This window comes from Rousettus aegyptiacus, unplaced genomic scaffold (assembly GCF_014176215.1).
Source record: "Rousettus aegyptiacus isolate mRouAeg1 unplaced genomic scaffold, mRouAeg1.p scaffold_m13_p_7, whole genome shotgun sequence".
Lineage (NCBI taxonomy): Eukaryota > Metazoa > Chordata > Mammalia > Chiroptera > Pteropodidae > Rousettus > Rousettus aegyptiacus.
This window is the reverse complement of record NW_023416310.1, coordinates 48,037,162-48,163,959: the sequence shown is the minus strand read 5'-3', so window position 1 is coordinate 48,163,959 and position 126,798 is coordinate 48,037,162. Positions and strand designations below refer to the sequence as shown.

The 126,798-nt window shown below is 45.5% G+C and overlaps 1 protein-coding gene and 1 pseudogene across 6 annotated transcripts; both read right to left on the bottom strand.

Annotated features, from left to right (window-relative positions):
* Window positions 1–7,948: 7,948 nt before the first annotated feature.
* On the bottom strand, window positions 7,949–106,893 carry TET3 (tet methylcytosine dioxygenase 3). Of its 6 annotated transcripts, none has more exons than XM_036223936.1 (12): window positions 106,873–106,893; window positions 103,979–104,709; window positions 90,311–90,367; window positions 53,757–55,887; window positions 38,151–38,241; window positions 32,297–32,390; window positions 26,099–26,307; window positions 24,753–24,903; window positions 22,152–22,241; window positions 21,529–21,666; window positions 16,430–16,766; window positions 7,949–15,743 (listed from the first exon to the last, which is right to left on the bottom strand). In XM_036223936.1, exons 2-12 carry the CDS (start codon window positions 104,279–104,281, stop codon window positions 13,966–13,968), a joined length of 5,379 nt encoding a protein of 1,792 aa, XP_036079829.1. In that variant the 5' UTR covers window positions 104,282–104,709; window positions 106,873–106,893; the 3' UTR covers window positions 7,949–13,965. The 6 variants fall into 6 exon arrangements, with proteins under 6 accessions (XP_036079829.1, XP_015986080.2, XP_015986079.2 ...); XM_016130594.2 differs by lacking the exon at window positions 106,873–106,893 and adding an exon at window positions 106,342–106,855; XM_016130593.2 differs by lacking the exon at window positions 106,873–106,893 and adding an exon at window positions 106,771–106,851.
* LOC118605760 lies at window positions 31,156–31,274 on the bottom strand (annotated as a pseudogene).
* Window positions 106,894–126,798: the final 19,905 nt, after the last annotated feature.

The window sequence follows — 126,798 nt, the reverse complement described above, 5'->3', positions numbered from 1 at the left end:
TTTCTATGATAGTCTAGAAAAGGTTAAATAATAGAGCGGAATTAAATCGGTGTTTGCCAAAGGCTGGGAGTGAAAGAAGATTGACTGCAAAAGGGTATAGGAATCTTTTTGAGGTGATGGGAGTATTCTATGTCTTGATTTTGGTGGTGGTTACCTGGCTGTATACAGATCAATATCAATCAAATGCTACACTTAAAAAAGGTGAATTTGCCTGAATATATATCATACTATAATAAATCCTCCTTAAAAAAGTGAAAAAGCATATTTCGTATGTTTCTGTATTTTGTGTAAGGGAAATAAAGTCTATATATGTATCTGCTTATTTTTGTAGAAGGAAAAATTAAGGCTAAACCAGAAATAAATGAAATGGCTTACCTATAGGGATTAGGTGAGAACAAGATGGGAGGCAGAGAAAAAGAAATGTGACTTTTCAGAATATACTTTTTTCATATAGGTTTAACTTTTAAACTGTGGTAATAATGTTTTACATACTCAAAAATAAAAATTAAGTAGACAAGGATGGGGAAAAACCTTAAACTTTCATTTTAAAATGAACCTAGCTGTAAGTCAAATTAATAACAAATCATTCATACAGAAGAAAAAATAAAATTAGTTCAAGTAATTTTGAACACATCACTCTTTTAAAAAAATTTATTTATTTTAATTAGTTTCAAGTATACAGTACATTGGTTAGACATCTATATAGTTCGTAAAATGATCCCCCCAATTGCTCCCTCCCTCCACAGACCCTCCATCTAGCCAACGTATTAATGTATTAATGCTCACTGCATTCCCTATGCTGTGCTCTCCATCCCTGTGACCATCCATCAGCTATTAATGTGCACTTCTATAACTCTTCACCCCGTTCTCTCAGCCTCCCCAACCCCCATCCCCTCTGTCTGTCACCTAATTGTCCATTAAATTTGTGAGTCTGTTTTTGATTAGTTTGTTCTTTTTATTCCTTAGATTCCACATATAAGTGAAATCATATAGTGTTTATCTTTATCTGACTTAAATACCTTCTAGGTTCATCAAAGCAATATCTTTTTCCATCTGAACATAGCACTCTTAATTGGACAATTCAGAGGATGAAAGGGGCCTTTAAAGAAAGCTTAAATTTTACTCGATATTTTTGTTGTTGGTAGTGGTATCAGTATAATAATTCCAGAACTATTTTGTGTGTATTGTAGGATTGAGCAATGGAATATTATTTGGTCTTAAAAAAAGAGTGAAATTGCAACTCGTTCTACAACATGGATGAACCTTGAAGACACTATGTTAAGTGAATTAAGCCAGACATAGAAGGACAAATATTGCATGATTTCATTTATATAAGGTAGTAGGTAATCAAATTCATGGAGACAAAGTAGGAAAGTGGGTAGGGAGAGAAGAGAACGGGGAGTTGGTGTTTAGTGGGTAGAGTTTTTTGGGAGGATGGAACACAGTGTGGAGATGGTGCCGACTGCACAATGAGAATGTACTTAATGGCATACTGCACTGTAAACTTGTAAATAGTTAAAATAGTAAGTTTTATGTGATGCACATTTTACAATGAAAAATAAATTTTAAAAAGTGTTAAGCAAACAAAGCCAAGGGAAAAACCCACTGTGAACCAAACGACAGTAATAATCTTAAATAAAAAACAAAAAACAAATAAAAGGCGTGCAGCTGAGTCCCGGTGTCAGGGGCTGCAGAATACATTGTTTATTAAAGGGTAAGTAATTTTAAAATGAGCTAATCTGAAGGATACATATTGTTAAAACAGTAACCGCAGCAGTGGTTAGAATTTAGATGGACAAAGTTGCCTTCTGTAAGCACCCTACTAAAAACAGACCAGGCTTAAAAATTACTGGCTGCCCTCTGACTTAGTGTTTTTCCGCAGCACTTTTCAGGGATGACCCAGCAGCCAGAGCGATGTTGTCAAAACGCCAATCCTATCAGGTCACTCTTCTTCCCTTTCCATTCCCCTTCCCACCCCATCTTCTTCTAACAGCTCCCTCCTCCTCCCCACCACCCCGCCCCCAGCTTCTGCTTAGGCTTGCCGCTCTGTCCTCAAGAAACACTTTTCCCTACTTTCTCAAAACACATTAGTGCGATTAAAAAGTGTTCATTCCAGTGATGAAAAGAAATGAGCTAGCAAGCTATGAAAACACATGGAAGAAACCTTAAATGCACATTACTAAGTGAAAGAAGCCAAATTGAAATGAATACAGACTGTGTGTTTCCAACTATATGACATTCTGGAAAAGGCAAAACAATGGAGACAGTGAAAAAAGATCAGTGATTGCCAGGGGTTAGAGGGGAGGGAGGGGTGAATAGGTGGAGCACAGAGGATTTTTAGGTCAGTGAAACTACCCTGTATGATATTGTAATGATGGATACATGTACTTATCCATTTGTTAAAACCCACAGGATGTACAATACAAAGAATGATCCCTAATGTAAGCTATGGACTTTAGTTTATAATTTTGTATCGATATTAGCTCATCAGTCATAACACATGTACTGCACTAATGCCAGGTATTAATAATAAGGGAAAATGAGGTGGTTATATATGTATAAGAAAACTCCCTACTTACTGCTCAATTTTTTGTAGACCTTAAACTGCTCTAAAATTAAGTTTATTAATTTAAAAACCAGAAAGTGTTAATTCACTTTTTCTTTTTCATATTGTAATATTTATTACATGTATTGCTTTAGCAATGACATTGTTTAGAATTGCCAGTGTGTGGAGATAATTAAAAAAGAGTCCAACCTTTTAGCGTGGCCCTCTGCTCTGAATGGCGTGGATGTCTGGGCCTGGTCATGTGCCCAGCACTCAGCACAGCATCTACAGAGAGCAAGGCATTCAGTGCTGGTTGTGGAGTGAGAGGGCCTGAGACCTGGGGGCTGTGGGGCTGCAGCTTTTGCTCAGGGTTCTAAATGAGAACATGGCTGAAGAGTCCAGATGCCTTTGCAGAAATGATTCCCCAGCTGACGAGGAAGAAGTTAGTTTCCAGGACTCTCACTTCTTAATAAAGCGAGCCACAATTTGTGATGCCTTGAACGTATCAGTTCTCATCTGACTTCACTCAGTACAGTTTTCTTCCCATAGACCTTTGATTATTAATTCAGAACCATTTCTCCTGAATCCTTTATTGGGAGCTCCCAGTATTCTCGAGAGGCATTTCAGTATTCCAGTTTCATAGTTTTTTATGGCCTCATGCAGTTCCCTATATATTCTTTCATGTTAAATGGCTATTTTCTGACCTGCTTTGATTACTCTGTTCTCCGCATATCAATTGTGCTTTAGGCATAGATACAATTTGGTCTGTTATCTAGTACCTCACTTTTGTTGAGTAGACAGAAGTTCTTTTAAATTTTTTTGAAAATAGATTGCAGTCACTCACTGTCTGACTTCTTATTTCTTCCAAAGGATTCATTACCAGTCTTTGAATTATCTCTCTCTTTTTTGTAACACCTACAACAACTAGTCTTCCTAGGTGGTCTCCCATCCAAGTACTAACCAGATCCGACCCTGCTTAGCTGGGATCTGGAGTGTTCAGGGTGGCATGGCTATAGACACACTGAATTCTTAAATGTTTGTTGTTCTTTGCAAAGTAAAAGATTATCTTTAGTTTCAGATAACTTGGCTTCCTGTTTGTTCATGCTTCCTTGGCTTTCTGTTTATTCATGCTTCCTTGGGTAAAATCTTGGTAACCCTTTTGTTCTTATTGAAAATTTATTTGGAATCGTTTTATAGTTTATGTAAATATCTTAATGGATTTTAAAAGGAAGGAGTTCTTGGGGGTATTACTTTCACTCCCATTAGCTGGAAAGCCTCTTCATATTTGAGAAACCACATAGGAGGTAGGGCCCTGAGATAACTTGACAAGGACACCAAGTGGCCTTCAGTGGTTCAAGAGGTGTGAGCTGGGGCCAGGTCCTGCAGGACCCTATGACAAAGTTAGGATGTTGTACCTTATTTTGAGAGCTGTACCCAATGGGGAGCATGGAGGAGTGATACAGGGAAATAGTATCATCCAATTTGGTTCTTAGGAAGATTATCTGAGTAAGGAGATCGGCTTTGGTGAGGTGGGCAGGGAGATCAAATGGGGGCCAGATGTCGGCCTCTTAAATATGGATGTCTGTTGAAAAAGCTCCAAAGAACACAAGTCTTCCTGCAGAGCCACCTTGCTGCAGCCTGTCCCTCTTGTGTCTGCAGACCTCCAGGCTGCCAGCTGTGCCCTAAGCTCTGCTTGTGGGTAGATTCCTGCTAGTGAGGATGACACGTGTTCCTTGGGAACATGGCTCTTAAAATGCTGAAGAAATGAGTATATTTGGACAGGGCACAGGTTTTGGTGTCAGACACACCTGGTTTTGAGCACGGGTTCTGCCACTTCCTAGCTAGATGGCCTTGGGCAAGTCACTTAATCTGAAAGTTCTCATTTTTAGAACAGTATGAGAGGCCTCTCTGCCTTGGGCCCCAGTTTCATAGGGCCCTGCTCATGGGGGTTGGGGGAGGATTCTATGCCACTGATCAAAGCCCACATGGTAGTCTCTACGAATCGTGCCCCTCCAGACTTGTGCAGTGCACAGCCTGTGCAACTGCATTGCGTGGGTTGCTAGTAAGGGTGACACGGAGCACAGGATTGAGGACAATGATGGGGTAGACTCCAGACTTGGCAGGTGTCAGGATGTGACCAGGAGAATGTTGTGGTCATCAACAGTCAGTGGGAATTTCAGCAGAGAGGTGAGTGGTCAATTTTTGGTAAATTAAGACTTTAGCCCTGCCAAACAGCCACTGAGAGTTATCCAGCAGCCCGAACTCATGAGAGAGGTCAGGGCTAGACATGGCTTTGGAAATCATCAGCACTGGGGTCATAGTTGAAGCCTGGTGGCTGCATGAGGCTCCTGAGAGAAGCCTATAGGCTGTAACAAGGACATCCGTGTTTCAAGAACAGGCATACATAAAGGGTAAAGGGACCATGAGAGGGGCGGAGGGCTTCAGGGCCCAGGGACAGTGGAATGCTACTGGTGGCACTGCCCAAGAGTGGAGAGTTTTGAGGGTTTCGGGCTTTGGAGGGGCCAGTGAGGACAGGATCCTTGGTCTAGAAGACAGCACTTTCTGGAGAGACAAGGGCACAGGTGAGGGAGAGGTATGGAAGCTGAAGCCAGGAGGTTGTCTACACTTGCAGAAATGCAGTAGTGATAGGAAAAAGTGAGAAAGGTGGTGAGCTGAGGGCAGACCAGGGACCTGAGAGCATGGTGAGGGGCAGAAAGCAGGTAATTGATAAAGCCTGTCCCAGAGGAGAAGCAAAGGGTGGGAACCAAGAGAAAATATGGGGGATGCAGGGCAGCTAGCCTAGAGGAGTAGGGATCGGGTGTAAAGAAAAAGGAAGAAAATACGGGAAGGTGTTTGAAGTGTAGGGAAAGGAAACTGGTCAAGTTCACTGGGTCTGGGATTGGGCTTCTAGGTAGAGAAAAGCAGGCACCTGCCAAAGCTTCCAGGGATAGGAGGGGGGTGGGGTTGGAAGGATTTAGATTTTGACATGCTTTGATGGTGTTCTCTATGGGTGGTGCTCTTGTGTCTTCTGTGGTGGCCATGTCTCTGATGGGAATGGGCATCAGGTTATGTGTGTTGGATATATCTTCAGCAGAGCCACCATGCCGTGGGGGTGTTAAAGGGTTCGGTTCCTCTCACACAATGGTGAGCACCTGTTATTTCCCCGAGTGCATGGGAGATATAGAGATGACAGCTCTCCAGGGTTAAGGAGCCCACAAGAGCGTTAGCAGAAGTTTGCATAGCTGGGTAGACTAAACCAATAATGACAAAATTAAGATTCAAAATAGGAGGATGAGTTAAACAGTATATTTAAAATGACTAACTTCACATGCTGTGTGTAGAATTAAAAACACAAGATGAAGTGCATAAAGTCTGGAGTTGGGGGGCCTGACTTGGCAGTAGTTCATCTAACTACTGTGGTCGACGACTGGTCTTGAAGTCTTTAGTGCCCTAAAATTTTGTATATACCAAGAGTAATAATGGCCGCTTCTATTACCCGCCATGTTTTGAATACCTGGTACTTTTACTGTAGTATTTTTTTATATCCTCATATCAATCTTATGTGGTATAATCGGCTTGCTTTATAGATTAAAAAAAATGACACAGGTAGATGAAATGGCTAATCTCATATGACATGATTGGGAAATGAAGGAGCCATGTTCTTTTCACTGAGCACTCAGCTGCTTAAAAAGTTAATAAACCTTGGTGTGTGTTTATAACAATGATATGTCCAGACGTGGGTCTCTTTGGTGTCTCTGTGCTTGGCTTAGGCCAGCCAGAAGCCATCTGGGACAGTGTTCACTCCTAGAAATTTCAGTATAAAGAAGGATGCTCTAGGTGTGAACAGGGGTCAGGGGAAATAGGTAGGTCAGGGTCTGGAACGGTTTTAGGACGGTTTTAGGAATTAAGGACGTGGTCATGTGGCAGAGGGGTTAATTAGGATGCTTCTTAGAGGAGAAAGCAGTTCAGTGGGTGGGGCTTAGAGTTCAATATTATGTGAGTGATAAAATGCTTCTATATCCATACAGTGAAATGCTAGGTAACTCTTTAAAAAGATGTAGTTCTGTATCACTGGTATTTAAAGGTGTATTTAGTGGAAGAGATCACGACAAAGCATTACCGTATTAATCCATTTAAAAAATACATGTACTACTCATAATAATTGTATTTACACCCTCAGAAAATGTTTGCGAGCAATATGTGGTTCTCTTGTAGTGGGATTTGAGACAATTTTTAAAACTTCTGTCTTCTAATTTTTCTATATTTAACATGGAATTTGTATAAGAAGAGATGAAAGCATATTTATAGTTACCCAGTAGTGAGTCAGCCCCTGCTGAAACAGGAATCTCCCAGCCCTCACCTCAGATCCTGGAAATGGGGCCCACACAACAGGGGCTGGGGAAGGGGACCGGACTAGGTTTCTTTCAACCCGCAGATGTCAAGGGGAAAGTAGTTTACCAAACACAACGCAATCCCACATTTGTAAAACATGCAAACACGTGTGTGGACCTGATAGTCATGCACACCCAGACACTTCCAGAGGGTCACTTTGCAAGTGAAACAAAACACAGATGAAAGTTTTTGAGCCAGGCATCTGGAGCCCTGTTAGGACTGTGGGGTTTTCACTACTGTGCCCAGAGGTAGGCACTCTGCTCTCCTCTGTAGTGACCTTGAACAGGATGTTGTCATCAACTGGAAAGAATGCTGAGGTCTTTATGCATGGCGGGGACGCAAATCTGAGCTCCTGAACCAATTTCAGGCAAATATTTGAAGCAGGAGGGGACAGTTTCCCCTCCCATGTGCCCTTCTAGTTTCCTTGATTCCCTTTTTCACGATCAGAATGTCAGCCACCACACTGACAATCTGAATTGAGGTAGCCCAGGCATGGGATCTTATGGAAAAGCTCCTTGCCTCAAGGACAACAGAATCTAGGGTTCCATATTTGGCGCTCCCTACTAGGCAAGGCATTCAGGCCATCAGACTGGAGCAGGATTCAGCGATCCTTTAGCAAACATATCAAAAGTGAACAATTTTAAACTGATAAAAATATACTACACTTGATCCTAGCTGAAAAGCTGAGAAGCGATAGAAGTGAAAAATTTTAATGGTGTGGTCTCCAAACTGAATGAAAAAAGGGGACAAAGATAAAAGGTAAAGAAAGCAAAAGCCATCTCCGTTTCCCCCTTTACAGCCAGCTTCAACAGCTGACAGCCTTTGAGCATCACTCTTTGCAAGTGGCAGAAGGAGACGAGGACAGGCTCTGTCGCTGCTGCTATCAGCGACGGCTCATTTGTGCATCTACAGCCTACAGGGGGTGTGAGTGGGGGTGGGACCACGGGCAATCTCACATGCAACAACCTTGAGTTTGCTTTGGGGTTGGGGGAAAAAAGGGTCCACACGGAATTTGAGTGCAAAAAATAAATATAAAATTTATTAAAACACCCACAATATTTTAAAGATACCAGGAGTAATACAGTTCACAAACCCAGTTGTTTGTGTAAATTATAATAAAATACAAATCAAAAAAGGATACATACTTGCAATTTCTAGGCACCCTAAATTAAATTTACTGAAACACTGGGAGATAAGGGAGGGTAAGGAGGGGTAGCTCAGGAGGCAAACCAATAAAGTAGGAGGAAAAATATTAACAAAAAGGTAAAAATTATACAAAATAAAATTATCAGCATAAATTTACTGTACTAAGAATATCTACAGTTTAATAATACACATCCTATTGCCTTGAGACATTGCAAAAATCTACCATTCATCCATCAACCCCAGATAAACTTCATTTCAAGTAGCCACAGTTACAAAGTCAAGACGGAATATTCAAGTATGGTTGTTAAGTTCACCTCCATTGGAAGCCAAGTAACCAAACAGGAATTCAGAGAGAAGAAATAAAACACATCAAAACACTACAGGGGTTCTAGATTAAGTCGAATGCATGTATATGCCACAATATAACCTGCCCTTGTTTCTTCTGAAATTGGAGTACATGAAAAAGAAACATCACTCCTGTTTTCTCCTCCTTTTTCCCCTCAAAAGAAAAAAAATATTGGAACCAAGAAAATCTGGATGTTCAAATGAGCCAAATAGTATTTTACAAATCCCCATGTGAATAGTGACAAGTTATCCCTGAATAACGGGTAGTCAAAATGAGGAGAGAGACCAAATAATACCACTACAAAAAAGCATCCCTGATATCAGAATAGAAGCAAACGAGGAAGTAGGCCAAATCACTCACTGATTCTTAGGCAAAAAGCAACGCTAGACCTTGCATTTCTGTGCTGCAGTCTCTGCTCAGGGGAGAAGCCTATTGCTTTGCTCTTGTGGGCAGCTCAGTGGGAGGAAGGGCTGGGAGCGCCAAGACAGAGGCCTCACAGGTAGAAAAAACTCTCTGCACACGTGGGTATGGGACTGTATAACCTGTGCTGGGGGTACGCACCTCAAAAAGTGTTCTTTTTGGTCCAGGGTATGTTGAAATTAGCCATGTACTACTGTAGATGCAGCTGGCTAAAAAACTAGGTTTAGAGGGAGTCATTTCAAATGACAGCAACAGTGACTGAAAAAGCTCAATGAGATGGGTATAGGAAATTCACATTTTATAGAAAAGCAAAACTTAAGCAGAAAATGAAATAAAGTCAACTATGCTCCTTCCTTTAGGCATTCTGCCATTTTAACTGCTGAAGAATGAAAAATAAAATGACCCGAGATTCTTCAAGGTCAAGTACGTCATCAAATGGACAACCTGCAGGGATCAGACCCTCATGGAATCTACCTTACCAAAGTTGTCATGATGTCCTGTTTTTGAGGTATTTAAAAAAATTATTGTGACAGTGGATGACACAAAATGGAGCTTCTTGTTGAGTTTTTAAAACATCAACTTTTGTGGACCCAAGAAGAAATTTAGAATAGCACCAACTAAAAAAGCAGCCTCAGTGACATCGGATGAACAAAGAAAGCTTTTTCCTTTAGTTTGAACATGACGGGTTACCAATGAGAGGCAGAAGCAATGCTGGGGCAAAGGCTCCCAGAAGCCAAGAAAGGAGCCCCCGCCCACATGGCCCTGGCCAGTGCCAGGTGAGAAAAGAAATCCGTCTAGTCTGCCATGGTGTGCAGGGCACCTCTGAGACTCTCAGAGACATCTACATGGCACCCTGGACCGCAGGAGAATGTGTGTCCTTGGCTATGAGAATACTTGCCATGTTAAAAGAGGCAGGAGAACCTGACTCCCCTTCCTCAAAAAAAAAAAAAAAAAAAAAAAAAAAAAAAGCCCTTCGCCCTTCCTTTCTCATTAGGCCTGAGAGGACAGATTAAAACTAGAGCACCAGCCAAGCCAGGCAGGCCCACTCCCAGTCAGTCAGGGAGCCAGCTGCCTTTGAGACTTGCCTTTCCGTGTTTGGCCACCAAGGGAAGAACAAAAAACAAAACTGCTCAGAGCAGGTTATAGCACGGTAAACAGAGGTCTAAGGAGACAGCACCAAAAGGGAGGGGGGGGGAGCCAAGAGAGACTGGAGCCCATCTTGTTTTTGGTTGGTTGTGGTTTCAGAACCTTGATAGCACCTCAGCAGGACAGGATCAGGGACAGTCACATTAAAACACCATAGCACCATTTTATTTAGACTATTTCATTTCATAAAAATGCTTTCTAGTCCATAGGACACACTTCAGTAACAAAAGGAAAGAGAGATTGGTTGAGGCACATCAGGGATGTTCTTTTAATTTCCCACCAGCACTGCCTTGATCTGAGATCTGGCGGTGGTTAAACATCACAAAGTCTGTCTGGATTTCTCTCAATGAAATCAGGTTACCAACTAACTCTTCATTGTCAACTGTCCTCAAAAACCTACTACTGTTTGGTACAAAGCAGTTTAGCTCTGCTACTTCTTTCTTTGCTTTAGCACTTTAAAAATCCCTTGCTCTGCGCACTACTGTATCCGAGAGAGGCTGGTGGAAGGACCAAGAGGGGGCAGGGTATGATCTCTTTCCATGCACACCACTGTCATCTCGGTGAGAAGGTAAAGCAGTACCCACGAAGCCAGCGTGTGGGGAACTTAGGCCCTGCCAAACAACAAACCAAACAACAAAAACAAAAGACCTCGGAATCCACGAAACACCTTTAGTCAAGATCTCTGATGGTTAGATAATGGTTTCTTGAGCTAGCACCAGTTATTTTGTGAGAACCTGCTGCGAAGCAATTTTTATTTTAAAAATCTCTTAGCACAGAACTTTGCAAGCACTTCTCTTACACACAAAAGGCAGGGAAAACAAAATGAAGCAAGAGGAACCAAATGTCTGCACTGCGTGTGGATGGTGTCTGTGGACAGGGCACACTGGGGAGATGACTATAAGACTCCATCATTTTCTGTTGCTATAATATTACTCTTAAAACTTGGTCATGCTGTTAGGTTCTTTAGTTGCAATGGCTTTGTTTTTCTTCTCATGATAAAAATGTCTGTTAATCATCTTTAGGACTTAAAAAATGATAGTGCCAGTAAAAAATAAAAATTTGATTTTTCTCTTTAAGAAACCTTCAGCAGCAAGGGGGGGATAAAGAGCTGTGCATAGTTACTTTTTAAATACACGTCTAAAGCATGCTAATTTTAACGACTGAGATTTGAGGTAGGTTATACATGTAGTGTGTACAAATCAGCATGGGCTTGAGCATGGCACCAGCACCACCTAATTTCTGAAACACCATTCTGAGGGGATGGAAACATCCAATGGAGACTGCCTCTTGACTCACCTCTCAGCAGCCTGTTTGCTAATCTAGAAATTTATGCACCAAAGGCTGTTTGAGCTGGGGGGACAGACATTACATGCTTTTAGCTTGTATTGGATTCTCTTTTCAGCTAATGGCTTTGCTACCAAAGGGTGATGAGGGGAAGAGTATATTTAACATACATCAGGAAGATTCACACATGCCAAGTATCAGAATCACCTGGGTTACACTCGGGACCTTCCAAACCAACAGCCAACCTGGGGCTTTCCCGGGTCATACAGACGGTCACATTCTCCAAATATTTCGTAAAATATTGTATTTCTTGCTTAAGATCATTTAAAATGAAGTTTTCAAGGCACCCCCGTATCTACCTAAGCACGGAGTCAAATGAGACCTGCATAAAAGTACTGATGCGATAAGCAAAATAGCATTTAAAGGACCCAACTTTTCCTCAAAACTAGAAAATTAGCATGCTCATTAAAGACTCTGCTTCCTTTAGCTTGTCAAACTGAAGGTCAGAGGTTTTCCTATAAATCTGAGTTCTGAATAATTCTAAATCCTGATAAGCTCTTGGGTATTTATTTCAAAAGCAATAATATTTCATTTTTGTCCTGTAAAATAAATGCAACTTTACAGAATATGGTAAAAGTGAAGGATAGACAAAGCACGTTAAATATTCAGCTACTATTTACAATTTCTCCCACAATTACATGTTAAAACATACTTTTTTTTTTTTCAAGTTGCTGTTTAAATCTAGGCAAAAGTGCTTAAAAAAATCTTTCACTATTTACAGTTAAAACCAGACCACATAAATGCTCAGGACATCTTACGACGACTCTCCGCCAGTGCTTCCGGAAGTTACAGTAAACACCCAGCGGGTCGGTTCTCAGCTCTTACACAAGGCACCTGGAAGCTCAGGAACTTGCCTTTAGCATCGTCATCTGATTGTTAAACTTGTTTTACAAAGACCCACATCTGAATAAAACTGCTCAATAAATATCTGATGTTTATCTCAGGGCTTGGTTGTCATTCACTGTGTGGCCACATTCCCCTCCCTGCGTCCTGATGAAGCCTCCCATTCACCACACATCCACATTGATATAACTGCTGCTAATACCACAGGAAAAACAAAAACTCCAAGAAGTGTGACTTGCTGTTGATGAATGTTGCTTCTACCTGCCAGGCCCCAACCTCTCTCAACAATGTTGTGAAAATTAAGCACCACATTCTCATTTCAAAGAACTAAATGAATGCACCAGAATTTTCAAACAGGTGTGTTAAAGCAGGTGGAAAAGGGAGGAAGGAAAGGAGAAAATGACTGAATAGAGAAATGGCACCAATTAGGGAGGAAATCATAGCTACCTACTGAAAATGTTCGACTCTTGCGTTTTAAAATTGTTAAGGGTAGGCCCACTCCTCAAACGACAGCATGGAGGGGGTGGGCTTGGATGTGAGGCATGCACCATTGTCCAATGTGAAAATCCAGGAATAAGGAGAGATGTGTTAACTGCTGTTACACTGGTGTGCTGAGCTCCCGCGGGACGCAACCTGCCCGAGAGTCAAGGAAGTCCCAGCACAATACTACAGCACCAGGCTCTGCACAGCGCTGCGCACTGACTGGGCAACGCTGGCTTTTCACAGCTTGGGTTCAACTTCTTGTTTTTAAAGATACAGTAGCCCTTTTTCAGTATCAGCATGGACTTTGGGGCTTTTTAAAAATTGCCACTAAGGCAAATTCCTTCAGCCCAGTATTCACTGGCTCGTCAACTTGGTGGACAAGACTCCTAAGAGCCTCTCAACTCCAGCTCCATCACGAGGTGCTGCCTAGGGAACCACATCATATGACTTGATAAATAACGGACAGAGAGGATTCAGTGTGGAGACTAGCAAGCTTGAAGCTGTCTACTTCCAACCTGGTTTCTGGGGAAATCTACACCAGCCTCTCAGGTGCCTGGCCTGGGGCGCAGCTGCCCCCTCCCCCTGACTCCAAGCTGGTGCCTGGAAAAGGGACTCCAGATGTTTCTCTACAGATTCTCCCATCCTGCCGGAAAGGACAGAGGCCGTCCTGAGGGCTCCCTCCCCTGAAGGGAAGGCTTATCTGTCCGGAGGGATGGACTGGGTGGCTACAATCTGCACTTGGCTCATGAGGGGCAGATGGCTGAGAGAACCTCGTCAGCTTCCAAAAGGGCCAGGCTCGCCAGGCCCGGCAAGACTGGGCAGGAGTGAGCACTTCTGGCTTTTCCTGCCCATCTTTTACCATTACTATTGTCGCTTTTTAAAAAATCCAATAAATACACATTTTAAATGGAATTTAAAACTACTCCTTTGTGAAAGGACACTATAAACTTTCTTTCCATTATTGTGATATACAAGGATAGAGTTTTAAAAACAAGAGAAAATAAAAGCCCCCCAAACAAGGGGGGGAAAAAAGCCAACGTGGAGATATAAATATTAAGATCACGAAAAAATCACCCGACAGCCGTAGCTTCTTCTTCAAAGTGCTGGGGAAGTGGGGGGAAGGGAGGGGCGGGTCAGTTCTGAGGTTTGGACCATAAATACATATATATGTATATCTATATATGTATATATAGATAAAAAGACTTCTGCACCCCCAACCCGCCCCCAGGTGTGAGGGCAAAAGCACCACAGAGGCAGCTCGGGCGGGGCCCGACGCTGAGGTACGCTGGCACCCTGGCACCTAGATCCAGCGGCTGTAGGGACCAGTGACCTTCGTGTAGGCGTAGGAGGACACGGTGACCGCCGAGTCTGTGGGCACAGCCAGCGCCTGCCGGGTGGGGACGATCCCCCTCTTCTCCTTATGCTCAGGCTCCGGGACCAGGGCCCCACCCCACTTGCGCTTCTTCCCGTAGAGCTTGGCCTCCTGCTGGCCCAGGCCCAGCCGGGCGGCCTCCTCCTGCCGCGCCCGCGCCCTCTCCGCCAGCTGCTTCATCTTGGCCTCCCAGAGGGCCAGCCCGTGATTGGGCTGGTTGAGGTTCTTATGCTGGTAGAAAACCAGCGAGATGCGGGTGGGATGGCAGCGGTTGGGTTTCTTGAGGGGCGTGGTGGCGTGCAGCTCCCGTCGGGCGCACTCGATGAGGATGGAGCCGTGAGCGGGGGCCACGGCCACGCCACCGATGTTCTCGTCCAAGAAGTTGTGCTCGCTGTCGGACCACAGCTCTTCCTCCTCCTCCTCCATGCCGCCCTTCTCCTCCTTCACTGCCCCCTTGCTGGGGGGCTCCTCGGCCATCCCCTCCTCCAGGCTGAAGGGATCCCACAGCTTCTCCTCGGACTTCAGGGCCCCAAACAGCTTCTCGCTGGAGCCCAGGGGCATGCTGAAGGACTGCCAGGCTTTGTCCAGCTGACTCGCGGCAGGGGTTGGAATCCGCCCCTCCTCCCCTTTCAGGGGACTCCACAACTTGTCTTGGAAGCCAGGACCGCCTTTCAGGGCAGAGTTGAAATCCCCTGCCCCCAGGCCCCATGGCTTCTCAGTCAGGCTGGGCCCAGCCAAGGCCGAGGTGCTGTTCCCAAACTTGCAGGGGCTCCATGGTTTGCCTCGCAGCTGTCCTCCAGGCTGGGGGGCTGGCTGCTGCCCCTCACCAGAGAATAGCCCCCACTGGCTATCCGGGAAGTGGGAAGGGGTCAGGCAGCTGGCCCCGAAAGAACCGAGCTTATCAGGAACGATGGCAGGGCTCTCCCCCCGAGGGAACACACCCCAGCTGCTACCCACACTGTTAGTCCTCTTGGGAGACATGCTTGGGCCTCCTGAGTACTGTCCCCATAGGTGATTGGGACCCCCGTTCTGAGATGCCTCGGGCAAAGGCATTTTGCCCATCTTACCAGGGTCTCTGGGTACAGATTCGGCTTGGACCAGTGGATCTACTGGCTCTTGCTTGATGCATCTATTGTAGCAGTTGGAGCTCTGTGCAAAGGGAGAGGGGTCCCTGGACGCTGGGTGGATCTGGGGGGCCTTGGGAAGCAGATATTCCTTGGGGCCTGGATAAGCAGGCTGCTGGTGGTGGGGAGTGGGGCGGTGGGTGTCCGTGGGAACAACCTGGCCAGGCAGCTCGGCAAACTCAGCACCACCGTAGGCCGGGCTCAGGCTGTTGTGCAGAGCATGAAGGTCTGGCTTCTTCTCAAAACTACCATTGCTGCCAGTGTGCCCCCAGGTGCCAGGCCCCAGGAACTGGGAGGGGAAGACCGGGTTGCTGGATGGAAAGCCATAGTAGCTGAATGACGGAAGAGCGTACTTGGAGTGGAAGCCGTTGACAGAGGTCAGGCTGGGCTGTGCATAGTAGGAGTGGTAGGAGTACACGCTGTTCATACTGTATGGGTCGGAGGGCCGGCAGCTGCCCAGCACCGAGTAGCTCTCCACCACCGTGTTGCTGCCATACTTGAAGGAGCTGAAGTGGCTCTGAGGCTCCACCTTGAGGGAGGGCTTCAGGCTCTGCTGGGACAATCCGCCCTGCAGGGACAAGCCTGAGGAGAACAGGAGGCAAAACAGAGAAGGAGCAGGGAGAACCACAGCAGGCTGAGGCCCTGGGCAGAGGGACTGGGGGCGGAAACTCCCTCTCTCCTTAAGAGGTTTCCTCTGCAGGACATGCAAAATGAATGAGACCGGACTTGTTCTGGGCACTGCTCGGCATGGCCCCTGGACCCTCTGAGGCCCCGGGAGAAGGGGCCCAGAGCTCACAGCCCCCTCTGTGGCACTCCCCGCCCTGCCGCCCCTCACCCTAACGAACTCCACTAGTCCTCACTGAGGCCCCTCCCATTTGCAGGGACAAGGGCCAGGAGAAGGGGGAGCTGTGCCACTCAGCCACCCCGACTGCGACTGCGGCCCACATCATGCCTAAGGCCGTAGACTCTCAGAGAGGGAGCGGGCAAGCTGGAGGGGAAACCCAGCTCCTCTTTGGGAAGATACGATGACCTCTTTGCACTTGCTCCCCAGGGACCGCCTACCAGTTTGGTGTCCTGGGGCTGCTGCGGCTATCACACTGATGGACAACATTAGAATAATGGGATGGTCCAGATGGCTGAGAGAGGCCCCAGGACTTTTTCATCTGGAGTCCCATCTCAAGGCAGAAAGGGAGCAGTCAAGGGGCCATCCAGGGCTCCCACCCAACAGTAACAATGCCACCCCCGGAGGGCGCCTGCTCCCCACACACCTGGGTCAGTGGGGATGCCGGCCAGCTCCAGGGCCTCCTGCTTGATCTTCTCCGGGGTGCTCAGCTTCTCCTTCTGGATCTTCTTCTTCTCAGCTGCCGCCTTCCTGGCTTCCAGCTGCCGCTGGCGACAGGACTTGGCAGGTTCTGGCAGGCGCCGAACCTCACGGGGGAAGGCGGTGAGCACCTGGATGGCCCCGCTGCCCACCTTGGCGTTCTGGTTCTCCTCACTGCCGAACTCATCCGTGGTGGCCATCTTGTACAGGGGGAGCACGTGCAGCTGCTCGTCCTCTGGAATCTTGCCCACGCAGCGATTGTCTTCCTTGGTCAGGGTGCAGACCTGCTCCAGCAGCAAGAGGGGCATGAGTTGGGGGAGCCCAGTACTGGGAGGAAGGGCTGAGCATCCCCATGGGTGATATCTCTTCCCTAAAAAGCCCCAACACCAGGCATCCACTTGGTCTTAATGCTCTCTATTACTGCCGAGTCTAAAAAGCACATCCATCCTGGTTCATAGCATAACGGTATCACCAACACTTAGTCTGCTCTACAGCTTTCAAAGCATGTCCTCTCACATTGTCTCATGTGATCTTAATAGGGCCAAGAGGGGATGAGACAGCTGGCCCAGGGTTACATGGATGGCAAGGGGCCAGGGCAGGGCTGGGGCACAAGCTTCACTCTCCAGCACAGCATTATGGCCACTGCAATAAATCCACTAGTGGAGCCCAGAACCACTCACCATTATCCTCCTTGCCCTGAACATTCGGCCTCCTTTTGCTCTTGAAATACTTTTCCTTTTTATTAAAAACTACATGTGCTGGTTTTAGAAAACTTAGGCTAGCAAAAAGGAAATAAAAATCATCTCCATAATCCCACCACCCAGAAATAATCACTGTAAACACTTTGGTCATATACACATGCACACACTCACTTTTTGGCAATTAAATAAGATGCATGCAGTTTCTGTAACAACGTCATCTTTTTAAATACAGCATGTTTTCTTATGCGTTAAATATTCTTCGATATGATTTAAGATCTGATTCTCCTGCATCAATGCATTAATTAACTAATCTCTCATTACTATTTAGACTTGTTTCCAATTTTTCCCTATCATAAACAATACTTTCATCCTTTGGCTAAAATTTTAAAGACACTCAATTCTCTAAAATAAATGCTGTGAAGTAGAACTGCCACATGCTGCTAAAACTACCCTCCAAGATGATTATCATCATTAGTGTTTCACTCATACTGGCAGAATGTGAGTTTCCATTTTCTTATACTTTTGCCTGTAATTCTGCCACCAATTTTTTTAAAAACTTTTTGTTCATTATCAAAACATATCTTGTTGTTTAGTAACAAGGTTTTATTTTTTTCTTGAGTGTACTCTCTACTCTTTATTGACTATATTTTCTTATTTTCTGTTTTCTTGATGTGCTGGCATTTGGGGCCTTGATCCTGAAGGGACTGCCCCTCCCAGGGCTAGCTAATTTCTAGAGATAGCAAATGACTCTCCCATGAGCACACGTTTGATATACAAATTAACCAATCCAGAGCCTGAACCTCCAACCATCCCTTTTATCGACTTGTACACGCCAAGATTCCCCTGCCCTAAATCACCCCAGGGCTAGGCACAGACAACTAGGGACCACTCCGATAGCCCAGAGCCCACAGACTTTATTTGAAGAACCCAATCCTAAGCTTACTCAGTGTACCTACCCTGCCTCACCCATTCCTCCCAACAAAGTCCCAATAAAGGCTCTGGGCTGGGCACGCTCTCTCCCTCACTCCTTCTGCCTCCTGACCGACCCTGGTGCTTCTTCACCTGGCCCTGTGTGGCTTGCTGTGTATTCTGCTTCTGGGGCTCTGTGAGTATAAACTTCTTCCTTCATGACGATCATTTCTGTGTCTTCACATCTTATTAAAATGAATCCTGGGTACATGTGAACACAATTCTGTCTTTCTTTTTTTGTGAGTTTTATGACTTCTGCCCATTTTTTTTTTACTAGATTATTCATTATCACTAATACAATCGTTCCATCACTCCCTGTCACTTGCGACAAATATTGTTTTCCAGTTTGTATTGGCTTTTCAATTTTGATTATGGCATTTTTTTTTGCTGAACATTTTTACAGAGTCAGCTGCAGTCATACGTTCACCTATCGTTTCTCCTTCGGTGTCGTGCTCTACCAAGCATGCTTCTTTCCAGAGCTTGTGGGGTCTTCGGATTTACTCTGCTCCAACCAGACCCCTGTGCACTTTCTGGGTTGGACCAAGCACCAGTCCTGCTTCCTACAATTCTCTAAAACTCAGTGTTGTAAACAACAAAGCAAAGAAAAAAGGCAAAGAATAAGATATGACAGAAGGTGTATTTCTCTCCCTGACATATAGAGATGTCTTACAAATGTCGACAGATGTGGCTAAAAAAATAATAGTTAATAAATAACCAGTTAAAAAATAACAGAAGGACATACGTATGACAGTCATGAAGATGACATTAAAACAAGCAAGAAAAATAGGAAAAGGTGTTCAAACTCTCTAGTAATAAAAGAAACACAAATTAAAATAAAGTCATATGTTTGCCACTCAGGCAAGCACAAACTAAAAAGGTTGATAAAACACTCTGTTGGCAAGGAAGCCAGAGAATAAGCACACTAAGCCTGACACTGTCCTCACCGCAGGACCTCAAGGAGATTACACACCACTACACAGATGTGTGACCATGGTCCCTCCCGTCGTTTACAGAGGGGGAAGCTGGAAAGAACTTAATGTCCATCGAGAGGGGACTGATCAAACAAATGATGGCAGAGCCAAGCATACAGCCTTAGAACATGCTGAAGTAAACCTACGGCCGCTGACACAGAAAGCTGTCCACCACATATCCTTGAGTTAAGAAAAGCAGGTCATGGAACAGCAGGGGAGCCACATAATGTGATCCCATTTGTGTAAAACTTATATAGCTGTACACGCGCACACACACATTCAGGTGTCTGAATGGATGGGCATCACAATGCGAACACTGATTATTTCTACAAGACTGCAGGCAATTTTTACTTTATACTTCTTTATAGTACTTAAAATTTTTTACAACAAATAGTTTATTAGTAAAAAATACTATTCATTTTGGAAAAAAATTTACCTTTTTTCACTCCAAACTCTAGAAGCTCTGGAACCTAGATAACCTCCCTGTGCTCCCATCCTCCTTCCCTGCCTCTCTCCTAATATCCTGGAGGGCCTGCCCTTTCTAGCTCAGCTAGAAACCCTCACAACACAGTCTAGACAGGAGCCTGTCCTATCTTGCTTCTCAGGCTTGGACATGGAGGAGGAAGACAAGGTGGAGAAATGAAATCCTAGGGTTAGGTCCATCAGTCTCCATGGGGACACAAGCTACACCAGACTCTGAGAGCCCCCCTTTGAGATAATTGTGCCAGTGCCCTTGCCTCTTTCACAGCTCCCCGAGAACCTACTTAAAAAGCAGAGAAGACAGCTGGCCTCACCTCTCTAGGGTGTCCCCATCAAGCCCAAACCTCCTCTCTTTCCCGTCTACATCCACACCCCTGGTACTGCATCCAGTTCCATGGCTGTAACCATGAACTACACACTCTTCGGTCCCAAGTTCATTTCCCTAGACCTTCCCTCTTCCCTTGACTACTCTGCATCTCTACCTGGACATCTAGCAAACAACTCAAAACAGAATTCTTGCTTTTTCACCCCAAAACTGGTCTTCCCCCATTAGTCTATATCTCAGTAAATAAAACCAACACTCACCCAGTTGCTCAAACAAAAAACCTTGGCGTGGTCCTCAAGTCTCCTTTCTCACACTACATCCAGTCCATCAGCAAATCCTCTCAGCTGTACTTTAGAAATTATCCAACATCTGTCCAATTACTCCCATCCCCACCCTCAACCCTGCCCTAGCCCTGTCACCTCTGGCCTGGACAACTGCCCCAGCCTACCTGGCCCTCTTCCTCCAATTCTCTCCCACACTCCCCTACCCCTACCCGACACACTTTATTCTCCATCTCCAAGAACGAGGGAGCACATCTAACTTTATAAATGAGATCTTACCATTCCCAGATCCAGAGCCCTCCGGGGACTCCTCATCACATTTAGAGCAGAACCCACAGCCCTGCCCGGCCTCCCTGTGACCTAGTCCCTGCCCGCCCCTCTACTCTCATTCCCCTGAGGCTTAGCTTGTGCTGGTCCTTCTGCCTGGAGCAATCCACCCCCAGAAGTTCAGTCCCTTACTCAGTAGCTTCATTCATGCCTCAGCACAGGTGCCTCTCCTCAGAGAGGCCCCTTCGGCCACTTCGTCTAAAACATCTCCTATCGTGTCTCTCCCCCCTCACAGTCTTCACTGCTCCTGGCCAGTATATCACATACTTGGGCAAGACTATCCATTTTATTCCCTGGCATCTAAAGCTGTACCTGGGCACAGAAAAACATTTGCTCGATGAATGAAACGAGAAGTTGTTTAGATTTAAATCCAAGTGTCCACAGAGACCTGGAACCGCATTCCAACCCGTTCCCCAAGGGCCTTGAGAACACTCGCCAGCGGCACCTGCGGCTGCAGTGTTTACCTCGAGATAACTGGCGGATTACAGTCCTGCCCTTACCCCCAAAGTTTGCCAAGAAATATCTCACTTTTATTATTTTCGCATCACTCTAGCATAGCGATAGTCTTTGGAAACAAATGACATCATTCTATTTATAGAATTCTGTTTTCAATACTTCGATCACTGAAAATGGCAAAACCTAGAAAATGTAGCATTCCTACACGTGATGTGAAATGAATGCTGGCAGCGAGCTGCACTTTGTTTTCCTAAATAGGAAAAGGGTTAGATAATTGGGGGGCTCCAGGTGCCCAAAGGGCTGCATTCTGCAGCATGCGCCCAACCACAGAAACAAGGCCAGCTCTGTCCATGCTCCTGATGAGGGTTTTCTCAGAGAGGTGGGCAGGTGTGGGCAGTCTGGCAGGGCAGTCCCAGAGTCTGAGAATCTGTCTCCCGGTCTCTCTCCACTTGAGCCCAACTGTCCACACAGACCAGTCGGCCCTCTTCCAGAATGGTCCCGTGGGTGGGGCTATGACAAGACACAGGCTTCCTTACCACTGTGCAGCCATTGTAGAGGTTATGCTGGTCCTTGTGGGCGTGGGCACAGAAGTCCATGCAGGCTGTGACCCCCGAGAAGGGTCGCCCTTCCTTTAGCCCCAGACGGCAGTCGATCGCTATTTCCTCATTGGTCACCTGTGTGGATGTCCAAGGAGAGCTGCTCATGACACCTGAGGTGAGTGACCCTGATTCTGCACGTGGGGAAGCCAGATCTTGGGGGAGGGACATTAAGGATCAATCACCTTGCCTTTGGGCTGTTGGAAGGAGGTTTCTGCCTGAGGCCCCTATAGGAATTACTTCCTCCTGAGTTATCTCAAGTCCCCCTTGCCTCGTCTGGGAGATGCAGGGGTGAAAAGGAGAGAAACTCAAGCCTCATCAGTAGAAACCAGACCAGAGGCAGTGGAGGGGGATGAAGCCCAGGGATGGAGAAGAGCTGGTCTGGGTATGGTCAGCGTGGTGTGGGAAAGGAGTCTTAGGAAAAAACTACATCACTGCTCCATCTCTGGCTGGGCTTTTCCTGTAAGGAGCACAGAGGAACCCACTCTCCTAGTTCCCTACTTCAGGGAGCCTGGCACAGATGTGGATGACGTGTGGGCAGAGAAAGGCCCAGGAGCCAGTACCTGGTTCTGATAGGCCTGTGGGGCCAGCCGCTTGTACAGGGGTGCGACTTCGGTGGCCAGATCCTGGAAACTCTTCCGGAGCACTTCTTCCTGTGGAGAGAAGAGAGGTCACACATCCAGAGCAGCCTGTCTGGCAAACCCTGACACTGGAAATTAGCCACCATTCCAGAACCATCACCAGATGGCCACTGGGAAGGTAGGAAGTAAGGTGACACCAGGTAATTTTACAGTGTTCCCTGTGTGAAAGGTGTGCTGCCATGTCCATTCTAAAGCTGGGAAATTGAAGCTCACCAGGAAAAGCCCCTGCCTGACAGTCCGGTCATCCTGACTGCCAAGCAACTGCTCTTCTAGACTCTAGCCCAGTGCTGCTCAGAACACAGAAAAATGGTTCTTGCTTTCGAGTGCTCCACACTCTAGATTAGAGGTGTGGTATGGTGGCAAGTAAGAGGAGAAGCAAGGGCTGTGGACCGTTCTTCCCATGTTACAGGATAAATAAAAGTCAAGGTCTATGTCAGAAATTCCTTAGCCAGTCAGGCCCAGAGCCTGTCCTGAGCCAGGTATACAAATAGGTTTCATAGCTCCAACCTCTACCCCCACACCATCTCATAGGTTAGTCACAAGCCACATGTGGCTATTGAAATATAAATTAATTTTAATTAGAATTAAATGAAATTGAAATTCGGCCCCTCTGTTGCAGTAGCCACGCTTCAAATGTTCAATAGCTACATGTGGCTCCTGTCCGGGAGAGCAGAGAATATTCCCGTCATCACCGAAAGTTCCAAAGGACAGTGCTGCCCTGGATGATGCAGCAGCACCCCCAACTGCACTTGGTGAAAGTAACAGGGGTCCACAGCCCATCTCTGGCCCTCCGCGAGTAGCAAGTAGGACTGGGCAAGCTCCTGGCAGGCCTCAAAGAGTTTTCGAAGGCATAGAGAGTTTTCAGGAAAGTAAGCAGGAGAAAGTGGGAAGAGGAAAAGAACCAAGTTTATAGAATTAGAAATGGAAGAATGAGACCAATGGCTCAGCTGTCTGTCCACAAGGGATAGCAAAGCTGTCAGCCACTCCTGACTGCACCTCCCTGGCTGCCACCCTGATGCTGCCACCAGCACAGTGGGGGCCCAAAGCCAGCCCAGCATGGAGGTGAGGCTCATAAGCTCTGGGCAAACACAGGCCTGGGCTTAAACCTTGACTTCACTATCACTGCCCTATGATCTTGGGCAAGCCGTGCACCTCACTTGGAAAATGGGGAGTAATGGTGCCTAGGTCATCAGGGTGTTGTAAAATTAACTGAGCTACGAGAGGTGCTGGGCAGAGGACTCAGGACTTAGTAAGTACACGTACACAGAGAAGGTAGCTGATGGAACAGGAGAAATCTTGCTGAGAAATTAAACCAATGCATTTTCATTCTTGGTAATTCCTAGTTCCTCGTGGCCCTGGGACTCCTGCATTCATTGAAGCTACTGCATTTGCTGCTTCTGGGGAGGGCAGACACTGTCATAAATAAAAGTCTAATGTCAAATCAGACTATTAGACTACCTCACGTGACAGTCCAAAGCCAGGCTTTGAGGGAAAAAAAGGGATTCTAAATTTGAAAATGCTTCCTTTTATTTCTGCAACACCAAACTTGGAAATATGAAATCCGAACATAGAACAAATAGGCCCCAGGGCAGTCCCCACCCTGTATAAAAGGGGGACGCCCTCTTCATCTGAGGAGCTTGGAGAGATTTGGGAGCTATTGGCTGGGGTTGAGACGTTGCCTGGATTCCAGCGAAGGGACCCAGAACCCCACCCTCACAGAAGCGTAGACAGGGAGGCTGGGGTGGAGATGACAGAGAGCCGAGACAGGCCTGCCCCTTCTTAGCATTTGGAACTCTGAGTGAAGATCACCTCCTAGGACCCCCACTTCACTGCATGGGCAACATGGGAGGTAGCAGAGGAGGAGGTGGCCTGACTTGACGCTCCTGGTTCCCACAGCCTGAGTGTGGCCTGCAATGGAGACCCAGGGACCCCTTGTCTGGTTGTCATGGGGTTGAGAAGGAGGCCTGGCCCCCAACGAGGAGACTGCAGAGAGGAGGCCTCAGGCCTAGAGGCCGTACTGTGTGGATGCTGGCCCAGAGCCCCACGACTAGGCCAGGCCCCTAGTAAGGAGACAACTAAACAACTGCTTGGAGACATCTGCCCAGCAGCTAGACAGGATGAAGGATACCTCAGAAAGTCAGGCATTGGCCCAGAGAATGGCCCAAGGCTGAGAGGCCCTCTTCCTGTGATACTTCACAGATCCAAAAAGAACACCTTGGGAAGAATGGTGGGAAAAAAATTACCATTTAAGAGGGTTAAATTCTGATGAGGAATTTGAATGTTTAACTTAAAGAGCCTGTTTTAAACCGGAAGAGTCTGACGCTTACCTGTATCTGGTAAGCCTAAATTTTTACTCACTGTACCACCTCTACACATTTCACAGCGAATAAGCAAATAAAGCAAGTTCCACTTTCTGTACATCTGTGTCACGGTGGGTTAACCCCAGCTCCCACCCAGACAACAAAAGACACAGGTGGGACAGGGTGTGTGGGAGTGTCTCGCCGCTCCCTGTGAGCTCCTCACCTCCTTGGGGTTGTCCCCTGCGAGGCGGAACTTTCGAGGCGTCTTGCTCCGAGCGTATTTGCAGCCGTTGAAGTACATGCTCCAGGAACAACCGAAGGAGAAGGAGGCACCACAGGTGTTGGGGTCTTTGCCTTGGCAAGCGCAGGTCCGGCTGTAACACATATCACGTGTCACGCACACAGACACGGTTTGTTGCTGTTGTTGTTCTGGAATCTTCCTCCTCCCTCAAGAGGAGGCCCTGCTGAGGCCTGGTATCCACTGGCCTCCCAGTGACTTGGACTATATCCTTCCCTGCCCTCAAGTGCTTCCCCAAATTTCCTTGGGTACAGAGCCAGCACTGAGCAGCCCATTCTATTCTCACTCCTGAGCCTGGAGGTCTGAGAGTCTGTTGTTGGGCAAAGCGCGGGGCCTGTTTGAGATAAGCCAAAAACCTGATAAGATTTATATTTTGCCTTAACTCTAATATCCTGACCAGCTCCAACACATACCACATAGATGGGGATGACGTGAACCACAGGGTGTGAACACGCCTGCTTTCTGCAGGCCTGGGTGCTGACAGGCCTTTAAGCAAATGAGTACTGACATCACAGTTCAATGCTTAATAAAATCCATAAGCAACCCAAATGTTCCTCAACAGGGGAATGGACAAACTGTGATACATCCATACTGTGGAAGACTCCTCGTCAGCGAAAAGGAACGGGGTACTGATACACATCCACGGATGACTTTGGAAACACTGCACTCAGAGAAAGAAGCCAGACTCAAAGCCTACACACTGTATGGGTCCATTTACATGACATTCTTGCCAAGACCACCTATAGGGATAGGAAACAAGCCTAGTGGTTGCTGGGGCCGGGGGAAGAACATGCCTATAATGGAGCATGAGGGAAATTTTTGCATGATGAAAACTGTTCAATATCTTGATTATGGTGGTGGCAGCTACGTGGCTGTAAACATTTGTCGAAGCTCTTCAAACTATATACTTCAAAGGATGAATTTTACCGTAAGAAAAAATACCTTAATTTAAAAAATGGGGGTGGGGGGAACCCTCTGAAGGTAGGTTTTATGAATACCATTGGTGCCTTATATTGGTGCGGCACTCAAACACTTTTCACACTTGTTACCATCATTAGGGCTTCAGAGTCGATAGGTGCACAAGGGCAACACTGAGCCCAGTCAACAGACCCTCCCCAGCCAGGACCAGAACCCAGGTCGGGGCTGTGGGTAAGCACTCTTTCCACCCAGGCCTAACTCTGCAGGACAAACAGCGCCTTGGATGGGGCGAGTGGCTTCTCAGGGCTGCCCGGAGTCCCCTGTAGCTGCTGCCCGGCGCCCTGCCCACGTACTCATCGTTGAGGCCACATCTCCGGCTGGTGGGGTTTCCGTACTTCCGGAGGGTGTCAGTGAGCTCCTGGTAGAGGGTGTCTCCGAGGCTGCGGGGGATGCCCTCCCAAGCCAGGATGAGGATGACGATCACGGCGTTCTGGCAGTGGTGGCCCGCCCGGTGCCGCACCAGGCAGAGAAGCTTCTCCTCCAGCGTGTGCCTGCGGATCACCTGCAAGAACGCAGGGCAGGCACAGTTAACTGCGGGAGCCAGGCACCCACGCTCCTCTGCACAGGGTGCCACATGCCCCTCACCTCTGCTGACCAGACCTGGGGGTGCAGGTCTTCAGGACAGTACCCTGGGGGTGTCGCACCCTGGCGACAGCAACCACAAAGGCTAAGAGACAATTATAATTAGGGAATGAGAAACATGAAAAGTTATTCTTTTAAGAAGAAAATAAGAAATGATTAAAACACTTAAGTTACTGATGATTTATATGGACTTAGGAGTAAAAGTAGAGATAAAACTGTAAGCCAGAATATACTGAGATTTTTACATTGTCCTAAAACATTTGCAGAGAAAATGCTGCATATCTCTATGTTTTCAGTTAAAAAGCAAGGACCTCGGTGATGTGAGAAACTCTCTTTGGCAGTTCCTCAAAAAGCTACACATACAATTACCATATGATTAGACGATTCCACCCCTAGGTATATACCCAAGGGAACTGAGAGCAGAGACTCAGCTAGACACCTGTACGCCATGTTGGGAGCAGCATTATTTACAGCAGCCAAATGTGGAAACAAACCAGTGCCCATCAACTGATGAAAGGATAAATAAAACATGGCACATCCAGGCAATGGAATATTATACAATCTTAAAAAGGAACGAAATTCTGCTACAACATGTATGAACCCTGAGGATCAAGTGAAGTGAAACAAGCCAGACACAAGAGGACAAATGTTATGATCCCACTTACACGAAGTATCTAGAATAGGCAAGTTCATAAAGAGAGAAAGTAGAACAGTGGTTCCTGGTATGAGGGGAAAGGGATTGGGGAGTTACTATTTAACGGGTAGAGAGTTTCAGTATGGGATGATGAAAAACTTTTGGAAATAGACTGTGGTGATGGCTGCATGACAAGGTCAATGCAGTTAACACTAATGAACTATACTCTTACAAAGAGTTACAACGGCAACTTTTGTTATGTATATTCTAATACAATTTTAAAAAGATAATGTAACATATCAAAAATCATCTGTGTATTTTAAAATGGGTGAGCTATGTCATATGTGAATTATATATCTCAACAAGACTGTTGACAAGAAATCTAGGGCCTTGGGCACAGCACTGCTTGCTCCTCAGGACCCGGCCATTCCCTCACTCAGGTTCTCACCCCACTGGTCACTCACTCCCCGAACACTGCCCTGGCTCATGAAACAACCAATCAAGGCAAAGGGTCCTGGGGGCTGGGGAATGAGGTGGCTGAATCTCCCTAAAGGATCCCAAGTGAGTTCTGTGACCAGATAAGATGTGGGGGCCCAGGAAGAGGGGAGACTGGCAAGGCCTTTGAGTGGCAGGCTGATGGAGACTCAAGGTGGGGTTCCAAGAACTATCAGCAGGGGGCTTATTTGTGTAAATAGCTTCCTGGTGTAGGAAGGGGTAGAGTATAAGGGTGGTTGTAGGAAGGGGTGGGGTGGATGCTTGGGGGAGTAGAAAGACTGGGAGACCAGCTGGGAAACCACAGACATAACAAGCAAAAACAAAGCCCTGAACTAGGGCAGTGGAGAATGAATAGGAAAAGGAATGGATTCCAGAGACGTTTAGGAGAAAGGTAACTTTGGGACCACCTGAGTGAGTACAGGGACTGAGGGACAGGGAGAAAGTCTTAAATGACTTCCACGTTTTGTGGCGGAGGAGAATAGGTGAGTGTTGTTTATGGGGAACACGGCAGGGCTGGGGGGTACTTTGGAACATGCAAATAGCTGTTTCCAGTAAACCCAACAGAATAGGTCTGGAGGTCAGGAGACACCCAGGCTGGAGACAGACTTGGTCACAAGTATGTCAGTGCAGGGAGTGTCAAAGGGGCAGCCAGGCAGGCAGTATAAATGAGGAAAGCGTGCCAGATGTAGGACTAGGCAGTATGTGGACCATGGCAAAGCACAAGCACCATCCCCTTCAAAGAAGTAAGCCAGGCCTCTCCATCTACTGCCTAATGCAGCTACCTCTTTTAATTTTGCAAGGAGAAAACAGAAATCCAGATTTTTATATGCAATCTCCCCTTATAAAGATGTGAACATCAAATCTAATTTTTTGTGTAGTAAAATACACAGGACATAAAATTTCCTACTTCAGCTATTTTTCACTGTACAGTTGAGAGGCATTAAGTACATTTATATTGTTGTGCGACCATCATCAGAATTTTTGTCTCCAGAACTTTCCCATCTTCCCAAACAGAAACTGTACCCATGAAACACTAACTCTCCATGGTCCTCTGACCCTAGCTAGCTCTGGGTAACCACCGCTCTACTTTCTGACTCCATGAATTTGACTCTGACTCTGGATATAGCACATGGATGGAATCGTATAATATTTGTCCTTTTGTGATTAGCTCATTTTACTTAGCGTAATGTTCTCAAGGTCCATCTATATTGTAGCAGGTGTCAGAATTTCCTTCAAAATTCTAAAGGACGCTTTGCATGCTAAGCAAAATGTATCTCTGGGCATGGGTTCCTGCTTTGAGCCATAAGATAATGGTGCCCCCCATGGAAGCATCAATGATATTATTTTAATTGGTTTTTTGGGACCAGGAACACGTGAACAGTATCTGTTAAATCACACATGTGTTAGAACTCTCTGGATGATCGCCTGGCTTCCCGCTCATGGCACCAGCACATCTACAGGTACTGATAAGACAGTAGTCTCCATGACTTGGGTTCTCAAGGCACTACTGTCAACCTCCTCTCACTAGCTTATCTCATTCTTGGGACATGTGTTTGACCATGAAGGGAGTCACCCGACTTGTCAAGTTGTGATCGATCCACATCCTTTTGGTTTCCCAATTGGCAAACACACAAATGTCACTAGGCACAAGAAGAAGCTCTCAGTGTCCACACCTTTATAGGCCTATGGGTACACTCAAAAAAAAACTAGAAGAAAACAATAAAGAAGAGCTCCCTACCCACACTCTATGAAGGAACCCAGCAGGATGGAATGCATAGTGCAAGAGTCAAAGGCCAACAGAAGGCCCAAACACAGCAACACCTGAACTTGGTATCACAAACGGGTCACATACCATCACAGCATCATAAACATCTCACCTAGATCCTGGGCAGGAATTTCTCAAACACTGAACTGAGAACAATCTCGCACCCAGTAGAACCACAAGTCTATCCTCCTGTAACCCCCATCCTTGGTACTCAGTTCCAACCCCGGGCTCCCCAGTAAGTCTGCTCCACCATGGTCCTGACGGGCCTTCAAATACCTGTCATTGGACCTGTTACCTTTACAGACTGGCCCAAGCAGCATCTCTGTGGTTCTTCTCCCAAAAGCCCGTTTTTGCTGTCTGTGGTGTTTGTTTCTAGCATGCTCCCATTTATCTGGGCCTTCAGAATGCTACCTAGGTCAGTCTCTTACTCCTACACTCAGTGACTTTCACACTTTGTAAAGGCCACCTTAAAATCAGAGATTACCAACGGCTGTTTGGGTCATCCCCCTGTCTTCTTAACAAACATTTGCTGGGTACCCATGATATGCCTCAACTTTGTCCCCAAGATCCTAGTCAGTCAACTCTAGAAGTTGTCAGGCGCACTGCTTTTTAGCTAAAGGTACTGGTCAGAGCTGAGGCTGCAAATCGAAACACAAACCCTGGTTGGTAAAGAAAACCCAGGCTCCAGACACAGGAGCAGGCAGAGTGGGGAGAACCACAGGATACATCATCCACCAAAGGCGGCTGGACACTGCCGCTTGCCTATGGCCATATACCACTGTCCCGAGCTCTTGATACCACTCTGCCACCAGGAATAATCTGTCCTTCTTGGTGTTTGCAGGTCGCTTCCCCAGGGGGGCAGGGAACACCTGGCCCCTCTCCACTTTCAATGAGGTAGAACTCTTTAGATAAGCCCTACCAACCAAAACACATAGTCGTTTGGTGGCTGTATAGGCAATATCAAGAGAAATCCACTCCACTAAGGGAGATAGCTAGAAAACACACAGTCTTTTTTTTTTTTGCCACTGTAAGAGTTCTATGCTCTACCACCATTTGCTTTTCTCATAAAAAACAATTTCTTTCCTCTCTCCTTTTACCTTCACTCATCAGATACAGGAATTTCCCCTCTGGGAACACTGTCACTATCCATTCCCCGCTATCTGGGCTTTTCTTTCAAAGCTGGCATCACCTACCAGGGCTCGGTGATGTCACTCACAAGCTGTTCACAATATTCAAGTTCACAGTACTCAAAGTGCTCTGTCCACAGACCCTGGAGCACACACTGAGGACCAATTCCTTCCCCTCCATCATTCTAGTCTCCTCTAATAGTCCCAGGAACTGACCTCATGCTGTACCTGGGTGCCTCCCTCCTCCCCTACTCAGGTCACGGTGCTCTTGCTAGCCCTCAGTAAGGACACACCATGGGTATCCAGGGGCTGGAAATGCATATTCTCCTCTTCGGTGCCATCTACATAGCCAGCTGTTTCTGAACCTGGAATAGTCCCTAGCTCTTCTACCTATGCTCCAAGGATCTTCAGTTTCCGGCCCAAGAATTTGGAATTGCTCAAGGACTGCATGAATTAGGAGGAAAAAGAGGCAGATGTCACTTCCCTGATGGGTCCTCTGCAGGGATAACGCCCCACACTGATCAGCCACAGATAGACTCAGTCAGCCTCCCACTGAAATGGTCATCTTTCGTAAGGGTGAGGACAACATGCTTCTTCATGCCTTTGAATGCTCTAAGCAGTTTTAGATTCTTTTGTTGTGCATAATTCTGCAATATTGACTGAAAATTGCTCCAGATAGATATGTGGTAGTTCAAATTCAGACACTTTTTCTTCTCTCTCTCTCTCTCTCTCTCTCTCCTTTCTTAACGCTTACAGCACCTGGTATTCCTAGGTGGTCTCCCATCCAAGTACTAACAAGCCTCGACCCTGCTTAGCTTCCAAGATCAGATGAGATCAGGCATGTTTCAGGGTGGCATGGCCGTAGCAGACACCTTTTATTTTCATTAAATGCAAAGGTACTAAGGCATGGGGTAGATAACAGATAAGAACAGGCACATGCACAGATGGACACAGGCTGACAAAGACCAGTTATCATCGTCCCTCACTCAAAGTGAGCTATGTGTGTTCATCTGGGCTTTCTGCTTTTGCCCACGTGACCTTCCTCGTCAAGAGTGCGTCTACCCTCTCCTCAGCCCATTTAACATGGCCATGCATTCATGGTCCCACACATGTCCACCTTCTCTGGGAAACCTAGCCTGACTTCCTCCCAACACTCATGTCCTTGTCCCTGAACTCTCTGGTACCAAGTCAGCCTCTCAAAGTTAAACCTCAATTATTCACATCTTGTAATTTTATTTCCTGTATCTAGACATCGTAAGCAGCTGGAACACAGGGACAGAGCCTTCCATTTCCCCCGCATATCCCCCTACTCTACTATGCACCTGGTTGAGCTCATAGCCACCTGATGACCTTCCTGTTGCTCCCAAGCACTCATTCTGCAGTGGTTCTAGAAATCAAGGTCAGAAAACTTTGGGTGAACTTAGGGTCTGAGGCACTGACAGCTGCCTGCTGAGATGCTCAGGCTGCTTATAGGAAACAGTGGCTCAGAAGCAAGGTAGGAGCAAGGCCCCTTCCAGACAGGAGACAGGAACACTGGAAGCTCCAGCACATGGAGGCAGGCAGAGGAATCAAACAGTTGGCCACAGTGCAGTAAGATTTTTCATGCCTCGAGCAAGACGCTACCTCTAGCTTCTCCTGTTTTCCAGAGAGCCCTAAACCACGGGACGGTATGAGCTGAATATAATGACTAGGGCAGTTCTGAGGCCAGCCCCGGATGCCAGGTGCTGGCATTTAAACAATAGGACAAATAGTGGAGGCTGGGGAAAATGACTCTAACCAACCATCAAATGCCAGTTCCAAGGTTGGACAGTAAACGTGTCTGGTTCCTCCACACATCCCAGCTCTGGAGAGTGAGGCAGAGCCTTGGCTGCAGGGTTAAGACACTCACCCACTTTGCAATGGGGCAGCCACGTGAGCTCTTCCCCTCCTTCCCGGTGTAGATGACCTTCTCGATCCGGATGGCTTTCCCCTTCTCTCCATACCTGGAGAGGGAGACAGCAGCACCATTAGCACAGTGGAACCCACGGAAGAACAACTTATAGTAAGAAAGCAAGCCCCAATGGGTTTCTATTACTGTGGGGGCAACAGAGAAGAAAGAGAAAGGTGTAAATATTTATTCTGTGCTTAGAGCCTCTAAGGACACAGAGGCCACTTCCAGGTTCCTAAGGCCTCTGGTTCATCGGCCCAGCTCTGTCCAGGGCAGAGGGAGAAGTCCAGCAGAATGTCTCTGATTACTGCCTCTGAGCCTCCAGGAAGGTACTCAAACCAAAGGCCAAACATAGGCATGTGTATCCAGCCCTGTTAGCTGAATCATTCCGAGTTAGCTATTTATAAATTCAATAAACAAAAGAAAATAAATGGGGAAACTCTTATTGTTCTCTTTCAACAATCCCCAGCTGACATTTGAACATGATGACAGCTGAGGCTGGGAGGAAGTGACCCTACAAAGCACAAACTGGCCCTGAGAGTCCCCTGGACAGTAAACATGTCTGGTTCTCACACACACTCATGCCTTGGCCCACCCACACATGCACACATTCTGGGATTCTGAGACCATCTTATTAACCACAGCACATTCACAGGTGATGAAACTATGGCCTCCAGAGCTGAACTGACCTGTCCAAGGCCACACAACCACTTGCCGTGGGGGGTGGGGGGAGGTGGAGATGCTTAAAGTGCAGCCATGGAGATCAGACAGGCTGGGCTTGAGTGCTAGTCCAGCCCCTTTCTTGCTACAAGGACTGTAGCCATTTGACTGAACTTCCTGAACCCTCAGTTTTCTCACCTGTAAAATGGAGTTAAAATGATTCCTACCTCCTACGCTTGGAAAAAGATCAAATAAGGTAATCCATTGGGAGTACATTATTTAAAGTGCTTTGACGTTCCTGACATGAGGGAAGAGCCCAATAAATATTAATTACTCTTAATAATGTAAACAGCCATCTTACTGAATTGTCTCATTTTTAACAGCTTTTTAGTTTCAGGTATAATATTGTATCATCTGCAAATAGCAGTCACTCGCTACCTTTTCCTTTGCACTCTTTATGCCTCTGTCTCAGTTTCTCATCTCTCTGTACAAGCCAATGCTTCCGAAGTGCTCGCGGGCATCTTTGCTTATTTCCTGATTTTACCAGAAATGTTCCCAACTATTCATCACTGAGCATGAAGCCAGCTGACTTTGGGACAGAGACAGATACTTCTTTACTTTGAAGGGTTCTACTAAAACTTTCTGTTCTAAGGATTTTTTAATCAAGAATTGATTACTTTTTTCAAAACATTTTAGCATCTAAGGAGATACATGATTAAATGGTTTTTCTCTTTTGGATAATTAACGCATAGGTATGCTGTTTAAATCCACTGTCCTTAGATTTCTGTAATGAATCCAGTTTGGTTACAGCATATTAATGCTTATCTCATCCACTCCACTTCTAGAAATCTCTACCTCAGAAACAACTGTACAAATACACCAAGATTTAGGAACAAGATAGTCATTGTTGCACTAACAACAGAAAAATCAGAAACAACTTAAGTATCCAGTATAGGACTGGCTAAATAAAATATAATTACTATAAATTTCCATACAATAAAAAAACCATGTAGCCATCAAAAGGAATTTGACAGAATTACATGTGCTGGCATGGAAGAAATTAAGGGGGTGGGGGAGAAGCAGCTGCAAACAGTGGGTATAGTATGACTGATCCCATTCAGTTTATAATTTCTTTATGTCTTTGTAAATGCTTAAAAAAATTGAAAGGTAAGTATCATTTTTTAAAAGTTTCTCCTAGGAAGGATAACTGCTACAGAGTTTTATTCACTCTAAACTTTTTAAAAAGGCTCTTTATAGATATGCTTTATTTTTGTAATTGGAAAAGAGAACAAATATTTAAATGCTGATCTAAGGTTTCTCTGAGTTGTCTCTTCACTCAAGGTCTCAGTGAAGAGAGGAAAAGTGTTTCTGATAATTACCACATTAAAATTCTAAGACTACATTAGTCCCTTATAGAATGTGTTTGGAGACAGGGCTCTGGGGAGTTTATATAACACAGTCTAGCTCAAGAAAAAAAGACTAGATAGTGCTGCTTCTGTTTAGGTCCTGGAAATCTTTCAATTCAACAAGCATTTATCAGGGAGCCACCCACGAGGGGAGAGCCTGGGCACTAGGTATGTGCTAGGGTCGCTGTGGAGACAACAGCCCGAGGTGGCTATAGATCTCTCACCAAAACAGAAAGAATATCATGTTCCCCACAGGAGGGTGAACTGAGGACAGTGACATGGGCTTTCTAGCCAGCACCTTTCCCACCAACCCATTCTTGCGAGAAACAGTTCCTGCAGCCAACTTCATATTCAAGAGCAAATAAAAGGGCCAAGCACTGAATGATCCACTAGACTTTTTTTTTTTTTTTAAACCAGAACTGTCGTGGTCTTTAAAGACAACTAACCAATTTAAGAACTCTCTCTCTCTCTTGCTTATTCATTTATTTATTATGGTGACACTGGTTAATGAAATCCAGCAAGTTTCAGGTGTACAATTTACCAGTAAGGCATATGTAGATGTATATTGCATTTTGTTCTTTTTTCTTAAATGTCTTACTTTTTGGTCTATCATTAAGAGGCCCTTTTAGAATGTAGATGAACTCCTAGACCCTAAAACAAGTCTGTAAGGACTGGCTGAAATCTTATTCTCAAGAGTAACCTGATCATCTTAGCTAATAGTTCTTAAATGGTGGTGCCAGGATCAGCATCCCCTGGGAACTTGAGAGGAATGCAGATTCTGGGGTTCAGAAACTTAGGTGTGGGGACCTGACACCTGTGCTTTCACAGCCCTCTGGGAGACTGGAGCAGCTCAAATTTAAGAACCACTGATCTAAAGTGGTGCTTCTTCGGGATTACCTCTATCGCAGAGTAATGAGACCAGCTCCCTTAAAATCGAGCACTTGCCAGCACAGTGCTGTGCTGGTTCTTCATTTCTAGAATGAATGTTGAATGAACTCCTGGGCTGCGGACTCCTCTTCCAACTGGAGGGCATGTGGCTCTGTGCAGCACACTATTCTTAGGTATGGGTTGGAACAAATGACTCCAACTATCTACGAAAATGAGGAGCTGGGTACCCAGGAGGCATGGAACACATAAGTAAATTGGAATATTTTGGAATTTGCTTTTGACTCCCACCTCCCTTTTCCAAATCTTTATCACATAAGCCAAAAGCACAGACACCTCCTTGATTTCAGTCTGCTACCCTTTCCTGCCTTTGGCGGACTCCTGGCAGTAGTCTTGCAGAGAAGTCTGGGGGAGGTCTAGGGAAGAAACAGCCTGAACCATTCACAAACTAGACCCCTGGCCAGGTGATTTTCATTAACTATTCATTCCCCTCCTTGCTCCAGAAAGGAGCTTAAAGATATGTCTATATGATGAAAATAACAGGTGATGGAATCAGCGTAAAGCAGGAAGCAGACATGATGCCCATGAAATGCAAGCAAGGGGGTCTTGTGTGTATTTCTGAGATGAACCTGGAACATTTCATCATGTGAGAAATAAAGGAAGCCAATGAAGACTCCTTAGAGTCATGTCAAAATGATTCTGGAGTGAAAGTGAATGGCCCCCATGGGCCAAAGATGAGAAATTATATATGTCCCTCTTAATGGGGGCACACAAATAGGCCTCTAAGCTTACTACCAGTCAACACAAAGATGGAAACACAATCTGTTACATCATTTACAAGGTCCTCCAGATAAAAATAAACCAATTGCTGAGAAAAAAAAAAAATACAAGTATTCTTGGTCTTGAGAGAAATTCCTCCCTTGGAACAGTTTCTGAATAATCTACATTTGGCTGTTATTTTTAAAGCAATGAGGAAAAAAAACAGACAAATCTCAACTTTATCACTATCTCTTAATCCCATTTCAAAACAAACTCTTCTAAAACTACGAGTTATTTAGACAGCTATCTAAAAATCTTGTAAAATTATGACCAAGAAACAAATACACACAAAAACTGTCCCAGATCAAATTTGTACATTTGATTCCTCCACAGCCCTCAACCTACAAATGATAGTGTAAGAATTTCTTTCAAAAAAATCAATGGCCAAAATGGTGCCCTGTCCAACTCTGGAACTGCAACTCGCACACATGTGGGCACACGCAGTCAGACAGGCGTGTACAACACACACACCCTTGTTTTAAACCTGTTCATTCTCATGGACTCGGAGGTACCCTTTCAAACGTCTTGAATTTACAGACTGGGTGTTTGATAACATGCTTTTCTGATGGGATACTTTGAATATAAATGTTTTCAGATGGTACGGGATAATTAAAAGTGATTATGGCAGATTACTGTCATCGATCCATGTCACCTTTTATTCATTCATGTTCCCTGCTGTATTAATGATAGGATTATTCTGGCTCCCCTGGTCAGACAAAACCTGGTTTCCAAATCTACAGAAACTCTGAGTCACTCAACCTTCCACACATCTGTATGTATATGTATGAACAAACATTTTACATCTACATAATCTCTGCCTTTCCTATTATAGTGCTTGTTATAAAAAGTACCGCCAATACACGTGTGTATGAGATAGACACCCTGTATGTAGTACTTACAAACAAGCTCTAAGTGTTTTACACACAATTCAGTTTATCCTCACAACCTTCCTATAATGTATATACTTTAATCATCATCCCCAATTTGCAGGTAAGAAAATAGAGTCACAGAGAATTTAAGTGACTTACCCAAGGACTCAGCAGTAAGTGGCAGGGCCAGGACTAAACCTTAGTCCAGCTTCGGTGTCCATATACTCTCAATCACACCAAGCTATTTTACCTCTCTACACACTGAAACTCAGAGCATTTAATATCTGCTGTGGACATGTACCCCAATTTTAAAGTCTCTACTCAAACAAACTGCTTAAAAAACCAAAACGGAACTATTATAAACCTTATAGTCTTGAGTTGGAGTTGGAAGTGTTAATATAAACTCATGATGTATTCAATAACGGAACGATAACAAAAAATCAAAAACCTACCTGCACACCTTAGCTCCTTCTACTGAAATGGCCTGGAAACAATGAGCACCCCAGTAGCAACGAGCATGCCTATCACCCAGAGTCTTTTTCCTAAATAATTTTTCCCACAATAAAAGGAACCGGCGCTTCTTGGATAAATGTGCAGTGTGAGCCCAGAATGTTTTGTCATATGAGAAATCAAAATAGCTATTAAAGACTCCGAGGCTCATATCAAAAAGACTCAGGAGACAACCTGAAGAGGCCCCCACAGGCCAAAGATGAGACAGTATATTCCTCCCGGTAGAGGTACAAAATATCATTTATGGAGTGGTTTTGAAAAAAAAAAAAGAAAGAAAAAAGCAATCCGATCCAGATCAAGCCTTTCGATCTACCAATGTATAGGATATAAGGCAGAACATAATGTTAAACAATACAACAGGAAAGCAAGTAGCAAAATTCAGACAATGGGAAACTCTAGGACATATAACCATTTAACCACACTTCTTAAAAAATATTTCAAAAGAGAGAGAGAGAAAAAATGGGGAGGGGGACAGATGGAAGGCAGACCTATAGACAGAAATCCAGAAGCACTAGGGATGAGGATCCCACATTCAACCTTCCACAATCTGAATATCAATATTCCTTCTGTATGTTGTCTAGTACAAGCAATGAAAATGAGATGCTTAAAATTTGTATTCTATTAACAACTTGCCTATTTCTCCTTGGACATCTGTACATCACTCACCGTTCCTCCATGAGTTCCCGGATAGAGGCTACCGTGGGGCCAGATCCCAGGTGAGTATAATATGGACCTTCATCTTTCTCCACTATTTGTTCTGCAGAAACACAGAATAAACGTTATTTGGAGAACATCAATTCATCAATATGCATTTAGAAAGGCAAACCACCCATAGGAAAACTAATGGGCACATTACAAAACAAGAAATTCAAATGGCTTATAAACATGTGACAGTGTGTTCAATCCTATTAGAAATCAGGATATACAAATTAAAATCACAACAAAACACCATCACATACAAGCCAAATTGGCCAAATATTTTTAAATCTGATAAAACCATATGTTGTCAAGACTGTGGTTTAACCATGTTGGAATTTAGTTATCATCATCCATATTCTAGCCCAGGGGTCGGCAAACCACTCCCTTCCTAGCTATCTACCCAAAGGGACTGAATACAAGGGCTTGACAGCAGCCATATACCCATGTTCATAGCAGCATTATTCACGATAGTCAAAAGGTAAAAACAACAGTGTCCATCAACAGATGAACAAAATGTAGTCTAGCCATATAATATTATCCAATCATAAAAGGGAATGAAGTTCCAGCACCTGCTACAACATAGATGAACCTTAAGAACATTATGCTAAGTGAAGTAAGCCAGACGCTAAAGGACAAATATTGTATGATTCCACTTATGTAAACTATCTAGAATAGGCAAATTCATTGAGGTAAAAATTAGAGGTTTCTAGGTGCTGGGAGGAGTGAGGATTAGGGAGTTATTTCTTATGGGTGCAGAGTTTCTGTTTAGGGTGATAATAAGGTTTTGGAAATAGATAGTAGTGATGGCTGTACAATACTATGAATGTAATTAACGCCACTAAACTGTACACTTAAAAATGATGAAAATGGCGAATCTATGTTATGTATATTTTACCACAATGTAAAAAAAAAAAATGAATGAAGCACTGATTCATGCTACAATGTGAACATTATGCTAAGTGAAAGAATCCAGACACAAAAGAGCACATTTTGCATGATTCCATTCATATGAAATATGCAGAATAGGTAAATCAATAGAAATAGAAAGGTTGGTGGTTACCAGAAGCTGAGAGGAGGAAGTGGGCACAAGGTTTTATTCTGGAGTGATGAAAACGTTTTGGAACTAGATAGAGGTGGTGGTTGTACAACACTGAGAATGTACTAAATGTCACGATTTGTTTGTTTAAAATGTTTAATTTTATGTTACGTGAAATTCACTGAATTTTTTTTTAGAGGAAGAAACTATTGATTCATGCAACAACATGGATGAACTTTAAATAAATTGCTCTAAGTGAAAGAAAGGAGACCCAAGAGACTATGTAATAACAACTCCGGAAAAGGGTTTTGACTGGATTCTATAAGGGTAAAAACAAAAAGAACTTTATACAACTACTGTATTACAGCTAGAAAGTTTGTTTCATATCTAAGGAGACATGACAACTAAAGGCAACATGGTTTCCTGAACTGGGTCCCATAACAAAAAGGGGACATTAGTAGAAAAATAGATGAAACCCAGAGTTCTTAGTTAATAGTTTGGTACCAACATCAATGTCTTAGTTTTAAATGTACCGTAATTATATAAGATGTTTATATTAGAGGAAGCTGCGTAAAGGGCCTACAGGAATTCTCCATACCAACTTTGCAACTCTTCTATAAATGCAAAATTATTTCAAAATAAAGTTTGAAAAAATGAAACAAAAACAAAAAAATTAGGGCCCTAATTTGCTGATCCCGTCCCAGAGGAAACCTTAGCCACGGGCATCAAGACATGTACAAAGATTTTCATAGCAACATTAGTTGCAGTAATTGAAACTGGAAACAACCCATAATCCAGCAACGGTGGAAAGGATAAATAAAATGTCATGGAGTCATAAAATGGCATACATCCAGCAACCAGCAACAAGAACTGACAACTTGCAACGACATGGCTGAATACGACAACACCATAGTGAGTGAAAGAAAGCATAGCACAGGACAAACACAGTAAGATTACACTGAAATAATATTCAAAATCAGGCTCGACTATACTGTTTAGAGATCCATAGGTGGTAAAATTATTATGCTGAAATATGAAAGTGCAGATATTCAAATTTTTTTTTACCTACTAATTGGTCATTTCAGATGGTTCAACTTTAATATAAAGAAAAACAAGGAAATCACTGTCACAAGTCGAAAGAGTGTTTTTACCTCTGGAGTATAGCAGAGGAATGTGACTGAGAAGTGTACACAGGGATGTCTGGAGAAATAGAACGGCCTATTTTTGGCCTAGGTTGTTGTTACACGGGTGTTCATTTTATAAATTTTCATTAAACTGTATATGAATGTTTTGTGTACTTCCCATACAGTATATGAAATTTGTAATTTTTAAAACAGTAAAAAATGTCATACCTATTCTGTGTAAAACATTATGCTCAACTTTATGGTGAAACAAAACAACTGTCTGGGCCCTTAAAAAGTTTATGATCTGACTGAGTAAATAAGACCCACACATAAAAAGATAACTTATGGCATTTCAAGTCAATGGGGAAAGAAGTGTAATTTTTCAATGCATGGTGTTGGTATGACTGGGGGAAAAGTTTGATCCATACTTAATACTTCATCCCAAAATACATTCCAAATGTTTGAAAGCTTTAAATACAAATAAATAAATAAATAAATAAATAAATAAATAAATAAATAAATAAATAAATAACAAAGTAACTAACTATACAAGTTCTGGAAGAAAAACAATGGAAAAGTTTTTTAAAATAATCATGGAAGTGGAAAGATCTTCTCTAAGTATAATACGAAAGAAACCTTGACAGATTTAACTAAAGAAAATTTTTAATTATTTACTAAAAGTCAAGCTGAAGACAAACACCATACTGGGGAGAAATATCTGGAACTCATACCAGACAAAAGGCCAATTTCCTAATATATCAAGAGCTTCTACAGCTAAATTAGGTCAATAATACAACATAAAAATGCAAAAAGGATAAAAATGGCTCTTTGAAAGAGAAATGAAAATGGTTGGAACATGTAAAGGTACAACAAGGTACCAGTTTTACCTTTCAGATGAGTCACCATCAAAGTCTGGTAACTCCTTGTGTCGGTGAGGGTATAGGAAAACAGACAGTATGGAAAGTAATTTAGCAATATATTAAAATTACAAATGCCCAATCTGTCTGACTCTGCAATTTCAAAGAATGTCAAATACTTTTAAGAATTTATTTCTAGGAATTTGGATATACTTTCATATATACAAAATGATATACACATACGAGAATACGCACTGCACCATTTGTGATGGTATAATATCAGAAATCTAAACGTCCATCATAATGTATTATGTATTATAAATACATTATGGCACACTCACATAAAATACTAAGCAGCTATCAAAAGGAATTAGGGAGCTCCAGATTTACTGACAAAAAATGACTTCCAAGCTATTTTAAGTGGGAAAACAAGCAGATTTCAGTAGAGCATATATACTATGCTAATTAATGTACACACAATCACACTTACATCACTATATATGTATATAAATGCAAGCATAAAGGTATATATGCCAAACCCACACTAAGAATAAGTGTAAGAGTAAGAGCAAGTTTGGCAATTGTGTGTACAGCCCAGAGAATTCATGAAAGTTGCCTACCACCTATGGCTTCTGCTCATGGAGGCTCTTCACTCACTCCCCACTAATGTCCTGGGGCTCTTGCCTAAATTATTGTCATGGTCTCCTAACTCGTCTCAGCCCTCCTAGGTCATCCTACCCAACACCATCAGTTATACTTCCCCAAACAGAAATCTGATCACATCACTGTCCACTGACGACTCCATGCTAGACAGAGGACAGAACCCAAAATTCAGAGCACAGTCCACAAGGTCCCCGCAGAGCCATCTCTGTACACTCCTCAGCCTTGCATCCTGCAACGACCACCACAGCTCCTTGCACACAATTGGTCAACATCCCTGTGTCATTAAACATGTTTTCTCATTGACAATGACAATGCCTTCGTTTATTGCTATCTTTGGAAAACTCATCTCTTAAGGCCTAATTTAAATGTCTCCTGTTCTGTGAAACCCTATTGAACTTCTTAGGCTCATTTTCCCGGAGCACCTTCATAGAACAAAAATATCAAAGCACATATCACAGTACATTACAAAATCGTTAACAAGAATGAACATGGCTTTTGCAGACAGAGACTTGGGCAACTGTGACGAGTTATCTTCCCAGCCCTCTATAATCTTCATGCCTTCACGTGTAAGATACATAAAGGTCAAAATGCAGTATTTGGTGCATTATATGAACTCAATAGGTAGCCACTGTCCAGACTCTGCCAAACCAATTGTGTAATTGTGGCCAAGTTACACAACCCTTATGAGCCTTAAAGAAATTAAAGTTTCTATATTATAGAATTATTGAGTATTAGATGAAATGTGAGGTATCTAGTATAGATCTCAACCTATCAATGCTTAAATATCTCTTGAATATTTTCAACCAAATTATTAAAAATGACTTTCTCCAAATATATACTATTTTGAACCATAAAACAGAGAGGATTACAGAAGGATGCATGTGAAGTGGGGGAGGGGAGGAGACCAAGCAGGGGATAGGGAAAGAGAATGTAAGAATGTGGGTGCTGGAGGTAATGGTCTGACAGCTCTTTATAGGCACTAGAATACTACACGGTATACAAAAAATAGAACATAAGAACATACCAGAACTTCTGGGCTCTATTCCAGTTTCTATTGTCTGGAGAAAAGTCAAAGTATGGATTGATCACAGGGTCTTAATTAGAACTAGAACATAATGTATAGCTTTTGGTGACTACTTTGTGCCCCAAATCAGAAAAACAAAACTTCCACAGTTAAGGGCAGAGAAAAGAGATTTTCAAGATGCAAACCAAATCTTGGAAACTCCATCCCAGCAGCTAGGAAAAAAGCAATGAAGATCCAAAATCAAGCCAACTTGGAAACTGAATGGCCAGGTTTTCTCTGGGGCAAGCCATGGAAACACAAAGGGCAGACACGGCTCCGAGCACCAAACAAAACCAGAGTCACTATCTTCCTTTTAACGGTTTACAAGGCAGCCTAAGAAGTCTTTAAAAATATTGTTTCTTTTACTTACATCCCTCTTTCCATGATTATATCCCTTTCCTCGATTATACATCTGTATCAGAGAGAAGATATTCTATGGGAAGAAACTGGACTTATAACCAAGTATGCTCACTAATAAAACTATATACATTTACAAATTCAATTATCCTAACTTTTATAGATATCTTTTTATATATCCTCATCGTGTGTGTGTGTGTGTGTGTGTGTGTATCTTCTGTGTGGTAATAGGTTTGTACTATGTTATGGCACCAGGCAGGTTACACTTTGCAAGGTTGTGGTAATGTTCCATAGAATGCAGTGAATCCTCTGAATCAGTGACCAATACATGTTTGTTTCCCACAGCAAACCAAAGTTTATTAACCTTCTTGGTGCTGTGTAATGCCATTAGTCTTAAATTCAATAAGCGAGTTAACTCTTTACATTTATGGTTGCTAACACATGCATAGTGTTCTGTTCTGTCTGGAAAATCTGTAGTATGTTTTTATTAATGCTAACAATACTTTCAGAGAAAAAGAAGTTAGCAACTTTATAATTCCTCCTATCTCCTCCTTCACTTTACTAAACTCCTGCTTTTTGTTGGTATCTTCATGAACACATTTCCCTCTGTTATAAAAGAGATATTTAATATAAAAATAAATTTATTTCAAGTACAATGGAAGTAAATATATTACCTCGTTTTAAGAAAAAATTATCACAATTATTTAAATTTGGACTTTATATTTGAGTACCTTTGGTGTTCATTGCCAGCCCTTCATGCCACAACTTCCCCACTCTGTTACTGATCTCATTCATCTCCAGCAATCTTGACTTCTTGCATATTTGGAAATGTTTTTACGAAGGCTTTACATGTGAATGGCAACTTTATTGGGTATAGAATTCTTAAGTCAAACTTTTTACTTCAGTACTCTGAGAACTGCGGCACATATATCCAACGAATAACTCATATTCAGAATAAATAAATAACCCTTAACAAGCAATAAGTAAAAGATAGAAACACAAAAGAAAAGTGGGCAAATAGCCTGAACGGGTACTCTACAAAAGAGGACATTTGAAAAGCTGCTCAACCTGATTAGCCATCAAGGAAATGCAAATGAAAGCCACAATAAGACAGGATTATGCACCTACCACCATGGCAGAAAGCCTGTTCCTAACACTTGTTGGTACGGATGTACAGCACTGCTAGGAGTTTAAACTGTTATAACCACTTTGGGAAATAGATAGTACCTACTAAAGCTGAACACACACAGTTTCAGTCCCAGGTATACACCCAACAGAAATATATGAGTGTACACATACATGTACCAAGAGAGTATATATCAGCATGATTCATAATAACCCCAAACTGGAAATAATCCAAAGGACTATCAGCAATCTGGCAAATGGTGGTACGCTCATAAGAATGAACAAACTACAGGTGCCACTACACAGAGATGACTCACAAGCATGAGTGAATGAAAGCCAAAATAGAAAAGTATATAGATATAAAAATAAAATAAAATAAATATATATTATATATATGTATAATGATTCTGTATATATAAAGTTCAAGGACAGGCAAAACTAGTCAGTGTTTGGCAACTGGGACAGCAGTTATCTAAGGACAGGGGTCGGCAGTCTTTTATGTGAAGGGCCAGATGGCAAACATTTAAGGCCCTGCAGGGCGTGCAGTCTCATCTTTGTCACCTCTGCTGATGTAGTAGAAAGGCACCCACGGACATGACACAAACAAATGAGCATGGCTATGTTTCATTAAAACCAAGAGACTCTGCAATTTGGACTTTGAATAATTTTCATGAGTCTTGAAACAATTTTTTTAAACCACTTAAAGACACAAAAATCTTTTAGCTCACAGATGCAGGCTAGAATTGGTCTCCAGGCAATAATAGTTTGCTTGAGAGGGCTAGGTGTGGTGCCCGGATGGGGCCTGAGGGAACTTCTGAGGGGCCGACAAAGTTGTTTCTTGGTCTAGATGTACATAAGTATATGCCTTTTGTCAAAACACACTGAGCTGTACACTTGAGATGTATACACCTTCCTATATGTGGATTTCAATTAAAGGCATTTTTAAAAAGTATTTTTTTTAAGTAAAAAAATAAGTTTAAAAAACCAAGTATGTGTGACCAACTTAATTTTTTGGTTAATTTATCTGTACGCAATTCTTCATCCTAAAATTCAGTACCTTCATCAGGATCCCCATTTGTTGATTTTTAATTTTTTTCCAAAAAGTTTGCTCTTTTATCTTTGAATCCTCTTGCCTTTGTTCAGTTCGTTCCATGCTCTTTGCTGGGAACACCAGCAAATGACCCCAACATTCCTGCAGACTAAATCTGTATGTATGATCCTTTCTGTATCCCTTATCACCACTCTGATGATGTTCATTTCTATTTTCTTTTCCTGTTTTTGAGTGATCTCTAGCCTGTCTCTTGTCCTGATTTGCTTTTTCTGCAACTCTGATTCTGCTTTTCTGCTTTTTGCAGAAGTGCTCTTGGTGCAATGGCGATGCTTGTTTGGGAATTCAATCCATACCACCTGTGATTTCTCTGTAATTTTATTCTTGCATCCCATCTTTCATTTCTGGTTTCACTGTGAACATTTTATTCAATTTCCTTGAAGGTATAAGTCAGTTATTCAAACTCTTCTTGTATTTTCTAATGTCATCTTCATTTTAAATGTCATAATAACCCCTCTACTTTTCCCTCAGAAATTTGAATGGGCTGCATGTTATATTTTTTGCTTGCTTGCTTGTTAATTAATCTTTCAATGAAGGAAGCTTATCTCCAGGATTTCTCCTGCTTGGCACTACTGACATTTGGGACTGGATGATTCTTTATTGTGGGGGTTGTGCTGTGCATTGTTGAAGGTTTAGCCGCATCCCTGGATTCTACCCACTAGATGCCAGTAGTACCACACTGGTTGTAACAACAATAACTCATTGTCAATGGCTGTCAATGTCCTGAGGGAGCCGCTAGTCCAGATTTACTTGCCCCAAAACAGAATGGGTAGAATCTCCTTATTCCTCTCTACCTGGACACTATTCAACTTCTCTTAGAAATGAAGCTAGAGAATGTTACAGAGATTTAAATTCTTCATTCAAAAATCCAGCAGTCTGATGGGGAATGGGAAGAATTAGGGCTGGCTGTGGACATTTCATCTCCATGCCCTCTGTTTGTTGGGGCCAATACCTCTAAATGTGCATACTAAGGGTTGGGTTGTGTGCTAGGATTCTGGTTTACTTCCTCGTCTGGGAGTGAGCTGGTCACTCTGATATGATATCAAGTTAAAATAAAGCCCTACAGTTTGCAAGATTTTTGTCTGGTGGTTCAGCAATTATTTCTCTCTGCACAATGGCCTTTGGTGCTGCTGGCCCTTGGCTACAATGCTGGCTCCTAGGATGTAGTTTCTCATTTCTCCGGTCAGCCATCCTCACCTCACATCTAATCCCCATCAGAAGCTGGAGCAGAGAAGAAAAGGGGGCCTGTTTGTATTTCCAACTTTCCAAAGAGAATGCCTTCTAAGTAGATGGTCTCCAGTCCATCTCTCCAAGTTGTGGGGTCCTTCTGAACCTCCACTATTGTTTTTCCCAATAATGGGAGTTGTATACCCCACGGCATCCTCTATTTTAATTCAAATTGACCTTAAACTGGCAGACAGCCCCTGGAATTCATGTTTTAAGATTGAGGCTGTTTCCAGAGTTCAGTTGAGGAAATTTCTCCTCTATTTTTGTTCCTTTCACCTGGTTTCAGAAAAGGGATATTTTGCTATCTTGCTGTTAGGTCACCATTCTTCCTTTTAGTCCCTGGTGTAATAATATTTCTTCCCTCTCTATAGAGGTAAAGTGATAGAGCAAGAAAACTGCTCAACTCAAAGAAAAATCCATTTCGTGTCTCAGTTTCAGCAGTAGGAGCATAAATGAACTTTTCTTTCTAAAATACCTAGTAGAAAACTCTGGGGTAGAGCTTGGGGGAGCAAAATCCAATTTTTGAGAAAATGCTGGTAATGTGGCTCTAGGTGCTTTTCTTTGCTTCTTGCACTTAATTTCATACTCATTAAAATAGAGAAATATGTTTTGCTCCACGTCTGCACTAGGCTGGGGAGAGAATGAAATGTATTCTCTCCGCTATCAGCAAGAGATAATGCACACAAGAAACTACTTCTTCCTGTCTAACAGAAAGCGGGCCCCTTAATTTCTAAATTGCGCCTTCCACCTTTCCCTTTCTACACAGAGACTAGGGCACCACACTTTCCTGGTGGGGAACCTCATGGCCAGGGAACAGATATATGCTGAGGAATTTCTTCATAACATTGATTCAGAGAGATGGTTCATAACTGGCATACAATTAACTCACAGGTGTCAAGGTTTTATTGTAGCTATCTTCTTTCTCCACATAATCCTATATAATACCTCAGTTTCCTGATGTAATTTTTATGAACTTGAAGCTGAACAACTTAAGCTTATTTAACTAATTAGATTTTACTTCATGACAATCGATGACTGTTAGCACAATACTGGCAGTCACAAATCCATACAAAGGGCAGGTAGATGATTGGGTCCTACCCTGGATCAAGCATGCCAGATGAAGTTTTTAAAACTAAAATCTCAGGTCAGCTGCCTGTGAGCTCATGGGCAGCATATTGCATCTGCTGGCAGTAGTGAAATACCTTTGCAACAATGGGCACATTCATTGATGATAAAGATTAAAGATTAGGTTGTCATAACTAAATCGATTCAATGTCTTTGGAAAATTTAAATATGGAGGTAGAATTTGGTTAACTGGTTGACCAGTTAACCAAAAAATATGTAGAATACTTACCATGTCCTCAACATCAGTCTAGATGCTTTAGAAATACAACATTTAGTCCCTGTTTTTAATAAAACTGAGATTTACTTTAAAAGACTAGTGTACGTATAATACATAATGTAAGACAAAGAAGAATCCAGCATTAATCTTGACCTTTCTCCAGTACTGGTGCTGTTAGCCCTCTCAACCTCTCACACTACCTGTTGGTTGACTTACCCTCTCCTCAATTTCTTTCCATATCTATTCCACACCTCCTTTGTAGCCTCCTGTTTGAGATTCTCTCCCTTAAGTGTTAGTATCCTCCATTCTCAGTTGTCTTCTAATCTACATATTTAGCCTAGAGAAATGACACTAATTGAAACTCCAACTACCTTTAGTTTGATGAAGAACCTCCAATTTACAGATCCAACTGGATACACACACTTCCAACACCTCAAAGGCTGCATGTCGGAACTTGCTTCCCTCCCGGGATTTCAAATCTTAGAAAGACTGGGGTGAATGGCACCATCACCCCACCATCACCCAACATGGAACATCAGGAGTCACCTGTGACTGCTTCTTCCCCCTTACTCCCAAGTCTAACTGGTCACCAAATCGGTTAATTCTTTTCCCTGTTATTTCTCTTATCCACGTTCTCGTCTTCCTCCTACTCAATGTCCTTCTTAGTTCAGGCACACATTATTTCTTGCCTGAACTACGCCCGAGCTTGCAAACTGGTTTCTCTGCCTTTGGTACCATCCCCACTTACTTCGAAACTTTCCTCTCTGGCCACTCCCTATCTTACATCTAACACACCAGTCACACCGGAATGACTTGCATGTTCCCCAAGTTTTATCATCTCCACATCTTCCTGTCCCTTTGCCTAGAACACTCTATCTTTTCCCTCTTAATCTATTAAACTTCTACTTATCTTTTAAAACTCAGATCAGACATCACCTTCTCCAGGAAATTCTTCTTAATACACCCCCTACCTGGAGTCAGATTGCCCACCTTCATACTGGTAGTGTCCAAATATCCTACCATCTAAAAAAATATTTAAAAGATGAAGTTCCTCTTCATCTCGAACTGAATGCAAGGGGGAAAATACATTCTCCTAAAAACTGTAGGAAGTAATCGTCACATAACTATAAGCAGAGATGAGTCTCTGTGTCCTCCTTTCAGAACCATGGTCCATACGGAAGTGACCTAGTGGATCCTGCTGTCAGTCAGATTTGCTGGACAAGATCCCTCCCTCACCTATACTTTTACCATGTTCCAGGCAAAAGAGATGTTTTCCTAGTATTGGTCTCTGGCTACTTGTTTTATGGCAGGATGATCAACTGGATAAAAATACAGCATTCTAGGAAGACAACCCCTAACATCTGTCTCCTAATCTGCTTTTGTTACAGTTTAATGTCTCCTGTGCCTCAGAGACATCAGGACAAGACTTAAAAGTTAACACAGACCTGATTCTTTATCTATAAAATGATAAGCAGATGATTGCAAAGGATGCTTTTCCCACTGAAACATCATCTAGACTCAATCCCTGTCTTATACTGGCTCTCCTGAGGAGTTTCCCCATTTCTGCAAATAAATAAAATACAGAAGGGCCTAGCCAACAGTCACTGCAACTCACTGCCCTATCTCTGACAGTGGTTATAGGATGGTTAAGGAGTAGTTAGAAGGAGCTTTAAAATGTCTCAAAATATTAGAAATATATCAATATTCTCTTCCCCCAATAATTCAATATAGAATTTCAACTTGTGTGAAGTTTTTTCACATCTGAACATATCATACTACCTTTTAGAGTAAGGCATTCCTTTCACATGTTTTAAATTTATTTCTTTGAAGCTTTGAAGAGTGCCTTTAGTCCTAGTATTTCCAGATTCAGAGAACAAGTTCATGTGAATCCCACCTATACTTTCAGAAACCCGTATCTTTATACAAGGATAAAACAATGCTCTTGGTCTTTGGGTTTTTGGTTACATGGTGATGCCCATGTAGGCCAAAATTGCTTATTTGGCAAAAATCACCACAGAGCTTGAATATTACGTTTCTTTTGCTATGCTAGAAAACCTTCTTATACTTCTATAAAGTTGTTCCTATAGCACTTATCATATATTATGAGCACATAATGGCATCTTCAATTTTACTGTCACTTCCAAGGAAAGTCTTCCTTACACTGATATGCAGTCTGTACCCCTCTAGCTACCGATGCTGAGAGGTGAGTTTCTGGAATAGGAGATGGTTCCATCTGACATGAATCCCAGAGTGAGCAACTTTATTCCTAACCCTTGTCCTGAGCCCGGGTTCACAAAAACAATTCTGCCATACTGGCTGATGGAAGCACCTACCCAGCCATGGGGCTCCAGACATTTCTGGAAAACAGGGTGGCTTTCCTTAACATGAACCCCAGCACTTCTAGAAACTGTTTCCAAGCAAATCTCTTCTTCTGTCACCCTTTTCATTCCTAACACCACTATTTGAGTTAGGACTCATTTCTCAACTAAATCTCAGTCATTACATGACATGGGTTAAGAGTCCAACTGCCTAGGTTCAAATCTCACTTCCACCATTTGCTAGCTGTATGACCTGGGCAAATTACTTAATCTAACTTTGCTTTCTTCATCATTAAGATGGAACTACAGCACTGATAGTACCCACCTCATATAGATGTTATGAGCATTGAATGAGGTGGTGACTGTAAAGTACTTGGCACCGTGCCTGGAATAGAGCAAGGTTGTATTATTATTATCATTATCATCATCATCATCATCATCATCATCATCATCATCAATAGCCTTCTAACTGGTCTCTTGCCACAAGATTACCACCCTTCACCAATCCCTCTTCCATGCCACTTCTAGAATGCACTTTCAAAAATATTTCTTGATTATAAAATACATATTTCATTATAGAAAATTCAGAAAACATATGAAGGAAAAGTCACCCATAGTCTGACCATAGAAATGACTGTTTGTATATTTCCTTCTAGTTTTTTTTTTTTAACCTAGATGAGATGATCATTTATATACTATTTGTGCCTGCTGTTTTCACCTAAGCATATTCCCATAATTTAACATTTAACAACACCAGGTAGGTTCAGTTCTAATTCTTTGTTTAGCATTAGATGCGACTGGAGCAATAAGTGATTGGTAGTGGTGGGGATCTCTGCTCCCCTTACCTCTTCCCAATGCCCTGCCCTCCCTGTCTGCCAAGGCAACAGCTACTGGCTAACAGCTACTGCCAAGTTTCTCTGATGCTGACAGTCTACTGCCTGCACTTTTGCTTATTAGCTTTAAGCTGAGACCTGTCCTGACATTGGGGGTGGGGGGTGGGGGTCCCCTGGTCCAAGGAACGCAGAATGCTGAGGGTTCAGGTACAGCCCTGTGCTACTGGTCTTACAACCTGCTAGCTTCCTCCCTGCTGCCCCTAAGACTGTGCTCATGCATTTCTCGTCTAGAAGGGCCACCTTCTTGCCTCTCTCTCCCCATGTACAATTTTCAAGACCCAGCTCTAAACGAGCGTTTGTTAAATAAAACATTCCTCTCCATAATGACAACCAAGCCTGGTGTTACAGAGTACTCTTACAGTTTAGCCACTTCCATATGACAGCACAGGTACTTGGTAGACACCTGTTGAATGGGCAACTGAATATTTTATTGTTTATACTGTCTCTTTAAACAAACCACAAAGTACTTCAGAAATTAACTATTTCTCCTAATTTTTACTCTTATTGGTAATTAGCACAGAGCTAGGTAATCAATAAATGACTGATGAATCAAGTAACAGCTGCCACTTTTCTTCCTTTATAATATGTATGTTTTTACTTCTTTTTGTTGCCTTATTGTATTCAATAGGCTTGATAACAACTAACACTCTTACAGTGTTTACTATGTGCCAGACATACTTCTCAGTGCTTCACACATGTGAACTAATTTAATCCTCACAACAGCCCTGGAAAGAAGGTACAATTATCATTTTCATTTTATACATGAGGAAGTAATGGAATTAGAATTCAAATTTAAAAACCAGTTTGATCAAACAATATCTATATAATTGAATTCAACAATTAAAATATGTATTAAGGATCAACTACATTCTAAGCATTGGGTAAGGATACTGCCTGCCCTGGGGGACGGGGAGAAACACCTAACAATGCATTAAACACAAGGCAAATGGGACAGGCACATATAAACACAAAGAGAGAAAAGGGTAAAGGGGGCCCAATTCCTATAATCAGCATCTCCCAAATGCTGGGAAATAAGGGGCCCTCAACATCATATCATCATTAGTCACATCCAGCAATGACCGGGGGACACCCTCGATGGGAGCCACGATCCGGGAACACGTCTGTGAGCATCTAGCAGGACCCTGCACATCTGTTCATCCTCGGCCAACTCTTCCTTGCTCCCCAAGTGATTCCTTGTCACTGACCTTCTGCCCTATACCCCAGGAGTCTGGGATAGCTGGATGAGACAGGACAGCCAAGCTCCTCCTCATTGGCAGGGACGCAGCATCCCAACAAATCACACAACTCACCCGATACTAACGTATTTTAATAAGCAGAGAAGGCAGTCTCTTTGAAGGACCTTTTTGTGTACCATAAATCAGAAGAATTTCACATGCTCATCAACAGAATCAATGTGTTTTCTGGTCAACACCTGAAACATGTGTCTTTTAGGGAGCACTCCATAAATACTAAAGAGCCAGAGTCCAGAGTGGATCTGGAGCCAATGCACTGGTGACCCCCCGCCCTCTACCCCAGAAAGCAGAAGTCCTGGGAACGGACCTCATAGGCCCAGGCCTGCTTTTATTCTGGAGGACAAAAAAAATGGACCCAATTCCTCAGAGCTCTCACCCACACCACAACTTCAGCCACCACCTGGATGCTAACTTAACCCAGATCTCCAGTCTCTCAGCCTCTTCAACCCCAGCTGGTTCAAACAGAACTCATCACCTGTCCTCCAAACCTTTATTCTCAGTGACCACTACCAAGGCAGATACCTGAGTTTCCCTTATCCCCACACATGCACTCCTCAGAGGCCCTCACTCTGCACCCACTCCCACCCCCCACTCTCAGTCCAGACCCTCGTGATTTCTTGTCTGGCTCAAGACATCCTTCTTACAGGTTCCCACACAATCCTTCCTCCCCACCACAGGCCAGAACAGTTTTTCAGGAGCACAAGATGACAGGTCATTATTTGCTTTAAAACCCTCAGGAGGTCACTATTACCTATGAGATCAAGTTAAACTCCCAACCTTGGCTCACTGGTCCCTGCAAGATCCTGCCTGCTTCTCAAGTCACCTTTTGTTCATCCACACACATACCCAGCCCTTTTTGCTCCTTCTCAATCAAGAACCGTACAAATAAGCCCCGCTCACAGCCACCAAGCTCAGACCTCAGCAGAAGCACCACCTCCCACAGAAAGGCTTCCATGATGCCTTCGCCTCAGTCCGCAAGACAAAGCGCCTGTCCCACCTCCGCTGACATGCCATGCACCACACAGCATCGCCATTAGTTTCCTTCGATGTCTTTTCCACTGGCCTATAAGCTCGTTTCTGTGTCTCCAAGCCCCAGAGCGGTGGCTGGCACAGAGTTAACTGTTTGCCAGATGAAAGACAGAGCTTAGGCACCCAAACCTGCCAGGTCACATCCCTTTGCCCTTCCCCAACACCCAGGAGGAATTACCAACACAGTCGCAGGTGGGAAACTCAGCCTGGGCTCTCTTGGCGGGCGTGTCCAGCAGACTCTTAGTGGGTGTGTCCAGGTACTTAAGAGGAGACTCCAGGAAGCCACTGAGGGTGGGTGTAAGTGGATTCTCAGCCTTGGTGGGTGTGGCCTCCTGGCCTCCCTCCTCTGAATGGAAGCAGGTGGTTGAGAGCACAGTCACAGCCCCTGAAGACTCAATCTTGATTTGCTTGGGAGAGCGGGTAGCAAAAGGGCTCTCAGGGGCTGGGAGACATGTTGGCTGGTTCTCAGTGTCCTGAATGGGCACAGACGGGGGGCCAGGAAGCCCAAAGCTATCCCCGAATTCAGCCTCAAACTGCCGGATGAGCTCTTCCAGCTTGTCATCAGCGGGGGGAAGAGGGCCAGCGGAACCCGGCTGCAGGGCTGCTATGGGGCTGGGGGATCTCATTTCCTGAGTAGGGGGCAGCAGGCTGTCCCCGGAGGGACTAGGTGCAAATAGCGCAAGAGAAGGTTCTGGGGGCAGGGGGACAGCAGAGCCCTGTGAGGCGGGGACGGGGGCAGGTGGATGTGCCTGCGCATCCTCAGAGACTGGGGACCTCGGCCCTTCCAGGATGATTTGCCGTAGAGGCAGGAAGAGAGGCTGTGCTTCCCGCAGCCTGGACTTCTTGATCTGAATGGGCTTCCGGACACTGGGCTTGATTCCAGGAGTGGCTTTCTCAGGTCCCAGGGGACCGCCAACGGGTGCCAGCGGCTTCTTCTTCTTCTCCTTGGGTGGTCTGTCCAGAGGCCGTGGGACAGGTGAGCTTGATGGTACCCACCAGCTGGGGGCAGGAGGCTCCGTGGGAGTAGAAAAGGAAGCATCATGGGCCTGGTCCAGGAAGAGACTTCGCTTATGGTGGAGGTGCTGCTGCAGGGCGGTCTGGGCCTTCTGGTGGGTGTCAGGCTCTGAGGATGGTGTGGGAGCCTCCCTCTGGAGAATGGGTGATGGGGCTGGGGCTGGGGAGGAAGAGGGCGCCTCAACTTTGACCTTGGGCTTGGTGGGCAGGGCCTCGGGCCGCTTGAATACTGACTGGATGTAATCACTAGCACTGCCCAATAACTGCTCCAGTTCAGCCATGGGGTCGGGGCTTGGGCGCGGCATGGGCCAAGAGCTTCGGGGAGTTGCTGGTGGGGTGTCAGTGCCCCAGGCTTCAGGAAACTCTGTTCTAGGAGTTGCTGGAGGGAAGGCAGGGCTATCAGGAGCAAAAGATGGGTGCTCTTCAGGGGGGACCACAGGCCACGAGGGGGCCCGGAGGTAGGACTGGGGAGATCTGAAAGAAGCAGTAGGGGACAAGGCCTCAGGAAGGGGGCAAGAAGCTTGGGAGGTGGAGTGAGAAGGCTGGGGGAGGGCAGAAGAGAGCTGTGTGAGGGCTTCGATGGCGATGGCAGTCTGCAGGCTGATGTTTTTTTCCTTGGCGATACTCAGAGCATTCTGGGATAGAGGCAGGCCCTCTGGGGGAGGTATCTGGGGGACCTCCGAGCTAAGAAGTGGCCTAGTGCTTGGTGCTGGGAGGCCAGCCTCACCAGGAGGCAGAGTCCCTGGGAGCCTGGGCTGCTCCTCCCCTCCCTCCACGACCACAGACTTGATCTTCCCCTCCAGCCACTCGAGGTAGTCAGGGCATTCTGGGCCATCGCAGTTGCAGTTGGGGGGTTTCATGCCATGCCGAGCAAGGGCCAGGGCTGTCTGCAGCGTGTCAAGGTCTTCACTGCCAGCAGAACAGCTCTCAGGCCCTGACCCGGGTCCCCTGTTGTTCCCAGCCTCGCGACTCATCTCACGGTTGAAGGTTTCATAGAGCCGACTGCTAAGGGCCCCATAAGAGGACACAGCTTCGGCCACAGCCGAAAAGGCCACCAGATTGTGGGCATCTTCCAGGCGAGCAGTGTGAGCTGGGCCTGGGGCAGCGTCCCAGTCAGGCTTCTGGTCTACTCGCCAAGGACCACCAGCCCCCAGCAGGCTGGGTCCAGCGGGTTCTCTAGCACCATTGACTGGCGCCCCTGAGGCGCTTAGCTGCCTTGAGTCCCCATGGAACACTGGCCCTGAGTCCATTTGACCTGCAACAGGTCCATCAACTGGGCTGAGCTCTGAGCCTGTCTGGAGAGAGAGGGAGGGAGAGAGAGAGAGGAGGAAAAAAAAAAAGGAAAAAGATGAGCCAAAATATTTGAAAAGCTTGTCCTACTTCACACCACTCAGATGCACACTTAAAAAAACTCTGCCTTTCTTGCAAACCTTCTCTGATACAGCTTGAACCTCAGCTCATCTTCCCTGTCTCCTTTCCCAGCTAGCTGCACCAGCAGAAATGGAAGGCAGATCTCTAAGAACTCCTAGTATGGAATTCTGAATGTTGCTCAGGCGTTTTAGAGCCTCACTCAGATCTATCACACTGATGAGACTCCCCTGAAACTAAGCATTTGTTAAGGACACACAGAAAGGTCTTAACTTGCAATGACCAAAGTGACCTAAGGACCATGTTGATTTTTTTTTTTTGGGGGGGGGGTCAGGAGGGAAAGAAAGCTACCCAAGCCCACCAGATAACAAGGTGCCATAAACATTAAGTGTGTGTAAGAAATGAGCAGCTTTGATTAACAAATTCAGCCAGAACAAGGGGTCAGCCATAGCTTCTCAGTGGGAAGGAACCCTCAGTTCTTTCCCTTGCCTGTTCCTGTCCTCACTTAAGCCTAAGCTGAGCTCAGAGTCTGGATAGCACGATATTCCCACTCCTAGCCCCAGCCCTGAAGGAAACACTGATGATCTGACACAGCATGTGTTTAACCCTAAGCTGAGCCAGTTATGCCGATAAGCCAGTTACTGCTTGGAAGAAGATCCAGGCCTCGCCCCAAGCCCAAAGCAGCATCATTTTACAGCTGCTGTCCACCAAAGTACACAGCACGGGGACAGTGCAAGAGGAAGGGACCCGGGGCCTGGTCCATCAAGCTAAAAGTTAATGCAAAGATGCAGAATTGAGTTTACAAGATTCATACCTCCGGAAATGAAAGCTCTTCCTCACTGTAAGTACTAATGAATGAATAGAAGGAAGGAAGGAAGGAAGGAAGGAAGGAAGGAAGGAAGGAAGGAAGGAAGGAAGGAAGGAGAGAGAGAGAGAGAGAGAGAGAGAGAGAGAGAGAGAGAGAGAAGAAAGAAAGAAAGAAAGAAAGAAAGAAAGAAAGAAAGAAAGAAAGAAGAAAGAAAGAAAGAAAGAAAGAAAAGAAAAGAAAGAAGAGTTTAGAAAGTCATCAATAGATGCTACAACTAGCAGGTGAAAGTTTGCTGAGGCACGGCATAGATACTTGGTCTTAAACACTTTAGAGTGGAGAAATTTGGCAGACATTACCTTTACCAAATGATCAAAGTTATCATCACCAATATCAGGACAAACCAATAACATGTGCCTCTTGATATAATACATCAAGAAGACTATAATATGTCACACAGAACGCCAGACAAAATGTACACCTGAGCCTAATCATGAGGAAAAATCACATAAACCTGAACTGAAGGGCACTCTAGAAAGCAGCTGGATTGCTTTCTTCAAAAATTTCAAAGACAAGACTGACAGACATCTCTGCCAGCTTATATGAGACTAAGGAGACATGCGAAATACATGTTCATGGGGTAGATCTGGGGAGAAATGGCTATAAAGTACATCGTTGGAACAATGATGAAATCTGAATATGGATGTAGATAAGATCATATTGTGTCAACCTCAGTCTTCTTGACTTGGATCATTATACTATGATTATGGAAAAGAATGTCCTTGTCCTTAGGACGGACGGACACACACATACACGCACACACACACTGAAGTATTGGTAGAGGAATACTGTGTCACCAGCTTAATCTCAAATGGTTCAGAAAAATTACAGTCATGAGCCCCTTAACGGAGATATGTTCTGAGAAATGTGTCATTAAGCGATTTCCTCATTATGCAAACATCGCAGAGTGCACTTACACAAATCTAGATGGTATAGCCTATGACGCACTCCGGCATGTGGTATACCACCATCGCACATGTGGTCGTCATCAACTGAAATGTCATTAGGCGGCGTGGGACTATATATACATACATAAAACTATGTATGCATAGAGGAAATGATAAAGCAAATAAGGCAAAATGTAAACAACTTGGGTATGTGGGAGTCCCAGGTACTCTTCTTACAACTTTTCTATAAGTTTTAAAATTCTACCAACCTAAAACATTAAAGAAATTAGTCCCTCAGTGTATTAAACAGATGATAAAAAGATACTAGTCCCCAGTCTGTCAACCATAGCTATCGTGGGCCCCAAAGCAGTGGTGAGGAACTGGGATTTGGGATCAGCCCTGAGGGAGGTGAGCAGAGGACCGACCCAGCTTGTGGTTCCCACATCCTCAGCACTGCCCCAGCTTTGGCCACAAAGATCCTCATGCTTTTCCAACATGCTTTTTCTGAGGCTTGCCAATGCAGTTCTCATTGCCTGGAATGCCCTTCCCAGCCTCTGTGAGGTCACCCTGGCTTATCATACAATATCACCTTCTTCCTAATCTGGTTGGCAGAATTACTTGTGGCTCCTTCTCTTGGGTTCCCACGGTCCTAATACGTGCCTCTATTAGCACTTATCACATGCCACTACTATTATTCAAGCAGCTGCCTCTCCCCACCAGACCTAAATCTTCCTGACTTCTGTGCCTCTTGACCACAGCCACGGCAGTAACACAGTCTGAGTCCAGTGAAAAGCCTCCCATCTCCCACTGGCCATGAATATGACAGCCTTTCCCTGCTGGAAGACTATCTCTCAGAACTCAGAACAAGTAACTTTCCTCTAGGAATGTGGCTGATGACTAGGCGCTCCCTTCTTTCCTTCTTAGAAACCTAAACTTATGTGGCTACAAAGGCTACAGACTCTGAAGTGGTCAAATTCTACATGCTTATGTGTAAGAGCCAGAAGAAGCATGCATAACCAAGAAGAAACATGGAAGAGTAGCATGGACTTACAAAAACAGTGCCAGGAAGACTAATGCTACATGAGCTGAGGCTTCCCCAAAATGGTCAAGACAAGGGAAAGGATTTCAAAAGTTATTTTTGGTGTGTGAATAAGAACAAGGAAAGGCTAGGACCGCTCTTGTGTCTCGGAATTCCCTGGGAAGAAACATGCTCTTCAGACTGAAAGCAGAAGAAAGGGAAGAGTAGACACAGATATGAGGGAAGTGAACCCTTCTCACAATTTCCTGGCCAGAGGATCCCACCGATACATTCCTCACACCTGCTGGTGATCCTGGAGGAAACCTGCCATCAGGTGAGAAAAGGTTAAGTGTTATCCCCAACTTTCAGGACACTGAGTGAGAACCACCCAGGTACCACCCCCAAGTGGGTAACTAAAGGAACCAGGCTCACTGAAGGCCAGCAACCCATCCACGTCCAACTAAGCTTACGGTTGTGTGTCATGTCCTCACTGGACCAAGGGATGAGGAGACATCTGGCTGACACACTCAAGGGCTGCAGGCCAAATCGGCCACAGACTTGTTTTGTTCGGCATCCCCTGCTTTTCCAAAGTTTGCCTTACACCACTTCGCTTTCGTGAAAGACCAACATTAGGGCCTGTTTACGCTAACTGAAAGACAGACTAAGAGGATTTACACTTTTACAAAAAAAGGCAAAAAGTGGAAATAGTGTTCAGCATTTGTTTCTCAGTGAGCCATTACAGAGGCAGTGTGTGCCCGGGGGAGCCGGAGTGGCACCTCCAAACCCTTTCCCCAGGAGCTATGCTCAGCATCTTGGCATTGAGTGCCATAACCGAACTGTCTGTGAGCATCCATGCTTTACCTAGATTTATTTTGTACATCTGTTAGAAAGATGTGCCCTCAGGTATCAGAAAAACCTAAGAGAGCTCGTTAAGGGTGCTATGCTTAGTGTAAAACTACACATAACTTAATGTATTTAGTATGATTTGGCAGATTGTTTTTTGGATCTGGGAACACTCAAAAATTTTTCCATATAAATTAATGGTAACTGCTTCTTTGCTTTACGCCATTTCAGTTTACGAAAGGTTTCATAGGAACATTCTACTTTCGGATAGCTGGGAAAACCTGTACAGTGTCAGGTATTTGTTTTGGCAACATTAAAAAAATCCAATTTCACATGAAACCCAGATTTTCTCGAAGGCCCACACGTCTGCCTGGCAACTCAATCTACAGCTGGGCACTATGGCTCCAGGTCACCCCCAGCTTTGCTGTTCAGCAATGACTTCTTGAAACCAAGGCCAAGGGTCAGGGATTATTTATCAACTGACTGAAGTAATTATCACTTCATTCATCTGTGTTACTTGTCAAGCCCCTGAGGCATTTGGGTTTGTGACTGGGCGCCAGGTTGAAGTGATCCCATAGAGGGCCACCTGCCGAGTAGTACAGGCTGGGCGGGCGGGCTCACTACTGGCTGAATGACCATGCTCAGAGTATGAGCGGTCTATCAACTAAGGGTCTTTAGTGGTCTGCCACAGGGCTATGTCCCCAGAACTGTCTTGTTCAACATAGTTATCAATAATGAAGGCACACTTACTAAACGGGCTGAAAACAGGAGACACAACCTGTGTTAAGTGACAGGACCACACCCAAAAGGTCAACAAACTGGAGAGAAAAAATATCTAACAAAGTAAATAGGATCTTATGCTCAGGCTCCAAACCACACCTGTGCAAATCAAAGGCAGAAGAAGCACATAATGATGGCAGCAGTGCACATAAAGATGTCTTAGGAGTCAAGAGGGGTAGAAGACCCTAACTGATGGTACACTTGTGACCATATAATGTGACTTGGCAGTTTCAATGGGTCTGACATCCCAGGGTTTTTTCAAACTTTTTTAGTACAATCCACAGGAAGAAATTGATCTATTACATATTTATATATGTGACAAGTTTGCAAAACAGTATTTCCCCTTACTAGATTCATGAATCATTCCCTCCCCCTCTTTCTTGCAGGTTGCAACTTTCTAAGTCGATTTCACAGTCCACTAAGGGGTACCAACCCACAGACACACAGGACTGACCAGAACAGGACCTGAAGCACAGGCAGTGAGAGCCGTGCTCTGCCCAGGGAGTCCCTACCTGAAACACAGCCTTCTTTCTGGGGCCGCACCTTTGGAGGGGGCACAGAGCAGGACAGTTCAAAATCATAAGACGAATAGGTCCTTTTGGTTCTGAAGAAGACAAAGCTCGAAAAGGTCTTTATCTAAAGACCTGTCATTTGGGAAAAAAATTAGACTCATTTTATGTGGCCTTAAGAGGTGGAATCAGAAAATGACTAAAGTTTTAAGGAGAACTTAGGCTCAATTTAGGAGAAAGTTTTTATCTTTAGAGACACTAAAAAACACACTAACCCTGTCCCTCTAACAACCAGGAGGTAGAGCAAGCTCTTATCAATGGAGATGTTGAAAAGAAAACCAAGCAGTTATTGGTGATTATTGGCAGGGGAGGCAGGACAGTGCTGGAGGAGGAGAATGGTGGCTAGTTTAGGCCCTTTCAAATTCCCAGATCAGACATGCCCCAACTCTAAATCCCTCCACACTTTCTTCCTCAATTGTCACTCCCCTCTGGGCTCCAGCAAACACCACTGTAGGGACACTTCTCAACATCTGCCTTCTGCCTGGACCTCTCAGCTGACCTCCAGCTAACTCCAGCCTCTGGAAAGTCAGCCAGCTCATCCGAAACAGAACTGAATCCTCCTCCCCACTTCCAACAGCTCCTTCTCCAATTCTCCTATTTTTGCCAGTGTCCTTGCTCTCATCATTGTTAACACAAACGTCATCTTTGTTCCTACAATGCACCCAGTCACCAAATCCAAACAATTCTGAATGTGAATGCCTCTCTATTCTATTGCCTCACTTTCTGTCCTTGCTCTCCTAATTTGAGCCTTGGTGTTTGTACACACTTTTTAAATTGTCCAACCTGACAGTGGCTCCTTTAAACAACTCTACACATTCCAAGCCTCTTCTCCTACAACACACACACACACACACACACTCAGTCTTTTCTTCGCCCAACAATCTGTTGTTGAACATATCTTGCCCTCCCTCAAGACTCTCAGTCACCAACTTTGTAACTCTTCCTCATTTTGAAACCCTTGCTCAACTTTCCTATTTTAAGATTGCCATTTGCATACATCTAGTGCTTAGCATGTGTGACAATTTTATTTTTCAAAGATGGCCACTGCATCTTTGATCGATCCCACATGTACTTATTCCATGGAGAGTTGGGGTCTATGTTTCCTCTCCTTCAATCTGGGTGGGCTTGTGACAGTGATAGAAGTGACACTATGTGGCTTTCGAAGCTAGATTATACAAAGCAATACAGCTTCTGCCTAGTTCTCTTGGGAAACTTACTCTTGGAGCCCAGCCACTACACTGTGAAGAAACCCAGGCCACGTGGAAAGGGCACATGTAGGTGCCCAGCTAAGGTCCAACCAACAGCTAGCATCGCCTGCCAAACGTGTGAATGAAGGAATCTTCTAGTCCAGTCATCAAGCTACCTCTAGCTTTTGAGCCTTCCCAGCTGAGGCCCTAAACATCAAGGAACAGAGACAAGCTACCCACACTGTGTCCTTCCTGACTTTTGGATCCACAGACTGCATAAACATAATCAAATGATGGCTGTTTTATGCTACTAAATTCTGGGGTGGCTTCTTACCCAACAATAGATCAGACTGTTTATTTCAGGAATATCAAGAAGTTTATAAGGTGAAAGGCAAGAAATAGACCTACAAACAAACAAATGCCCTAAAGCATATCAATGCAGTGAAAAGTCTATACCAGGGCCTGGGGGACACAGGTGGGGTGGGGAGTCAGTTCTCTCTGAGCCGGTGAACATGTGTGTCAAGAAAGGTTTCACCTCGAAGCAACTTTCAGGACAAGGCTTGAAAGATGGGCAGGTATTTTGAGGAGGGGGAAAGAGGAGGAGTTTCAGAGTGAAGGACCAGCATCTCAAAGGCACAGACTCATTAGAAGGCCTGGCAGCCTGGAGAAGGGAATGCTGCTGGGTCCGTCCCGAGCACACAGTGCGGGGAGGGCAGGTGTGCAGCTCACAGTGTGAACACAACAGAGCGGACTTACATTTCAGCGGGGTACTCAGGTGTTCCCGCAGAGCAGACCACAGAGTTCAAGGCTGGTGGCCTGAAGACCACTTGGGAGACAGACTAACGTCACTGTGCGGATCAGTGATAATAAGAGCTTGCACTAAGGTGAGAGCAGAGAGATGGGGATGAAGCGTGGTTCTAGAGACAAATGATTAAATGGAAAGGATCAATCCCTTCCTGATAGAGTCCCCCTCGACCAGTCCTGCCCACCACAGGGTCGGAACCAGATTCCACAGTCAGCACACACAGACCCCTTTTATTGGGGATCTTTTCCTAAGAGTGTATGACCAACTACACTGTAAGCTCCTAGGGGACAAGGCTTCCATGACTCCTTCAGAACCCAGCAGAGAGTGCTCAGTATGTGTTCAAAAAGATCTGTTGCTATTTCCTCCTGGGACATAGCCGGCACAAGCCTCTCCACCCTCGAACTTTGAGAGGACAGCTCGCAGAAGCTTTGGGCAGAATTGGTGGTTCTCTATTACAGCACCTGTCACAGAAGAGGTCTGAAAATGGCCAATGCCATCAGGAATGGCTTTGCCACAAAGGACTCAAGAACTTGACAACTGATGTCAAATAACCGCCACCTGCCCTCCGCGGAAAAGCCCACCAGAGGTGTCCGCTCTGGCCCTTCTTACATTCACCTTCCAGGTACAAAACCCCACCTTGCCCTCACTGGGACCCACACTCCCAGCCTTACCAGGTCTCTTCTCTGCCTCACACAGTATCTCTGGAGGGCTCTGGCCCATCGCGGGCTAAGCATTGCCCAGGCTAGGGGTGTGCTCCCATCATATGGGGGCAACAGGGTTTTGTTACTAGAAGATGGGAGGAGTAAATGCTCTTCTCATTTCCAAGAAGAGACCTGACCTTCACCTTGCTTCATGAAGAGGTAATGTGTACGTACAACGCCACTACCCCCAGTCACAAGTCTCACCATCAGAAGACTCCAGGTCTTCTCTGGGGGGTCCAGGAACCTCTGCTGGAGTCTGTCCCTGTACCCTGCCTGGTCAGGATTCCCAAGGTCCCACCTGCCTCCTGTTGTACAGCCAACTCCTTTCTTATGCTCTCAGATCCCCACAGTTGGTCCTCCAGACATCCCCAGGTATTCAACGATGGCCCCCTGGATGCCAGGAAAGGTTGGAGAAGTGTGGAACTCCACCCCTCAGGTGCCTCATTTGGTCCACAACACAATTAGAGGTGCAGAAACACCACCACATTTTCCAAGTTTTCCCCCCAATCTCAGAGAATCAACACATCAAAACCAGACCAACAGTCCTCTATTAAAGAGAAATGGGAAGGAGGTGGGAAGATAAAGACTATTATCTTGAGAGAACAAAGTCCTCATTGATGATACTTTCTCAGGACTTCTAGGAAGGGAAAGTTAGAAGAGCACAGAGTCCCTAGGACTCTTCTAATGACCATCAGCAGTTAAGCACCATTTTAGAAAAAACAGATCTAAGAAGGTATTTTCAGCCAGGATGAATATGTCTGCCATCAACCTCCACAAAAGTGAGTGGCCAGGAGACAGGCCAGTCTAAGGTGCATCTTGTACAGTAGAATCTCTAAGAATGAATTCTCAAGGAACTCCAAGACAGCAGTAGGTGCTCCCACTGAGCTGGCCAGTAAATCCCACCTAGCACCACTAGCTCAGCTCCTCCCTTCCTCCAGCCACTGTTCAAGGAGCCGGACTTTCCAGCTCCACCCTGTGCCCCAGTCCTAGGGCTCAGTGTCCACCTCCATGCAAAGCCCATTCCTTCCTCTCCTCACCCAAAGAGACAGCTCGACTCCCTCTAACAGCACATGGGTTGTATTCATGGCATGTTCTGTCTAGATTTGATCAGTTATTCATCTCCTAAAAGGATTCTCCTCTCCTGGGATTTACTGATGGAAAAAAAAAAAAAATTCCGTGAGTAAGGAAAAGACTTTTAGAAGAATCTTTAAGAAGATGTGCACAACTGCCTGCTTTTTGCAAGTGTGAGTGTGTGTGTGTGTTGTGTACACTGGATAGCCTGGTGTCTGCACTCTCTCTACAACCAAACTCCCCCTGCAGACAGCAAATCTCGGAGGGTTATGTGTAACTTCTCAAGACTGTTATGTGTTGGCAGAGGGTATTTTTGCATGAGGGGAGGGGAGGTACTGGTTCCTGTGGTTACTATGTACATAGCAATAAAACATTTTCCTACTACAAAATGGACAGATAGAGCAGATCTCTCAACGGCTGGGGTAATACTCAGGAAAAAGCTGAAATGAGGCCAAACTCCCTGAGGTCATCATATCTGGCAGAAGCATAGGACTGTGACTGTTCATGCCCTCTGACCCAATAGTAATTAATGTGGTTTCAGGGAAGAAAAAGAGGAACTAGGAAAAGTCTCTACATAACTAGGTTGGAACACTCTTATGATGTGCTGAGTATCATGCTAATCACTGCACACCCATTTATCTCCTCCAATCATCACAAACTCCTACAAAGCAGGAATTTACCACCACTGATGAGGACACAACACAGAGAAGTTAAATAACTTTTCCAAGATCACACAGCAATCCAAAAGAGCACAGCCATTTTTAACCACTAAGTACTATTCTTAATCTCACTGCAGGAAACATAAACAAAATAACTAAGACAACAGAAGAAATAAAAAAGTTAAATGTGCCAATGATTTTCCCAGAAGCATTAGCAGTGAAGAATTACAAGTAACCCAAGCAGTCCAATAATAGGGGAATGGTTTTAAAATGTTATGATAGTTCATGAAAAGAAAATGGGGAATATATGAAAAAATATTCAGCTTCTTTAGTAATTAGAGAAGCACAAAATAAAGCCACTGTGAGATTCCATCTAATATCCGGTATACAGAATTTAAGAGCAAGATTGTTTAGTTCCAATCTTGCCCCCACTGTTTAACCCCCATGGTAAATTACCTAACCTCTCTGTACCTCATCTCCTCACCTGTAAATTGTGGATTAAAAACAGTACCTAACTTGACAAGGTTGTCGTAAGGATTAAACGAATACAGGAAAAACACTTACAACAGTACCAGGTATATGGTAAGCACCATGAAACTGTTTTAGTTTATTAACAAGTGCTGGTGTAGCAGAAACTTTTTCTAAATATCACTGGCAGAGGGCATAAGAGAACACCATTCTGAAAAGGTCTGCAGCGTTACCTTTTACATGCGTGTATCCTATGGTCCTGCAATTCCACTCCTAGAGAAATTGCACTTGTGTGTCAGGAGGTGTGCACACAATGCTCACAGCAGCATGATGCATAAAAACCAAATCAGAGAAGTATTCTAAGTGCCTGCCAACCACAGAATGGACAATGGAATATTTTAAAGCAGGTGTGAGTGAATGAACCACAGGAACATGAATGAATCTCAGGAACTATGCTCAGTGAAAAAAAAAAAAGCAAGCTTCAAAAGACTATATACAGTCTACCAACTCTAAAATACTCAAACAAAAAAGGAAAATTAAATGTATTGCATAAGAATACAAATATATGTAATTAAAACTTTTTTAAAAAAAGGAAATGTGAAACACAAAAGTCAAGGCAGTGGTTAACTCTGGAGATGAAACAGGGAAATAGGGTTGGGGAAAAACACCCAGGTAGTTAGTTTCAGTGAGGCTGGCAATAGTCTACTTCCTAACTTGGGTGGGGAGTTCACATGCGTATATTATTATGCTTCATCTGTTTAACACACAGGCCTACCTCTGAGATATTGCGGGTCTGGTTCCAGATCACCACAATAAAGTGAGTCATAACCCTTTTGATGGGAGAGGGTCTAGCCCTCGATTTGTAAAAAATGCAACATCTGTGAAGCTCAATAAAACAATCCAATAAAATGAGGTATGCCTATATATAAAACACTAGGTCAAGTCCATGTTTCTAATAACATAAGAAAAATTACAATGTATATTTCATCAGTAGAGGTATAACTGCTTAAGATGGTATAGAATAAGAACATATAAAAACAAAAATGTCTTAAGTGAAAAAATCAAACTCAAGAATATACTTGTAGTCATAAGTAGATGCTGAGGGTTTTTATGACAGGGGACCTGTTTATACTATTTGAAGTGAAAAAAGATACAGGAATCAAAATGTCGCCTAATTTAAGAATTCAATTCCATTAAAAATGCACACAGAGCACCAAAGGGAAATACACCGAAATGTTAACTCATCAGTACTCATCTCTGGTGGCAGAGAGTGAATATGTTTTGTTTCTCCAGAATTTATTGTAGGTACTACATTTTTATTTAGGGGTAAGTTTAAGAATAGAGTAGCTACAGCACACCTGAAACTGCACAAATTATGCGTGCCTCTGAACAAAGACCGGAAGGGAGCCCTGGGGAGAAGAATTCATGGGTGAATTTTCTTCTTGCTATTTCTGTTGCTAGAAAATTGTTCATGTTAAAACACACAGACACACACACACACACACACACACACACACTCTCACACATATGCGGAAAGCAAGGAATATCCTACAAGATCAGCAGCACTCTGGGAGGGTAAGACAGGGTCCAGTTGAGGTAGGGTACTAAGCTTGAAATTCCCCACATTAAAAGTTCTCTGAAAGTTGCTGAGCTGCACAGGAAAGCCCGGCAACTCCGACCCAAGCAACTCCGACCCAAACCCCTCCCCCAGCAGCTCGGTCCTCCCCTAAGGCGACCCGTGGCAGGAAGGGTGGGGGTGGGAGGTGCAGAGCCGCAGGCCGCTCGGCAGGCTCCCCCTCCAGCCTCCGGAGCTTCGGCGGGAGCGGGAGCCAGCACTCTGACGGAAGCCCCTGCCTCAAGCAGCCGGTGGCGGCCGGCGGGAGGCCAGCGGGAGGAAATTGAGCCGACCACATCTGAGGCCTGGCGCAAGGAGCAGCAGCTGCCTCCAAAGCCGCCAGCACACGAGAAGCAGGTCAGGACACTGAAGCGGCTCCCCGGCCAGACAGCAGGAGCCCCGACTCCCTGCCCCCCACACACATACACACGCGCGCGCGCACACACACACGCACACACTCGCTCCAGCAGCGCTGGGGCCATGGCCCAAACCACGCAGTGCACGTCTCACTGCCAGAAAAGCCCCCCTCGGTTCCCAGCGAGGGCGGGCATTCCCACGGCTCCACCTACCCGGGGCTCATACCCAGCTCTCATCACCCACCTCCTACCCAAAGTCTAAAAAGCTCAGGGCATGAGAAAGGAAACACTGTCAGCACCACAGTCCACTGACCTTAACTAATGGTCCCATGCACTTTCCCTAAAGGCGCCCCAGACCTCATGTAACCCACTGACAGTTCAGGTGTGTCCAGAGGGTGAGGGCTACAGGAAAACGGCGTTGATAGCAGCTAACAGTTTTGAGCACTGGGCGCTAAACTCTGAATTAAGTAAGCATTTTTATGTTTAAAATGTAACCTTTCAATTCTTCCAATAAGCCAACATCCTTTTAGTGGGAGAGCACATGGGGCACAGAGACGTTAACTGACGCACTCCAAGGCTCATAACCGGCAAGTGCAAAAGCTGAATCTAACATCGGAGCTGACAGTGGATACCCATGACCTCCCTGCTGCCAGGGCTCTCATCTTTTGGAGAATGACTCCCATATCCGTAAGAGACTTATCAATAACTATGGATTTCAAGCCTCTCACTGGACCCCTGCCTACAGAATTTGTCCCCATCCATTCCCTTCTCAAGAACTCAAGAGGACTTAAATTTCTTTCATTCAAAATCTGGAGGAAAATTAATTTTTGGCAGAGTGGCCTTTATCCATCAGTCATAAAACTGACTTTGCTCAGTGGGCTAGGAAATGGAAAAGGGGGAAAGCTGCCATTTAGGGAAGCCTGGTACTGTCCAGAAGGCAGGAAATTAGGAAGTGTGAATACATTCTATTTGTCCTAAACCCCTGGAAATATCATACAACACGTCTCTGTGTAGTCTCATTATTCACAGTCGCTGCTGGTCTGTTAGCCCAGAAAACTGAAAGATGCCAGTAATTTGGCTTCTTGTAACAAATTCGTCTGAAAGTCTTGTCTGCTATGTTGGGAAAAAGGGGAACAGGAACCTCAGGGCCCTCTTCATCCATTATCTTCTCCCAGAGGGTCAGGGGTAATGAGGAAGGCCCTGGGAGGCCTTGTCCCTCCAGCCTCTCTGTGGCAGACCCCCACTCCCCTACCCACCCCACACCTCCCTCCACAGGATCCTGGTCCTCCACCATTCTCTCCTTTGTCTCTGGGTCCCCTCAACAGAACTGCTCTCTACCCTTCCGCCGTCACCCTCACAGCTCTCCTGGAAACCTTACCTCCACTCAAGGCTCCTCCGCTCAGCCTGCATGTAGAGCCCCAAAGCTCCCTTTCCCCTGAACTGCTCCTCAAGTTTCTGGCCTGCTTTCCAGCTACCAGATACTTTTTACTTGGATGCAACTTAGGCCCAACACACTTAAATCCTAACCCAGTACCTGTCCCCTTTCCCAGCAACTCCTCCTCTGGACATTCCCTTTTACAAATTCACATGAAGAGTCATTGTCCTCGGCCTCCTGAGAATGCTCTTCCACATCTTTGACATCCTCTTTAAAGTTTCCATATGCAAGCAGACCCTAGTCCTGTCAACCACTCTTTAAGAATACTTTAGACATGCCTTCTTTCTGATTTCTCCTTATTTCTCATGGTGGCAATCGCAATAGGAGGCTCACTGACTGGCCAACCTCTCTGCTCTCACCCCAGCACACTACTGTCGGGAACATGGTCCACTGTGCCTCAAACCCAGGTCTCCCAACTCCCAAGCCAGGGTGTCTTCTAACTCCCAACTTCAATCTTCTCTTTTTGTTCAAAAGGTAAAAATAAATAAAACGAGGTAAGCAAACAAACAGATAAATATATCAAGGGCAATAAAGACCCTTCCATCTCGTAGTATGGTTCCTAGGAACTTAGATTTATAAATTTGCACCTCAAAAAATCTTTTCTACATTTCAGTGAAAACTAAAAACTCAGAATGAGGCAACAGTTTGGAAAAGGATGATACGACTCAGTAGAACACTACATAGTCATCAAAATCCATAAATTATAAACACCAAGGGAAAATGTTGGCTAAAATGGAAAGTAAAAAATAGCAGAACTCTATACTGTACATGAAGCTTATGCTTACAACTATGCAAAACTATGCATGCAAATAACAAAAGAGAGGAGGGACTTTTTTAAAAAAGTGAAAATAGCTGTAGTAGCCCCACAGAATTATGAAATTTTACCTACTGATGCTATCAGCACATTACAGCAATCATACCTTTCATATATGATATATATAATTATATAGCTATTCATTTATCCCTCCAACAAATATGTACTGAGCATTTACTCCCTGAAAGTCACTTTTAGGCACTGGTGATACAGCAGTGAGAGAGCAGCAGTCTCTGCCTCATCGACAGATTTTCTAGGTGTTTAGATTTGTCTTGGGTTCCATGCAAAGGTAGGTTCCTTTATAGCAGACATTGTACCACTATCTCTAAATGTGTGTGGCAGTATAAATCTGTTACATAGTCTGTGGCTTTGAGTATGTGGTGAAAGCAATGAAACTCATTAACTGTGAGTTTATCTCTGAGTGAAGCTGTGTAGTTACTGACAATATGAAAGGCTTACTAAAAACTCATTACAACCAGGGAGAAACCCTGGTAGACTCAAGACAATATGGAAAGGTCATAAGAACAGAATAATAAGGAAGATAAAGAATAGTTTCAGCTGAGAGAGATGGGAGAACAGGAAGTTCTGTCTGCAAAGTAGAAAAAAAAAAAAAAAAAAGAAGTAAAAACAAGAAACTCTGACTTCCCAGAGATGGCCATAGTTTATATTTGGTGCCTTTTCTTTCCTATGCAACATGAGCTTAATTTATAAAACTGGAGTCATTAAGTACATTCGGGGTTGTTGTTTTTTTTTAATCCTAATTTCTTCCCTTTCTGTATCATAAGTATTTTCCATAGTCTTTACTCTTGCAAGAGTTTTGTTTTTAATAGTTGTACTGCTTGCTCTCCCTGATTTGTATAGCATACATAAAGCCCCTGAAATTGAATGTCTAGTTTCTGTCACGTTTTGCTACCTTCCATGGCACATACTGGCTATCGGAATGGTTTATTTCCTCCTTCTCCCACCTCTATTTGGGCTTGTGATTCCTCTGAGGACAGGGATGGAAAGCTCGGCACAAAGTCAGGGCTGAAAAGACGGACTCTGCCAGACCCCGAAGGCTGTAGGTAACAACCTTGATAACAGCAGGCAGGACTTTACCCACATTAGCATGGGTGTTTCATCATTTGGGTGACAACTTAGAAGGTATATCCCTAACCTGCCTTTAGGGAAGACTACTGTGCAGGCATAAAAAGGAGTCAAGTATTGATACAGGCTACAGCCCAGATGAATCTTGAACAAATTAACTGAAAGAATTCAGATGCAAAAGGTCACATACTGTATGCTTCCGTTTATGTGAAAGGGCCAGAGCAGTCAAATCCAAAGAGACAAAAAGATGAGCAGTTGCCTGAGGCTGAGGGGACTGAGTGGGGCAAGGACGTGGGAATGCTACTGGGTTGAGTTTCTTTTTGGAGCAATAGAAATGTTCTGAAATAGACAGTGGCGATGGTTGAATATACTAAAAATATACTAAAAACCACTGAATTGTACACTTCAAATGGGTAAATTGTATGTTATGTGAATTATATCTCAATAAAACTGTAATTGAGAAACCTTTGTCTCCGTCTCGGTAAGAAGCTTTAAGACAAAAGCAGAACCTAAACACTTGCTCAAGGAGGGGACGGCTGATCTGGTGAGCCCACCCCAAAGGTGGAGGGAGGACGGAGGAGCGACAGGCAAAACCTCTTCTCCTTTTACTTCCTCCCTGGGTTACAAGTGAAAGTGGAAACAAGAGAGATCTTATCTCAGGGAAAAGTGGTGGTAGTCAAGGTGGGGAGACCACCTCCCACTCCAGTGTCAAGCTTTGGAGAAAGGAATCCCTCAGGGTAGTAGGGCATGGCAAATCCTGAGCAAAGCAAGCAAGCTGGCGTTCCCCACGAGCTCTGAAAATGCAGAGGCAGGGGTCCCTGAATCCAAGAACCAGTGACAAAAATCCTGCTGATGAGCGGAATAGTCACAGGCACAGTCAGACAAGAAATGTAGGTTGGTTCCAAAGGTCCTTATTAAACAAACAAAGTTTTTTGGGAGAGGAGTTTACAAAAAGTTCAATAAAATAAAAAGAAGTCAAGAATATATATTAAGCAACCAACAATTAAGCAATTTGCCCTTAAAAAGTTAAAGGCAAATCATTTTGTTAAAGAAAACAAATGTTTTTAATTCACACAATACAAGAGGGTGCGGCTTATGCAAAATCATCTTACAGTCAACTATCTGTTAAGTGTCCCGCCTGTAATGCAAAAGACCACCCCAGAATGCAGAGGAGGACCTGGAGCAGGTGAACAGGTGACCTGCTTAGACCTGCTTACTCTGGCTCAGCCTAGGGCCATATCCCCAGCTCCCATTTCTAGATGGTGATCAACAAATGCCAGCCACTAATCCCAAAGCTGCCAAGGGGGAAGTAATGCCCACACCCCCAACCCACGGGTGTCACTCAGAGAGCAGCAGCCTTGCCCCACCCAAGGCTGTGATCCTTGTTCCTCAGCCCTGTTCTCAAGGGAGAGGCAGTGGCTAGACCTGTTTTAAAGTCCCTCTCTCTCCCCAGCCATGGCCTTGATCTCCAGCCAACACCAAACCAGCAAGAGAAGGGGTGGAGGCGGGGTGCTGTGGCCTGGCTTTCCAGACAGAAGGGGGAAAAAGGACAGGTAGAAGGCGGCAGTTCCCTGGGGAACTGTGCCTGTCCCACCTCTCTGCCTAAGGAGCTGGCTGAAGATAAAGACCTAGGAGCTAAGTGTTTGCCTGGGATTGGGAGGGAGGAGCTGGGAATGTAACTAGGAGAGCACTTCAGAGAGACCAGATTCCCAGCCCCAGCTCTTCTAAGACTGTCTTGCTGTAAGCCCTGGACAAGTCATTTTACCTACCTAGTCTCAAACGTCTCCTCTGCTTTTAAAAAATTATTTTAAAATGTCAGGAAAGACTGAGGCTCTGCTCCAGACTAAAAGAGGCAAAAAACCTGACCACTGAATATATGTGATCCTTCGATTTTTCTCCTACAAGAGAGGCTGTAACAATGGGCAAAATGTGAATAAGATCTATAGGGCGGAGTTATTCGTATTCACAAGGTCCGTAGGTTAACTGTGCAGTGGCGTTGCGCCCACGTTAACTTCCTGATTCTGATCACTGCCCTGTGGTTACTTAGGTGATTTTAGAAAGTCCACACTCATCACATCTACCACCTACTTGCAAATAGTTCAAATAAAAACTATAGAGAAAGAGATAGAAAAAAATAAAGCAAATGTAGTAAAATGTTACTATTTGGGAATCTGAGTGAAGAGAATTCTTTGTATTATTCTTGCAACTTTTCTGAAGCCCTGAAATTATGCCAAAATAAAATGTTTAAGAGTTATGTTACTAGATGATCTCCAAGACTCTTCTAGTTTCTGTGAAAAGGTAACATTATCTGCATTTTACAGATGAGGAACAGGAAACAGGATGAGGATGGTATCTTAGCAGCAGCAGCTGGAAGGCTCCGGAATCTGGGGTCTCTGACTCAAGTCCCCTCTCTCCCCAGATCCCAGCTCTTCCAACCAATGAGGGACAATGAGCCTCAGGCACCAGGCCCTGGACAAGAACCGCAGACAACAGGCAAGTAAGAACGGGGCCATCTGGACAGTGTCGGGCTGGCTATTGGGAGAAGCAGAGAGCTTTGGAACAGGAACCACCAGCTTTCCTCCTGAGATCTCTTCCCTCAACATGCACGGGGCACAGGTAACTCCTCATGCGCACCCTAGAGGGCTAACCCTAAGCTTCAGCAAACCATGCACAGGCTCCACCAGAACACACAGGCCCGCGTGGAGCACAGAATCACAGCCTGGAATGTGCTGGACAAGCCCTCTCTAACCAAAAGAAACACATCTGGAAGTAAGTCTCCTAAATCACTCTGGGGCGGTGGGGCGCGGGGGGTGGGGGTGGATAAAAATCACAATTACATTTACTTCCAATCTGTTTATGCTAGTTGTACTTGTTATGGTAAGTATGTACTTTAAATATCATTAATATGTAAGCTGATATGAGTATAAAAATAGAGTTGTTTCTGTGGGAAAAAGTTATAGTTACAGATTTGAAGATTAATATCAATGAAAACAATAGCTATTAACAGAGAAAAATTCATGCTTCTAAAACACTTTTGTTAAATAAGAAGAAAAAAAATGAAGGTTTCAATCCAAGAAGCTAGAAAATAAAAACTTAGAAAATAAAAACTAAGAAAGGCAGGAAAAAGGAATCAGCAGAGATAAAGACAGAAATAGTTGATGAGAAAACAAAATGTAGTGGTATTTATAAATGAATCTAAGAGGTGACTCTCTAAAAGACCAATAAAATAAACTGGCAAGGCTGAACATTTTAAAAATAAAAACATAAATAAACAGTTAAAAATGTGGAGCGGAATATAACCGTCGCCAGAGAATACACAAAGTGCATTAGAAAAAACACTGAACAACTGAATGAAAGGACGAATTTTTAGGAAATTTATTCTAGGAGAGGTAGGAATATTAAAAATATCAATCACCGGAGAAGTAGAAATTTGTCAGAACTACCCCCAAAAAAGGCCCAACAGTTGATTATGACATTATTTTTCTGGCTCATAAAAAAAGTTTTTTTTTTTTTTTATTCATTCATTCAATTCTCCCACGTCCCCATAAAGTAAGTACTGTCTTACCATCTTAAAGACAAGGAACTCAAGGGCTCAGAAGGGCCAAGGCATTGTGTCTAAGTCACCCAGCCACACATGGACACAGTCCCACAGCTGGACACCTCCAGGATATGGCCCAGAAATCTCTGTGTTTCAAAATGCTCAAGTACCTCTTTGATCAGCTGGGTTTGGAAATCTCTGGCTCCTTGCTACTTAAAGTGTGGTCCAGTAACCAGCAGCATCAGCATCACCTCAAAGTGTGCTAGAAATGCAGAGCCTCAGGCTCTACCCAGGCCTGCTGAATTAGAAGCAGTATAAAGAGATTCCCAGGTGATCTGGATGAACATTAAAATGTGAGAAGCGCCGATCTGGCCTTTAACTGTCTAATCTTTTTCAATTCCTCTTAAATTTGCAAAAGCAGTGTTTGTTCTGTTTGGCAAAACAAAACAAAACAAAACAAAACAAAACCAACTTGATAAACTACTAGAATTAGATTTGATCAGATAAACATGTAAAAAAAAAAGTTTGTCAAAATAAAACCAAAATAAACATTGAAAAATTAAAAAACATTTGTAATATTTGCCAAGGTATGGTAAAGAGTTAATGCCACTAATATATGAAGCTCTTTAGGAATTCATAAGAAAAATCACACACACAAAAAATAAGTGAAGCAAATCAAAATATATTCACAAAGAAATGTGGATCACCAGAGAGCAATAAAAGATTTGCAAATCAAAACATTTTACATCAATTTTATAACAATTAAAAATAGATCATTTTATAGTAAACATAATTTTGATAATGGGGGAAATCAATAAACATTTAAAAAATTTAAATATATATGACTTCTAGAAAGAGTAGTAAATTATAGATGTTTTGTTTTCTCTATTTGCTTACCTGAACTTCCTAATTTTTCTACAATGGATTTGGATTCTTTGTAATAGACAACAACAAAGTTTGAACTATTTCCTACAGTTTGATCTTATCTGAAATTTCACAGCCTTTACAGTCAGTCTCTCTTGGTTTTTCACAAGTGCTTGCATAAGGCCTGGCCTTTTCAAAAACCATGGCAGCATTTAAAGGTATGTCTTTTCAGTCCTCATCAAGCATCAGGAGCCCCAAATAAACAGCCTCTTTTATATTACCTCACAGACTGGCAGTTCTCAAAGTCCAGTGGGCAGAGAAATCACCTGTAGGGAACTGGCTACAAATGCAGCTTCCTAGGTCCCACCCTTAGAGATCAACCCTGGTGTCTATGGTTGTTCTCGGGCTGCCCTTTGAGAGGCTCCCTCCAATAGCCCTATGGGGCTGAGGATGAATGCAGGAAAGGGGGAAACCAACTGGTTCAGAAACTGGGTGAACTGAGGGTCTTGAAGGCTGACAGAAGACAGCAGTCTCTTTCCACCCACCTACCCCACCATGTGCACATGGAGGCTCGACCAGTCACTGGTCAGCATCTCTGCTCTTTGAGAGAGAGAACAAGTGGGCAAGGAGGCAGGGTCGTGGTAAAGGCTTTCTCCAACAGGTGAGCTAAAGGCTGAGCAGCCTGGCATTGGAGCCCCACTGCCAGAACTCGCTCCACTCCGGTAGAAGGCAGTTGGAACAACTCCACGGGTTCACAGAGGTCCATCTGTCAGAGTTTCTGCTGGGCACCCTGAGAAGGCGGCTCCTCCAGAGCTGGCAGAGATACAGCTGTGGCTGTCACAAGGGGCCCCAGGATTTGGCACCTTGCAGGAGGGATCCATGGCAACAGTTCCCAGCCCTGAGACTGCTCCGGAACCCCAGTTGGGCACTAGGACAGGGAGTAAGACACGGATTGGGGGTGGGAGTGTGGGCGGGAGCCAGAGCAGTACTTCCACCTTCCTCCCGACCTCTTGGGTGAACCCTTGGCTCCACTGTTTCCCTGGGGGGTTAAATAAACTAGCAGAAGAGCCAGAGACAATGTTTCTATTTCCTCCACTGCCCTGTGCACAGACGGGAGCAGCAGCACAGAGCACAGGCTAAATGAGAAGCTTCACCACCATTGTCAAACACAACCTGGTGGTACACTGAACCAGATGCACGAGAACCGCTACAGAGTGACTAGGAAGTGGCTCAGAGCCCACATCTAATTGGCATTCGTCTTACACCTGCAAACCAAGTTGATCCCCTTTCTCCACCTTCTAACCTCTGCTTAAGAGCAGCAAGCATCTTCACATCTCCAGGTCTGAGGAGGTATCCCTTGTTCATGGGTCCTAATGGACCCAGCCTTCCTAGGCAGGCAGAGATTTCCATCTCCATTCTAGCTCTTGTGGCAGCAGAGATGGGAGACCTGCAAGTATGGCAGGAGGGCAGGGCGGAGTACCTTGCACTGGGCAGTTCATCAAGAAATAGTGTCTCTCCGCCCCCCCCCCACCCAATTACAAGTATAGCTTAAAATACAAACATGAGGAGGAAGATCAGCACGTTGATAGGAATAAAATTTGCCTAGAAATTACCTGGGGGGTGGGGAGGTCATAAACTCTGGAGAACAGTAGGGAAAAGGAGACAGATACTACCTTTGAGAAAGAAGACCAGGCACACAGATGTGGAGCCAACGTTGCCAGTTGTCTTCACAAGCCCGGCTTCTGACTCGATGACTTTTTATCCCCAAAGAGCAGCTACAGGTAAGTTTGAGCTTCATGCTGCCTTCTGGTGCCTGGGAACCAAAAAGGCAGCTCTCCATACTAGTTAGTACTAATGAGGGTTAATGACAAGTGGGCTGTCAGTCCCAGGATAATTAAGAGGTGTCCATTCAGAGGGCTCCTCCCTGATGTCTGCTGTGAGAAAATGGCCCAGGACCTTCTCTTCACTGTAGGGACAGGGCAAGAGCCCCATCTCTGCAGTCCAGCTCACAGCCCCCAGGCTTGGAGCCAGGGCTGCTTTAGATTCTGCAACTAGCACTGGCCTAGGCTGTCACACTGTGAGGAGATGAAGCTCACTGTCTCTCTCATCAATCCAATTCCACAGTATTTATTAAAAGGAGTCACTGCATGCTAGGCTTTGTGCCAGGTACTGGGGAATGAAATCGAGTAAGATGAGCACTTCACGAACTAGGAACTTATACTAGACCCTGAAGTACTGCTAGAGAGATACAGACAACACATTTGGGGATTGAGGGAGCAAGGGGCTGCCTGGGCCTAGGAAGCTGGAGTGTCAGAGACAGCCTCCCAGAGCAGCTGACAAAAACCAGAGCATTTCTAATATACCTGCAGTAACGGGTTAAAAAGTGTAACAGAGAAAATCCCTGTCACTTCAGCAGCAACAACAACAAAACCTACAACATCCTAGGAATAAACTATAGAGGAATGTGTAGGGCCATATGAAGAAAACGCTGATGGACATACAAAAAGACTAGAATAAAAAGAAAGCCAAACTTCCCATTCCCTGAATGGGAAGACTCATTATAAAGGTGTCCATTCTCCTCTCCAAAACCTATAAATTCCAAGAGATTCCAATTGAAAAATCCCAACATTTTTCATAGAGTTTAACAAGTTATTTATACGCTTATTTGGAAAAGGGAATGCAAAGAAAAGCCAAAAAAAAAATGTTATGGAAAAAAATGAGTTCATTTTTTTTTTAACCAAACCATTATATAAAAATTGCAGTAATTAAAACAATGGAATATAGACATAAAAATCAGACAAATAATTCAACGGAACTGAAGAGAAGTCCTAAAAAACCCATGATTATATGAGTAAAAATGCTTAAGGTAAAATTATAAGCCATTGGGAAACTATAAATATTCGATAAATAGGCTGTATATAATAGGCTTTCTATTTGGGGAAAACTCAATCCCTATCTTATACCATATAGAAAAATAAATTTCGGCTTAGAGATCTAAGTATCTAAAGCAAAACTAAAAGTAAAAACTTGGACATCAAAATATTCATGAATTCTAATTGTATAAAAATCAATTTCCATAGGACAGACACGATGAAATACAAATAAAAGGCCACAATTTTTTCAAACTATAACAGAAGTTAACTGCCAGTTGCAGACGGTCTCGGAGGTGGAGTACAGCATGGGGAGCATGCACAGTAGTGCTGTAGAGGTGATACGCTGTGTCAGTTGGTGTGCTGGACTTATCAGAGTGATCGCTTCATGCATTATATAAATGTCTAATCATCTGTTGTACACTTGAAACTAACATAATATTGTAGCTCAACTATAACTTAAAATTTTTAAAAATCATTTAAAAATATATAATAGAGATTAATATTGATAATATATTCAGAACTTTTATGGATCAATAAAGACAACCTAATTAAGAGTAGATAATAGATATAATGTGATACACAGAATGTAAAATGGTTAACATTTAAAACATTCTCAAGTTTACTAATAAAATGAGATACCGGTTTCACCTAACAAACCGGCAAAAATTAAAGACTGATAATTCTTCATTCAGTGTAGCTGGGACAGTAAATTTGATAGAGATTACCAAATTACCTTTTGGGAGGGTAATTTGGTAATGTCAATTAAAATTCCATTAGTATGATTTTGTCCTATTTAAATAAATAACCAAAAAATATATGTGTAAGTATATAAATTACCACATCATTTATAATTGCCAAAAATTGAAGCTGTTAATGTTCATCAATAGGAAACAAATCACAATAAACCTGTAAAATGAAAGACTCCACAGCCGTTCAAAGGGCTAAGATAGATGTACCTACATGGAAAGATGTCCTCGACATATTCGTGGGCAAATAAAATACCAAAATTAAAAATGTACGATATGAACACATTACTGTGGGAAAGATAGTAAGTTCACGTACTCATTATAAAGTCTGGAAGGAGAATAGGGATGTTCAGTTTCCCACTCATATACTTTTCATATTCTTTTATTTCTTTAAACTAGCGTGTATTACTTTTATTTAAAGTCCAAAAACTTTTCCCATTTTTGGGAAAAAAAATACTGTTACTGATTTCTAAGTTAAACTCACAGCCCATCCCTTCTGTCCTCGACCTATACCTATGGCCTTTACTGCTATCTGTGGAGCTCAGATAAAGGGAAGAAAGCCTGTCTCCCAAGGTGCTGTATTTTCCATTGAATGTGACCCCTGGGCTAAGTTCTCTGCTGACTCAAACATTTTCAGGCTAGGTGCAGAAGGTTCCCTTACCCCTCCAGGACCTGCTGGACCCAGAGAGGGGAGACCATCCATGTTTTCCCAGTTGAGATAATTGGTCCCCTACACTCTGTACTCTGGGGGTTATGGAAATGGATTTTTGATGGAGCTCTGGAGGCTGTGCCCAAGAGATGCCCATCCTGTTTTTCTTGGAACTATGATCCTTCTCCCTTTTCCCGCTGTGCTCTGCACCCTAAGACACTATTCCCAGCCCAAAGGACACCAATTGGACCATTTCTTCTAGAGATGCATGAAAGCAGAGAGCAAGATGAACCTGCAGCCTAGGCCAGCTGAGCTAAGTAAGCCATGAGCTCTGAGTCAAAAGCTCTTTTATCCTCTCTCTCTCTCTCACTGTCTTTAGCTTCTAGCTTCATTTCCTCTGGTGTTAATGTGTGAGGCTTTTCTAAATACATCTAAAACTTTCATTTTGGCTTGGGATATGCTCTGGTCCTAGGCAATAGATTCAAACTGATTTTGCTTTGGTTAAAAAAAAAAAAAGTTTTCCACAGGTCCTGGCTACTAAACTGGTAAGCTATTGCTGGGTCCCAACCCAGGCGTTTGGAGACAAAGCCCTCAAGAGTAACCAAGCACTACGCTGTCTGGTTTTGCATTGTATCGTGTACAGCGATTCTCCACGGGGCCTTTGTTTGGAGGAAAAGGAGTCAGGCTAAATCAGGACGTCGCACTCATACGTTGGGTACACCACCAGCTACCCCCCAAGAGCTCTAGCAGGCAAAGAATATCAAAACCTAGACAATGAGGCCACAGTAGAACTTAGAGAAAAGGTCATTTTTAAATGTGTTTGTGATCAAAGAAAAAAAGTAGAAAAGAACAGAAAAAGTAGAGTGTTCTAAGGATCCAACTGAGAATCTAGAAAAAAGCATACCAAATTAAACCTAAGGAAAAGAAGATAAATACTAATGCGGAAATTAATGCTTTAGAAAACAGCACAACTCACAAGTCTCTGCACTTTTAAATTAAACTCTGGCAAAGCTAATGAAATAAAAAATAATATATAACATTAGAAATTAAGAAAGTGAAAAGAATCAGATACTGAGTGAATTGGAAAGCAATAACTGTGTACACATTATGCCATAATTGAAAACAGATTACTTTCATGGGAAACACAAAGTAAACATTTTATACTGATAGTCACCTGGGGGTGGGGGATTAGAAAGCTGCAAAGACCCGTCCCTCAAGAAAGGTACCAGGCTCAGATGGTTTCAATAGATTTTTTTCAAATCCTTGAGTAATGAAATTATTAAACTATTATTTCAATTGCTCCGTGGTTTAAAAAAAGAATAAATGTTCACTATCTGTTCTATGAAGTTACTCTAATACCAACATCTGACCATGAAAACACAAAAGAAAAATTATAGGTCAATCTCATTCAAAAAGATAAGTGTAAAACTTCCACATTAATAATTCGAATCAAACAGCACGTTAAAAAAACACCTCATTATCAAGTATGGTATATCCAAGGAGTGCAAAGATAGTTCAACATTAAGAAATGTATCAACATAATTCATCTTATTAAGAGGCAAAGGAGAAGTATAATTTCATCTTCAAACCATGCTCAAGAGATATGACAAAATGAAACATCCACTACTAAGAGGGAAAAAAATTTTTTTTGACAAAATAGAATAGGAGACCATTTCCTTAAAATGACACAGAAGACCTCAATCAAACAGCAACACCAAGCTTACTGGTGAAACACTAGAGATGTTCACATTAAAGTGAAAAGGAAACAAATCACTGTCCTCTGTTTAACATAGTTGTCAAATGAATTTAACATAGAAGGATGGTCCTAGGAGAGGGGCAGTAGTTTTACTAACAAGGGGCTCAGCTGATGTCAGATACCCCTGGCCTCCATTCCAGCTCCACCCCCTTGTGAAATATCAACCCTTGGTCACGCTTGGCCTTAATCCATTTCCTTATCTGAAAGGTGGGGCTACCACCACTGGTCTTGGAGTTGTCATGAGAATTAGGGAGCAAATAATGAAAACTTTGCCTCCATGTACCCCACACACTGTAAGTGCTCCACAAAGAGCATTACAGTTAGTCATTATGTAGGGAAAAGCGGGCTACAGTGCAGCATGACTATTTTCATAAACAGCACAAAACAAATTCATGTGGAGACAAGTCTGGAGGGATGCCCCAGGTAACAGTGGTTAACTGGGTTGGTTGTGAAACTATGGGCAAATTCCTCCCCTCCTCTTTCTATTTCCCAATATTTCCAAAGAACATGTACCACCTGTCTAATCAAAAAAGAGGGAAAAAAAGCCAAAAAATGATATAGAGTTTCAGATTTAGCCAAGATTGAGGACTAGCAAGCCTAAAGGCCAAGGTGGAAAAGGAACTAAGGGTGATGGGGGAGAGGGTAACAGCAGGCAAGGGGGCCTGCAGGATTCCTCTGCCCTGCGCCCTGTCATGGTAAAACCAACTCAGCCTCAGGAACACCCACACAGGTGTCTAAAGGTTTTCCTGGCAAAGAACAAACTGAAGCCCTCCAGGCCCAAAACCAACACACAGCGTGACCTAATTTTGCCCAAATGCTATAGAAATTCTTGGATTGGAAAAAACAGCGGGAATGGGGTAGGGGTACTCATTTCTTGAGCCAGGTGCTGGTCCCTCGGGTGTGCTTATTTCGTGAAAACTCACTAAGATATACACCAGCAGTCCCCAATCTTTTTGGCACCAGGGACCAGAATCTAATGCCTGATGATCTGAGGTGGTGATGCTAGCTAGCGCGGGGCAGCAGCTACAAATACAGATAAAACTTCACTGATGAGCCCACCTCCTGCTGCGCGTCCAAGCTCCTATCAGGCCATGGGCAGCACCGGTCCATAGCCCCTGATGCACACACCATGTGATTTTATGTGTGTGCTAGTCTTCAAAAGTTTTTAAATAATTAGAAACTAAGAGGAAAACACTCAGTTTCTCTCATTTGCAACAGAGTTTCCCTCAAATTCTGGTTTTAATGAATCTGAACTTGTGGGTCAGTTTCATGAAACATAATATTCGATCCAGTATTTTTGTCTGAATTTTCATTTTCTTAATTTTTCCAGATTCTTTATTGATTATCACTAAAATTATCAAGGGATGAGAAAAAATTTCTGGGGCAGCCCAGGTGTATGGGAGACATAGGGAAAGCCTCACTGGATGAGGGCAGTGGCTTCTTAACCCTTAGGGCACATGTGAATCACCTGGGGAGCTTTGAAAATTGCTGGGGCCTGGGCTCCACTCCAGACCAATTACATCAGACTCTCTGGGGCTTGAGCCCAGACATTGATATTTTCTTTTTTAAAAGCTCCCAGATGATTCTAATATACAGTGAAACTGGAAGCCACTAAACTAGTTGAACCAGAGGGAGTGGCCATTGAAAACTCTCTAGGCAAGCTGAAGCATGCGTGGCCCTGCCGATCCTGGTGGAGGCTGTTGGGGTGGGAGCTGGTGTTTTGAGGTGAAGTGCCCTGGCACTTACCCAGGTCCTCCTCCACATCTCGCTTCCCTCAGACCTCAGGCAGGGACGCAATGGAGGAGGCGTCCTCTGGAAAGTGAGGGGAAGGGGTGTTCCAGGGGTTGGACACAGAACCCTGGGCACTGGCTCCCACTGGGTGTTCAGACTGCTCTGGACCATTTGCCAGTACAACCCCAAGACATACACCACTCCAACCACACAACCCCAGAGCTAAGCCCTAACTACTACCCAAGGTCCAAATGACACCACTGGGAACCCACAGCTAGAAAACAGGAAACCAAGGAGAAATAATAGTGGGAAGAAAGGCCACAGGGCAGAGGTCAGCATATACCTTAATCATCAGGTGTGACCTGGCTTAGAGAAAAGTAGCAGCGCCAGTGAGGAGGGGGATGCCACATGGCTCACCTGCCCAGAGCTTCCAACACTAATCTCTGGGGCTCCCACGCCACCCTCCTCCTGCATCCACTTTACCTAACCGTGCCACAGGAACCTACAGGTCTGAGCCCAGCAGATGACTACTATCTTGGCCCAGCAGCCACACAGCACTTACAAGCTCCTAGATAATTCTCACACAAGGAGTCCTTGGCCCATGCCCCACAAAGCAGTGCCCTCAGAGGCCATCTCTGCTGAGTCTAGAACTTAAGAGCTGAGCTCAAAGCATGAGGGGCAAGAGTGGGGATGGGCTGAGGCGGTGAAGAGTGTCCTAGGATGGGGAGAGAAGGGTCACAGTGCCAGGTAAAACAAGGTGGGCATCTCTTGGGCACAGCCTCCAGAGCTCCAACTGAAAATTCATTTTTGTACCCCTCTGAGCAGAGAGTGTACAGAGCAATGGTCCCAATTGGTAAAGCATAGTCTCCCCTCTCTGGGTACAGCAGAGCCTGGTGAAGTCAGGAGATGCCCTCTGTACCCCAATCCTGAACTTATTCAAGCGAGCAGAGAAGTGACTTGTCCCAAGGGCCACACTCAAGGGAGAGGTGCAGCAGAGGGAGTCTGCTGGTGATCCAGCCTGGGCTCTCAGCCCGAGCCCTTTCAGGGTGTCTGCCTCTGCCAGGAGTTACGAGCCTCCCCAGTTCTTCCCCCTTCTGCACAGCGGCCAGCAGGAATCAGAGATGGAACCTTTCTAAGGTACAGAAAACGACTCCTTCTGGTTAGCAAGGCTGGGACCCAAGGCCCACAGGCTAAGACTCCCTAAGTGGGTGTTGGGGGCAGTATCTATGCTTCAGAGGAGGGAATGCAGGAAAACTCAGTCAACGGGCAGGGAGTTTAAGAGCTCACTGTCAGGGACCAGTTGCAAACCCCTTCAATGTCTTTGTTTCCTTGCAAAGCCCATGAGGTTAGGATTACACTGAAAAATGCCTGGAGGCGGGGTTGAGAAATCCAATTACTTAAGTACCAAGGGCACAAGAGTTCCAGGCCACAAAGGTAACCAGGATTTGCTCAGACCCTAATCTTACTGTCCTTGGGATGTTTCCCTCTTAAGGAATATTTTTGTGGCAAGTCTGTTACCTACCCTTTAGCCCCTTCCCCACTCTCCAGACTAAGATGAGGCAGCTGGAATAGAAGGAGCTTAGTAATTTTACTTTTTAAAATCTAAATTTTAGCATCTTGAATGAAAAGGCCAAAGATCCTCAGCAGGGATCTTTGTGGGTGAGGGTGGGTGGCATAAAGTTTGCATGCCCAAACTCATGCAATCAAAAATACTGGAATGTCTGTCCTCACAGAAACCAGGGCAGAGTTTGTGATCCACCCTCAGAGGAAAACGGTTCTGTCTCTAGATTATTGAGAGCCACCAAATGGGAAAAGCTCAAAATTTAAGGTGCCCGGCCTGAGGCAATGGAGCTTTAGTACCTTGCAGGACCCAAATCCACTCTGGCATCTACAGGAGACACGATCTCCCCCTTAATTGTTCTCTCCCTCTAAGTCAGGGAATTCATATACTCAGACACACACATACATGCACACAGTCCTGCCTCTTCCAGTAGCGGGGGGTTGGGGTGGGGCTCTGCAGGTTCTGACACTTCTCCATTAGAATCTGAGACTTGCAAAGATGAACCAGCAAACAGGAGGCATCCTTATCTACAGAAGCTGAGGTGCAAGTAAATCTTTTGACAGACTCTGAGAAAATCTCTGGTATAGCAATATCTCTTCTCTTCTAAGTGATGCTCTCTGTTCCCAAGATGGGTAGTACAGAAGAGAGGAAGTCATGTCCAGAAAAGGGTGGAATGGTCAAAACAGAGACCCTCTGCTGTCCCGGAAGCAGAGTTCAAAAATAATGCCTATAAACTGTTTACCACCAGTCCACCAAAACATAAACACAGGAACCAAGGGTAAACCTTTAGAAGCAGTCACAGAGATTTGAACCTGCCACAACATCCAACAGCAAGTTCACTGGACTCGCCTCCTCCAGTGGCTCACAGACCAGTCTGAATGGTACTGAACTTCTGAGCCATGTGTGGCGCAAGCTGCGAACTACTTGTATAAAGTAGAACTGAATATTGGTCTGCAACATTTTGAAAATGAAATGAAATGAAGGAAAGAAAAAAAGAAAAGAAAAAAGAAAAGAGAAAGAACAGACTGGCCCTTTACCACATTTAGTTTGAGAAATACTTTAGAAGGCAACCCTTTCATTTTACAGAGGAAAGTAAAATCCAGGGACATTAAGTGACCTCCCATTGACTAATGACAGAGGGAGCAGAGTTGGGAATAGACAGGAAAAGAAATAGGACAACTGTACTTCTCGCCCTCCTCATCTCAGCCAGAGGTCTCCGGGGGAGCAAGCCCCTGAGCAGTCAGGGCTGCAGGGCCCATAAACGACCCCAGTGCGTACAAGGCAATTTCAGGTTCCAGGTAACACGCCCGGAGTATTTCTATCCAGCCTTACCTGACTCTCAAACCCTACACATCTAAAGCTGACACTTCCCTTTCAAAACTAAGCTCTCTTTACAGCCATTCCTTTTCTGATCCCACTACCCCAATCTGTAATTGCCAGATCCCAGAAACACTAACTTATTAAAAACATGGATGGCATCTTGATTCTTTCTTTAAAGTCCCTTGAGGTCCCCTGAGCCAATGATGAAAGCAAAGGTAAAGACCTAGGCATAGTTGGGGGTGAAGGGTCTGCCAGGTGCAAGTTCATAGCCCCAAATACAAAGATCAAAAGTCTTCATTGTATTTTAAAAAAATGAAAACTGCCAATGCTGTGTGCCCACTTAAGAGTTATGGTTCTAGGTAATTTAGTCGATATCTCTTGCTTCCAGGGGCATTGTAAAAATCAAATAATAATGATTTCTCTTAATTTTCAGGACCCAGTACTGTACCTAGAACATGGTAAATGCTCAGTAAACACTGAAAGACAAAGGGAGGAAGAAAAGGAGAGAAAGGGAATGGGGATGGGGTCTTAGTCCTAGAAAGCATGATAATCTATAGATTCTATTCATCTAAGCCATCTCTGTCCCCTATCTGCCCAAAGCTTCCTAAACTAACCCACAAGGAAGCCATCTTCTTCTTAGAAGCTGTGGACATGCTGGGAACAAGAGGGGAGTCCTCAGCTGACTGCCAGATGCCCAAGTGTGAGAGCAAATAAGGCCAAAAGCCCAATAGGTCAGACAGAGAGACCCAAAAGCTGAGCTGAACCAAAGCCCCACCACATTCCCTGTCCCCACCCCCAGCCAGCCAAACCATTTACTACAGCTTGCGGGGGGGGGGGGGGGGTGTTGGTAGTATGGGAGGGGACTTGGCAAAGACCATTTCTAGCAGAAATGTCCATCTGCAACTGGAGGGAACCCAGGGCCTGGGCCCTCCTCAGGGAGCCAGTGTGAAAGCTGCAGGAGCCCTCACAGGGATTCTGGGGACACCACGGTGGGGAGGAAGGCTCCCCCTTCGGCTCACTCACCTATCTTGCAAAGTCCTTTCCCTCTCTCATGACATTTGAAAACTGGTGAGGAGTCCCCAGGAGGTGGAGCTGAGCCCTGGAACTCTAAGTTCATGTTATGCATGAGGGAAGTCCCTCCCCCCCTCCCCAAACTCAACCTGGAAATCCTCCTGGTTGGCTCCCTTCCAGCTCCAGTCCGACAAGTTCACCTGCTGCCATCTCTCTCCAAGTTCAAGACTGCTTGTAAATGCACCTCAGAGAGCAAGAGTGGGACAAAGGGCTGCAGAACGGTAAGAGCAGGCAAAGCAGGCAAAAAACTGGTAGGAGTCACCCAAGGTGTGTGGAAAGTCAAGGGTCATAGACTGTCGACAAAGGAGCACTTTCGCAGTGGTCAAAAGAAGAGACAGAAGGCAGAAATCCTGGGCACAGTCCCAAAATAGTTTCCAGACATCCTCAGCCAGTGGAGGATTCCCAAGGGGCAGCACATGGGAGCAGCGTGGGAGACTGAAAGCCAGGCGGCCTGGTGCTCTCGGCACTGGGCCCTCACTGCCAAGAAGGCGGTGGCAGCAACAGTGTGTGCTCTGCTCTGGCATGCTCCTTGGGATATCATGGGTAGACACGTAACACACTAGACGGTAAAATGACAACTTGTGTTTATCAAGCTCAACTCTGTACACTCTACATCATGGATATTCTTGAAACTCTGGCAGGACTTGGCACACAGTAGATAAGCACATTCCAGTAGATGACTACCCACTGGCTGCTGAATACCATTCACCCGAAGGCTTTCCCAGCCTGCACCTACCCCATGGGAACACATACTGTGAGACCCCTTTGCCCTGTGTTCCAGAGTCCTGGCCTGACCTCAAAATGAGCTCACATACCAGACACAACTTCCTACACCATGACCTGCTGATAGAAGAGGATCTGGCCAAACTACCTCAACCAGGGTATGTAGGACACTGTACCAAATAGGCCGCTTAAGTGGGGGGAGGGGAGTAGCACCAGGAACAGGGGGCTCAGATCCCACTGCTTGCCAGCAGTGTCCAAGTGGGCCAAGAGGAAGTGATGATTCTTCAACAAACAACTTAACAATAAAAACAAGCACAGGCACAACCTGTCAAAATGCAGCCAGTTCAGGCTCCATTCTGAGATGGGGGAAGAAGGAAGACATTTTTAAAGGGCTTCCCCTGGTTTTCCAAGTAGCCCTAACAAATGTCCACAACATTAAGGGTCAAGGTACAGGCTGGGAGCTTTTAGCAGGACTGCAGGGCCAGCAGAGAGAAATGGAGAACACACTTGGAAAGAGGTTGAGAAGCCATCGCTAGGCAGGAGGGAGGGGGTGCTTTCGGGAGTAAACAAAACTGCCAGCAGTCCTTCCTCCCAACAGAGAAGAAAGCTCTGACTGACAAGGCCGGAGACACACAGGAGAGAGGAAGCTGCCCCCTCCCTGAGCCCATCTGTCCTCATCCTCTTGTCCTGCTTTCCCCAGGGTGGGGGACAGAACAGGTGCACTCCATGATCTCTGTGCTCACAGTCCTCAACAGCACACACGGTGATTACAGCTCCCCAGTCAGCAGTGGGAGGCCAGGGGAGGAAGCAGAGGTGGAACCTGGGGGTTTTGCTCCGGAGAAGAGAGTAGAGTGAGCTCACAGCTCTCTGCTCTCCACCCACAGAATCACCAGTATCAACAACTTCTGCTTGCCTCAGGGGCCTCCCACGGTCCCTTCCCAGGTGATCACCCCCACCTCCTAGCTTCGCCAAGGCATATCCAGCTCCCCAAGGGAGCTAATGCCACCTGGCTCTTCTCCTTCCCCCAGAAGCTGCTCCAGAAGCAAAATTCTTGCCCTCCCCCAAGCACTTCCTTGTCTCCAGTTCCTTGGGAGGAGGTCAAGGAACCACCCTGGCTTCTGATCCACCCTGCAGCCTCACCCAGGAACCCCCATCCCACATGGGGAAGCAGAGCCCCTCCCTGCCAGCATCCCCACCCAGGCAGTGGGGTGGCAGAGTGCCACTTCCAGCACCTCCACAGAGCTTCTCACAGCTTTCCCAGGTAGCAAGAGTAGAATTTTCAGAGAGGAGCGTCTGGGGACAGGAGCAGCTCACCTACAGGCTACCTAAGCAACCAGATCCTCTTAGCTCCCCACAGGCTCTGGGAGCCCAAGGGAAAGGTAGAGCTGAGGCAGGGTATGGAAGGGGCTCTCTCACTCCTGGGAAAAGTCCCATTAAGTCCTATCCCCTCACTACTTCCCCAGCCTTTCTGCTCTGGACTTGAGAGGCAGCCACATGGAGCTGCCTCTCACTCCGTTTTCTCTGCCCTGGGCCAGGAGAGGATACTGCTGAGTAATCCCAAACTCCCCATGGGTCCCCAGCCCTGAAAACACGGGCAAAGCCCAAGGAGACTCACTGATCTTGGTCCCTGTCAACCAAGGAGGGACATCTGTGTTTCCTAGTAATGGCTGATACCCTACCAGACCCTGCCCTGCCCCAAATATCCCAGCCCTGGCCCTCAGACAACCACATGGAGAAGCTCAATACCCCCTTCTCCGCTTCCAACTCACCTGGTAGCATTTCCTTCCCAGTCCCCCAGACACCAAGCCACACAGTAACAGCAGCCACCCACCAAATTCCCAGTCATGATGTTGCATCAGCCCCCACCCTACCCAAAATATCCTCACCCCCACCACCTCCTTTCCTCTCCAGCCATCTCCATGGTGACAGCAGCATGACTAATGACACCCTATCAGCTTCAGACTCAGGAGCTCAATTCCCCCTCCCCCTTACCCCTTACCCCACCCAGGGATTTTCTGCAGATTGGATGCAAACCAACAGTGCCAGGGACAGTCTCAAGAGATTTCCAGAGGCAAGGGTAGGGAGTGGGCTGAATGTCTTTAAAAAAAAAAAAAAAAATACAGTTCAACAAACCCAATCACAACTGCACCCAAACCATCCAGCTGAGAAAGCAAAAAGAATCCAAACAAAACCCACACAGGCCTGAGAATTCATTGGCCACCCGCACCCCCGCTGCCCCTCCCCCCTCAGCTGCTGCTACACACAGTGGGAGATTAAGGGATCACCAGAGGAGACCCTTTATTTTTATCCAATCCAGTCATACACTTCACCCCCCCCCCACACACACACACACAGGTACCTTGACAGCAGCCCCTTGTCCCCACGGCCCAGGTCCTTCACCAGCCTTTATTTCCACCTGCAAAAGAAGCCAGAGAGACTGATGAGCCAGGATGACAGCAGGAGAGAAGCAAACTCCTTCTGCTGCACCCCTGACACCGCTGCGGGCAAGCGGAAGGATGGGAGGGATGGGGCCTCGGAAAAAGAGGACAGCAGGGACCATCTTCCTGCCTCCAGCTGCCGCCCAGACGCGCTGCTGTGGAGGGGCTCGTTCGCCTTCCAGTGTTTTTGTTTTCATTTCTCCTTTTTCCACCCTCCTCAGAGCCACACACACACACAAGGTACTGCCTCTCCTCTTGTGTCTGGGCTGGCCTGTCCCTCCCTGCCCTGCCCGCTCTACCTCGGCCGGCCTCCTCTGGTGCATGGGCCGGCGGGCCTCCCATTATCCCCGCCGGAGCGCACGGAGGGAGGCACTGCAGAGGAGGCGGCGGCCAGCTGCCGGCTTGGCTCCCCTCCCCGCCGCCGGCGAGGCTGGTGTGGAGGGGGCGGCGCGCACGCCAGCCAATCCCCGCGGCTGGCCAGGCGGGGGCAGGGCCGCCGGGGGCTGGACCTGCCCAACCAGGAGGCGGGGGCACTGCCGAGGGTGCCGCGGAGACGCACTGGCTGCAGCCCAGGCCCGCTGCTGCTCCCGGGCCGGCCGGGGATCCCAGGTCACCCCACCTCCTCCGAGTAGGGGACCCCGAAGGTAATGCCGGAGGCATCCTCTGCATCTCCAGGGTCAAATGACTGACCACGCCTGGGGTGGAGCGGACGCTGGTGAGATTCTCCCTCCCACAACTGTCTAACCCCAGAACACCAGGCAACTGCCTCACCCAGTGCCAGCGCTGTAAGAACAAGAGCAATAATAGCTCCTGCAATCTTAGAAGAAAAAAAAAAAGGCACCTTGGCAGTATGAACCTTTACCCCATTTTGCAGATGAATTGAGGCAAAACAAGTGAAGTAACTTACCCAAGGTGACACAGCCAGAAAACAGCAGAGTTGGGACTCCAAGCCAAGTCTGTGTGCTCTCAACACCACGCGCTTAACCCTATGCAGTCCTACTCCTCCCTCCCTCCAACACCTACCTCGAGAAAAGACTACGAAAAAAGACTTCTCGAAGCTCACAATGCCTGTGGCTCAAAGCCTCACCAAGCCAGCCTGGCTGTCCCCGTGCACACAAACACCCACACCTCGCCTAGGATGGCTCATCCTTGTGACTGAACATACCTGCCTCATCCAGACAGCCTCCCCACACCACCACTCCAGATGCTTCTTCCTCTTAGAAGAGCCCTCCCACCTCAGGCCTCAAGGCTTCCCATCTCCAGGAAAGGCTAAGGAGAGGAAGTGAGCCCAGACCCCAAGAGCTCCAACCTCCACTTCCCAAACTTTGAGACAGAAGACTGAGGTCAGAAGAAGAGAAATGGGATGAGAAAGGCCCTAAACTCCACTCCTAGATTTAATTCCTGGCATCCCTGGGCACATCTTGCCCCACCCCATTCCCTCCCTGTAGCTGAACACCCCCGAGCCTCCGCCTCCCAGGAAGGTGACATCACAGACTCTAGTCCTTACATATCTCATTCCATTTCTGGCTCCAGCACCATCTAGTTGCGGGGCCCTAATGGTGGCACCTTACTTCTCTTAGCCTCACTCTGCTCATCTGTAAAATGGAACTACAAAGAGCAACCTCATACATAGATGTGAAGATTCTGTGTGGAAGTGCAGCATGTGCCCTACATGCTGTAGGTGCTGCTAGCTGCCATCACACTTAGTTTCTGGAAGAGCTCATTCTGTACTACTTTTCATCTCATTGATGAAGAAGCTGAGATCAGAGTGAAAAAGGGACTCAGGCTAGTTAGGATGTGTGACAGCCCCTGTTTCAGTGAGATATGGTTGGCTACCTGCTCCACTACAGATGCCCAATTGCTGTCCCCTCCATGGACCCCCCAAGGGGGTACTCAGATAGGATAGAGCTGCCTTTGGAGAGACAGCAAACTTGCCCCTAGTGAGGAGACTCCTGGACATACCAGGGCCCATACCTTTATCACCCCTAGAAACAAAAGGCAGCACTGTGGGGCTCCTCTCAAGGGCAAGGCAGGATAAGGAGCAGTGTCCTGGCTCAAGATGGGAAGCTGAACTTCTGCACCCTAGGTCAAGTAAAGTCCTTTCTTTATCCTGGTCCCCAAAACCCTGGCCCCACACACCCACTCCACACACAGTCTGTTGCTTGGACAATTAATACTGTTGCTGCTGTGGCTGCCACAGTTTATCAAGCCCCTGCCATGTACCAGGCTCTGTGCCAACCACTCTGTAGGAGCATCTCATTTGAATTACTCCACACACAACCTTGTCTCTTATGGGGAAACCGGCTTAGAGATAGATGTTGATTACTTGTCTCACAACAACACAGCTGGTGAGTAGTGGGCTAGGATACCAATCTAGGACTTTCTTCCCCCAATTCTCTAAACCACTCCCTCTCTGCCAATCTCAGGGAAATGCAAAGATGGATGGGGGTCACTTGAACCCAACCACATCCTTTTAAGCTATGGATCTGAGAACAGTATCATTTTTCATGCCTTGGAGACTCTGAAATACTGCTCCTTGCCTGGGTTCTCCTCCCCCGATTCCCCCCAACCTCCATGCACGGGGAAAGGCTTAATCCAAAGGTCACCTCCCTCTGCCACTTCCCCAGCTCTTCTAGCCCCTCTGAGAATCACCCATTTCTCCCAGGGCCTTCACAGAGCAGTGCAGGGCCTCATCCAGCACACCAGTCACTACCAAGTGCAGTTATTTATTTACACGGCAGTCTTCCCCACGTGGGCGGGGGCCCTGTCTTCCCTACTTTACTAGGCTCTGCACAGAGCTGGAATGTGCTGAGCTGAGTTTCTATGCGAGGGTGGAGAAGCAGGGGGTTGGGCGTTGAGATATGGAGTCCACTCTCCTGGTCGGCCTTCTCTCTGAGGTCCCTGAGGATCGGAGGGACACCTGCTCTCCTGGGAGGGCAAGACCTGCCACAACTGAACCAGAGCTGAGTCCTAGCCTTGTTCGGCCCAGCCCACTTCTTCACCAGCCTGCAGGAGCCACCCTGACTTTCTGCCTCAGCAAGCCCTCAGTGCTAACCCAGTCCTACCTCAGCCACAGTTCCTAGCCCAGCCCCTGCAGCTATCCTAAAGGAGCCATGGTCCCTGAGGCAGTCCCCCTGCTCCCATCTCTGTCCCACCCTGGTCTCCGGCCCTCCTCTGAATGCCAGGGCTCCAAGGAGTCAAAAAGGCGCATGCTGGGGCCACTCCGCCTTCAGCAGAGATGCTCTCCACAAACCACACCCAACCCGGTCCAATCTGTCTACCCCTTTTTCTACATTTGTGGCTTCTCAATGACCAACCCAGAGGCATCTGTAACCCCTCTGCATGGGGGCCAAGGGTTTCTACACACCTTCCATCATGACCCCCAGTCTCTCACTCCCAGTAGGAGAAATGGGGCCATAGCCCTCCCCACCAGAGAAAAGTGAATGTTTTCACTCACAGAACACACAAAATACCCCAACACCGAGAACCTCAGGAACACGGATACCCATAGGTTAGAACCCACACAGATATATAGATATAAAGACTAGGGAATGAGGACACATCCAGACATCCATTAAGCACTAAACCCATGTTAGGCCCCATACTTGGGCATAAAATGTAATGTGTCTTTAACCATCAAAACAAACTGACGAAATAAGAATTATTTATGCCCATTCTATAGATGGAGAAACCAGGATACAGAGAGACTAAGCATCTTGCCCAAGGTCACACAGTTAGAAAATGACTGAGCGGGGCTCTCACTACCCCTCATTGGTAGCTATACAGTCAGTGCTGCTCCGTGTGACTCTACAATTTTCATATCTACCTACCTCTTCTAGCATTGGTAGGAAGTAGAAAGACTTTTCCTGACTGGCCATGGCTATGTCCTAAATGAGGTCACTCCCTACAAAGCTTTACTTCAAAGCTCACTTCAAGCATACCTCCTCCAGGAAGCCTTCTCTGGTTACCATGGTCCTCTGCCAGCCTACAGCACTTCTTTCTCATTTGACACTCGGTACTGCTGTTTGTCTCTCTGAGTATTCTGCCTCTCCAACCAGAATAGCTGGAGTCATGCCTTTCCAAAGCCCCTGCAGGGTTTTGCCCAACATTCCACACACTGAAGGCACTTGGAAGAGACTGTAGGGGAAGTCTGTGACCTCCTTCCCTTCCTTCTCCATTGCACAAAGGATCCTGCCAAAGAAACCCAACACCCCTTCCACCTTCAGAGCCTATGTTTGAAGTCCCGGGTGTCCACACATCAATTTCCACCCAAGTAATTGCAGCCCATCACACACACATCATTCTCTATATTTGAAACTCTTTGCGGTTGTCATGGGAACTGCCTTTGCCTTCATTCACTGATCAGGCTTCACAATTAGTTTCGGCAGTGGAAGTCTGTGTCAACAGCAGCCTCAAGGAGGCGGAGAAGCAGCAGGAAGAACAGAAGTAAAGGTGTTCCTCCTTAGAGATACAGAAGAACCAGACTGAACCCAGGGCCCCAGCAATGTCCAAAGGAAACAGCTGGCCAACAACTCCACCTGCACACTTCAGTGCCAACAAAGAGAACACACCTGGACCCACCCAGGCTGACAGGCAGCAGCTGCAGCTTTGCCCACACCCCGCATGCCCTCCTAGAGGCTTGTGAGGAGGTCTTAGCATCTATGAACCTCATCAGGGTCTCCCCAACCTTCATTCAACAGCCTAGGACCACCAAATGTTCCAGGACCCAAGTAAGCAAGTAACACGAGACCTTAACAGGTTTTTGAGACGGTGGGACACAGGAATGCTAAGTGGTTTAGAAACCTGGGGGCAGCTTTGGAGAACTTCCAAGGGGAATTAACACAAAAAGTCTCATTTTCCACCTGGAGGATCCAGGACCAGCCATGTGTGGCCCACTGCAGTCTGTGTCCTTCCGCACTCCTGCCACCAGCCAGAGCATTCCAGTAGCAACTATACACACCCTAGGCTGAGGGGAGATGCTTCCCTCCTCCTGGAAACCCCCCTCAACCTTCACATATCTTCATACAGAAGCTCTCTTTCCCTTTCCCCCTGGGCTCTCTGGGCCCAAAGGTGACTAAGGCTAGTCTCTGCCCTCAAAGCATCCCTCCCTTATAGCCCTACTAGACTGGGCCGTAATGATTTGTTTTCACACTCATTTCCCTCCACAGCCTGTGACTTTGTTAGAGACAGAGCACACACTGAGTACACACGGCCTCCCCTCTACCCACAGCTCAGGCTCAGTGCGCTGCCTTACACACAGCCAGTTCCGGGTGAGACTCGCTGCATGAGGCTAGGAAGGCAACTTGCAGGTCTACAATTCAAAAGAGATGACATCCTGACTCTGGAAGCTGAAGCAATGCCAGAGGGAGGAGTATCCCTCCTCCAGCGCAGGGAACACTGTAGGTCCTTGGACCGAGGAAACATTCTAAGAAGTTGTCTCTCCTCTTTGTCCTAGCACTGGCTCCTCTCCTCCCACTAGCCCCTCATCCTGCAGTTTAAACATAGTCCAGACAGGACGCAGCCCTCACAGTGAGAGTCTGCCATTCCTCTCTCTTCTAGGGCTCCACGGTCACACCCAGCATCAACAAGGGAACTGGGACACCCAGAGCTTACCCTTAAAAGGTGGAACAATCAATAAAAAGACAGAGAAAAACAAAATGAGAGAGAACCACCCAATGTCCTCCTCATAAGAATGGCTTAGAAGTGGAACAAACTCTAGCCCAGTCCCTTGTTATTTGTATTGGACCCAGAATTTCCTGAGACTTCCTGGACATGATTAGGAGGGGTGGGAGGCTCCTGGGGGACAAGCTGTCTGGCAAATGTCCCCAAACGACTCTACACAATGTAACTCTCCTTCCATTTGGAGAATCTGGAATTGCTGCTTCACAATTCCAGGTTGGCGGAAGGTACATTTTTCTGTCCACGAACTCTCCACTGGGTGTGGGAACACAGGGCACGATGGAGTTGGAACTTGTACAGGTCAGAGTCAACAGGGTAGGGACAGGGCTTATGTGACCTGAGGCAAGCAAGCAACCCCCAGACCTGTGGTCACCTGGAGGCCAGCCAGTCACTAAGCTGTGGCTTTCTTTCCCCCCCCTCCCCCAGCAGTGACTAATAAAAACTTAGGTTATCCAATTTCTTATGCAAATGGCAGGAGACAAGGCCACAGAGGGATGCGCCCACTCAGGTGTTCCAGCTGCCACTGCCCTGCACATTCAGGCAAGAGGCCACACCAACCCTCACAGACTCTTCCAAAAACAGGCAGCTGGACTGCAGCAGGGCTCAAGGAAGATGAAGAGGCTCCTTCCTGAGCATCCGGCCCTCGATCCCCAAGGGAGCTGTAAAGAAGTGATGGGAAGGCGAGTGGGGAATTACTGACAACTCCTAAGACCCCTGACATAGTTTTCCAACTCACTCTGTCACCTCGCTGCCTTTTAAATGAGAGGCCCAAGGCAGAGAGGCGAGGATGGACTCTGGGCAGATCTTTGCAGAAGCAAATTTGGAACCAGAAGTAAAGATGGTTAGGTTTCACCAGGGCACATCTGTGGGTGGGAGAGGCCACTTTCCCCTAGGGAGCTTCAGAGAGAGCCTTTGGGTGGGGAGCCACACCTCATTCCTCTTGTTATTCTCATCCCAGAGCAGATAATTAAACACGGTCATGCCCTCAAGAAGCAGCAATGAGCTTCAGGGTAAGTCAGAACCCAGGAAAGCACTATCCCCTTCCACACCCCTCACCACTTACCTTGGGGTGGGGACAGGGCTCCCGACCCAAAATATCCTTCTGAGAGCTGCTAACCTGGACAGCTTTGTCCCCCATCCAGAAAGAGGTCTAGGTGAGGGTTCAGAGACCACTCAGGGCAACTCCATGTCCAAGAGAACTTCCCATGCTGATGGAAATGTTCTACACCTGCGCCGTCCCATACACGAGCCACTGGCCACATGCAGCTACTGAGTACCTGAAGGGCAGCTAGTATGACTGAGCAATTGAATTTAATTTTAACTAATTTAAATTTAAATAGCCACATGTGGCTAATGGCTACCATACTGGACAGCTCAGGTAAAACATGCTTCTTAAATTTGGGGAGGTCATGAATAGTCTTGAGAATCTACTGAAAACCACAGACCTTCTCCCCCGAGAAAAGATACCCCTGCACATTCAAACATTTGGCTAAAGTTTTCAGAAAGTTCACAAATTCTATTCCAACCTAGGTCTGAGATTACTACATCTATGTATAAGATAGTCTAGAACTCAACGAAAACTTTACAGCCTAAAGGGGATGTTTCTTCTCTGCAACGTAGTTATGAAGAATATGAAAATAGATTTGATATTATACTTTACGCAGTCTTTGCAAGAGACACCAAGTAAAGAAGCCACACCCTAAAGAGGATGTCCTCATAACATCCCTGCCAATCGGCACCCAGCTTCTACCCTGACATGTGCAGGCACAGGAAACACAGCACCTCTCGCACCCTCTCAGGGCTGGCGCTTCAGTCTTGGAAGAGCTGCAAATGTTAGACAATTCTTTTTTCTAATATGAGTTCAGTCTACCTGCTTATAACTTCCACCCATGAACAAAAGTTCTACACACCACATGACAGAATTGACTCCCTCTTTTACACAAGACATGTCTCAGCCTGCGTTCCTCTACCCATTATCAAGCTGAACAGGCCTGTTTCCATCAACTGTCCCCCACGTGACCACTGACAGATCTCTAGGCTATCAACATCCCTTTTTAGAGTTTCATCTCTTCCTACCTGCTAGGAAGGCAGGGTTCCTTAATTGTGCATTTCTTTCTTCTTTTTTTTAACAAGTACCGAACTTTGGATTTACCCTGATTAAATTTCATCAAGTTTGTTTGGGGCCCATCATTCTAGACTGCCCCAATCTCTTTAACTCCTTGTTTGATCATTCAACTTAATACCTGCACTACCACTACCCACCCACCCCACCCCCACCACAGATCTGACAGACCTACTCCTTACCTATATGTGATGAAGAGGTGCACATGCCTTCAGCTGCATAAGCCTCCAGACCCTTCTATGAAACCCAAGATTCTATTAACACACCCTCTTCACAACCACTACCAGCTACTACTCTCTCATGGGGCTACAACAACCTGAGTCAGGCCGCTGAGCAGCAAACTGTCTGAGAGCCCTTTCCTGACTATTCACAGAACACACACAGGTTCCTTATGACAACTCATAAGAGTAGCAAGAAATGGACTCCAGAAGAACAAGTATAAACCTGGAATAAATCTCAAGAGGTTCTTCTGTCCCTGCCCTATAGGCTAAAAAAAGGCGGGGGGGGGGGGAAGGGGGAGGGGAGAGAGGTTGAGTCATCTTCCTTACCTTTCTTGGCAACTTGAGTTCTTTCACCTGTTTATCAAGACATATTTCTGTCCCTTTCTCCATGCCCCACCCCCTTCTCCTAGTCGCCAGCTCCTCATACTCTCGTGGACATACAAATCACCTGGGAATCTGGTTAAAGTGCAGATTTGGACTATGTCTGAGATGGGGCCTGAGAGTCTGCATTTCTAGCAAACTCTCAGGTGATGCCAATGATGTTGCTCCACTGATTAGCAAGGTGGGAATCATTCAGGTGCCCCAAGACTCAGGGGAGCAGTAAAAGAATCGAAGTAGGTGCCCATCACCTCAGCTCTCATCTGCATCAGAGAACTTCCACTGTAACTACATGTTAGATATACCTGGGGAGCCCTAGCCCAATTGGGTCCATCCACACCAATTAAATCAGAATCCCTGAGGGTGTGACCCGGGTGATCCCAGCGTGGAACCCTGATCCACAATGTTAATAAAAAGATTCAAAAGGGCAGTTTTACCAGTGCCCTCTCCAGGTTGACTTTAAATCAAAAACTGGCCTTCTGATCTGTCCAAGAAGCTGGCAGGAGATACCATCATTTATTTGCAGAAACCCAGATCTGTTAGTTTGACTGGGTTGCTTTGTAAAGAACCACAGGACCCCCAAAGCTCACCACTTGCCCTTCTAATGTCTCGCAAACCACTTTTTTAACAATCTGCTCTAGAACTGTCAAAAACTGACATCAAACTTAAGCGTTTATAATTTCCGAAATCACATTGAAAATTTGGACTTTTTGCCTATCTCTAGTCTTTTGGTCCTCTTTCAATCATCATAATTCATAAAGCTGTCATGCCACTAGACTATCTAAAGGTGTTGACCAGGGAATGAGTGACTCAGACTCAGAACGGCCGGCTGGCTCTTTTCTAACCACACACACTGTGGTCCTTCCCAGTTTATACCTCCTAACACAACAGGAACCCAACGGCTGCTTTCTCAGTGTCAGTCATGCTCCCAGAAGTAGTGAACCTACCCCTTCCTTCTCGTTCTTGCTGGGAGTATATAAAAGACTTTTATTGTCTTAAGTATTTTCCACCAGCCTCAGTGCATTCTGGCCACCAGACTTCCCGACGCTCCTCTTCAGGGGTCAGACAACTCTTGAATCTGCCTTTGGTATCACGCACCCCCTGTCTACGTGTAAGGAGCACAGTCTCTTACCATCTGCACTCATTAGACGGCGGCCATGTGGCCACACGGACTGCTCAATTCTTCCCCACTCTCACTACCTCCCTCCTTAGCGCACTATTCAGGACTGTTCAGTCAGCACTTCCTTTTTAAAGAGCAATCCTATCCCTCTAGCTAACTTCCCTTTTAGAGACTGTGGCCAAGGGGTTAAAAACTGTTTGCATTTGAAAAAACAATTGCCTAAAGTCTATGGTAAACACCTGTCCTTGCCCTGCCTTTTCTCTGGCCTCACAAGCGCTGAGATGGGAGTCCCTTTCTCCAGAGTCTCATCATTCTACTTCACCCATCAATTCTCTCTCTATGGGTGGGAACTGGTCCAACCTGAAAGGATCCGAGCTCACAGGCTCTATCTCCAGGAAGACAGACCTACCAGTAGGCAAGGCGATCCATCAGGTGTCCTGGTATTGTTGAGAGATCCCTAATTCCAACGTACTGGAGGAGAGAGCTGTTTCAGCTACTAAATCCACTTGGCTGAGGGCCAAACAGTGTCTCCCACCATATGTGTTCCCATTTCTTTTCATTTTCATTGATAATTCTCAGTCATGCTTCCACCCTTATGCATACATTTTCCTACACAGGTTTTTTTACACAATGTTTTTCTTCTACATACCTATCAAGTGCTTACTTCCCTCTGCCATGAGCAACTCTGTCAGGCCCAGCGGAGAGGCTGGTAAGCCTTTCCCTCTCTCTGCCTGGCCTCACAGTTCTGTGAGCAAGTGAGGGGATGTCTTGAGATAAACACTGAATTTCAATTACATCTATACAATTACAACCTAGAAATTCACTAATGCACAATTGTTTATACATAAAGATTAATCCATCTTTAGATGTCCTAAGAGTGTTCTGTCCCTGTGCACTGATTACCTACTATGTGCCAGACATCATGCATACTTTATCTCAATTCTCACAACAACCCTGCAAAAACAGGTTACTCCATCTGACAAATGAGAAAACAGACTCCCAGAAGAGTAAGCGGCACAGCGCACACTTCAGGTTCTGAGACAACTATCTCCGCCCCTGCCAAATCCGACTTTTCTAATCAGCTGTCTTATGCTACAAGCCACCACTCAGGTAAAAAGAAGGGGGAGGTCAAACAGCCCAGGCTCGAAATCCCTCTTGGTACTAGGAAGACCGTGATACAGGAACGAACCCCTTCAGTTGTGTTACTGCACTTTAGGACCCAGAGAAGTAGTCACCTGCCTCGGGTGGGAGGGCCCACTCTGGGAGCTGTCTCTACTCTTAAAATACTAAACTTCTCTTCTGAGTAGAGGGGCTCTGCAGCACCCTCCCCACTGGGAAAAGAGCGAGGAGACAGGAAACCCGAGATAATGTTCACCAGCTTACAAGATGATACAAAGCAGCTGTCAGCAGACAGCTCAAAGAAAGCCCCAAAGGAAGATGGGGGAGGTGGAGACAGGACGGAAGTAAAGAAAGGGTGCCCAGAGAGGAAATGCCAGGGAGCAGGGACGCAAAGAGATGGTCTGATTCCTAAGAAACTCCTGGGATGCTGTCTTGTTCCACCTGAATAGTCAGGGCCAAATTCTAAAGTTCTATCCCTGAGAGAAAACCAAAGAAAACTCAAAATGCCAGAAATGTGTCTCCTCCTTTCCCAACTTCCCCAATTCCAGGACATGTTCCCTCTGCTACATGGCTGTTCAGACTAATGGTTAAGGTCCCAGCAGTCCCTTTGGGGGCTGGTAAATGCTGGGCTGGTTCTGGGGCTCCTTCATTCAAGTGGAGCCTCTAGGCATTTCAGCTCTGCCAGGGGTACATCCTACATTGGTCAGCCTTCACGGGCCAATTAAAAAGAATGATGGAGACAGACTAGTTACCATTTTGTATTTTGCCAAGTAAAGACTTCTTTAAAAAAAAAAAAAAAAAGACAATCAACTTTCTAGCAGCACCTTCATTTCATAAAGTACATTTTAAACATTAAGAGGTAGAAATGAAGTACTCCTCTTTAAGCCAAAAATAAAAGCTTTAAGAAAAAAGCTCACTCCATTATTCCCTTTCCACTATTTCTCCAGAAACTGGGAGACTCTATCATGGGCCCTGGTCTACATACTGCCAGTGTGCGGACCTCCTGTCCTGGGATACTGCAGTCCACCATCTGCACTTTCCCTGACCCTAGAGGCCTCAAGGGGCAGCCAGCCATGGCAAGGTCCTCGGGGAGGCAGACATCTCTCAGCAGGGCTGTCTCCAAGCCTAAGCCAACCCAAATCCCTGGTATCTTAACCACGACCACCCAGCAGCCCAGGCCAACAGCTCACACACAAGGATGACAGGACCCTGGCCTCCCTCCAGTTCCTCTCACTTCGGTGTGCCTCGTCGTTGCCGAAAGAGCTTAAACACGGTTCACAAGGGCCACTGATTCCAGGAACATTCAGCCTGGAAAGCTCAACCCCTACCCCTCAGGTTTGATTATGGGAAGAATGGTGTGAGACAACTGGGTGGAGACGGGAGTGAATGCTGGAAGGGAAGCAAAGGAACCCACGCTGGCAGGTCTCCTCATTCCAAAACACCAGATCTCACAGGAGTGAACCTCACCCCTGCTCTCACCCCACTTTCAGAAATGACCCACAGGGCACTGGGCCAGCAATGCCAACTCCACCCAACACCAGCAAGAGAAAGGGGCTGGGCATGTCTCCTAAGCTGGACACTGTCTCCTAAGGCTGCAGATGTGATCCAGTTGTCTGTTTTAACCAGAGACTGGGGAAATAGGGTGCTGAGTCTGTGGTCCCTAGGCCACGACATGCTGCTTCCACCAGGAGTGGACAAAAGGTGAGAAGGGGCAGACACATCCCAGCAACACCCAATTTCCTGCCCCGAACATTTGGATCATTCTTGCCAGCCACAGGACCACAGCCTCACCAAGCTTGCGCTGGGCTCTGCACTCAGCGGTCAGGGAAATCCCAGGCACCAGCCGCCACCCCATCAAAGCCACAGGTGCCCTAGCCCTCCGAAGCACAGCGGCTCACAGCCCAGCTGGAAAGGGCTTCAAAGGCCATCAAGCACAATCCCTCTATTTCCTCAGGGAGAAGACAGGCCCAGAGAGGAGGCCAAGTTGTCCACAGACAGCGCAGGCCTCCGTCTCTGTCCAGCGCCAGTTCCGCTGCCTAGAGCGACCTAGCCATTACACCGCGCCTCCCAAGCTGCTGAACTTCTCTCATCCCTACTTTGCCAACTCTCCGTTGTCACGGCTGCCACCAGCCTCATGGAAAGGAAAGATGGCCAATGCAGGGTCACTGCCTCTCCACTTTCCTCCTTTGATCTCATCCCAATTCCTCCTTCCCTCCCTCTACCCTGCTACTCCAAATAAAGGAAGTACTCCTCCCTGGGGTAGACAGTGTCTCAGAAGCACATCATTCATTCAATTAGTATCTGAGTGCTTCTGACACACCAAGGAACTGAGCTGGGTCCTGGAACAGAGAGATAAACAGTCTTTAACCTCAAGAAGTACTTTGCAAGGGAACCCAAATCTTGCATTTCTCATTAAATTCCCAAGCAGTTTCAACTGGCTCTCCTGCCATCTTTCCAGGAAAAAAAATCAAAAAACAAACAAACAAACAAAAAAACGATGGTACCCAAGAAAATGTTTACAAAAAGAAACATCCCATTCCATCAGGGTAGCATAAAACCACCTGTCACTCCAAATTTTTCTTTCCAAACCCATCAGCCTCCACCCCTTACCTGACGCCATCACTCCCCAACCAAGCATTAGTATAACTTTGATATACATCTGAGGCTTCAAGCAGGACAAGAAACTTCTAGAGATAAAGCTGGATAGCACTGTCCAGTGACAAATGCAAACATCAGAGATGAGAGTGCTAGCTCAGAGCCCTCTGCGACCCAGTTACTTACAAACTGTCAGCCCGGCAAAGGAGCCCAAGCCAGCTTCCAACAACAGTTACCTCGAAGTCGGACCAAGAGGATCAGAATGGGAGGATGGGCTTAACCCTCTTTTGCAAAATCCCTGCGAATACAGCACCCTCAAAGAGGGTAACCGAGCACCGAGCACCGGCCAGCTTACCTCTTTGAGAAGCCCCACTTTTTTCTTCAGCACCTCACACTTGCGCAGTTTGCAGATTTGGTGTGTGCGGCGGTTGGTACAGCTGGTGCAAGCCCCACAGTTTTCCAGCCGTCGGCAGGGCTCACAAGTACCACAGCGTTTCCGTTTCTTTCGCCCATCTCCACCCCCTCGGAGTTGAGATTCACTCCCAGCCATTGGGAGCCCAGGCCCCTGGAAGCCCCCTACCATCACCTGGCCCTGAGGGAAGTCATAAAGGCCTGGCAGGTCCGGCTGGACTGCCAGGGGCACCTGAAACTGGCTCATGACGTTGCCAGAGATGGGGGCATAGGTGCCAGGGCAGAACCACAATCCAGCTTCCCGCCTGACTACAAAAGCCACCAAAGGTGACTTCTCTCCTAAAACAGTCAAGAGTCTACGAGGTGAAGGCAAGTAGCTCCAGTCTCCCGAATGGGCGCTTCTTCTCAACCCTTCTTCACCTCCTCTGCAGCAGTCTGATAGGGCTCAGTTGGCGGCCACTCTCCCACTTGCTGGGGCCCAGGGTCTGGGAGAGGACGTCAGCAGCAATCCCCAGAGAAGGGATCATCTTGGCTGGGTGGACTCTTCACCCTCACCCACCCTGGACCCAGGCATGAGGTGAGCAGGTGGGTATGTGGTGAGGGCAGGGCAGGGTAGGGTGAGGACTTTCTCCTATTTCTCCTCCTGTGTCAGGATGACGGAGAAGGCTGGGCTGCCTAAAAAAAAAAAAAAAAAAAAAAAAAAAAAAGACAGAAAGGGGAAGCGCATCACTTGGGGCTCAGGGACAACTTTCACGTGTTACCTCTTCCTGCTTCTGGGAAGAGAAAATGGGGAAAGAGAAGGGACTTGCTCAATGAAGTTCTGCCCAGAATCCCTGGCAGTGCGCACCAGCACCCACTCTCTGTCAGGGGGAGGAGGCCGAGGGCCTAATGGGGTGCTAAAAGAAGCTGGACGATAAACTGAATGGGTAGTCAAGGTGATTGCTAAGAAAGTTGTCCTCTGCCCCATACCATGGGCATGGGAGAGTTTCACTCAAATTCCCACACACACCCCTCACTGGAGGTCTCTAGGGCCTCCCCAAGGGAGCAGAGTTTCCAAAATAAAGTTTGCTGAGAGCTGCACTCGGCGGGGCTCCCGGGAACCCCCGACACGGAAGCGGCCTGGAGGTGGGGGCGCGCCCAGGGTAGCCCGCGCTGGCCGCCCCGCCGCGCCCCCCACCCCCCCCCCCGCCCGCCGGCCAGACCCGAGAGGGCTGCCCGCTTCGCTGAGGGGACGCGAGGAGGGGGGCGCGCTCCAGCTCGGGCCGGGCCGCGCGCGCGCCGCCGCTCGGGCTCCTTTGTTCTGGGGCCTCGGCCGCTCGGCTCCGGCGGCTCCGCAGCCCCCGCCCCGCCCCGCCGCCCCCGCCCGGCTCCGCTACACAGTGACCCGTAGCACCCCCGCCCCGTCCCCCGCAACAAAGTAGCGGCCCCCGCGCCGGCCCCAGGCCCGTCCCCTCCCCCCAGGCCGGGCCCCCCACGCCTCCCCGCCGCCCCTCCCCCACCCCGGAGCCGGAAAAGCACCGACTGCACCGACCTGCCCGCCGCCTCCGGGGCGGCGCGCACAAAGGGGGAAAGTTTCCCGGCCCGCGCCACTGCCACCACCGTCGCGGCCGCCGCCGCCGCCTGGGGCGCCCGCCTCCTAGAGGGCCTGGCCCGGCTCAGCTCGGCGCACGGAGCCCCCCGCCCAGGCCGAGGAGGGGACGGCGCAGGAGGAAGGAAGAGGCAGCGGCGGCCGCGGCGGCAGCAGCAGCAATGAAGGCGTCCGCGGGACTCCCCGCCCCCCGCGCGCCGCGGCACGTGCTCGCCCGGGGACTCCCCCGCCCGGGAGGGCGCGCACGTGCGGCCCCGCCGAGCCCCGCCGCCGCCCCCTCCCCGGGGCCTGGGGCTGCACGATGGGGGGAGTTCCCAGGGAGGGGGAGGGGACGGAGCCAGCGACCCACGGGCGGGTGGGGGCAGGCCCGGCCCAGTCGCCGCGCCTTTGCACCTGCAGAAGCTCCCCACCCCAGTGGTCGGCTCTGCCTGGACCTGGCCGCCCCCCTCCGGCTGGCCGCCCCCGCCCCCGGCCCTTCTGCGGCTCCCGCGGACGAGGCGGGCCGTACGGGGTGGGGCACGCGGACCTCCCAAGCTAGGCCCTCGCGGAGCTGGCCCCGATGTCCCCACTTCCTGCCACTCCCTGCGGGCCGGAGTGTTCTGGGACGGCCCCAGTGTCCTCGGGAGCCCTGAACTCCGGACTCGACTGACCACCCCCCTCTCGACTGCTGTTCGCTCATTCCGAGGCAGGACAATGGGGAACATCGCGCGTTTGCGTACCGAGTCAGCCTGGCAGGCAAGGAGGGGGTACCCAGGGACAGAGGCCGCGGGCCGGCTGCGGGGCACCCTCGCGGGGGTCACTGCAGAGTGCCCTCCACAGGCGGACCCCAGGGCCCCTGCCATCGCCAGCCTCCCCTGCGCGGCGCTCGACTCTTTCGCGTCGAAAACAAAGACTAATCCGATACCCCCGCCCTGCCTCCCAGAGGAGGGGGAACGGGAGCGTCGCGGAGGGTAACCTAGGAGGACAGCGTTCAGGAAAGGCTCGGACAGTCTGGACGGGACCGTGGCGCAACCATGCCCTGTAACCAGGCGCAGACACTTTGAAAAGTCACCCCGGGCTATTTTCCAGGCAGGGGGCAAAGGGCAAGGCACAAGAATATTTCCAAGTTGCCAAACTGCCCATTCTTTCTGTTGGTTTTTTCCCCTCACCTGTTGTGCAGGCCAAGTGGAAATTCCAGGTTAGATTAATTCAACTCCACCTATCTGGCCTGACTGCTAGGCTGGTGGTGCCTGCAGCTGCCTTCTACCTACCTGGGTTGCTGGGGAGAAGGGTGGGTCTCTAACACACACACACGCGCGCGCGCGCGCGCGCTGACAAGTCCTGGCAGAAACAACCACAGGCGGACTGGCCTGACCAGTTTGGGCGGTGCTCGCAGACCCAGGTACCTGGCAGGCATCCCCGCCAGGCTGAAGCTTACAAGTCAGTCAGAACTGGAAAAAGAGCATTCGGCCGGCTATTTAGAAAAAAAAAAAAAAAAGTAACTGATCTGTAGCGCTGTCCAGAAAGCCCTAGGCGGTAAGAGAAGCCCGGGTTGTCTGGAACTTCCTTCCAGACCTGATTTTGACAGCCTGCTCCAGGGGCCAGGTTGCAAACTGTGGAGTGGGTGGTGAACATGGCTGCAGTACCTACTTCCTACCCTGGCCTTTGAGGAAACTGAAGAGTTTCTATTCAGGGAAGTAAGTCTAGAACTGAGAGGGGATACCTACCAATAGAGTGTAATTTTCAAACATGAGAAATTATTGACTTGTAATTGTTTCTAATGTTATAATTGTTTTAAATAATTTTTAATAAAAATTATATATATTAAAGAAAATGTGGAAAATACAGAAAATTAGAAGACAACTATCACTCTAATACAACATTGAACCATTTGCTGTATTTCCTTCTAGCTTTTTCTATTTGTAGTTTAGTTTCCTTTTTTAATAAAATGATTGTACTAATTATGCAATTTGCCATCCTCTTTTCATTTAATATTTTACCATAAGCACTTCCCAATTTGTCATACAATCTCCAGAGAGACAGTGTGACAATGAGGCAAAGAAAGTGGCCTAGGAGCCAGAGAGCTTTGGGTTCTAGACCTGGCTCTGCCACTTGCTAGCAGATTGACCTTGGACCAGGTGCTCACCATCTTGGAGAGAATCCAAGTACTTAACATAGAGCTTAATAAATGACAACAATTATTGTTTAATCTATAGAACAAGCTTGTGAGGTAGGTACAATCACTAAACCCATTTTATAGATAAGGAAACAGAGATATCAAGGAACTTGCCCAAGGCCACTCAGCTAGTAAGTAAATTGTAGACTCAGAATTTGAGCCCAGCATCTTTCCTCCTGTATTCTTAGTGAGTAATATCAGCTATTTACTGTACCAAGTTACTCTTCACCAGCTATCTTTGAGAGGGTCTCTTCACAAAGTCCCCAGGCATCTGTACGGAGATGAATGTGGAGTTAAGGGGGGCAAGGTCTGGGATGGAACATACAAGTGGGCCCCGCAAATGAGCAGATTGTAAGTGAGGCCTCAGAGGTGGAGGAGCTCTTTGGGAGTAGAAATGGAGAGAGAAACAGGCATCCGGGACAGAGCCCCAGGGAACACCAGCACCTGAGGGACAGCAACTGACAAAGGGCCAGCAAAAGAGACAGAGAAGGAGCCACCACCATAAAGGTAGGAGGGACACCAGGCCCAGGCCTGAGACCTACCTGCCTGTCAAGTCTTCCCAACTACCTCTCCCCCTGGAATCTTACACTTCCTCAGTCTTGTTGCTCTTTCTTTCTGTCTGGGGAAACCACTCCCCACTTCACCCCTCCCAGCTAATCCTTCTACCTGGCAAATTCCCACTTATCCTCCAGGTCTTGGCAGAAATGCCAGTTCTTGTAGAAAACCTTTTCCTGCTCCTCAGATTCCAGAGCCCCACTGACCCACCCGCTGCAGAAGTTTGACACTGCCTCCTTAGAAACAGTTATCTCACTGGCATTGGCATTGTTTGCATTTTTCCCTCTCCGTTTCTCTCAGCTCCTGAAAGGCTGAGACCCTGTCTTTTCGCCTTCATAACCCTGGACTTAGCACCCAATCAATATGCGTACATTGAAGAAATAGGTCAGTAGAACCCAATCAATGAAATATCCCAGTAACACCTGAGGACCCAAGGTTGGTTTTTTGTTTTGCTTTGTTTTGTTTTGTTTTTAGTATACAGTCTGTTGGTTAGACATTTATAGTTTACAAACCATCCCTCTGGTTACTCTATCTTCCCTCTGGCTCTATACCCCCAAGGGTTTTTCCTGCCTGCTTTCATACCGGTGCAAGCTCTTCCGGGCCCCCAAGATAAAATCCAAACTCCTCAGGCCCTGCCTTCCGGAATCTGCGGCCTCCGGCCTCTGGTGAGGCAGAGTTATTCCCTACCCGCACAGCGTTCAGGGCTGGGGCGAGCGCGCGGGTGGCCAGCGAGCCTCTATCTGAGAGCGGCATTAAGCTAGAGGCCAAGTTTCGCTAAGTGTGATCCTGGGATCGCAGCATCACCAACACTTGGGAACTTGTTGGAAAGGCAGGCTCTGACCCCCACCCTAAACCTACTCAAGCAGAAACTTCAGGGGTGGGACCCAGCGATCTGTCTTAACAAGCTCTTCAGGTGATGCTCGCTCAAGTTTGAAAAGCACTGGACTGCATGCAGGAAGCTGGCAAGAAGCAAGTTCAACACCTAGGCGGCAGCCAGAATCAGGCCCCAGGCGCTTAGAAGAGGTTTGACCGTGGCTTGGCGGCCCCACCCCCAGCGGCCGGCGGGAGGCTGAGCCTTTTAGGCAGCTGCTGGAGTGAGGTCAGGACAAGGCGGCGCAAGTGCCCCAAGGGCTAGACAGGGAAATCCCTTCGCTAGGGGAAAAGTCCAGACTGAAGGCAATACAGTGTTGATAGGGAGCATGTCCGCAGGTGGATATGGAGTTGTGGCTGAGAAATAAGGAGGGCTTCCAGCTCCACGGATGAACTGCAGTTGATTCAGCACCGGGTGGGGACATGGGAAGTATAATCGGATGAGTGCCTGTGGTTCTCGGGGGAAGTCACTGCGTGGGACCAACACTGCCCGGTGTTTGCCGAACCTGCAAATGATTGAATATGATTAACCACCTTTGAGGTGCTTGACCCCAGTCCTTCTCTCTAGCTAATAAGCAATTTGTCCTACTTGAAGAATGAGCTTTGTACTATGGGACCTCTTGCAGAAATGTAAATAGGCTGTGTTCACGTCTGGGCTTGGTTGAAAAGATTGAAGGCATTGGGAAGTTTATTTGATTTGGGAAGTGTTTCTTCTTTGGTCAAGTATTAGTTAAAAATATTATCAGCTAATATTTGCATAGAGCTTTCCCTATTCAAAGCATTTCCACACACATTATTGTTCTGTCTGTGCAGAATGGCTAATACACCAACTGTTACTTTCCTTTTCTTCCTATGACATAGATTTTATTATTATTATCACCATTTTGCAGATAAGGGAACTGGGACTCAGAAAGGTAATTTGTCCAAGGTCATCACTAAGTGGCAGAATTGGGCTTACAATCCAGGACCTCTGAAATAAGCCTACCAATGCTAGAGCTGATATGGGCAGAAGCTGGCATTTTGCTTTTAGGGAAAGGCATATTCAATAGTAGATTGCTTTTGGATATGCGTTGTTTAATGTGACATGTATAGGGTAGTCATGACCATATATGCTTTTGAATAGCTCAGCAAATGCTTTCATGTTTTATAACTATTTCTGTGACTTCTTTTGAATCTAGGCTAAATCAAAAAGTCTATATAATTTACAAGGAGAATCCCAGGGTCCCCATCATAACGCGAAAGAGATGAAATAAGCTGGATATCTTTTAACCTAAGGGAGGTGGGCAGGAGGATGGAAACTTTGATATACTCAGAGAGATTCAAGCTGCTGAAAACACAACAAGGATAAAGGACTTGGTGCCCCCAAACCTGATTTGACTGGGTATATCAGTCAGGATCAGTTCGGTTGTGCTGTACTAACAAACAATCCCCAGGTCTCATTACTTTGACACACAATTTTATGTTTCCTGTGGGCTCAACAGGAGTTCTGTTTCCCACAGCCACTCAGGGATGCAAGCTGCTGTCTTGGACATGTTGCCTACTTAGCATTGATGGTAGGAAACAAGGATGGAGCAAATGGAGCACTGACTCTGAGAGCCTTTATCTAGAAGTAACACAGCACTTTTGCTCTCAGTTCACTGGCCAGAGCAAGTCACAAGGGGGCAGGGAAGTGCAATACATGTAATGCTCTCATGTGCCTGGAGAGAGAAGCAAAAACATTTGGCTAACAGCACTAATAACTAACACACAAGGAATGTGTCTATGGGAGGTGGTGTGTACGTGTGCATTTGAGGTATGTGTAAGTGCGGTCAGTCTGCTCATTTCCAAAGTGCTTCTCCCTCCTCGAGACATTTACTTCAGATCTACACTCTAATGGGTTGTCTTTCCTCACCTTAGAGCAGGTTCAGAGGTTTAGACTAGGCTGAAAAATCTGAGTTTAAGGGAAGTATGGTGGAAGGGCTAAGTGGCAGTAGGGCAAACTCAGGAGAAATTAATCTGGAAATAGAGAAAAATCTAGCAAAGGAAAGACTCAGGGTATATGTATCACTAGTAGCTTGCCTGCTAAAGGAAGCTTCTAAAACAGAATAGCTTTGATAGAAACATTTCCTGCCTTGTTGCCATTCACTCCCACTCATCCTTCCTGACTATGCTCAGGTGACACCCTAGGAAGCCTTTGATGACTGGGCCCACCAATCACATGGTAAGAGTGCCTAGGTTTGTCCCGTCCACTGTGCTATGGACAAGGACTATGTCTTGCTCTGCACTGGCTGCACTATGGAGAATGTATTAGAATAAGGTCTGAGCATGGAAGCGGAGAGACCAGCTGGAAGGCTGTTGCAGGAACCCAGGTGAGAGCAAATGATGATTTCCACTAGGGTTTTGGGGGTGCAGTTAGAGAAATGTTAAGAGATTTATGGATCGAATCGATAGGATGGGGTTGATTGGATAAGGGAATAGGGAGGAGCTTTCTGGAAGAGCAACAGGATGGATGATAGCCCCAAAGGGCCAGAGGAGGAGCAGGTTGCTGAATGGGGTCAGAGAGGCCATATCCCTTTGAGGTGCCTACAGACAGACCCACAGACAGACCCAGGAAGCAGCGCACATAGGGCCCTGAGGCTCAGGTAGGAAAAATTGGCGGGGCCCAGATCCTATGATCTATCTCTTGGTTAAACTTCAGAATCATATCCTTTAACAAAGTCAGCATTTTTAAAAGAAACTTGTTTTTTGAAAAAAAAAAGTGGGGATTGGGGAAAAGAAAGTGGGGATTTTTATACTATACTATATGTATAGTATAAAAATGGTGAAATTCCTAAGAATCCAGTCAGAGCAGGGCTAAGGCTTTATAAAAGGTTGAGCATCCCTGAAAGGCTGCTTCAGCTGGTTTGTTCCATTATCATGTTTCCATGTGCTGTTCCCATCCTATCTCCTGATGACTAGGAGCCTGCTTGTCCAATCTGAGACCTAAACTTGATATCAACCCCTTTCATCCTGGAGGCTCCCCTTTCCCTGCATCTTTTTATGGGTGAGGGTCAAGCCCCTTTTGTAGGAACTGTGCAGTGCAGGAGGTCCATCCTCAGAGGCCTTACTAGAGACCTCATTCTTCTTGCTCGACCCTTGTGCCTTCCCCTCGATACCTTCCCCTTCCCTGCACACAGAGATGCTCCCTTGGATTCCTAGCATTTCCAGCTCCTCCATGTGCTGGTTCGTGACTGTGGGTGAGGTGATTCCCCCTCCTTGCCTCCCTCTGCAGAGGATTACGTGAGCTGAGCCACACTATCGCAAAGTCCTATCACAGACCTTGGTATACAGTAGGCACTCAAACTGTCCCATTCATCCAACTCAACTCCATCCCCTGATTCCTCTTCTACTTTCATAGAGAAAGAGTCTTAAGATATTTTAGCCAAAACAATTAGAGTTAAAATCTATACAGTAATCAATGGGGACATTGTGTCACCTAAGGTAATAGAGATAATGATGTCCAGGTGACCAGGATGAGGCTTGCCACTGAGAAGCCCCTACTCAGCCTTCCCAGTGGGAGATGGCAGTTCCCCAAAAGGCTCCCTTCATATTCACTCAGCCTGAGGTCCTGTCAGCTCCACTCTAAACTGCTCTAAACTTGTCCCCCTCACAGGCTTCCAGCCCCTACCCAGCTCTCCTCACTTTAGCCTACTTCCCTTGTCCTCACTCTGTGCTCTCCTTTCTCACAGATGTAGATCACATTGCCTTTGATTCAGACCTCCTGGGCCCTAGGCGTCCCACCCAGAGTCCCGAAATTAAAAAGGCCAGGTGCCTGGGATGTCCTGCAGCCAATCAGGAAAAGAAGTTCCAGCTTCTTGCAGCTCCAAGTGTGATCACTGGACTTGCAGCAGCGGCACCACTGAGAGTTTGTGGAAGGGCAGCATCTCAGCGGGCCCCAGAGCTACTGAATCAGAATCTGCATTCTAACAAGACCTCCAGGTGATTCAAAGGCACCTTAAAGACTGAGAAGTTCTGCTTTAGAAGCCTTCAGGGGCAGGGATAAGTAGGCTAGAGATTAAAAGGACACAGGCATCCACCACTGAGCTGGGAGAGGTGTTCTTGAAAACACTTGCACTAATGGATGGAGTCATTCTAGGTCATTCCAGTATTGTTCCTGGGGAGATATACTGTATTCCCAACATTGTATTGTTTATCTACTAAACCAGGGAGGGGGTTATCAGCTGATGTCTCAGTCTTCTTGCCATTCTTTAGGACTGCCCTAATGGTTGCTTGACTAAGCCATGACCCACATACACATAACATTTGGCCACCTCGAACCACAATAAAACTTGAATTTGAACACCTAGCCTTTGGAAAACAATCTGATTATTCATAATCCATCAAAAAAAAAAACTGTTAGAGAAAATATGGTGTTAAAGGCAGAAAGAGGCCACAGGGAACAAACAGATAGGCCACTGAAACAGGAAGGTTCAGTGGGTTAAGGGTACCTGATGCAGGCAGTGGCCACAAAGGAGACCCACAACTCCTAGAAAGAAGGAAGAAGAACAAGCAAGTGCAGAACGCCTGGAAGCAACCATGAGGCCTGGGCGAAGGGCTTAGGTTTATAAGCACATGCTGACCTGAGCAGCCAAGTCAACAGAGTGGGATTTTAAAAAAATATCTCTGCGGCCTAGGCTACTCCCTAGCCTTGAGAGCCCCTTTTGGGGGCAGGCAGGTAAATTCCTTTACGTGGTATGCCAGGGGTGCTGGTCTCTCTATTGCTTCCAGTGTACGGCACTGGGATATAGGCCACAAGGTCAATACTGAAATAAAACCTGAGGATTATAGTGACCAGATTTTAAAATTAAAATACAGGATATCCAGTTAAATTTGAATGTCAGAAACAACAAATAATTTGTTAGTATACAATGTCCCAAATATTACATGGCCAGAACAGCCCTGCCTAGGATTAGAGTCTGTTCCCAAGGCATGGGACCAGGGCAGGATGATCTCCACCTGGTCTAGTGGTACCATCCTAAAACTCACCCTATTTTTAATACAGAGCAGAAATGGGCTTTGTTAGTTTGGGGTAGGGCAGTCTTATGTGAGAGGTTATGTTTGCTTTGAAAATATTTTGCCCTACAAAGTAGGTGGGAACTACCAACTCTTTTTTTTTTTTTTTTTTTTTTTTTTACATTATCAATATTGAGGGGGACAGTTCAAGGAATGTATACTATAAAAGTATTGTAGTTTTGATAATTCCAAGTCAGTTTCCTATAGGAGATGGATTGTTTTTTAGTCCAGACCAATCAAATCTTGCTTAATCAGACAATTGGTATTATAAAAGCAAGCATTTATTAATGAGACCTGAGAAGAAAATGTTGGTAACTGTTTACTTGATCAAGTAATCTAAAGGTAGTTGTAAGCATAAAATCAATAAATCCTTCCGTATGTCAAAAACCCAATTTAATTATAAACTGAGGAGAAACATTTACAAAACAAATGAATAGGAAAAATGTTGTAAACATACTTAATATGTAAGAAAAAAGACAAATGCCCAAAAGTGAGAGGGAGGAAGGCAAAGGAGGTGAACATTCACTAAAGAAGAAATACAAATGACCAATGAATATATTAAAAGTCTAACCTTATTAGTAATCACAGCAAATTGACAGATCACGTGCTCAATTTTTCAAAGACTGTAACTATTTTCTTTCCCAAGATATGCCACTGAAGGGACCATAAACTTGAGTGCCCTTCTGGGAAGCAATTTAGCAATGTTTATCAATAATCTTCAATTTGTTTATACCCTCTGACTCAATAATTTCACTCTTGGGAAGGTGGCGCACAAAAATCTGGTACAAGGATCTTCACCAAAGACTTATTTGTAACAACAAAAAACTGGAAACAACCTAAAAATCCAACTTTAAAGAGTGATTAACTTTTGGGCTATGAGCACATTGGAACATGATGCAGCCATTATAATAATTTTATTAATTAAAAAATTAAATACAGGTTAATTATAGAAAAATAAGAATATAAGGATGAGCAAAAAGAAAAATCTAAAGTAATCTGTAGTCCACTGATAATCACTTTAATGCCATGGATCATATCTTTCAAAATCTTTTCCGTCAATATTAAAATCGTGTTTTTGGAAAATATTTGGTAACATTGGAAAATATCAAAAGTAATCAAAAGAAAATAATTTGTATGTATTGTATTATCAAAAATTTGTATGCACAAAGATTGAAAAAGAACACATCAAAATAATAACAATGGATCCCTTGGAGAAATAGAAAACTATTTTTGAAAAAAGACAAGTAGAATGTCAATACCTTAAAGCAGGTGTTTAAAAGAGAAAGGACTAAATCCTGATTACTACTGAATTACTGACTTTGCATATCAGAACCACCTGGAGAATTTAAGAGATACTGATGCCCAGGCCTCACCCTCAGAGATCCTGGTTAATGGACCTGGGTTGGGGACCAGGCCTGGTGTCTTCAACAATATCTAGTCATACCGGGGTGGGGGTCTGACGTGCAGCCAGGCTGGGAACCATGCTCATGCCAGTGATCATGAGTTTCTTAAGGGAGTGTCCCCTAATGGAGGAGGAATGGCCAGATCTGGTTTCAAGCTCCATAAGTGACTCTCTCTAGCTGTGTGCTTTAGGCGAGTCGTTTAATCAAACCTTAGTTTGTCTATCTGCAAAATGAGAATATTTAGTGCCTACTGCGAGAGTTGGGGTATGGCTTCAAGGAAAGAATAAATGAGAAAGTGCCGTATGAAACAGAAAGAATATAGAATATATTGTTAGAATCTGAAAATCCCAATGATGGCAATTATCTTTGATCAATGAAATACCCCTGGCAACACCAAAACCCATGCAAATAAGCAGGTTTGTTTCTAAGCTGCGTCAGTCTTTTAATTTGATTTGATCTGGAGATTCTGGATGTAGATGCTGTCAAATGTGGATGCCTGGGGCAGTTCTAGCCAGAGGGCTCATGAGCAGTGGACAGCAGCCAATAGATTCGGTTGGTTCAGATCATTTGGTCATCTTGCTGTGAGACGCGGCTGGCCTATAGACGCCACAACCTTGTTATGAAAACATGCTTTTGCTTTAAGCAAACATCCAAAAATGTCTACTTCTAAATAGCAGGTTCTTATCTAAATGATCTCCTTGGGATGTTATGTGACCATTGCTTAAAATATCATGGGGATTCCTCTTTTGAGATTACCTTTGTATAAGCTACACGTTTTTCTAAGTATTTTCAATCAGTGAATTCATTCTCCCTCCTTTGAAAGAGGAGCTTAATCTTAGAAAGCAGACAACAATATCTTTCAGAACTACACCTGATTAAGATGGTATTCAAATCTAGGTAAGACATTTTATTTGCTAAGTAAAGAGGTCACTCGTAAGGTATGTATGTGTCTGTCTTGCTACCCAGTGTATTCCCAGCACCCCGCACAGCACCTGGGACCCAAAAGTTTAATGCATTCTTGTTGAATGGAGAACAGAGACCGACTTTCTACTGGGCCCCATAAACTATCTCCAAAGTCTTGGTTTTTGAGCAACAGCAGCCTACTTGAGATTAATAAATTCTAGCTTGTATGTCAATTACGAATCAGTCCCTTTCTTTGATAACTATGCTATGTATACTTTATGCATATGACTTAGGAGAAAATGATGCTGCTCTTTCCTGTTACTAGAGCTAACACTGGATTCAGTCTCCTAAGGCAACACTCATCAGTGACACTGGGCAGATCCAGGTATTTTTGAAATTATTTTTCATGCCAACCCAATCCACAAAACCTCCAAGCATGATATTGGGTATTGTTAACAAGGACAATACCTGAAACATAACTCATTTTCTCACACAAGGATTTCAAGATACTGACTTTAATCTGGACTTATGTCACGCCCTAATGAATTTGAGGAGTATGGCCTTAGGCACCTCTTAGATAGGTGGAGAGCATGGCCCTGAGACCCTGAACTCCTGGGCTATTCCAGCTCAGCTGTTAACTAGCTGTGTGGTCCAGGGAAAACATTTCATAACTACCCCCCCCCCCACCCCTGTGGTTTTTTGGTCCTTATCTATATCATGATTTTGCACTCTTAAAGTCGTCAATTCTAAACTGCCCTGCTGGCATGCAATGAAGGGGAAAGCAAGGTCTGCTCAGATAGCTTTTGGAGGAGCAGAAGCCAATCTCAGGCTGAGAAAAAGTCCCTGCTTTGAAGGGAAAGAAAGCCAAAGACAAAACTCAACTGCTCCTGGCAATGGAACTTTTTCCAGGAAGGGAACACACAGGTCATCTGAGGTCAATTTCAGGGCACGCAGCCAGCAGCCAGGAGGGAAGGAACTTGCAATGAATGCCTGCCTGCCTGCTCTCCCTGCCTTCCACTCTCTGAACACAAGTTCTGCATCAGCCCTTTTGTCAGGTCAGCAAGAGGACCTCGGAGGCTTCTTCCAGACCCAGACATTCTGGCTTTGGCCTTACAGACCTGGCAGAAGTGCTGAAGGGACACAGGTACAAGACGGTGTGAGTAACGGAGGCTCATCTGGCCTATATTGTCTTTGCCTTGCAGAGAAGAGGGGCCCAAGTGCTCTAGTTAAAACAGCAGTCCCCAACATTTTTGGCACCAGGGACTGGGGCTCCTATGAGAATCTAATGCCTGATGATCTGAGGTGGAGCTGAGGTGGCGATGCTAGAATTGGGGAGTGGCTGCAAATACAGATGAAGCTTCACTGGCTCACCTCTTGTTGTGCAGCCTGGGTTCTTAACAGGCCACACAGATAGTGTTAGTCTGCAGCCCGGGGGTTGGAGACCCCTCATTTAAAACATTTGAGCATTCCTCCTCCACTGTTGCCCTCTCCTCCAGCCCCACAGCCTTCCTTCTCCCAGATACACTGGACACTTTCTTAGCTCCCTGGCTTTGCCCATGGTGTTTACTCTCGAAAGTCACTTTTATACTAACTTTTGCTCTGAAAATCTTACTATCATTTAATGTCCAGCTCAAACGTATGTGATCCATGAAGCTCTTGGCTATAAGTAGCACCTGTTACACTCTGCCTTGCATCACATTAGGGACATGTTGTCTCTCCTTATTTGGAACCACATTGTACACACTCTTCACCATCACATCATGAGTATTCCTTCCCTTGCCCATGCTGCTCACCTGTCTGGGATGTCCTACCATTTTATCTGCCAACATAGTCTTCATTTCACTTTTCATGTCTCAGCTCAGCTCATCTCTCAAAAGACTTTCCAAAGCTCTCCAATCTTTTCACCTACACTACACTATGAGGCAAGAGAGAATGTTGCAATAAACTCGGAGCCACAGGATTATTAGCTCAACTGTATATAATGATAAAATCCCAAACAATGACTTAGAGTTTATATCTTCCTCTTGTAAAGTAAGTCTGAGGAGGGCAGTCTAGGGCTGATGTTGCAGTTTTACTGAGTCAGGTCCTGGGGCTTCTGTCTTTGGTAATTCCCTCCTCATGAGGCACTTGATAGTCCACAGTGGTCCCCAGGACCACCTAGCGGTGCTCTGAGAGCAGGATCAAAGGACTCACTTCCCATCTTGTATTTCTACCATTTGCTCTGAGGATCTCAGTAATATAATCTAGTCCAGAGGTGGAGAGGCTGCTCAGAGCCTAACTACCAGCTGACCTGGGACTCGGCAAATATGTAACAAATATGTAGCTGGCAGCACAAAGGGGCAAGGGTATAAGGAACATTTCATTGCTTATTCTGAGGGGCCCTTCTCAAACTCAGCCTAGTTCCTTTGCCTTTTCTCCTTTCTTTCAGTTTGTCTGGTATTTACTTAGTTGCTTCTATGTGCCAGGCACTGGAGATTCAAAGACGACTACGGCACATTCTGAGCTCTAAGATACGTTCTGAGCTCTGACCAAAATAAATAAATAAATAAACAAACAAACAAACGAATAAATAAATAAATAAAATAATAATAATTTTATGCCATGTGGTACATGCAATAAGATAGATGCAAAAGGCACTCAACAGGAGCACAAAGGCAGGGCACGTGACCCAAATGGGGAGGAGCCATCAAAGGCTTCCTTAAGAGCGTGCTGACTCATGAAACAGATCTGAGAAATCTTAGGGGGAAGTTGCTAGCCCCAGATGATTGCCTGGATATTGGGGATGAGTGAGAAGAGGAGTCAAGGTTCCTGGTAGTGAGAGGAGTGATGGGGCCTCCACTGAGAAAGGCCACAGCCATGGACAGAAAGCCATGGACAGGGTCATGGTCTTCTTCCAGACTGAGTACTTTGTTGCCGTAGGGAATACCCACAGCCAGAGAGTAAGCTATCACTTTCCCGGTGTCATCATTTTCCATTGCTGTTCCCAAAGGCGTACCCATGGGCCCTTTTCACTTTAAGGGTTTTAATTCAAGTGCTCTCAGGAGATGAAGTCCTCATGACCCTGGTCTAGTGAATCAAGTATAGGAGCATAGTGTGCACTGTGCAGGCTCTAAGCCAAACTAAGCTGGAGTTTCACGAGTGTTGCCTGAGCCCGATGGTCTCTAGCGGAAGCTTTGACTCTAGAAACCCCAGCTGCAGTGAACATCTGCCACTCTGTGGAGAGCCAGCAAATGAATCCTCTTTCTGTGTTTGGGCACTTACCCACCTTGGTTAGAAGTAGAGCCTGCCTCCTACAGTGAAGATGAAGTTACATATTGTCTTTCTCAGACTCTCTCACAGCTACTTGGCAAGTCAGGGGTGTTTGGCCCAGACTCTGCCAGTTAGATATCCCTATCAGTCTTGGGTCCATGGGGAACTTTTTGTGACAGCAGCCATGGTGGGACCTCCCTCCAGAGCCTTGCAAATGACAGGCCCTGAAGCTTAAGCTTCATCAGATTCACAGTGATTTACTTCTGTTTGCAATTAAGGACCAGGACTGATTTTGGGACAGCTTATCAGTCCATCAGGGTACATGGCTAGGACAAACGCATGGACAAAGAAAGCACAACTCTATTCAGAGGGCGATGAGTAAAATCATTTACAACAGAGGGTCCTTTCACAGGGGCAGGGAAAGATAAGGTTAGAGGACACCAAAAGCCCAGTTGAGTCTGGTCATCTTGTAAGAGGCATCAACCTTTTTTAAAAGTGAACTTTTATTTTGGAATAATTTTAGATTTACAGAAAAGTCGCAAAGATGGTACAGAGTTACAGATGGTACAGATGGTACAGAGTTTCCATATACCCCTCACCCAGATCCTTTAATGCTAACAACTCACACTATATGGTACACTTGTCATAACTAAGAAGCCATCATTGGTACATTACTATTAACTAAACTCCAGACTTGAACTAGTTTTTCCACTAATGTCTTCTTTCTATTCTAGGAACCAATCCAGGATACCACTTTGCATTTAGATACTAACCTTTTTAAAAAGAGAATATTAATATGACTTAAAGGTGTTTTAGGAGAATCGTTTGATAACAGCACACAGATTGGACCCAGAAGAAGGGTAGGAAGACTTTTGTAAAGGCCTTCCAGAGCCTTCACCAAACTGCCAAATGCACCCCGATGCCCAGTGCCTGAAGGGGCTCACTACCTTGAAGGTGCAGTTGCCTGGAAGAGGAAGTCTGGGCTACTAGAAGCATCTCTGTGCCTGCTCAGGGCCCCAGTTGGCCAAAAGCACCTGGGGGTATCCACCCGGCAGTGCTGGCAAGCTAGATGGTCTTCCTGCCCAGGTAACGAAAGCAGGCTAATAAATCTAGAAAGGCTGCCAGAGAAATGCATGCTTGACTTCTTTTCTGAAAGTCTAGTCCTGTCTCCTCTACAAGGCAGTTTGATATTGTAGAAAGAAAACAGACTTTGGAGTCAGGATGGGGGCCTGGGGTCAAGTCCTGACTCTGCCACCTACTGAGGGACCTTAGGCAAATTATTGAACTTTCCTGAGCTTCAGTTTTCTCAACTGGCAAAATTGGGATCTTAAACTCCTGTCATAGGGTTATTGAGAGAATTAACATTTTTAAGTGTTCAGTAAAGTAGCTGGCACACAGTAGGCATTTAATAATCATCAACTCTCTTGGCAACTTGAAGGTGAGATTGGGGCCTGTCATTTTCTTTCATATCCTCATGGTGCTTAACACACAGAAAGCACTTCATAAAATGATGACTGTAACATGGGAGCTCACAAACCCAGTGACCTCAGAAAGGGCAGATCATGTCTCCAGTTACATCATTCATTTATTTAACAAGTCTATATTAGGCGCTCACTAAGTAGTAATAAATAAATGCCAGCCACTATGCTAAGTGACCAAGACATGGTCTGTGTCAAGAATGGAAAAGCTCAGGAGGGAAGCAATGTCTCTAGACTACTTGCATTCAGGTCTGATACATAGTTTGACATAGTTTAATAAGCAGAGTGCCCAGGAGCACAAAGACTGGCTACTTTTGTGGGGGGCGAAGGAAGAGCCTCTCCAAGAGAGGAGCGGTAGACTTTGGACTCTGATGGAATGAGCAGTTCTTCCAGTATAGAAGGGTGGGGAGGAGGTGAGAGGAAAAGAGAGAGAACCGTTTCATCATGTGGAATTCTGAAACCATAGGTAGTCTTGCAGGGTTTATGGAATGAGGGGTGGGAGATGAGGTTATAAAAACATGGCACCTCTACTACTTCCACACAGGAAGGGCTGAGAGGCAGCTATCTGGTGGTAGGGGTGGGGCGGGAGACGCTGTGCTTTTCCATTGCAACCATGGTTCTTTTTTTGTACATGGTTTAGTTGGGGTGGTTTGGGGAAGAGATGATTACTGATAATAGTAAAAGGTGATGGTGGGGAAGGCAGGGGAGCGGGCGTTCCAGCCACTCCTGGCCACGCTAGGAGAGGAGCCAAATGACCGCTATGGAGCTAAAGTGAATGAATGCTGGTGAGTCAACCACAATGTCTCTGCACCAGAAATGACAGAGCCGAACAGGCAGAATTTGTTGAGAAAGGGCGCAAGGCAAGGTAGAAGGGCAATGATGATTCCAAGGCTTCTAATGTGGCCAACTGGGAAAATGGAGGAGCAGGACAAATGAGCTTTGTTGGCTTAAGTGGGGGAGGTGGGATGAGAACACTGTTCTGTACACACTGAGCCTAAGGGATATCCAGGTGATGATATCCACTGGTGAATATGGCTCCAGCTTTAAAAGTCATCTCCTGTCTGGGATCTGCTTCAAAATAATGACAATGGTGGGCAGGGTATAGGTGAAACAAAAATGGCTATGAGTAGATAAATGAAGTGGGTGAGAAAGTAAAAAATTAGCTCAGACTAAGAGAAAACCCTGACATTCATCAGGCTGAGAGGACCGACATAGGTACAAAGTTACCACGAAACAATATTCCTCCCAAGGGCATGCTGCAGCTGAAGTGTCATAACCACCCCCTTCTTTGCGTGACTACTGCTTTCTGACTCACTGAGAAACCTTGTTCTCTAAAATGATAGACCACAGAAACTTTGCTGTTTGAAATTTTATCAGTAAAAATAAAACACCCTTCTGCTGCCAGGAGGATCTAAGTCACTTTGACAGAGAAGCAGTCTTGATTTACAGCCCAGGTTCAGAGCTTCACATAAGGGGCTTCTGAACACAGTATTCCACATTTATCTTAACTTTGTACTTTTGAAAGAAACGTACCTGGGTTTGCTGTGCGGTTCAGACCAGATGTTGACTCCCGCTTTGCTTTGAGCCAATCAAAAACACTGCTGCATTTAAATTTTACTGAAATACTTTTTTTTCCCTAAATCCTGTAACTTTCTCTTTGTTTGGTGAGACACCCCATTGTTCCTCTGGTGTGTGCCTCCTTTGTTGTAATGAGTTAATAAATCCGATTTTGTCAAACTACAGGTTTGTTCCTGGTGGTCCTAGGCTGTTTGGGGCAGGACATGGGTACTATTCCCTCTATTACTGCCAATGATTCATTTTCCATAAATTTCCAAGTTTCAAAAAAGTCCTCATCCCATGATAATAGTACCAGCCATGACAGTGTTTGAGATCTGTGGGAGGCCCCCAAAGACACCTACATCCTAATCGCTGGCACCTGTGAATATTACCGTACTAGCAAAAGGGATTTTGCAGATGTAGTTAAGGCTAAAAAACCTTGATGGGGAAGAGTAGTCTGCATTGCCCAGGTGAGTTCCATGTAATCACGTGGACACAATACCAGAGACCCTTTCTTGTCTGTGGTCATAGATGTAACAATGGAAGGAAAGTCAAAGGTACGACATTGCCAGCTTTGAAGATGGAGGAAGGGGCCATGAGCCAAGGAAGGCAGGCAGCCTCTAGGAGACATGACTGGTAAGGAAACAAACTCTCTTCTAGAATCTCCAGAAAGGAATGCAGCCCTGTTGATAATCTGATTTTAGTTCAATTTGACTGTGTGAGACTTCTGGCATACATAACTGTTAAGGTAGTGAGTCTGGGCTGCTTAAGCCACAATCACAGCCACTTGATATGACAGCAATAGAAAACGAATACAAGATCACTCAGGGAACGAGGAAAGACAGACATGAGCCAAGGGTGCCTGAGGGCCACCAACACAAGGATGAGTCAGCCAAGGAGACAGAAAAGGATACTCAAGCAGTGGAAGAGCCAGAAGAGCCCATGGAAGGAACAATTTCCAAGGAGAAAGTGCTACTGAGATTTAAACTGCCTACTCTTTAAAGTGAGGGTTGAAGGAGGTTAAAGTCAGATTTTAAATGCAAGTAATTTCCTTGCTTCATTTTCCCTGTGACACTAGCATTTACGTATAATAAACAGCCTCTTTCACCTGAAACTAACACCTTTTCCCTTCATGATGAAAGCTGGAAAGTGAGAACTTTCACAGCCTCAATCCACATTATAAACCCATCAAAGTAACATTCTGTTTCCAGAACAGAAGGTTTTACAACATAGTAAGCCAGAAAGAAGTGTAACCATTTTCATATGTTAATCCGAGTCATTTGACTCTGGGGGACAGCCTAAACCAAGTGAGAACAGCCACCCAGCTGGCCTGACAGTGCAATCCTAATCTCCACATTTCGACCCTTCACCCAGACCTCTCCTTCCGGAACTACTGCTCCTCATTAAAATATTTTCTCTCTCTAAACTACCTCAGCTACCAATTTAGAAAATGGCACATTATTTTACACAGTTGAGACTATTGATGGCTTTGACTTTCCTTAAATATACTCTAAAAGGCAATGTTCACAAATGAAAACAAACACTGAATTTGTATATTTTCAGGTTTTAAGACCAAGTGAAGAATGTGAAGGAGAGTGTATTCTTAACTTATACTCACCAACCTCTTCCGTTTTTGACAATCTGGGCCTAATGTCTTATTCTCACATGAAGGCTTTGCCACATAACCTTTTTCTCTGCCTGAATACTCTACCTCATTCCTTCCTCCGAATTCAGAACAGTTGTGACTTTTGCAGGGTGTGGGCATCCAAGATTCCGTGGTTCCTTGCATTATAGTCCCCCACAGTGTACCTGCACTTCCCCTTTTGAAACGCTTGCCACACTTGAAATTACTTGTTCAGTGTCTATCACTTTCTCCGTTAGATGACAAGTTCTGCGAGGTAAGGACAAGGTCTGCTTTCTGTTGTGTTCACTGTTATCGCCTTGGTCTCTAGCATATGGCAGACATTCATAAATGTTTAGTGATAATTGAATATATGAAGGAAGGACAGGGGCTTACTGCTCTTACTCTGGGTTTATAGGTAATTCCTATATTAGTGGTTCCTGGAAATGTAAATGGAAATTAATCATTTGGGTCCCTCAAAGCTAAAAATTGAGTTTCCAAAACACATCTAACACCCTATGCTCATCCCTGGTCTTGTCCAAGCCTGAAGCAGCAAACAAATATAAGGACAAGTGGGATAGATTTTCAACCTGGTGCTGACAATTCAATGGGAGAAAAGATTAATCTTTTCTGCAAATGGTATTAGGACTATTGGATATGTACATACAAAAGAATAATGTTGAATCCCTTCCTTACACCATATACAAACATTAACTCAAGATGGATCATAGACATGATGTAAGAGCTAAAACTATACACCTCTTACAAGAAAATGCAGATGTTTGTGACCTTGGGTTATTCAAGACTTTCTTAGACATGCCAAAGAACAAGTGACAAAACATATATGACTTCATCAAAATTGAAAAACTTTTGGGCTTCAGAGGATACTAGCAAGATGAAAATACAACATATGGTATGGGAGAAAATATTTTGAAGTCATGTATCTGATACGGACTTGTATCAGAATACATCAAGTACTCTTACAACTCAATAAAATACCAATTGAAAAACGAACAAAGGATTTGAGTAAACGTTTTTTTCCAAAGAAGATATACGAATGACCAATAAGTACATGAAAATATGCACAATATTATTAGAGAATGTAAATCAAAACCATAATGAGATACAATTGTACACCCATTAGGATGGCAATAATCAAAATGACATACAGCTAGTGCTGGCAAGGACATGGAGGAATCAGAACCCTCATACATTGCTGGGGGGAATGTAAAATAGTATAGTCACTTTGGAAAAGACCAGTAGTTTCTCAAAAAGTTAAACATGGAGTTAGCATTTGACCTAGTAATTCCATGCCTCCACATATAACCAAGAGAAATTAAAACACATCCACACGACTTGTATATGAATTTTCATAGCAGTATTATTCATAACAGCCAAAAAGTAGAATCTACATGTCTATCAATGGATGAATGGATAACAGAATGCAGTATATCTCTAAAATATTTTGCCATAAAAAGGAATGAAGTACTGATGTGGATGAATCCTGAAAACCTTTCTGGAAAGTGAGTCAGTCGCAAAAGACCACATATTATGTGATTCCATATACATGAAACATTGTCCAGAACAGGCAAATCTATAGAGACAGAAAGTAGATTGGTGGTTGCCGAGGGCAGGATGGGGTGAATGGGGATTGTTGGGGTGAATGGAGATAGTGACTAATTAGCATGGCATTCCTTCTTGGGGTGATGGAAACATTCTGGAATCGATTGTGGTGATGGTTGCACAACTCTACCACTATATTAAAAACCATTGAATTTTATACTTTAAATGGGTGTCTGGTGTGGTATGTGAACTATATCTCAATAAAGCTATTAAAATTTTAAGTAGAAATCAAGAAGTGCTGTGCTGTTACTTAAAACATCATATTTGTTAGAAACCAATCTCACATTCATTTTCTCAAGCATAAAGGAAAACACAATTTCTGTCTTCTGGGACAGTCCGACTCCCAAACTCATTCGTTTTCCTGTGTGCCTGCACAACTGTCGAGGGCTCAGTGCGGGAATTCCACTCCCAGTGACTCATGGACCTGCAGGCTTCTTGCAATGGAGCACTTTGTTTTTAATAGAGAGCTATATATTTTTCTCTCTTAATAATAAATTGTTCTTGAAGCTTGAAGTGCAGCACAAAAATTTTTCTTTCCAGCACAGACAGATTCTCTCCATTAAGGTCACCTGAAACTCACTGGGTAAGGTGTTCAGAACAGGCCACAGTGTCACGATGCCCAAACCCTAAATGTTAGACGCTGAATTTCTGGGCTCCGGATTTGTTCTCATGGTCCCTCCCTTTCTTTCTTTTGTTCAGGTTTTCAGTTCCAGGACAGAGGTCTAAACCCC

What these genes read in the sequence shown, in the direction of transcription:
- TET3 (XM_036223936.1), bottom strand. Translation starts at nt 104,281, where the DNA reads ATGAGCCAGTTTCAGGTGCCCCTGGCAGTCCAGCCGGACCTGCCAGGC. An exon ending in TCTACAATGGCTGCACAGTG is followed by an intron (nt 16,767 to 21,528) that starts GTAAGGAAGCCT and finishes CTGCTGGAGCAG; the next exon opens with GTCTGCACCCTGACCAAGGA. An exon ending in CGGCATCCCCACTGACCCAG is followed by an intron (nt 15,744 to 16,429) that starts GTGTGTGGGGAG and finishes TGTTCTCCTCAG; the next exon opens with GCTTGTCCCTGCAGGGCGGA.